Below are 144,179 nucleotides of genomic sequence, written 5' to 3'. Positions count from 1 at the left end.
CCCGTCATAAATGAAGATGACACACATTTGTGTGTCATAAATTTATGACATGCATTTATGACTTACATTGCGTGTCATTGAAGCCCCGTCATAAATGAAAATGACACACATTCGTGTGTCGTGATTGTATTTCGTGAATTATATATATATATATATATATATATATATATATATATATTTATATATATATATTGTAGATTGACAAATAATAAAACTTAATCACATTTAATGCCTCATAATACTAAATATATATCATATTATATATAAGCAATCCATTTGTATACAACATATTCACATTAAGTTATCAAAAATATTGTAATCATATGTCGATACAAAATATCACGGCATAATAAAGTTTACCACATAAGATACCCATTCTTTGCGAATATCATCAATGTCATCATCTGTATATTCTTTGCGGTGTCCATTCTCCTGTTGCTATAAGTGGTTTTCTTGTAATATCATCCATGTAAAGTAAACATCTTTCATTTTCTTCATGTAACCTCTTCTTCATCAATACACACACAAACAGTTACATAAACTTACACAAAAATTGTAGAGGGATAAACATTCAAATTCCATATATATGGAATATTGTGACAAATTTAACATTCTTTTTAGAAGGATAAAACATGCACAATTCAAAATACAGAGTAACAATCACTGCTAACTGAGAAAGTGAAATATGAAGAGGTACCTCTACATGCTTCAAGTAATCTGGAACATCTGATTACTGCATGTATTTCATTCTTTCAGCTACATAAAACTCGGATGTACACTCCAGGAAAGGCTTCTCAAAACTTTCTGAGTAAATGCCCAAAGCAGTAAACATCTTCAAAATGACCAATTTTACATATGCATTCTTTGATAATCCAAAATCTCTGATCTGCAGAAACAACACGCAGTAGCCATACTTCAAGTTAAGAGCCAACGAAAACCTTTCAGAGACATAAGTCGTCCTAGTTCCTAACTTGATAAGTTACAACATATAGACTAATTTGGTACAATGTTATCCTGAACATACCTATATATCTTAACATCATCAGTAATAAATTTAGAAACACCCAACCAATAACGTAAGTAGGAAAAAGCTAAAGGAAGCTTACGTTGGCAGATTAACGCGGAAGCGGACATACTGAACTCCATGATATAGTAGAAAACCATACTCTGGCAATCCTGCAGGAACTCACAAAGAAAGCGCATTGGTAGCAAGAATGGCACAATAAAATATGTTCAAGCAACATAAAGAAATAGAGAGAGGTGGTACAGTAGGGGAATGATTATTGATTAGACATACTTTGCCTCTTAGAACAAGTTCTCCATGTTGGCATCCTTTTGGTATATGAGAACACCATAATTTCAAAGCACAAAATGGTTTTTGCCAAATACAATGACACATGTAGATTGTTAAAAGTTAATAAATGAAAAATGAATCTCTATATAGTGGACCAAAAAGAAAAGGTCAAATTATCTTATATCAAATGACAAATTCAAGTCAGGTTTTACACATTAACAGGCCCAACTCTTGACAAGACTGCGGCTCATGTCCAATGACATTCAAAGATTTAGTACTTACATTTGTATAACTAGACAACCTCCTCTAATAAAGAAAGATTTAAACACTTTTTTTTCTTTTTTCTTTTCTTGTTTTCCTTTCAGTAACTCTCACCAAAGTGAAATGCACAAATAAATAAAAGAGTTGCATAAAACCAAGAGAATTACTTTCACTTGAACCATCCCTGACAATGTAGGCACCTCAACTTCACCACCAAGAATTGCCTGTAAGAGATCCAAACATTCATTACAGATAGAAATATTTGGATTCTGTTAGCTAATCTATAAGATTATTTGGCAACGAAAAGCTATATTCAAAAGGAAGCAGGCTTGGACACTCAGAAATCAACGAAGATATCTCCACTGAAAGGGATAATATACAATAAAAGCCAAATAAATGACCAGGGTAAGACAAATGGCATCAGGAAACAAAGAACAAATATAAGTAAAGAGAAAATAAGATTCCAGCATCAAATATTTTGAATGTAGGTGAAATATCAGATCTGGTCCAACTATATGGAACATAGTCAAGTGCAGTAATTATTTTGCATAGCCCAGGTTCTTACCTGAGTAAGGCCAATATTAGAATTGACATAAACATCTGTACCATCTCTAGAAAAGACAGGATCATCTGTAACCTAGATTATAAAAGCAAAGTTCAGAAGCAAGAATGATATATAAATCGACCATCAAATAGTAATTAGTTTTTTACCTCTCTGTTACCCAATTTGGCAACCTCAAATCAAGTTTCAAAAATGATCATATTCTAGTTTCATGAAAAGGTATTATGTATCCCAGCTCAAAGAAAAAGTAGATCAACAAAACTGATAAGCAAAAATTTTCAAAACCATAAATGAATCTACAGTTGCACATAACTTACTTTCAGTAATGCGCTTCTTAAATATACAAGGCAATAGAAGGAACTACATCTTTATCCTAATAAACAAGTTACCAGGTTGATTTCCCTATCGCTTAATATTACCAGCTTCTGGTATACGTATTGTATCTCCAGAATCCACACCTAATCATTTTATAGAAAAATACAAAGGAGTCAATAAAATTAATGCTGCAATCTTAAGCTATATATTCTTTGTGACAGTCAAGTAGCCACCTATGCAGACAAAGGTTACATCCTAGAACTAGTTTGATATTTCATGCATCCATGCAAAATGCAGAAACTAAAAGTAATACTTTCATAAAGATGGGTAAATTACCTAAAACTGTATTACTAACGAAGCATTGCAATAAAAAATTAGGAAAAGGAAACGGGAAAATAAAAAAAAATTGAAAAAGAGAGAGAAATAACACTCTAAGATCTGAAAAACCAACCATAGGAGGGGAGAGAAAAAAAAGAGCTACGAATTTGATCTCAAGGCTATATGATAAACCATATGAGGAATTCCTATGAAACCCTTTCTTTATATAAACTGCTAAAAATCAAAGCTACGTCTCAAATCTTCTGAACTTGAAAAAGTTTTTTGTCAAAGAAAAGCAGCTAATATGTACTTGCAGGTATTGTAACTTTAACTTCCTTAACACCTTCAACAACCCCAGATCCTTGGCATGATATACAGTATTCCTGAATCATATATGTAAAACCATGTTAATTGTTAATATGATATACAAGTAAAAGAAAATTATGGTTTTATTGAAAATGAAACCAGACCTTGATTATTCGTCCCAATCCGTTACAAGTGTTGCATGTTGATGTAAAAGGAGAAATTGTAACCTTGTTAAGAGTTAAAGAGTCAATAAAGTATAGTAAATAAAAGGTAACATGTATTCTCTTCAAAAAAGTGAACCCGTTTGGGAGGATTTATAAACTCACAGTCTCTTTGCCTCTGCAAATTGGACAAACTTTAACTTTGGCATTTGGTGGATAGCCACACCCATCTGCATTAAGAAATAAACAAGGCATGAGAAAACTACATATATAAAAACCGGAGGAAGAAATCCTTCCCAAAAATGGAAAGATTAGAGAAATACATTTAACATAATGCTATAAAATATTAGTAACAAGAATACAGAATAATTTTGGACAAACATAAATTACGAAGTACAAGGGCATTAATGCATGTAATTTACTATATTTGTGCTTGTAAGATTCTTGAATGTGTCATAATTCAAGCAATCTTTTTACTCCACTTACCACAAGAATCACAAGGAACAAATGCATCAAAACATAGATCCTTTGTGCATCCTTTAGCAGCTTCATAAAAAGAGAGCAAGAGCTCAGTCTAAAAAATTCCAGACAGAACATATTATAACTTAAAGAAGTAAAGCATGAAACTAATAGAAAATTCAGGAGAGAAAATGTGTTGACCTGAATATCTGGTGAAGTCTGATCATTTCTCATCATTTCTGCCATTGAAACGAATGGTGCCAGAAGATTACAAATCACATAAGCTAAGGTACAAAGGGAAGCAACAAAGAGACAAAACTTCAGATAAAAGTTACAAATCACAGAAGCTAAAACATGCTGAGGAGAAGAGCATAAAATCACCTGTCTAGATCTTCCTCCATCTAGTTTCTGTAGTTTGAATGCTTAATTTTCTAGAGCAACAAAGGGAAGCGGGAAATGATGAAAATAAAGGGGGGGAATTAAAATACGACTTTTACAGATGACACACAATTAAAATTGTACTCCGTGTTTTTACAAATTTTTTGGATTATGACTATTAAATACGACACACATTATTGTAAGCCATAAATCGTTCATATTTTAAGAAACATGACATTTTTTATGACACACCTATTTTGCAAGTCATAAATTAGCGTGTGTCATCGTTCATGTGTCATTAAAGGTATATTTTCTTGTAGTGAATCCGAGACTAAATATGAACCTGAGAAAAATTAAAAAAAAATTAAATCAAATACTTTAAAATAAAAGAGAATTATAAAAGGAAATAACATACTCTTATTGTATTTGATCTTGTGATCGGAATAAGGTGAGGCTTGTCGCTACACAGATTCCTTAAGACAAATTTTCGATTACTCCTTAGTGCTCGAGATCTCTTGGTCGTCTGTCTTACAGGATACAACAACTTGATGATCAACTACAGTAGCACAACAGTAGAAATCACAAACTGTCCTTGTCTTCGATTATCATCGAAAAACTAAGGGAGAAAAAGAATATTTTATGAGAATGGGAGAAAATATATTTCAAGAGAAAAAAAACTTCTTGAATTTTGAGATGTGAAAACCCTAATAGGTTTGCTTAGTATTTATATGGGATTTTCAAGAGTATTTTACTCCAACTAAACATCTTTTAATATCTAAATTTAAAAATATAATAATATATTTTAAATTTAAAATATTAAATAGCGTGCCCAGCTTACATCAAAGCGATGTGGGATAATTTGTACAAATATACCAAGACAAATATGCCTTTGTTGTGGCTTCAATTGCTTGAATAGTCCATTTCCATTTTAATGCTTTGATTTGATCTACTTGGCTTTTATCTCACCTTTGGACAGTGATGAATCCAGGGAATATTGGGGAAATTATATTCTTCAAAAAAATCTCAAATTTTTATATAACTTGCATTCTTAAAATTTTATTGTTTTATATTTTTAAATCTTTAGTATAATTTTATAAAAGTTTATACCTTTAAAATAAAATTACTTATTCATTAACACTCATTTTATTATTCAAATTAAATAAATATTATTTTATTTTGAAATATACAAAAGTATATAATTATCTTTAATATTCAAAGTTAAAAAGATAACACATACTTTATTAAATTGACATATTTAAAGAGTAATTATCTTACTAATATTCAAATTAAATAATATATATTTTAATTTACAATATTAAAAGGACTCTAAATTTAATATAAATATTAAATTCATCAAAGTAACTAATATCTTCTATTTCCTGTTCTGAAGTCAGAGTCCTATTTGAAAGTCCTACAATGCATCTAAGTCATACAAGCAAAAACAAGCATAAACACGTTTAAACATAGTCAATTTATTTTGAGATATTGCAATGGAAAGGAACATTCAAATTTACCAATTCAACATGTGCATGCATACTACTAACATAACTTAATCTATTTGACCATAATAAGCTAGCTAACATGCATAATTACTTAACACATACTTAACATGAAATCATAGGTAAGCACACTTCTTAAAACTCAATTAACTAAAAATTATCCAAGGCGGAAATAATATGCTGGTAATAATTCAACAATCATGCCACTGAGAACAATGGACTGTAGAAAGCTTTTAGTAATCTGTTAAAAGCCCTTTGTTTTGTTGTCTGGTACGCAGATTACATAAGAAACTAATAAAAGATTTCTTAATAGCAGAAGCTGTAATTGAAGCAAACATTGTATGGAAAGGTACAAAGTCAAGGAAAGCATTACACAAACACAAAACAGCTTGAGAAACTCAAGTACTTAGGTCTAGCCGTTTAAGACCATTGTTATTTTGTTTGGTGATAAAACAATACGAAGCCCATGTTTGCGATACAACACATAAGCTAAAGTCTGGGTGTTATATAATCGGAGCAATTGCTGCTTCTGGGAACTTGAAACTTGACGTACTTTGATATTATTGCAGCAAGCCTTTTTATATCTTCCGATGTGTGTACAGCAGTGAGAGTCAACCGTAACCTGAATGAAAAATAAATAAGTAAAGATTATATATGTGAATAATTTATGCGGTGGTAAGGTTTTCGGACCTTGCTGTATTCGGAGCGACTGCTGGTGGTCCGACAGCCACGCAATAGAAACCGGATTTAAGCAATTCACTGAGTATATATAATCAATGGCATATCAGAGGAAGGTGTAGAATGAAGAGAGAAGATATGAAACAGAGGTGAGAGATAAGAGAATGAGAAAGAAAACAAACTGGTTGGTTTTAATAGCCTGCATCATATCTCCAATAATGACGCATACTATCTGGCTTTTGACTGGGATTCCAGTGAGAGCTTGCAACTCCTTCATTCGGTTCTGGATTTCCCTTCTACGCCATGTTTCTTTCTTTGCAACCACCACCGATGCATAAGAGGCAGCAGCTAAGGGAACAGGTGCAATTGTTGAAAATATGAAAGAGCGACCCCTTGATTGGATCCATTGTTTCCAGATTTTGCTGTAGATTTATTATTCGGAGATGATAAACTTGTATGATGCACTTTAAACATATATATAAGCTAAAGCCATTAATTACCTGCAAGTTACGAACCCTCCCAGAGAAGATGCTGCCTTACTCAATGTGCCAATGGATATGTCCACATCGTACTCACAGTTGAATTCCTCAGCTAGTCCCCCTCCATTCTTCCCCCAAACAAATGTTCCGTGAGCCTGAAAAAGTACAACATTGACCCACAAAGTTATAATCAATGGATTCTTATAATTGAATAAGGAAGGACTTACATCATCAAGGACCCACAAAAACCCATGCTTCTTGCGAAGCTGAGCCAGCTCAGCCATGGGTGCAATATCTCCATCCATACTGAACAAGCTGTTAATAGAAGATAGATTTAGCAAGATGTTGTTTCGTCGTACCAGAAGACAGATAAACATAAACTAAAACTGAAAGAAGAAACGACCGGCTTACCTATCAGTCACCACCACTTTTCTCGTATTTTTACAGTTTGTTCTGTGAAATTTTCATCTGTTAGATTAGATGGTAGTAGTAATAACATTTTAATGATCCAAAGAAATCATGTTAACACATAAAACAACGTACAGGAGTGCATCGAGATGAGACATGTCACAGTGTTTATACATAAATAATTCAACTCCTCCAAGTCGATCAGCGAGTTTAAGGCCATCAACAATGGAGGCATGGTTAAGTGCATCAGAGAATACGGAAACCTTTTCTTCCTTTGTTGGCCTCCTTCCTTCACATAACACCGGCACAATACTTCCGATTGCAACCATCACCGCCATATTGGCTCCAAAGCCTGATGTGCAAAGAAGGCAAGCCTACAATCCCAAATATACTAATGAATGAAGCCATTGAATTTGAATGTTCAAGAAATTATAGGAAAAAGTAGTGTGATATGATATGATATACCTCTTTCTTCTTTAACTTCGCCAAGCTGGATTCCAGTGCCATGTGATAATTGGTATATCCACAGATGAGTGGAGATCCCCTTGGACCAGTTCCCTGTTCCACCGCTGCCTGTTGAAGTTGAAAAATCATTCATTGATGTACGATATGAATTTCAACATTATACTCCAAATTCTTTAAAAAAAACCTTGGCAGTTGCTTTTGCAATGGTGGGATGCCTACTCAAACCCAAGAAATCATTTCCAGCGAATAGAATAAGCTTCTTGTACTCCGTCTCCTGGTTTGAACATATTCTTTCATTTTCTTGGAGTTCATATTTGCTGACAAGCTCAACTCCTGCATGCGCATACATTACATGTACCTAAAATCATATATTAAATTAAGCGTGAATGTTAGAACACATACCATTCAATAATCGTTGGAAGAAAGAATGTGGGAGTTCAATTTGAGCAGCAAGTCGATCCCAAGGCTGAATCTCATCGTATGTTTGATATTCATCTTCATCGAACTTGGTTTGAGCTCCTTCTCCTTCTCCTGCTCCTTCTCCTGCAATGGGTATATTCATGGGCCTTAGAGGCGTAAACATATTGCGAGACTCCAGCTTTGGAAGTGCTTCTTCAATGTACATGTTCCACGAGCTCTTCATCTTCCCCGTTGAATCCATTTCAGTTTGAATCACAAATATTATCTTTTACTACTTGCGAATTTGCAGTTTGTATAACAAAAACTTTGCTTGCCTTTTGCCTCATCTATTCGATTTATATTTATACTGCAATTCCCTACCAAATTGCTATACTCTAATCAATCGAATCTGATTTTTTATTTCATCTTACTTTCCACGTTGTTGCATGATAAGTGCTTAATTTAGTTAATATTTTACTTTTAAATTATTTCTTAATCATTGGTTTTTGTGACTTATTTGTTCGTTTTGATTTACTTTCTGTGCAGGACGCCAGATTCTGGAAATTAAACTAAAAGGAAAGAATTTTGCAATTATTTTATTTTATTTTCAGAATCAAAGATGGATTAGTGGACATGAATTCGAGCATGAAACATCCGACGAGGTGATGACGTCAGCACCTTCTAGAATATTCAGTCAACTTTTCTAGAAACACGAATGGATTGGCTGAACGTTTCTGCAATTCAGATTTGGATTGAACTCAAGTTTTAGGATAATATTTTAAACATTATATTTTATCTTTTTTTTACGTATTTTAGTTTAAATAGATGTTAGTATTTCAATTAGGATTTAGGATATTATTTTAAATAGTATTTTATCTTATCTTTGTTTTAGAAATTTTAGATTAAATAGTTTTAAGTGTTTTAATTAGGATTTAAGATATTATTTTAAGGAATTATCTTTAGTTTGTTTTTAGGAATTTGAAGGCTATTAATACCCTCTTAGGGTAAGCCTAGAAACATATCTCTCACTTCTCAGAATTAAATTAATTTTCTTTTTCTCTCTAGCTTTTGCATATCTCTTTATTTTCTTTTAGAATTTCGTTTTCAAAGATGCTAACTATGACTTGGTCATGCTTAGCTAATTTTCTTTCAAGCTGAAGACTAAAGCGAATGCTCAATTCAAACGTGAGAATTGTAAGGTACTTAAATCGCTTCGGATTTTTCTCTTTGTTTTATGGGTTTACTTTTCAAATCAAAACGAATTTCAAAACCAAAAGTCAACGTTGGTCTGGATGTTGTTATGATTAACGTTCGAAGAAGGATTTTCTTATTGAACTACATTCGACTTCCGAGAACAAACTTAGCAAAATTATTTGCTAAGAGGAAACTGAGATCGAAATCAGTTATTGTTGAAACAACATAATCTGAGTCGGTAGTGAAGAATTGTTCTTGTAGTAGCCGACGTGAATCTTGAAGTAAAGATCTTTTTCGATGATCCGAGGAATTTGAGGCAAAGTTGAAGTCTTAGACTGCTTTTACCATAAGTTTTCTTTATCTCTATCTCTTTTATTTATTTTTAATCTTTTTCTTTGTATTTCTTTAAATAATTTAAAACCCCTTTTTATCTTTATTATTATCTTTAAAATTATTTTTTATTATATTTTATTATTTTTAAATTATAATTAATTACTTTATTTTATCTTTTCAACTTTATCTGGAATTTTATATTCTTCTAAATCAAGAAAGAGTTTTACTAAATCAGAAATACTACAGTCCCATTGGATCGACCCTGCTTCTCTATACTACTTTCCCTTTTTATTTATTAAGAAGTCAAAATTATTTTTTATAGCAAAATGACGGTTATCAAATTGATGTCGTTATCGGGGACTAACGGCAAGTGCTGATTTATTTTTCTAGTTTTTATTTACGACCATAAGAAACCCATGTGAATTTGCAAATCTAGACCCGGAGATCAAAGCACGAGCACGAAGAATCCATGCACAAATGCTTCAAGAAAAAAAAAATAAAAAGACAAGAAGAATAAGAGCAGAGTTTTGAAACAGAATCAAACCCAAAAATAAACTCTGAAGCAGGAACATACAACGAAGATCAAATCTCAATGGTAGAAGAAGAATAAATGATCTGAGAGCTAGTCGCAACTCCTGTCACTCAGACGCCATTATGCATTAATTTTCCTAGTGGCGGGACTCCGTTTCAATTAAAGACGAGACTTATTCATCTTCTTCCCACCTTCCACAGCTTTCCCACTAAAGATCCGCACAAACACTTGTTGGAGTTCTACGTGGTTTGCACTAGCATGAAACCACAGGGAGTTACTGAGGATCAAATTAAATTGAAAACTTTCCCTTTCTCTTTAGTCGACTTGGCTAAATATTGGTTATTTTATTTACATCCAAATTCAATTAATTCATGGGCTAACATGAGTTGAATATTTCTTCACAGGTTCTTCCCAGCGGCTAAAGCTAGCGAGTTACGAATGAGCATTCTTTCCATTCAGCAAAAGAGCGAAGAAAGTCTTTATGACTATTGGGAACGGTTTAAAAAGCTTTGCACACGTTGTCTGCAACATGAATTAAGTGAGAAAATGTTAATTTAATACTTTTATGAAGGCCTTTTAACAATGAAAATGAAAATGATAGATGCCTCCAGTGGAGGAGCATTAGTCAATATGACCCCAACAACAGTGAGGGAATTGAGTTCAACAATGGAAGCCAACTCTCAACAATTTTCAAGTGACCCCAACCAACGGATTCACGAGATAAGTACATTTTCTCTTGAAAATAAGTTAGACAAATTGACTAAAGTAGTTAATTCACTTGTTGCAGGAAAATCTGGAGCAACAAGAGCATGTGGGATATGCACGGAGCTAGACCATTCAACAGATTGATGCCCGGTGATACAAGAAGGAGGCAATGCAGAAATCAATGTCGTAGGAAACTTTCCAGGTCCTCTACAAATACAATACAATCCATATATCAATACTTATAATCTAGAATGGCGAGACCACCCAAACTTCAGTTATGCAACAAATCAAAAGCCAGCTTATCAGCCAAAACCTCCCCTCCAACAGTAAACACAAAATCCATAATTGGAATAAATCATAGGAAAGTTAGCAAATTCACAAGAAAATCTGGTTACATCTCAGGAAAGGCTAATTGCATCCCAGGAAAAATTTTGAAGCTGAACCGAGACACATCTTTAAGAGTTGTATAACCAAGTGAGCCGACTAACACATTTTCAAGAGTGTTTTACTCCAACTAAACATCTTTTAATATCTAAATTTAAACATATAATAATATATTTAAAATTTAAAATATTAAATAAATATACACTCATTTTATTATTCAAATTAAATAAATATTATATTAATTTGAAATATACAAAAGTATATAATTTGAAATATATTCAAAGTTAAAAAGATAACACATACTTTTTTAAATTGACATATTCAAAGAATAATTATCCTACTAATATTCAAATTAAATAATATATTTTAATTTACAATATTAAAAGGACTCTAAATTTAATATAAATATTAAATTCATCAAAGTAAATAATATCTTCTATTTCTTGTTCTGAAGTCAGAGTCCCATTTGAAAGTCCTACAATGCATCTAAATCATACAAGCAAAAACATGCATAAACACGTTTAAACATAGTCAATTTATTTTGAGATATTTCAATGGAAAGGAACATTCAAATTTACCAATTCAACATGTGCATGCATACTACTAACATAACTTAATCCATTTGACCATAATAAGCTAGCTAACATGCATAATTACTTAACACATACTTATCATGAAATCATAGGCAAGCACACTTCTTAATATTCAATTAACTAAAAATAATCCAAGGCGGAAATAATATGCTGGTAATAATTAAACAATCATGCCACTGAGAACAATGGACTGTAGAAATCTTTTAGTAATCTGTTAAAAGCCCTTTGTTTTGTTGTCTGATATTACATAAGAAACCTATAAAAGATTTCTTAATAGCAGAAGCTGTAATTGAAGCAATCATTGTATGGAAAGGTACAAACTCAAGGAAAGCATTACACAAACACAGAGCAGCTTGAGAAACTCAAGTACTTAGGTCTAGCCGTTTAAGACCATTGTTATTTTGTTTGGTGATAAAACAATACGAAGCCCATGTTTACGATACAACACATAAGCTAAAGTCTGGGACTTATATAATCGGAGCAATCACTGCTGCTGGGAACTTGAAACTTGACGTACTTTGATATTATTGAAACAAGCCTTTTTATATCTTCCGATGTGTGTACAGCAGTGAGAGTCAACCGTAACCTGAATGAAAAATAAATAAAATTATATATGTGAATAATTTATGCGGTGGTAAGGTTTTCGGACCTTGCTGTATTCGGAGCGACTGCTGGTGGTCCGACAGCCACGCAATAGAAACCGGATTTAAGCAATTCACTGAGTACATATAATCAAAGGTGCACGAAGGCCACAAAGATCACCACCGAGGACGGCAACACATGCACCCAAGAATGCCGCCTTCCCTCCATCATTCGGTCGTTCCTCATTCCACCGTTAAGCTGCCGGACCGATTAGGTTGTTCATTCTGTTAATTCGGTGGCCGACCGAACCGAATTACAATTAACCGAATTAACCGAATTTTTTTCTTTAACCGTTAATCGAACAGAACTCTTTTTCGAAAATTTAATATATAATTAAATAATATATAAGTATAAAATAAAAAATTTATATAAATTTTTTAATTAATTAATATTGATTTAGGTTTAAAAGTTGTTGGATCTTAAATTATTAATTGGGTGTTAAATGGTTTGGTCTGAGTCCATATGTTATATATAACATATTTAATATTTTTTAATTCAAATAAAATTTACAATTAATTTAAATAATATATAATTATAAAATAAAAATTTTATATAAATTTTTTAATTAATTAATATTGATTTAGATTTAAAATTTATTGGATCTTAAATTATTAATTGGGTTTTAAATGGTTTGGGTTGAGCCCATATGTTATATATAATATATTTTATATTTCAAATTTAATTTCGGTTAATTAACCGAATTAACCTTTAAGCGAATTCTAAAAATTTTCTTAACCATTAATCGACCGAACTAATTCAGTGGCCTACTGAGTTAACCGAACTAATTCGGTTCGTTCGGTTAACCAAATTAGTTCGAAAATTTGAACACCCCTAGGACCGAGCACTTTACGACCGTCCAATCCTTCATCACCGACGAACCCAACGTTTTACTCCATCCTGTCGGGTTCGGGAACACGTTCAATGCCGAATTTCGAGTCTCTGCCGTTTTCTACACTTGAACAACCCGAGGTAAATTCCGAACCTGTCGATATTGAACCGTTACTAATGTGTCACCTTGTTTTTGGCTATTCTGAAGAGTTTAGGAATGTATTCAATTTTTCGGGTGGTGTACTACCACAACTGAGTCTCACAACCTCGTATGGACCCGCGCCTTCTCCATCACGCCGCTCGTCTAAGCAGCCGCAACCTACATCTTTTGAAGATGGCTCAAATCAAACCGAAGGACCACCAGATGAAACGTTCGATCATTTCGATGAAAGGCATCGAAGGGGCCGAAAACATATTCGGTTCCACCCGAGGAGTTGTTGCAATGATATCTCGATTTTGACGGTGATGACGTAAGGAGTTTCGATAGCATTCTTCACCGTAGGTTTCAAGTGTGTAAGTATATTCCATCACGTACACTCGACACTTTACACTTACATGATGTTGTGATGCGCTATTTTGATGTTATTGGTTGGACTCCTTATTCGAATATTAGATGTGATACTTACTATGAATTGGTCTTCGAATTCTATACCGCTTTTGTTTTTCTACACCGTCTTGTCATATCTATGAATACACCCGATGTTATTACTTTTCGACTGCTAGGAAAATATTTTAGGATGTCATTAAATGATTTTAACTTCTCTATGGGGTTCGTGACCAATGTCACGGACCATGATTATCTGACATTTTTTTGTGAGATTCAACAAGATTTTGACACTAATAAGGCTTATGAGGCACTTACAAATTAAGCACTCAATTCGATGCACGCATTACAAAAGCGTGGCATATTCACGACCCCGCTCTCCGTTACATACATCGGTTCCTTGCCAACAACTATTTCAGTCGTAATGATACTACATCTTGTTTGAGTAATGTTGAATTATTTTTCTTATGGTGTATACAAACCGGAACGAAGGTAAACTTAGGATATTGGTTCGCTCAGCATTCGCACGAGTTGTATGAACCAATCGACCCTTGATTCTTGGACCTTATATTACACATTTAGCATCTCGTTTGTTTCCATTGACCTTTGATACTGTAAATTTTACTCATGCTTTTTCTATGGATCCAATTGATGCTAGGTGTTTGGATTCAATAGGACTTCTCACAGGCACTCCCACTGCCCCTAGATTGTACCTCCCGACACTATTACACCACGTAATGGATGCGTGTACATGAGGCGGATTGAACCACCTCCGACAGCCAGTTCCCAACCGGATATGCGAGCTGAGATGCAAGGCGTGTCTGGTCGCCTTGACACTATTGAAGCCAACCTTGTCGAGGTTTTTTTTTACCTTCTCCCGGGCTTGTAATGCCCCTAAAATTTATTTAAAGATTAAATTGAAATGATTTAAAAATAAGAGGATTTATTAAATTAAATAATGAAAGATGAGAATGAATAGGATTTATAGCTTAGACTAAATTGTAAAAAATGATTATTAAAAGGATATTTGGTCATTTGGATTAAATTGAATTTAATGTTCGATTAGTGGGGAATTGAGATAAGAGATAAGATGAAGAGGGGAATATGAAGTCAACCCTTTGATCTTCTTCTCTTCTTGCCGTGGAAAACTTTCCCCTTCAGCTCAAAGGTAAGTTTTCAATTTAATGGTTATTTCCTTCGATTTATTATAGGGATTGAAGCTTTGTATATTATGAAAGCTAAAGGAAGGTTTAAATGAGACTAAAACTAAGTTATTGATGAGATATTAGAGATTAACGAAAATGGGTTTTTGAGTGACATGATGAAATATGAAGGTTTATGAATGTTTTATGGTAGATTTGACTTGTCATCAACTTAATTAAGAGATATGAAGTGTTAGAATTGGATTTAGAACATTTTGAAAATTGGGTATGATTCTTGAATCTCATGTGAAAGAAAAGATCTTGAGGTTAATAATGTAGTAAATGAGTGTAAATGAGTTTAGATGAAGGTATTAGAGTTAAGGGTATGAAAGGGGTTGGAATATAAAGCATTTAAGTTGGAATTAAGTGATTTTCGTGCTCAAAATGTAAATTGTGGACAAAGTGCATCGATGCACAAGGAGTGTACCGATGCACACTTAAATAAATAAACATCGAATGCAGATAGTGCATCGATGCATAGGTTGTGTACCGATGCACCAGTGAGAGGATGCATCGATACACTATAAAATGTACCGATGCATACATTAAATAAATAAATGAAAATAACCTTTCTTTTAGTTTAAGAAATGAAAGATTTCAATAAACTAGTAAGTGATATTGAATGTGTCTTTAATTGATGCTTGAGTAGATCGAAATCAAGCTCCCGAGTCTAGCAAAACGAAAGGCAAAGACAAAGTAGCTAAGTAATCAGAATTGCGTATTGGAGATAGTAGCAAGACGAACAAAGTGAGTGCATTTAATTATGTACGTACAGGTGGTAATAGTTAAAATAGCATAATTTATTGATGTATGTATAGTGATTACCGAATGGCACTTTGTGTGCTAAAATGATAAGGAAATCATATTAAGTGTATAGATTTCCATATGGAGCACTGAGTGTGCTAAATGATAAGGAAATAATATTGAAAATATGGATTTCTAGATAGGGCATTTTATGTGCTAAAATGGTAAGGGAATCATATTAATGTTATGAATTTTCACATAGGATATTTTATGTGCTAAAATGGTAACAAAATCATATTAATGGTATGAATTTTTGAATAGGGCACTTCGTGTGCTAAAATGAAATGAGAAGCATACTAAGTGTATGATCTTCCAGATAGAGCACTGAGAGTGCTAATATTAAAAGGAAATTACATGAATTGTATGATTTTTCTATGGAATGTATGGATTCCAATAATGATTGATAAATGAGTTAATGGCATCAATAATGCAGATTGTAGTATATTCGTTGGAACTAAATATTCCTTGGAGATTAAATATCAGAATATAACTTGTATGTAGAAATGTTATTTTGATTATTTATACCTCACTAAGTAATACTTAACGTGTGTTTATTTCACGCGTAGGTTGAATACAGCTTGTAAGGAGATATTTGGATATTCAATCAAGGTTGCCTCATCAGTAACCGTATGACATAATGAACTGTTTTAGTTATATTTTAGTCGGCATGCAATAGATTTTAATAAAAAAATGTTTTAAAGAAATTTAAACATATTTATGTAAATGGTAACTGTATAACGATGAACGGTTAAATTTTTATGAGTTTTATGCATGTTTACCGAAGTTACTGTAGCAGTACTGCATTAGTACTGTAGCAGTGCATCGATGCACTGTAGCAGTGCATCGATACACATTTTTTATTCAAAATTTTGGTGCATCAATGCACTGTTCACGTTGATGTAGTAGTGCATCGGTACACTATTCACTATTCACTATTCACGAGTACTGTTCATACCGTATTTTACTGTTCATAAAACATATATTTTGTTAAATTGGTTATACAAATATGATTCAACAATATATTATCATATTTTCTTAAAAGAGTTCAAATGTTTTGATATTTTGTAGGAATATCGTTATTAAAAGTCAATGTGACATCTCGAACTCGTATCCAGGTCGGGTACGGGTTGGGTTGTTACATTTAATGGTATCAGAGCTACAGGTTTAGTCGATTCTAGGACTAAATTGAATTTGTTTTGAGTTAAAAATGAGTTTACATGCCACTAAAATGTCAAGGTTACTGATAGGTTATAGAAAGAATATAATATATGTCTCTTCTTACTAAGTTAAGTAATATTTGCATGTATGTTATAATAGATGTCGGATTTTACGAATTCAAGAAGAGCGGATGGACAAGAGATTAGAGATGGATCAGGTAGCGAAAGTTATGAAGCGAATAGTGAACATCCGATCCCATCGGAGAATGCAAGTGCACAAGTATCTCAAGGTATGCCTGTTCCGGAGTTTGGAGCTTTTATGTGAGCTCTAGATGCTATCCTAGCATGACTCCAACCTTCTCCGACCCCTCCTGCTCCTTTAGTACCAAGATGCTAATTCTAAAGGAGTTAAAAAGTTTGGGAGCTCCTGAATTTAAATGAGAGTAAAGCGAGGGTCCGATGGACGCATACTTATGGTTGAATGATGTTAAGGTGATGTTGGAGACTCTACAGTGCTCCGATCATGAAAAGTTGGGGGGAGCAGTATCATTACTCAGAGGATCAACTCGAGTATGGGGGACAAACACGACGATGTATGCGTCGGCCGAACAAGTAAACTGGTAGATCTTTCTGGATGAATTTAAAAACAAGTATATTGGGGAGCAGTTTATGAGATCGATGTTGTTGAAATTTCTAAACTTGAAACAAGGCGATCGAGCAGTGCATGAGTATGAAGCTGAATACAACAAACTTATTCGATATGCTACCGAAGTAGTACCTAATGAAAAAGCTTGTCGGGATTGGTTTATTGAGGGCTTGAGGCCTAAGTTGAAAGAAATGATGTTGGCCTTAAACTTGTCTAGTTTACAAGAGGTTATAAATAGGGCAAAGGTCATTGAAAGAGCTCTAGAGGAGACGTTAGCAGCAAATCAGAGTATTTCGACGAGAAAAGGAATCAGAACGTCTTCATTTGCACAGTATGCAAAAAGGGGCAAGGGCTCAGGTTCTCAGTTCACAAATAGAACTGATTATTATGTAGCTTCACGGAAAACTAAGCAGTCACACGGGGGAGCATGTAGGTTGCTTTCTGGTACTTGTTTCAATTGTGGTGAATATGGTCACTTTGCTCGAAATCGCCCGAAAAAGTACGGTGATAAATCCGTACAGTCTGAGAGATCTGTGGCAGTACCTAATAGAAGCAGAGGGAGAGGAAAATCAGGCGGTCAATCTGAGGCTAGCCAGAGATAAGAAACTCGGGTAGTGGCCCGAGTATATAATATAAAGACTAAAGATGACCGAGATGATCCAGAGATTATAGTAGGTACATTTCATCTTTTCGATGATCCTTTTTTTGTTCTAGTTGACCCTGGTTCGACACACTCATATATTAGTACTAGGTTGATTAAAACTAGAGAAATTCCTTTAGAACCAATCTATATTGAAATGAGAGCAGTAAACCCTCTGGGGTATAGTGCAAGGGTAACTCGAGTATGTAGAAAATGTCCAATTAAGATTCAAGGGGTTGTATTCTTAGCAAACTTAATGGAGCTATCTTTTGATGGATTTGGAATAATTATGGGCATGGATTGGTTATTTTTGCATAATGGATGGGTGGATTGTCGTAAGAAGCGATTATTTTTAAAAGATGCGAAAGGCTCCGAAATGGTAGTGATTGCTGAAAAAGTGAAATCACCCTCTTGTGTGATATCAGCCATGACAACTAAGAAAATGATGACAAAAGGTTGTGTAGCTTTCCTAGCTAATGTGGTAGATACTCGAATAACAAAAGTGGTGTTAAAAGATATTCCTATAGTTAAGGAATTTGCGGAGGTATTTCCGGAAGAGTTACCAGGTTTACCTCCAAATCGCAAAGTATAATTTATAATAGAGGTTTATCCGGGTACTGAACATGTTTCTATGGCTCCGTATAGAATGGCTCCAATAGAGTTAAAGGAATTCAAAGCAAAATTACAAGATTTGATGGATAAGGGATTTATCAGACCCAGTGTTTCTCCTTGGGGAGCACCTGTGTTATTTGTGAAAAAGAAAGATGGTTCTATGAGGTTATGTATTGACTATCGTCAATTAAATAGGGTGACGATAAAGAATAAGTATCCTCTTCCGAGGATTGATGACTTGTTTGATCAATTAAAAGGTGCATCAGTATTCTCAAAGATAAATCTGAGATCAGGTTATCATCAGTTAAAGATTGAAAGAGAGGATATCTCAAAGACGACATTTCAGACTTGGTACGAACATTATGAATTTGTGGTAATGACGTTTGGATTGACGAATGCTCCTACAACATTTATGAACTTAATGAACAGATTGTTTCAACCATTTTTGGATCAATTTGTAGTAGTGTTTATAGACGATATCTTGGTTTATTCCAAATCAAAGGAAGATCATGATACTCATCTTCGAGTAGTCATTCAGATACTTCGTGATAAGAAGTTATATGCCAAATTATCCAAATGCGAATTTTGGTTATCTGAGATTTCTTTTCTCGATCATATAGTGTCGAGAGAAGGCATTAAAGTGGATCATAAGAAGATTCTAGCCATAGTAGATTGGCAATCCCCCAAAGAATATTACAGAAGTCCGGAGTTTCTTAGGACTTGCAGGTTATTGCAGAAGATTTGTGAAGAATATTTCGATGTTATCTCTGCTGCTAACCAAACTATTGTGAAAAGATGTGCCATTTGTTTGGACAGAGAAATGCCAAGAAAGCTTTGAGATGCTAAAAAGAATTGTAACTGAAGCTCTAGTGCTTGTGCAACCTGAGTTGGGTAAAGAGTATGTAGTTTATAGTGATGCATCCCATAATGGATTGGGTTGTGTGTTGATGCAAGAAGGAAAGGTCGTGTCTTATGCCTCCAGACAATTGAAGAATCATGAGAGAAATTACCCAACGCATGATTTAGAATTGGTTGCAGTGGTTTTCGCTCTAAAAATTTGGCGACATTATTTGTATGGTGAGCGTTGTCATGTTTACACGGACTATAAAAGTTTAAAATATTTATTGACTCAAAAAGAGTTGAATTTAAGGCAACGAAGATGGATTGAACTTCTAAAGGATTATGATTTGGTTATTGAATATCATCCGGGAAAGGCTAATGTGGTAGCAGGTGTGCTTAGTCTAAAGACTTTTGCAGCTCTAAGGGCTTTAGATACACATGTGTCATTTAATGATGATGGTGTTTTAATTGCTGAATTAAAATTAAAGTCGCCATTTCTAGATCGAATTAAAGGGCTACAAGGTCGAGATAAGAAATGCTTAATGAGGTTGAAGTAAGTTGAAAATGAGGAAATTAAAGATTTTGAAATGAGGGATAATGAATGTTTATATTATCGAGGAAGACTTTGTATTCCCGAAGATGAGGAATTGAGGAAATAAATTCTTTGTGAGACGCATTACAGTCTGTTGACGATGCATCCCGGTGGAAATAAGATGTATCAAGACTTAAAGAGTCGTTATTGGTGGCCAAGTATAAAAAGAGCTGTAACCGAGTTTGTAGCAAAATATTTGACATGTCAACAAATGAAAGCTGAACATCAAGTACCTTCCATACTACTACAACCAATGTCTATTCCTGAATGGAAGTGGGAACGAGTTATAATGGATTTTGTTTCGGGGTTACCTTTGTCACCAAGTAAAAAGGACTCAATATGGGTAATTGTAGATCAATTGACCAAAACAGCTCATTTCATTCCAGTTCGAGTAGATTACTCGATGGATAAATATGCTTAAATGTATATAAAATAAATAGTTAGATTGTATGGAGTGTCGATATCGATAGTGTATGATCGAGACCCAAGGTTCACCTCAAGATTCTGGAAATCTTTACATGGGGCATTGGGTACTCGATTGAATTTTAGTACAACTTTTCATCCGCAGACAGATGGGCAATCAGATAGAGCTATTCAGATAATAGAGGATATGATGAGGGCATGTGTAATTGAGTTTATGGGATCATGGGAAAAATATTTACCTTTAGCGGAATTTGTGTATAACAATAGTTATCAATCAAGTATTAAGATGGCTCCATATAAAGCTCTGTATGGGAGAAAATGCAGAACACCATTAAATTGGTTTGAATTAAAAGATTGAGATCTGGTTGGGCCGGATTTGATGAAAGATATGGAGGATAGAGTGAAAATTATCCAGAGCAATCTAAAGATAGCTTCGGATCGACAGAAGTCCTATACAGATCTGAAAAGGAAAGAAATAGAACATAAAGTGGGAGACAAAGTGTTTCTGAAGGTATCACATTGGAAAAAATATTACGTTTTGGGCGAAAAGTAAAATTGAGTCTGAGATTTATTGGACCGTACGAGATATTGAAAAAGGTAGGACCCTGGCTTATCAATTGGCCTTTCCTCCGGATATGGACAAGATCCATAATTTTTTTCATGTATCAATGCTTAGAAGGTACAGATCAGATCCCTCACATGTTATCAACCCTGAGGAGATAAGGATTCGACCAGACTTGATTTATGAGGAAGAACCGATAAATATTTTGGCTAAGGAAATCAAGGAATTACATAACAAAAGGATTGCGCTAGTCAAAGTGCTTTGGTAGAATCACAAGGTTGAAGAGGCTACCTGGGAAAGGGAGGAGGATATGAAAAAGCAATTTCCACATCTTTTTAATTCAGGTACTTCTTTAAAATTCGAGGATGAATTTTATTAAGGGGAAGAATTGTAATGCCCCAAAAATTTATTTAAGGATTAAATTGAAATAATTTAAAAATACGAGGATTTATTAAATTAAATAATGAAAGATGAGGATGAATAGGATTTATAGCTTAGAATAAATTGGAAGAAAGGATGATTAAAAGGATATTTTGGTCATTTTGATTAAATTGAATTTAATATTCAATTAGTGGGGAATTAATATAAGATATAAGATGAAGAGGGGAATAGGAAGTCAACCCTTTCATCTTCTTCTCTTCTTGCCGTGGAAAACTCTCCCCTTCAGCTCAAATGTAAGTTTCCAATTTAATGGTTATTTCCTTCGATTTATGATAGTGATTGAAGCTTTGTATATTATGGAAGCTAAATGAAGGTTTAAATGAGATTAAAACTAAGTTATTGATGAGATATTAGAGATTAAATAAAATGGGTTTTTGAGTGACATGATGAAATATGAAGGTTTATGAATGTTTTATGGTAGATTTGACTTGTCATCAACTTAATTAAGAGATATGAAGTGTTAGAATGGATTTAGAACATGTTGACAATTGGGTATGATTCTTGAATCTCATGTGAAAGAAAAGATCTTGAGGTTAAGAATGTAGTAAATGAGTGTAAATGAGTTTAGATGAAGGTATTGAGTTAAGGGTATGAAAGGGGTTGGAATATGGAGCATTTGAGCTGGAATTAAGTTATTTTTGTGCTGAAAATGTAAATTGTGGACAAAGTGCATCGATGCACAAGGAGTGTACCAATGCACACTTTAATAAATAAACATCGAATGCAGATAGTGCATCAGTGCATAGGTTGTGTACCGATGCACTAGTGAGAGGATGCATCGATACACTATAAAATATACTGATGCATACATTAAATAAATAAATGAAAATAACCTTTCATTTAGTTTAAGAAATGAAAGATTTCAATAAACTAATAAGTGATATTGAATGTGTCTTTAATGGATGCTTGAGTAGATCGAAATCAAGCTCCCGAGTCTAGCAAAACGAAAGTCAAAGACAAAGTAGCTGGTAATCAGAATTGCGTATTGGAGATAGTAGCAAGATGAACCAGGTGAGTGCATTTAATTATGTACGTACAAGTGGTAATAGTTAAAATAGCATAATTTATTGATGTATGTATAGTGATTACCGAATGGAACTTTATGTGCTAAAATGATAAGGAAATCATACTGAGTGTATAGATTTCCATATGGAGCACTAAGTGTGCTAAATGATAAGGAAATCATATTGAAAATATGGATTTCCAGATAGGGCATTTTATGTGCTAAAATTGTTATGGAATCATACTGAGTGTATGGATTTCCAGATAAAGCACTAAGAGTGCTACATAGATAAGGAAATCATACTAATGATATGAATTTTCACATAGGGCATTTTATGTGCTAAAATGGTAACAAAATCATACTAATGGTAAGAATTTTTTAATAGGGCACTTCGTGTGCTAAAATGAAAGGGGAAGCATACTGAGTGTTTGATCTTCCAGATAGAGCACTGAGAGTGCTAATATTAAAAGGAAATTACATGCATTGTAAGAATTTCCTATGGAATGTATGAATTTCCTATGGAATGTATGGATTCCAATAATGATTGATAAATGAGTTAATGACATCAATAATGCAGATTGTAGTATATTCGTTGGAACTAAAGATTCCTTGGAGATTAAATATCAGAATATATCTTGTATGTAGAAATGTTATTGTGATTATTTATGCCTCACTAAGTAATACTTAACGTGTGTTTATTACACGCGTAGGTTGAATACAGCTTGTAAGGAGATATTTGGATATTCAATCAATGACGCCTCATCAGTAACCGTATGACATAATGAACAGTTTTAGTTATATTTTAGTAGGAATGTAGTAGATTTTAATAAAAAAATGTTTTAAAGAAATTAAAACGTATTTATGTAAATGGTAACTGTATAACGATGAACGATTAAATTTTTATGAATTTTATGCATGTTTACCAAAGTTACTGTAGCAGTACTGCATTAGTACTGTAGCAGTGTATCGATGCACTGTAGCAGTACATCGATACACATTTTTTATTCGAAATTTTAGTGCATTGATGCACTGTTCATGTAGTAGTGCATCGGTATACTATTCACTGTTCACTGGTATTGTTCATCACTTTTCACGGGCACTGTTCATGTCGTATTTTACTGTTCATAAAACGTATACTTTCTTAAATTGGTTATAACAAACATGATTCAACAATATATTATCATATTTTCTTAAAAGAGTTTAAATGTTTTGATATTTTGTAAGAATATCGTTATTAAAAGTCAATGTGACATCTCGGACTCGTATTCGGGTCGGGTACGGGTTGGGTTGTTACAGGGCTTGTCTCGACGTGGTCGTGGTCGCCACTAGATTGGGGAATATTCCTTTTCCCTTTCTTTGTTTTTCAATTCGATATACATTTTAGGAAAAAACAGATTAAGTGAGGGGGAAGAATAAACATGTTGTCAAATTTTTCCTTGACTCGTTTAATTGTTTGAAATTGAGTTATTCTAATGTTGATGTGTTGGGATCGTTGCTTTCTAGTCTTGAACTTTTCTTTATTCTCTTACCTCCTTTTGGATTGTGATTATGTTTTGATCGAATTTAATTTGCAAAATTGGTAATTGGTATAGCTGGTGAATTTTTTGTTGAGCATTGATATTTCATGCTTTTGTCGATAGAGATGAACTTAACTCAGTGCTTATAAACGTTTCTTGTGAGATTTGAGTCTAACGAGCATACGTTTTCTTTCTTGCTCATTGTTTGACATGTTTGTGTCAAACTAATTAGGATGTTCTAGAACTTGTAATCACAATGCATATCGAGACTATATGTTGAATGTAATGTTTTAATGTGATAGGGACAACTAGGATAAACCCATTTTTTCCTAAAAGCCTACCCGTTTATATATCCACTAGTGAACCACATTTGAGCATATTTCTCTTTCTTTATTTTAAAGCTCATAATTAAACCCGAAGCCTTTCTTTTTTATTTTCCTCTCTTTTCACACCCTTGCCGAGACTTGAGATCTTGTATCAATCTTGTTCCAAGAGAAAATGAGAAAAAATCACTATTACGAAAAAAAAGTTAAAAAAAATTGTTCAATGTTTCGAACAGCAGAAAAAATTCACTATTTTGAATAGTAGAAAAAAAGAAAAAAAATGTACACTGTTTACAGAGAAAAAAAGAAGAATAAGGAAAAATTGATCGTTTCAATTGCCTTCCATCTTTCATTGTGTTTCATGTTGATTCCTGGATTTTCTTTTAAAAAAATTTCTCTTGTTTTGGCATTTTAAACCTTTCTTTTTGGCCTTTTCCCTACCCTAACCTAAGCCCTATTACACCTTGTTTAAGACCCCTTGATTATTGCATTATGTTCATTTTTCGTAGTGGAGACTTGATTGGATTCCAAGCCTATGGTAATATTTTGGTTAGTTTCTGTTTGAGCAATTTCACTAACCCCAAACACTTTGAGCAGACATGCGTGAATCTTTGTAAGGTATTGAGTCATGTTTCATTTAAGTTGGAAATTAATTGGGATGTCTTACTTACCTTAAATTTTCTTAGTTTTGTCTTTGCTTGATTGTAACTTTAATTCGGCAAATATCATGGACTTAGTTCGATTGGAAGTTTGAGAAATTAATTAAAATTGAAGACGGAAACTTATGATTTTGATATGTCAATTGATGAATGCTTGAGGACAAGCATTGAATAAGTGAAAGAGAATTTGATAAGTTCTTAATTTAGTTAATATTTTGCTTTTAAATTACTCCTTAATCATTGATTTTTGTGTCTTATTTGTTCGTTTTGATTCACTTTCTGTGCAAGATATCAGATTCTAGAAATTGAACTAAAAGAAAAGAATTATGCAGTTTTTTATTATCGAAATCAAAGTTGGATTAGTGGGCATGAATTCAGACATGAAACATCTGATGATGCGATAATGTCAGCACCTTCTAGAATATCCAGTCAGCATTTCTAGAAGCACGAATGAATTGGCTTCACGTTTCTGCAATTCATATTTGGATTGAACTCAAGTTTTAGGATAATATTTTAAACATTATTGTAACACCTCTAACCCGTACCCGACCCAGATATGGGTCTGAGGTGTCACATTGACTTTTTAAAACATTTCCTTTTACAAATTAGCAAGAAAATTCAATTTCACATTTCAAGAAAATAAACATTTTTAATTAATTGCAATCATATGGTTTTACAAAATCGATCAGTGCATTTTCAACTAAATCTTTAATTACATGCAACTGTACTCATTAAAATCAAATACATACAAATCATTACTTTTCTGATCTGATCTTCGGATCGAAGAAGCTGACCTGTCATAACCCTCGTTGCTACGTGTGAAACATTCACACACTAAGTTGATGACTTAGTGACGCCTTTAAACTTATAATAGAAACTCTAAATACTTAACAATGCATGAAAATTTCATACAATGATATCACTCAAAACAATATAACATTTCATATAGTCAAATTTATACATATACATATCTTGTCATTTTCATCATTAACCACATTTCCTTACCAGTATTATACTCATTCATATCTTTTAGTCATATATTATTGTACCTAGCATTCTTAACTATCATATGATTCATTTAACAAAACAATAAACACAACATCATATAATTCATGTAATACATTTCATATCACAAAGAATATACATCTCATATAGTGTATTTGTTGTTATCTCTTTATTAGGCCATGTATACTTCTTGTAACTAAAGATATGTGAGAACATTGAGGTTGTGCACATATGTTGTCACCACAACTCGTATAAATTCCCACTAGGGGCATATAGAATTTGTCCCGAAGGACAGCGTAGAAATGCCCTAAAGGACCACATAGATGTCCCAAAGGATCACTCCTTAAGGATCACATATATATTCCAAAGGACCAAATATGTGTCCCGAAGAACCACATATACGTTCCAAAGGATTATATATATATATTCTGAAGGACCACGTAGAACCCTCGACTCTTGGCATGCCAATTATACCCCTAGCGCACATAACACTAGGTTCTGATCTTGTCGAACAAAACAAAAGCCTAAAACATGTACACTAAGTGGAAGCTTACAAATTAAAATCAAACATCGTGCAACACATGGCAGTGGATATTAATGATGAACTTAAAATCGCATAACATTCAGAACATTGCAAGATAGTCGCAATAGGCAGTCAAGGGTATAACAATCATTACACAAAACCAAACAATTCAATGTCAAAATGCCAAGTTAAGATCATCACTATTCCTTAGTATTCCTTAATTAGTAACATGAAAATTTTCAGGTCAATCGGACATCATTTAGGGACCTAATTGAACATGCTCAGTTTAGAGACCAAAACATAAACTTTTAAAATATAAAAATAAACAAAAAATATAAAATTAGAAAGAATTCTAGTAAGCAAAAAATTAATTCTCGTTTAATTTTGGTTTTGTTATCAGACATAATCAATATTCTGAAACAAAATCATTAACCGTAGTTAATTTCACGACAATTTCTGTTACATATATTTATCTACTTGAAATCCTCGTAAACCCGTTAAGACAACATGATAAATACCGAAACAAATTGTTTACTATGTCGTTTTCCCACAATTTCTAATTATATTGGATTAAGTATAGAAGAGGAGAATATGTCTTAAGATTGTTGACCAAAGTAACAATCCGAGACTAAATTGAAACCTGAGAAAAATTAAAAAAAAATTAAATCAAATACTTTAAAATAAAAGAGAATTATAAAAGGAAATAACATACTCTTATTGTATTTGATCTTGTGATCGGAATAAGGTGAGGCCTGTCGCTACACAGATTCCTTAAGACAAATTTTCTACCACTCCTTAGTGCTCGAGATCTCTTGGTCGTCTTTCTTACATGATACAACAACTTGATGATCAGCTACAGTAGCACAATAGTAGAGATCACAAACTTTCCTTGTCTTCGATTATCATCGAAAAACTAAGGGAGAAAAAGAATATTTTATGAGAATGGGAGAAAATATATTTCAAGAGAAAAAAAATTCTCGAATTTTGAGATGTGAAAAACCTAATAGGTTTGCTTAGTATTTATATGGGATTTTCAAGAGTATTTTACTCCAACTAAACATCTTTTAATATCTAAATTTAAAAATATAATAATATATTTTAAATTTAAAATATTAAATAGCGTGCCCAGCTTACATCAAAGCGATGTGGGATAATTTGTACAAATATACCAAGACAAATATGCCTTTATTGTGGCTTCAATTGCTTGAATAGTCCATTTCCATTTTAATGCTTTGATTTGATCTACTTGGCTTTTATCTCACCTTTGGACAGTGATGAATCCAGGGAATATTGGGGAAATTATATTCTTCAAAAAAATCTCAAATTTTTATATAACTTGCATTCTTAAAATTTTATTGTTTTATATTTTTAAATCTTTAGTATAATTTTATAAAAGTTTATACCTTTAAAATAAAATTACTTATTCATTAACACTCATTTTATTATTCAAATTAAATAAATATTATTTTATTTTGAAATATACAAAAGTATATAATTATCTTTAATATTCAAAGTTAAAAAGATAACACATACTTTATTAAATTGACATATTTAAAGAGTAATTATCTTACTAATATTCAAATTAAATAATATATTTTAATTTACAATATTAAAAGGACTCTAAATTTAATATAAATATTAAATTCATCAAAGTAACTAATATCTTCTATTTCCTGTTCTGAAGTCAGAGTCCTATTTGAAAGTCCTACAATGCATCTAAGTCATACAAGCAAAAACAAGCATAAACACGTTTAAACATAGTCAATTTATTTTGAGATATTGCAATGGAAAGGAACATTCAAATTTACCAATTCAACATGTGCATGCATACTACTAACATAACTTAATCTATTTGACCATAATAAGCTAGCTAACATGCATAATTACTTAACACATACTTAACATGAAATCATAGGTAAGCACACTTCTTAAAACTCAATTAACTAAAAATTATCCAAGGCGGAAATAATATGCTGGTAATAATTCAACAATCATGCCACTGAGAACAATGGACTGTAGAAAGCTTTTAGTAATCTGTTAAAAGCCCTTTGTTTTGTTGTCTGGTACGCAGATTACATAAGAAACTAATAAAAGATTTCTTAATAGCAGAAGCTGTAATTGAAGCAAACATTGTATGGAAAGGTACAAAGTCAAGGAAAGCATTACACAAACACAAAACAGCTTGAGAAACTCAAGTACTTAGGTCTAGCCGTTTAAGACCATTGTTATTTTGTTTGGTGATAAAACAATACGAAGCCCATGTTTGCGATACAACACATAAGCTAAAGTCTGGGTGTTATATAATCGGAGCAATTGCTGCTTCTGGGAACTTGAAACTTGACGTACTTTGATATTATTGCAGCAAGCCTTTTTATATCTTCCGATGTGTGTACAGCAGTGAGAGTCAACCGTAACCTGAATGAAAAATAAATAAGTAAAGATTATATATGTGAATATGCGGTGGTAAGGTTTTCGGACCTTGCTGTATTCGGAGCGACTGCTGGTGGTCCGACAGCCACGCAATAGAAACCGGATTTAAGCAATTCACTGAGTATATATAATCAATGGCATATCAGAGGAAGGTGTAGAAGAGAGAAGATATGAAACAGAGGTGAGAGATAAGAGAATGAAAAGAAAACAAACTGGTTGGTTTTAATAGCCTGCATCATATCTCCAATAATGACGCATACTATCTGGCTTTTGACTGGGATTCCAGTGAGAGCTTGCAACTCCTTCATTCGGTTCTGGATTTCCCTTCTACGCCATGTTTCTTTCTTTGCAACCACCACCGATGCATAAGAGGCAGCAGCTAAGGGAACAGGTGCAATTGTTGAAAATATGAAAGAGCGACCCCTTGATTGGATCCATTGTTTCCAGATTTTGCTGTAGATTTATTATTCGGAGATGATAAACTTGTATGATGCACTTTAAACATATATATAAGCTAAAGCCATTAATTACCTGCAAGTTACGAACCCTCCCAGAGAGAAGATGCTGCCTTACTCAATGTGCCAATGGATATGTCCACATCGTACTCACAGTTGAATTCCTCAGCTAGTCCCCCTCCATTCTTCCCCCAAACAAATGTTCCGTGAGCCTGAAAAGTACAACATTGACCCACAAAGTTATAATCAATGGATTCTTATAATTGAATAAGGAAGGACTTACATCATCAAGGACCCACAAAAACCCATGCTTCTTGCGAAGCTGAGCCAGCTCAGCCATGGGTGCAATATCTCCATCCATACTGAACAAGCTGTTAATAGAAGATAGATTTAGCAAGATGTTGTTTCGTCGTACCAGAAGACAGATAAACATAAACTAAAACTGAAAGAAACGACCGGCTTACCTATCAGTCACCACCACTTTTCTCGTATTTTTACAGTTTGTTCTGTGAAATTTTCATCTGTTAGATTAGATGGTAGTAGTAATCATTTTATGATCCAAAGAAATCATGTTAACACATAAAAAACGTACAGGAGTGCATCGAGATGAGACAGTCACAGTGTTTACATAATAATTCAACTCCTCCAAGTCGATCAGCGAGTTTAAGGCCATCAACAATGGAGCATGGTTAAGTGCATCAGAGAATACGGAAACCTTTCTTCCTTTGTTGGCCTCCTTCCTTCACATAACACCGGCACAATACTTCCGATTGCAACCATCACCGCCATATTGGCTCCAAAGCCTGATGTGCAAAGAAGGCAAGCCTACATCCCAATATACTAATGAATAAGCCATTGAATTTGAATGTTCAAGAAATTATAGGAAAAGTAGTGTGATATGATAGATATACCTCTTTTCTTTAACTTCGCCAAGCTGGATTCCAGTGCCATGTGATAATTGGTATATCCACAGATGAGTGGAGATCCCCTTGGACCAGTTCCCTGTTCCACCGCGCCTGTTGAAGTTGAAAAATCATTCATTGATGTACGATATGAATTTCAACATTATACTCCAAATTCTTTAAAAAAACCTTGGCAGTTGCTTTTGCAATGGTGGGATGCCTACTCAAACCCAAGAAATCATTTCCAGCGAATAGAATAAGCTTCTTGTACTCCGTCTCTGTTTGAACATATTCTTTCATTTTCTTGGAGTTCATATTTGCTGACAAGCTCAACTCCTGCATGCGCATACATTACATGTACCTAAAATCATATATTAAATTAAGCGTGAATGTTAGACACATACCATTCATATCGTGGAAGAAAGAATGGGAGTTCAATTTGAGCAGCAAGTCGATCCCAAGGCTGAATCTCGTATGTTGATTTCATCTTCTCGAACTTGGTTTGAGCTCCTTCTCCTTCTCCTGCTCCTTCTCCTGCAATGTATATTCATGGGCCTTAGAGGCGTAACATATTGCGAGACTCCAGCTTTGGGAGTGCTTCTTCAATGTACATTCCACGAGCTCTTCATCTTCCCCGTTGAATCCATTTCAGTTTGAATCACAAATATTATTTTACTACTTGCGAATTTGCAGTTTGTATAACAAACTTTGCTTGCCTTTTGCCTCATCTATTCGATTTATTTATACTGCATTCCCTACCAAATTGCTATACTCTAATCATCGAATGATTTTTATTTCATCTTACTTTCCACGTTGTTGCATGATAAGTGCTTAATTTAGTTAATATTTTACTTTTAAATTATTTTATCATTGGTTTTGTGACTTATTGTTCGTTTTGATTTACTTTCTGTGCAGGACGCCAGATTCTGGAAAAAACTAAAAGGAAAGAATTTTGCAATTATTTTATTTTATTTTCAGAATCAAATGGATTAGTGGACATGAATTCGAGCATGAACATCCGACGAGGTGATGACGTCAGCACCTTCTAGAATATTCAGTCAACTTTTCTAGAAACACGAATGGATTGGCTGAACGTTTCTGCAATTCAGATTTGATTGAACTCAAGTTTTAGGATAATATTTAAACATTATATTTATCTTTTTTTTACGTATTTTAGTTTAAATAGATGTTAGTATTTCAATTAGGATTTAGGATATTATTTTAAATAGTATTTATCTTATCTTGTTTTAGAAATTTTAGATTAAATAGTTTTAAGTGTTTTAATTAGGATTTAAGATATTATTTTAAGGAATTATCTTTAGTTTGTTTTAGGAATTGAAGGCTATTAATACCCTCTTAGGGTAAGCCTAGAAACATATCTCTCACTTCTCAGAATTAATTAATTTTTTTTTCTCTCTAGCTTTTGCATATCTCTTTATTTTCTTTTAGAATTTCGTTTTCAAATGCTAACTATGACTTGGTCATGCTTAGCTAATTTTCTTTCAAGCTGAAGACTAAAGCGATGCTCAATTCAAACGTGAGAATTGTAAGGTACTTAAATCGCGGATTTTTCTCTTTGTTTTATGGGTTTACTTTTCAAATCAAAACGAATTTCAAAACCAAAGTCAACGTTGGTCTGGATGTTGTTATGATAACGTTCGAAGAAGGATTTTCTTATGAACTACATTCGACTTCCGAGAACAAACTTAGCAAAATTATTTGCTAAGAGGAAACTGAGATCGAATCAGTTATTGTTGAAACAACATAATCTGAGTCGGTAGTGAAGAATTGTTCTTGTAGCCGACGTGAATCTTGAAGTAAAGATCTTTTCGATGATCCGAGGAATTTGAGGCAAAGTTGAAGTCTTAGACTGCTTTTACCATAAGTTTTCTTTATCTCTATCTCTTTATTTATTTTAATCTTTTTCTTTGTATTTCTTAAATATTTAAACCCCTTTTTATCTTTATTATTATCTTTAAAATTATTTTTATTATTTTATTATTTTTAAATTATAATTAATTACTTTATTTTATCTTTTCAACTATCTGGAATTTTATATTCTTCTAAATCAGAAAGAGTTTTACTAAATCAGAAATACTACAGTCCCATTGGATCGACCCTGCTTCTCTATACTACTTTCCCTTTTTATTTATTAAGAAGTCAAAATTATTTTTTATAGCAAAATGACGGTTATCAAATGATGTCGTTATCGGGGACTAACGGCAAGTGCTGATTATTTTTCTAGTTTTATTTACGACCATAAGAACCCATGTGAATTTGCAATCTAGACCCGGATCAAAGCACGACACGAAGAATCCATGCAAATGCTTCAGAAAAAAAAAAAAGACAAGAAGAATAAGAGCAGAGTTTTGAAACAGAATCAAACCCAAAAATAAACTCTGAAGCAGGAACATACAACGAAGATCAAATCTCAATGGTAGAAGAAGAATAAATGATCTGAGAGCTAGTCGCAACTCCTGTCACTCAGACGCCATTATGCATTAATTTTCCTAGTGGCGGGACTCCGTTTCAATTAAAGAGACTTATTCATCTTCTTCCCACCTTCCACAGCTTTCCACTAAAGATCCGCAAAACACTTGTTGGAGTTCTACGTGGTTTGCACTAGCATGAAACCACAGGGAGTTACTGAGGATCAAATTAAATTGAAAACTTTCCCTTTCTCTTTAGTCGACTTGGCTAAATATTGGTTATTTTATTTACATCCAAATTCAATTAATTCATGGGCTAACATGAGTTGAATATTTCTTCACAGGTTCTTCCCAGCGGCTAAAGCTAGCGAGTTACGAATGAGCATTCTTTCCATTCAGCAAAAGAGCGAAGAAAGTCTTTATGACTATTGGGAACGGTTTAAAAAGCTTTGCACACGTTGTCTGCAACATGAATTAAGTGAGAAAATGTTAATTTAATACTTTTATGAAGGCCTTTTAACAATGAAAATGAAAATGATAGATGCCTCCAGTGGAGGAGCATTAGTCAATATGACCCCAACAACAGCGAGGGAATTGAGTTCAACAATGGAAGCCAGCTCTCAACAATTTTCAAGTGACCCCAACCAACGGGTTCACGAGATAAGTACATTTTCTCTTGAAAATAAGTTAGAAAAATTGACTAAAGTAGTTAATTCACTTGTTGCAGGAAAATCTAGAGCAACAAGAGCATGTGGGATATGCACGGAGCTAGACCATTCAACAGATTGATGCCCGGTGATACAAGAAGGAGGCAATGCAGAAATCAATGTCGTAGGAAACTTTCCAGGTCCTCTACAAATACATACAATCCATAATTTGAGAGAGAATGTTAGTGCCATCACACTCTGAAGTGGAACAGTTATCTCACCCGAAGTTCCATCAGAAAAAGTTGCACATCAGAAAGAACAAGAGGAAACGCCACCTCTAGAAATACAAGGTTCGTTTGACGCACATCTTTCTCTTTCTTCTCATGATATCATACTACTACCCTTCCCATCAAGGTTGATAAAGTGTGATAAAAGAGATGAAGAAAGGGAGATCTAAGAGGTGTTCTAAAAAGTTCAAGTCAACATACCTCTTCTTGAAGTAATTCGACAAGTACCGAGGTATGCTCGATTTTTAAAAGATCTTTGCACTACAAAGAGAAAATTAATAAGGCACAAAAAGATAAATTTGGGAGAACATGTCTCTGCAATTTTTTGACGAAAGCTCCCATCAAAGGTGAAGGATCAATGTATGTTCGTTCTACCTTGTAAAATACGTAATTTTAAAATTAAACGTGCAATGTGTGACTTAGGAGCTTCAATCAATGTTATGTCATTTTCTATTTATAAAATGATTACTAACGATCCTTCAAAGGAAACAAGAATTACTATACTGTTGGCTGATCAATCTGTGATCTATCCAGTAGAAGTGATGGAAAATGTCTTGGTAAAGGTTGATGTATTATTGTTTGCTACAGATTTTTATGTCATTGACATGGAACATGATAGGTCGGGTACTTATTCCAAAGTACTCTTAGGACGGCCCTTCCTAACCATAGCACATACAAAGATCGATGTTAGAAGTGGTTACTGACAATGGAATTTGATGGTGAGATTATTGAATTTGATGTTTACAAAGCAATGAAAAGCTCGGATCATGTTGAAAGAATTAATTTTGTTGATGTTATAGATCCTTTAATTGATGAATATATTGAATCTAATTTTTCTTATGATCTTTTCAAGGATTCTGAACTTTGTCACTAACAGGAAGAAAGAGAGTTTGAAAATATTAATTCAATCAATTTTGATTTATCTATATCCTCCTCTAATACTAAAAGTTTACCTTCTATTTTGCAGGCACCTTAGATAGAATTGAAGTAGTTATCGGAACATTTGAAATATGCATTTTTGGATGAAAATGGAACCTTACCGGTGATCATCTCAACTAAATTATCCGAAGGAGAAAAGGAAGTTTTGGTAGCAATGTTGCGCTTTCAAAAAGAAGCCATAGGATGGACCATTGCCCACATTAAAGGATTAAGTCCCTCGAATTTCATGCACAAGATTAAAGTGGAAGAAGGAGCAAAGCCATCACGAGAAGGACAACACCAATTAAATCCACTGATGATGGGAGTAGTAAAGAAGGAAATTCAGAAACTCCTTGATGTTGACGTAATCTATCCAATATCGGATAGTATTTGGGTAAGTCCGATTTATATGGTTCCTAAGAAAACGGGAGTCACAGTGGTTGAAAATCAAGAAAGGAAGCCAGTGCCAACAAAAGTTCAAAATAGATGGCGAGTTTGTATTGATTACAGGAAGTTGAGCTCTCTTACTCGAAAAGATCATTTTCATCTTCCCTTTATAGACTAAATGATTGAAAGATTAACTGGGAAAACTCATTATTGTTGCCTTGATGGTTTTCAGGTTTTTTCCAAATCCCAGTAGCGCCAGAGGATCAAGAAAAAATGACTTTTACTTGTCCCTTTGGTATATTTGCATATAGATTTATGCCCTTTGGTCTTTGTAATGCACCGGTCACCTTCCAAAGATGCATGTTAAGTATATTTTCCGACTATGTGGAGAAGGGCTTCGAAGTCTTTATGGATGACTTCACGGTTTATGATAATTCTTTTAATGAATTTATTGACAATTTAACTAATGTTCTTAAAAGATGCTTAGAATATAACCTTGTTTTAAACTATGAAAAATGTCATTTTATGGTTGATAAAGGGTTAATTTTAGGTCATATTTTTTCCTCAAAAGGGATTGAGGTTGATAAAGTTAAAACATATATTATACGCTCACTTTCTTACCCCATAACTGTGAGGGAAATTTTTCCTTTTCTTGGCCATGTAGGATTTTACCGCAGGTTTATTAAGGACTTTTCGAAGATAGCACAAGCTTTATGCAATCTTCTTCAAAATGATCAAGACTTTGACTTTAATTCAAAATGCAAGGAGTCTTTTGATTCATTAAAGGAAAAGCTTATTTCAGCTCCAATTGTTCAGCCGCCAGATTGGAATTTCCCCTTTGAACTTAGGTGTGACGTATCGATACTAGCGTTGGAGCCATTATCGACCAAAAAATAGGGAAAGAGCCACATATCGTAGCATATGTGTCCCGAACTTTGGACTTGGCTTAGAAAAATTATTCAACTACGGAAAAACAACTTTTTGCTATATTTTTTTCTTTAGAAAAATTTAGATCTTTTTTTCTTGGCACTAAAATTACTGTTTTTTCTGATCATACAGCTATAAGGTATTTGATGAGCAAAAAAGAAGCAAAACTGAGGCTTATCCGATTGATTTTTCTTTTACAAGAGTTTAACTTGGAAATTAAAGACAAAAAGGAATGCAAAAATTTGGTAGCAGATCACTTGATTCGAATTCCCCGTTCCACATCTGACCCACCACTTAGAGAATAATTTCCTAAAGAAAAATTGATGGTGGCACAAAGCATAACCCCATGGTTAATTATTTGGCCATATGTAAGTTACCATTAGATTTGCAGAGAGCTGAAATCAATAGAATTAAGCAAGAATACCGATACTATATTTGGGACGATCCTTATTTATGGAAGCACTGCTCGGATTAGGTAATTCGACGATGTATTGCCGAAAATGAGGTAAATTCATTTTTACAATTTTGTCACTCTTATTCTTGTGGTGGTCATTTTGAGCCAAAACGTACAGCTCATAAAAGTCTTAAATGCGGTTTCTTTTGGCCTAACATCTTTCGGGGCTTTTATCTATTTTGTAAAACTTGTGAAAAATGTCAACGTACAGGTAATTTAAGCCGTAGGAATGAAATGCCACTTAATTTTATACAAGTTTGTGAGATTGTTTATGTTTGGTGATTCTATTATATGGGTCCTTTTATTTCATCATTTGGAGAAACTCATTTCATCAACCGAGTAATCGAGATGCTAATGAATAAATTTGGAGTAACTCAGATGCCACTTACCATCCATAAACAAATGGACACGCCGAAGTATCAAATCGAAAAATTAAAACAATTCTTGAAAAAATTGTTAAACCGGACCGAAAGGATTGGAGTTTAAAATTAACTGATGCACTTTGGGCATATCAAATTGCTTATAAAGGTCTCATTGGGATGTCACCATATCGACTTGTTTTCAGTAAACCATGATATTTACCGGTTGAATTAGAACATCGAGCTTATTGGGTCGTTAAATAGTGTAATATGGACATGGATGCAACCGGTGAAGCTCGAAAGTTACACATTCAAGAACTTGAAGAAATCTGAAGAAAATGCCTATGACAGTGCTAGGATATTTAAAGAAAAAACAAAAGAATTTAACGATAGTAGAATTTCTATTAAAACTTTTTCTGTCAGTCAAAAGGTTTTATTATTTAACTCCAAATTTAAAAGTTTTGCAGGAATGCTCAAATCAAAATGTCTCGGACCGTTAACAGTGACTCAAGTATTTCCTCACGATGCTGTTGAAGTTGAAAATAACTCAGGAGTTCAATTTAAAGTCAATGGTCAACGATTAAAATTGTATTATGAAAATGCTTCGGTTGGTCTAATCGAATAAATTAATTTAGAGGAACCCACACTTTGAAAAATCAGGTCGTCGAGCTAACAACTTTAAACAAAAGCACTTAATGAGAGGTAACCCATTTCGTTATATTTTTGTTTTATTTCATTTTATTTTCATTTTGTTTTTGATTTATTTTATTTTGTTTTTGTTTTATTTTTAACAAACTTTATTTTATTTATTTATTTTATTATGATTTATTTTATTTTATTTTTCTCTGAACATATCTAAATTCTGATTGAATATTTAACGGAAAAAAATAGTGTTCAAGTCTGAAAATAGGAGACAGATGCACGTTAGCATACCCCAAAATTTTTAGTTCCCTCTTTTGTCGAAAATTCCAAGTTTGAAGCCACTTTTGTTTCAAATTTCTTTTATGGGCCCTACCTTATCTATCAATATCCCAACCTTTACAATTCTAAACTAATCCCAACACTCTTTCTTTTCACCTTTTTAGTTTAACTAAAAATCAAATTCTTTTGACTTCTTTTATTCCCCTCGTGATAAGCCCCCCAAACATCCCAACATTATCTTTCTTCTTTCATTCAGCCATGCCTCTATACCTCCCTTCTTTGCTTCTTTCGATCGGCCACTATACTATAAACCCAAGACCGTCGGTCACGCCTTGTCACCGATTCAACGCTCGTCACCTCCTTACAAGATGATTACTCCACTTCTTTTCACCATGGTAAGAGCACGTAACCAAGAGAACAAAGGAGCTCCACCATCGCTCAACCTTAGAAGACACCACTGCCACGCCGCTCTAGTTGTCGTCGATGTTCCAAGTGATTCCGACCCTATGCCCACACCACCACCTCCTCAATGCGGTGCACGAAGGCCACAAGGATCACCACCAAGGACGACAACGCGTGCACCCGAGACCACCACCTTCCCTCCATCGTTCAATTGTTCCTCATTCCACCGTTACGCTGCCCAACCGAGCACTACACGACCATCCAGTCCTTCATCATCGACAACCCCAACATTTTACTCTATGCCGTCGGGTTTAGCAACACGTTCAATGTCGACTATCGAGTCTCTATAGTTTACTACACTTGAACAACCCGAGGTAAATTATGAACCTGTCGATATTGAACCGTTACTAATATGGCACCCTATTTTTTGCTATTCTGAAGATTTTAGGAACAGATTTAATTTTTTGGGTGGTGTACCACCACAACCAAGTCCCACATCCTCTTATAAATTTGTACCTTCTCCACCACACCGCTCGTCTAGGCAGCCGTAACCTACATCTTTTTAAGCAAGCTCGGATGAAACTAAAGGGCCACTAGACGAAACGTTCAATCCTTTCGATGAAATGAATCAAAGGAGCCGAACATATTCGGTGCCACCTGAGGAGTTGTTGCAAGGATATCTCGATTTTGATGGTGATAACGCAAGGAGTTTCGATAGCATTCGTCATTGTAGGTTTCAAGTGTGTAAGTATATTCCATCACGTACACTCGACACTTTATACTTTGTGATGTTGTGATCGCTATTTTGATGCTATTGGTTGGACTCCTTATTCGAATATTAGATGTTATACTTACTATGAATATGTCTTCGAATTCTATACTACCTTTGTTTTTCTGCAGCGTCGTGCAATATCTATGAATACACCTGATGTTATTACTTTTTGGATGCTAGGACAATATTTTATAATGTCATTAAATGATTTCAACTTCTCTATAGGGTTCGTGATTGATGTCACGGACCATGATTATCTGACATCTTTGCGTGAAATTCCATAATATTTTGACACTGATATGGCTTATGAGGCACTTATAAATTAAGCACTCAATTCGATGCACGCATTACAAAAGCGTGGCATATTCACGACCCCACTCTCCGTTACATACACCAATTCCTTACCTACATCTATTTCGATCATAATGATACTACATCTTGTTTGAGTAATGTTGAATTACTTTTATTATGGTGTATGCAAACCAGAATGAAGGTAAACTTAGGATATTGGTTCGCTCGAGCATTCGTGTGAGTTGTATGAACCAATCGACCCTTGATTATTGGACCTTATATTACACATTTAGCATCTCGTTTGTTTCCATTGACCTTTGATACTGTAAATTTTACTCATACTTTTTCTATGAATCTACTTGATGCTAGGTGTTTGGATTCAATGAGACTTCTCGCAGGCACTCCCCCTGTTCCCATATTATACCTCCCGACACCATTACACCACGTAATGGGCACATGTACATGAGGCAAACTGAACCACCTCTGGCAGCCAGTTCCCAATCGGATATGTGAGCCGAGATGCAAAGTGTGTCTGGTCGCCTTGACATTATTGAAGCCAACCTTGTCGAGGTTCTTTCTTACCTTCGCCCGGGTTTGTCTCGACGTGGCTGTGGCCGCGATCGCCACTAGATTGGGGAGTATTCCTTTTACCTGTAACAACCCGGATATTTTCAAAATAATATTTAATTGAAATTGGAGGTTTTAATTGTGAAAATCGGTAAATTATGGGGACTAAATTGAAAGATTTTAAAACTTGGAGCTTGTTTTAGAGTTAAAGAAAATTCAGGGACCAAGCCCTGAATTTACCCAAGAAAGTTAGGTATGTTATGATATAAACGTGGTTTTCTGTTTCAAAACAGAAAACCACACCTCAATTGCTCCCAAATTTCCTTCCCCCTATGCCGGTTTCCGACTTAGATCCCGACGCCGTCCGAATTCCGATCGTCGTTTTGAAACCACTGTTGTGTTCATCATCGAGCGAGGAATAAACCCTTCAAATTAATTGAAGCGAAACGCTGCCAAACGTCGAGAATTTCCAGTCAAAGTCTCGACGTTTTTGTTAGCTCTATTGCCGGGAAAATCTTAAATTCACCCCCGATCGTTGCTCCGTTTACGACACCTCCTGCACCATCGTGTTCATTGTGTCGTTGCGAGTCTGCCAGTGTCAACCTTGTTCGCCGTCGACGGCGGCGCCTGAGGAGGTGGAGCAGTCAAAGATTCGGCCGAGTTGAAATTGAGCTCTCCGCCGTTCAAAAATTTGAACCGATCTTTGTAAGTATCTCGAAATCGCTCAAAATAATTTTTAAAAATTTTTCCGGAATTTTTAGACTTACGGAGGAGGACTCACGTGCCACACGCGCCGCCGCAGGGAGAGTGGGGGGCTAGAAATCGGTTTGACCGGTTTTCAACCGATTCTGACCGGTTTCGATCGGTTCGAACCGGTTTGACCGGTATGAACCGGTTTGACCGGTCTGACCCGACCCGACTGACCGGACCCGACCGTTGACTTCCTTTAACCAAAACTTAAATTGGTTGTGACCGACCCTTAAACGACCGTAAATCTTTTCTGAGTTTACCTATTATGATAGTTTTCGACGTCCCAAATCCGTTTCCGAAGTCCGTTTTGTTAAATTCGAACCCAAAGGCCTCCAAATTGACGATCAAAGTGGTTGACTTTGACTTTGACCAAGAATCTAAATTTTTGAAAAGTCATACTTTATGTTTTTCGACGTCCTGATTCCGATTCCGCAATCCGTTTGGCCAAATTCAGACTCAAAATACCCTAAAATGATAGTCAAACCCGAAAAACGCTTATATACTTAAGAATTTTAGCTTTGAACAATTAAGTAAGATTTGGGGCTGATTAATTATTATTGTTTGAAGGTACAAGAGACTCTCCAGATCGTTTGACAGCTCGACCCAGCTCTTCTAGATCAGTTAAACAACGTATACCAGTATTCACCCGTTCGAAAACTGTAGCAGAGCGTGGTGAAACCAGCAATCAGTAGATCTACTATCTGAACCCATTATCGAGGTGTGTTCCTGTTTACTACATAATGGTTTTATATGTTTTGAAATATCTATGGATTTTTATTGTTGGTACACCGATTTATTATTGATGATTTATGGACTTTGATGACTGGTATATGGATATTGATTTTGGGATGGATTGAACTACAATTGTATAGCTCTGATCAAGCTAATAAACGGGCCTAATGTGACTCTTGAGGGCCCCAAGATGTTTCATTATGTCGGCTTTCCTTTGTTGGTGCTTAGGGTAAGCTATATAGACTTATTGACTTGGGCTTAAGGATACAAGCTTCATAGCCTATCCTTAAGTCGGCTTTCTTTTTGCTATGTGTATAAAGTAAGCTATATGGAAAATAATTTTGGGAACTACTGATGGTGTACCAGAAAAGGGTTTAAACTATGATTTTCAAAAGTTAAACTCTTTTACGAATTTGTGAGATTTACTGGACTATGATTTGTTTAATGTACCTATTGTGATTTTAGTAATGTTGGGACACACTGAGCCTAGCTCACCTTTCAAAAATGTTTTTCCCCTTTCAGATACTGTTGGTTAGATACCTCGGTTTGAGCACTTGGAGGATCAACATATCTCTTGAAGTATATCTGATTGTAATATTTTAATCTTGTAAGTTGACTTTATTCTGGTGACATGGACCTATTTTAAAGTATTGGATTTTATAATGATGATACTTTTGCTATTACTATTCAGTTTATCGTGGTTTTGATTTTTAAGATATGTTTTAAATTAATTTATTACTGATTGGTTTTATATTTAAGAGTTGAGTTTTAAAATTATAATTTATTATAATTTCATGTCATGAATAATGTGATTTTACATTGATTGGATAACGGTTTTGGAAAATGTCTTTGTGATCCACTAGACTTAGTCGAAATGCATAGGTCGGGTCTAGGGGGTTACATTTATTGGTATCAGAGCTTTTGGTTTTTAACCCTCGGACTGTGTATGAGTCCATATAGAAAATACGGTTTTGAAATATTTTTACAAAACAAGTTACAAAGGCCATGTCACAAAATTATTAAGATTTTTAAATTGTGTTCGAGACTCCAAGTGCTTATCTAACCCTAAGTTTTATCTTCTGTAGTAAACTTGAGATCCATCAAAATGAGTGCTAGACGTGGTCGTCGAACTAGCCGTGGACGAGGTCGAGTGGCTAGATTTGTAGATCCGATTGATGAGATACAGATAGATCCCCCACCTACGATAGGTGATCCTACTCCTACGACCCCAACAAATCTGCCTCCTGCCGCTGGTATTGGCATGACTACACCGATCATAGGAGCGACTAATGTTGAGTCAGAGTCTACCGGAGTTGCTTTGGATGAGAATTTTGGTAGACAATTTCTGCAGTTGATACAGGGAGCAGTAAGAGCTACTGGTGTTGTATCAGAGGTTCCTATTTCGCAGACTTTGATTTCCAATGGAGTTAGAACTTTTGGGGGACAGATTGGTGGAGCTCCTACTGAAGCTGAGGATTGGCTCCAGGATACAGAGAGACGCATGGATCAGTTGGGTTTAGACTCAACTAAGAGATATCAGGGTGATGTGGCGATGTTAGATGGAAATGCCTACACTTGGTGGGAGTCAGTGACTAGTAGTGTTACTACCGATCGTTTGACCTGGAATTACTTTAAGAATCGCTTTCGGAGTCGTTTTCTGGGAGAGCGCTACTTAGCTCAGAGACGTCAGCAGTTTCAAGACCTGGTTCAGGGAGACATTACTGTTTCTGAGTATGAGATCGAGTTCTTGAAGTTGCTGAAGTATGGATTCAATATGGTACCTACTGAAAGAGATCGATGTCGTAAATTTGCTCTTGGACTCAGATACGAGCTGCGTAGGCAAGTTGTAACCTATCAGGATGAGATATTTGATGTGCTGGTGGGTAGAGCCAAAGATGCTGAAGAGGTGGAGGTTTTAGCTTCTGGTAGAGAGCGTGTTGAACAGGAATGATCTAAGAAATTTTCTGGCCCGATGGAGTCATCAGTACAGTCCAGAAAAAGGACTCGTACTTCAGTCCCTCAGAGAAGCAATACACGTTTCAAGCCTGCAGCATCCTCACCGTTAGTTGGCAGTCGAGGCGGTTCCTCGTCGTATTATCATGGGTTCCTCTGTGAGTTTTGTGGTAAACAACACACAGGAGAGTGTCGTAAGAAGATGGGTCTTTGCTATCAGTGTGGATCTAGTGGTCATTTTCGGAGGGATTGTCCTCAGCTAGCTTCGTTTGAGCAGACCGCTACCCAGACTCCTGTACGTTCTCAGACTACAGTACATACTCCAATTAGAGATCGTAGCCAAGTAAAGGCTCGTGGTTCAGCGACCAGGACTGACTGTAGAGCCCGACCTCAGCAAAATAGAGGGCCAACAGTTTCTGAGACTAGACAGCCAGCTTTGGTTTATGCCACTAGACGTCGGGATGACAGAGATGAGCCTGAGGTTATTGCAGGTACATTTACTATTTATTCTATCCCATACTTTGCATTACTAGACAATGGCTCCACTCACTCCTATGTATCGAGCTCGGTATCTCGAAACCTTCAGATTCCGATCGAGAACACTGAAAATAATATTATGGTTACGAGTCCAGTAGGACAAGCGGTATTAGTGAATAAAGTATTTCGGCGTTGTCCTCTCGAGGTTCAGGGAGAAATTTTTCTCGCTGATCTTATGGAGCTTCCTTTAGAGGAGTTCGATCTAATTCTTGGGATGGATTGGTTGAATAAACACAAGGTAAATCTGTATTGCGAATACAAACGGGCTACTCTAAAGACTTCATATGGTCGGACTGTTATGTTAATTGGTGAACGGCGTGGCTATCTCTCCAATATAGTTTCAGCGATGGAAATTGATTGTATGATCTGGAAGGGATATGAGACTTTCATTGCTTGTATTTTGAACACTAAAGGTTCATTGTCCACGATCAAAGAGATCCGTACAGTTAGCGAGTTTCCTGATGTCTTTACAGAGGAGTTGCTTGGTTTACCTCCTGATAGAGAGGTAGAGTTCGAGATAGAGACTTATCCGGGATCTGCACCTATTTCTATGGCACCTTATCGCATGGCTCCAAAAGAACTTAAGGAGTTGAAGGTCCAATTGCAAGAATTATTCGATCGAGGATTTATTCAGCATAGTACTTAACCATGGGGAGCTTCAGTTCTATTCGTGAAAAAGAATGATGGGTCGCTAAGATTATGTATTGACTATCGGAAGTTGAACCAGATGACGGTCAAGAATAAATATCCACTACCCAGGATTGATGACTTATTTGATCAGTTGCGAGGAGCTATTGTATTCTCTAAGATTGATCTTCGTTCAGGGTATTATCAATTGAAAGTTAAAGGATCTGATGTTGCAAAGACGGCCATTCGCACTAGATATGGTCATTATGAATTCTTAGTGATGCCTTTTGGTTTGACGAATGCTCCTGCAGCTTTCATGGATTTGATGAATCGGGTGTTCTGACCATATTTGGATCAATTTGTGGTGGTCTTTATTGATGATATTCTGATCTATTCTCGTACTGAGGCAGAGCATGACGAGCATTTGAAGATCGTTCTGCGGACTTTGAGAGAGCATTGTCTATATGCCAAACTAAGCAAGTGTGAGTTTTGGCTTCAAGAAGTGTCGTTTCTGGGGCATATTATTTCTGCGCAAGGTATTCAGGTCGATCCAAGCAAGATCGAGGCTATTGTGAATTGGAAACGACCCAAGAATATCTCTGAGATTCGTAGTTTCTTGGGCTTGGCTGGTTATTATCGACGTTTTGTTGAGGGCTTCTCGATCATTGCTTCTCCTTTAACAAAGTTGTTAAGGAAGAATGTGCCGTTTGACTGGGGTGAGGCACAACAGGAGAGCTTTGAGAAATTAAAGGCGGTATTGACTCAAGCACCAGTGTTGATTCAACCAGAGTCTGGGAAGGATTTTACAGTGTATAGTGATGCGTCACACTCAGGACTCGGCTGTGTTCTAATGCAGGAAAGTAAGGTGGTGGCTTATGCATCCCGTCAACTGCGACCGTATGAGTGTAATTATCCTACTCACGATTTGGAGTTGGCAGCAGTAATCTTTGCCTTGAAGATTTGGAGACACTATCTTTATGGAGAGAAGTGTTACATTTTCACGTATCATAAGAGCTTAAAGTATCTTCTGACCCAGAAGGAGCTTAATTTGAGACAGCGACGCTGGCTAGAGCTTCTAAAGTATTATGATTGCGTGATTGATTATCACCCTGGTAAAGCTAACATTGTAGCGGATGCTTTGAGTCGAAAGGCGGTAACAGAGTTGAGATCTTTAATGGCCAGGATGAATTTATATGACGATGACACTCTGTTAACAGAATTACAAGTTAAGACGACCTTGGTTGATGAGATCAAAGCTAAGCAGCCCCTTGATAGCTCCTTGCTTTCCATCTTTGAGCAAGTAGAGCAATGGACAAGCTCATATTACGCCCTTGATCAGGATGAAGTTTTATGCTTCAAAGGTTGGTATTGTGTGCCTGATGATGCTGAGTTGAGGCACACTATCCTTACGGAGGCTCATAGTAGTCCATATGCTATGCAACCCAGTGGATATAAGATGTATCGGAATTTGAGAGAGAGGTATCATTGGGTCGGCATGAAGAAGGACATCTCGAATTTTGTGGCGAGGTGTTTGACTTGTCAGCAAGTTAAGGCAGAACATCAACATCCATCAGGTTTGTTACAACCTATCAAGATTCCTGAATGGAAATGGGAGCGTATTACTATGGATTTTGTTATTGGTTTACCTATGACTCCTTCGAAAAATGACTCAATTTGGGTGATTGTTGACAGACTTACAAAAGTCAGCTCACTTCATTCCTATACGGGTAAATTATACGTTGGACAAGTTGGCGAGGTTGTATATTTCAGAGATTGTTAGATTGCATGGTGTTCCGTTATCTATCATTTTAGATCGAGATCCGAGATTTACTTCGAGATTTTGGAAGGCGCTTCATACGGCTTTGGGTACGAGATTGGATTATAGTACCTCCATCCACCCACAAACTGATGGTCAATCTGATAGAGTAATTCAGATTCTGGAGGATATACTACGGGTTGTGTAATTGACCAGCATTCGTATGGCACCCTATGAAGCACTCTATGGGCGTAGGTGTCGCACCCCGATTTGTTGGACTGAGTTGCGTGATAGGAAGACTTTGGGACTTGAGTTAGTGCGTGAGATGGAAGACACAGTCAGATTGATCTGTGACCGTCTGAAAGAGGCATTTGATAGGCAGAAATCTTATGCAGATCAAAGGAGGAATGATATACAATTTGACGTTGAAGATCAGGTTTTTCTCAAGGTATCTCCATGGAAGAAAGTATTGAGATTTGGACGTAAGGGTAAACTGAGTCCGCGATTTATTGGGCCGTATCGTATTCTGAAGAAAGTTGGATCTGTTGCTTATCAGCTTGAGTTGTCTTCCCATCTTAGTCGTATTCATGATGTTTTTCATGTGTCTATGTTAAGGCGATACTGTCTAGATCCAGATCACATCATTCAAGTTGATGAGGTAGAGTTGAGACCTGATTTGTCATATAAGGAGGAGCCCATCCAGATCTTAGAAAGAGATGAGCAAGTTCTTCGGAATAGGCGTATTCCAATGGTCAAAGTTCAATGAAGTAATCGAGGCCCCTCAGAAGCTACTTGGGAGACATTGGAGTCAATGGAGGCTCAGTTTCCTCAACTATTCCCATAAGGTAAATTTCGAGGACGAAATTTCTTGTAGAGAGAGAGAATTGTAACAACCCTGATATTTTCAAAATAATATTTAATTGAAATTAGAGGTTTTAATTGTGAAAATCGGTAAATTATGGGGATTAAATTGAAAGATTTTAAAACTTGGAGCTTGTTTTAGAGTTAAAGAAAATTCAGGGACCAAGCCCTGAATTTACCTAAGAAAGTTAGGTATGTTATGATATAAACGTGGTTTTCTGTTTCAAAACAGAAAACCACACCTCAATTGCTCCCAAATTTCCTTCCCCCTATGCCGGTTTTCGACTTAGATCCCGACGCCGTCCGAATTCCGATCGTCGTTTTGAAACCACCGTTGTGTTCATCATCGAGCGAGGAACAAACCATTCAAATTAATTGAAGGGAAACGCTGCCAAACGTCGAGAATTTTCAGTCAAAGTCTCGACGTTTTTCTTAGCTCTATCGTCGGGAAAATCTTAAATTCACCGCCGATTGTTGCTCCGTTTACGACACCTCCTACACCATCGTGTTCCTTGTGTCGTTGTGAGTCCGTCGGTGTCAACCTTGTTCACCGTCAACAGCGGCGCCTGAGGAGGTGGAGCAGTCAAAGATTCGGCCGAGTTAAAATCGAGCTCTCTGCCGTTCAAAAATTTGAACCGATCTTTGTAAGTATCTCGAAATCGCTCAAAATAATTTTTAGAAATTTTTCCGGAATTTTTAGACCCACGGAGGAGGACTCACGCGCCACACGCGCCGCCGCAGGGAGAGTGGGGGGCTGGAAATCGGTTTGACCGGTTCTGACCGGTTTAGACCGGTTCGAACCGGTTTGATCGGTACGAACCGGTTTGACCGGTCTGACCCGACCGTTGACCCGACCGTTGACTTCCTTTGACCAAAACTTAAATTGGTTGTGATCGACCTTTAAACGACCGTAAATATTTTCCAAGTATACCTATTCTGATAGTTTTCGACGTCCCGAATCCCTTTCCGAAGTCCGTTTCGTCAAATTCGAACCCAAAGGCCTCCAAATTGACGGTCAAAGTGGTTGACTTTGACTTTGACCAAGAATCTGAATTTTCGAAAAGTCATACTTTATGTTTTTCGACGTCCTGATTCCGATTCCGCAATCCGTTTGGCCAAATTCAGACTCGAAATACCCCAAAATGATAGTCAAACCCGAAAAATGCTTATATACTTAAGAATTTTAGCTTTGAACAATTAAGTAAGATTTGGGGCTGATTAATTATTATTGTTTGAAGGTACAAGAGACTCTCCGGATCGTTTGACAGCTCAACCCAGCTCTTCTAGATCAGTTAAACCACGTATACCAGTATTCAACCATTTGAAAACTGTAGCAGAGCGTGGTGAAACCAGCAATCAGTAGATCTACTATCTGAACCCATTATCGAGGTATGTTCCTGTTTACTACATAATGGTTTTATATGTTTTGAAATATGGTACATTGAAATCTATGGATTTTTATTGTTGGTACACCGATTTATTGTTGATGATTTATGGACTTTGATGACTGGTATATGGATATTGATTTTGGGATGGATTGAACTAAAATTGTATAGTTCTGATCAAGCTAATAAACGGGCCTATTGTGACTCTTGAGGGCCCCAAGATGTTTCATTAGGTCGACTTTCCTTTGCTGTGTGCTTAGGGTAAGCTATATGGACTTATTGACTTGGGCTTAAGGATACAAGCTTCATAGCCTATCCTTAAGTCGGCTTTCTTTTTTCTATGTGCATAAAGTAAGCTATATGGAAAATAATTTTGGGAGCTACTGATGGTGTACCAGAAAAGGGTTTAAACTATGATTTTCAAAAGTTAAACTCTTTTACGAATTTGTAAGATTTACTGGACTATGATTTGTTTAATGTACCTATTGTGATTTTATGGTAATGTTGGGACACACTGAGCCTAGCTCACCTTTCGAAAATGTTTTTTCCCCTTTTAGATATTGTTGGTTAGATACCTCGGTTTGAGCACTTGGAGGATCAACATATCTCTTGAAGTATATCTGATTGTAATATTTTAATCTTGTAAGTTGACTTTATTCTGGTGACATGGACCTATTTAAAGTATGGATTTTATAATGATGATACTTTTGCTATTACTATTCAGTTTATCGTGGTTTTGATTTTTAAGATATGTTTTAAATTAATTTATTACTGATTGGTTTTATATTTAAGGGTTGAGTTTTAAAATTATAATTTATTATAATTTCATGTCATGAATAATGTGATTTTACATTGATTGGATAACGGTTTTGGAAAATGTCTTTGTGATCCACTAGACTTAGTCGAAACGCATAGGCCGGGTCTAGGGGGTTACATTCCCTCTCTTTGTTTTTTAAATCGATATATGTTTTGGGATAAAATGAATTAAGTGAGGGGGAAGGATAAGCATGTAGTCAAATTTTTCTTGACTTGTTTAATTGTTTGAAATTGAGTTATTCTAATGTTGATGTATTAGGATCGTTGGTTGCTAGCTTTGAACTATGCTTTATACTCTTGCTTCCTTTTGAATTGTGATTATGTTTTGATCGAATTTAATTTACATGATTGTTGATTGGTATAACTGGTGATTTTTTTTTAGTATTGATATTTCATACTTTTGTTGATAGAGATGAACTTGACTCAGTGCTTATAAACTTTTCTTGTGAGATTTGAGTCTAACGAGCATTCATTTTCTTTCTTGCTCATTGTTTGACTTGTGTATGCCGAACTAATTAAGATGTTCTAGAAATTGTAATCACAATGCATATCAAGACTACATGTTGAACGTAATGTTTTAATGTGATAGGGGTAGCTAGGATAAACCCATTTTTCCCAAAAAGCCTACCCGTTTATATATCCACTAGTGAACCACATTTGAGTCTATTTTCCTTTCTTTATTTTACACTTCATAATTAAACCCGAAGCCTTTCTTTTTATTTTCCTCTCTTTTCACACCCTTGTTGAGACTTGAGATCTTGTATCAATCTTGTTCTATAAAAAAATGAAAAAAAAATCACTGTTAGGAAATAAGTCGAAAAAAATTGTTCATTGTTTCGAACAACATAAAAAAATTCATTGTTTCGAACATCAAAAAAAAGGAAAAAGATGTCCACTGTTTCAAAAAGAGAAAAAAAGAAAAAAATCGATCGTTTCAATTATCTTTCATATTTCATTGTGCTTCATGTTAATTCGTGGATTTTTCGTAATTATTTTGATCTCTTGTTTTGGCATTTTAAACCTTTCTTTGTGGCCTTTTCCCTACCCTAACCTAAGCCCCATTAGGAATTGTTTAAGACCCCTTGATTATTTCATTATGCTCATTTTTCGTAGTAGAGACTTGATTGGATTCCAAGCCTATGGTAATATTTTGGTTAGTTTCGGTTTGAGCGATTTCACATACCCCAAACACTTTGAGCGGACATGTGTGAATCTTTGTAAGGTATTGAGTAGTGTTTCATTGAAATTGGCAATTAATTGAGATGTCTTGCTTACCTTAAATTTTCTTAGTTGTGTCTTTGGTTGATTGTAACTTGAATTCAAAAAATATCATGGACTTAGTTCGATTGGAAGTTTGAGAAATAAATTGAAATTGAAGATGACAACTTATGATTTTGATATGTCAAATGATGAATATTTGAGGAAAACATTGAATAAGTGAGGGGAAATTTGATAAGTGCTTAATTTAGTTAATATTTAACTTTTAAATTACTGGTTTTTGTGGCTTATTTTTTTCGTTTTGATTCACTTTCTGTGCAGGACGTCAGATTCTGGGAATTGAACTAAACGGAAAGAATTCTACAAATTTTTTTATTTTCGAAATCAAAGCTGGATTAGTGGGCATGAATTCGGGCATGAAACATTCGACAGGACAATGATGTCAACACCTTCTAGAAGATCAAATCAGCTTTTCTAGAAGCACGAATGAATTGGCTGCACATTTTTGCAATTCGGATTTGGATTGAACTCAAGTTTTAGGATAATATTTTAAACATTATATTTTATCTTTGTTTTAGGTATTTTAGTTTAAATTGATGTTAGTATTTCAATTAGGATTTAGGATATTATTGTAAATAGTATTTTATCTTATCTTTGTTTTAGGAATTTTAGTTTAAATAGTTTTAAGTGTTTTAATTAGGATTTAAGATATTATTTTAAGGAATTATCTTTAGCTTGTTTTTAGGAATTTTGAAGGCTAGAAATACCCTCAGGGTAAGCTTAGAAACATATCTCTCATTTCTAAGAATTAAATCTTCTTTTTCTCTCTAGCTTTCTCTCTATTTTCGAATATCTCTTTATTTTCTTTTAGAATTTCGTTTTCAAATATGCTAAGTATGACTTTGGTCATGTTTAGCAAATTTTCTTTCAAGCTGAAGACTAAAGCGAATGTTTAATTTCAAACGTGAGAATTGTAACGTACTTAAATCGTCTCAGATTTTTCTCTCTGTTTTTTGGGTTTACTTTTCAAATCAAAACGATTTTCAAAATCAAAAGTCGACATTGGTTTGGATGTTGTTATGATTAACGTTGGAAGAAATATTTGCTTATTGAATTACATTCGACTTCCGAGAACAAACTTAGCAAAATTGTTTGCTAAGAAGAAACTGAGATCGAAATTAGTTATTGTTGAAACAACATAATCCGAGTCGGCAGCGAGGAATTGTTCTTATAGTAGCCGACGTCAATCTTGAAGTGAATATTTGTTTCGATGATCTGAGGAATTTGAGGCAAAGCTGAAGTCTTAGGTTGCTTTTACCCTAAGTTTTCTTTATCCCTATCTCTTTTATTTATTTTTAATCTTGATCTTTTTATTTCTTTAAATAATTTAAAACCCCCTTTATATCTTTATTATTATCTTTAAAATTATTATTTATTATTTTATTATTTTTAAATTATAATTATTTATTTTATTTTTTCTTTTCAACTTTATCTGAAATTCTATCTTATTATAAATCAAGAAAGAGTTTTACTAAATCAGAAACACTACAGTCCATGTGGATCGATCATGCTTCTCTATACTACTTTCCCTTTCTATTTATTAAGAAGCCGAAATTATTTTTTATAGCCAAACGACGGTTATCATTGCACAAAATCAAGTTATAAAATTTCATAGCATCCGCGATTACAAGTTAAGCGTATTTCGTTTGATTAATTGGGTGTTATGATCGCATATAATATTTTGGATTTTAAAACAATATTAGCAATTAAGTAATACTCTTAACTAATCTCATGAGTCAAACTGACAGAAAATATATTGTTCAAGGACTAACAAACAATTAATCCTTTGAATTAATTGACCGAACAGGATTACTTGTAGTAATTAATTAAGCGCATGTCGATGTTTCAATACAAAAGAAATTTGTACGTTGCACGTAAAAGAACACATTTGAATGACATACCTTGCAAGTTGCTACATATATTCTATGACCGATAGTTTTAAATTAAACCTTATAAAGACATGGCATCCAACTAATTAAAGATGTTTAATATATTTCAAAATATCAAATCTTTCGCAGCCGATTTTTTTCTTTTAAAGATTTTATTTATTTTTAAAATTAAACACATTTAAGAAGGGATGATATCATGATCATGGCATCCAACTTATTTGTTAATGAACAAGGTTACTTAAAAAGGGATGATCATGCTGTAACTAGGCCATATGTGTGATTGAATGCTCATGACCCATTTTTGGCCGGATCTTATTTAATTATTATTATTATTATTATTATTTACATTTTGTAGGCCCAAAACAAAGGCCTAAACAACAAAAAATCGTAGCACAATACAAGCCCAACAACCCACACATAGGATGAAAAAAAACCCCTAGCTATTCTTTCATCTGGCGCCGCTAGCTTCTCAACCGTAGGATCTTGTGACCATCAAACGGCTCAATTTCATCCAGAATAAAAGCCTAAGGTTAAACCCTAATGCCTCTCAGCCAACTGCCGCCGACCGAAGACAAAGATGATTCTCCGATGCCGGCGCGTGAGGAGCATGCGCTCAACCCCTAGGTTTTCCTCAGCCACGAGAGACGCCACCACCGAATCTTGAAGCAGTCATTCGTCATCATCGTACCCAAAACAATGAAAAATTCAGTGAATCTTGCCAAATCTAAACCCATTAAAAATCGTAAAAATCCCGATAAATCCGGGAAAATCATCTCCCTACCCAAGAGCTCTCATGATTTCCTTCCAAGAAATATCCATAAATCAAGAGACAAGTAACATTTTAGAGGGATTCGAATCAACCAAGAAAAAAAACCCAGAAAGGTTCGAACCAGAAAAAAAAAAAGAAAAAAATCGAGAGAGAAAAAAACCAAAACTCGGGCAGAAATAATTCGAAAAAATAAAAACAAAGAGAAATGAGAGATTTCCTTTTCCTTCGGTGACCATCGGTGCTTTGTTGGAGCCAAAGCCTTCAAAGAATCGAAGGTATTTCTCCTTTGTAATACCTGGATCTAAAGTTGTGGCTTGAGGTTTTAGTATCCTTTTGAGTCAAGGGTTGAAGGGAGAGTAGATTTGATCACTTCTCTTTGTTTTTGGTTGTCAGTGAACGGTGGCGGCTGGGGGAAGAAGAGTGGCAGTGAGCTGTTTGGGGAGAACTCTACATTTTGTTTTTGTAAGTGACGGCTGGAGAGTTTTAAAATGAGAAATGGGGTTGGGTGTGTTTGGTTCACAGAATGTAAGATTATCAGTGAGAATATTAGATTATCAGGGAATAAGATTACTGAAAATGTTCTATTTTGTGTTTGATTAAATTTAACAGGAATGTAAGATTATCGTGTTTGGTTAAAGGAATAAAAGATTATTGGAATGTATATTTAACCAAATTATCCTTATTATATATTTATTTTTTTAACAAGTTGAAAAATATTTATATATTTTCTTTAAAAAATTTAAATTCATAAAATTTATATATATTTTTTTTATAAAATTAAAAATATAAAAAGGTTTAATGAAAGAGTAAAATTTTATTTTAACCCCTGAATTTTATATAAAATTTTAATTATAGATTTTTTTGTAAATCTAAAATAATTTTAGGATAAATTTGTAATTTAACCTTCGTAGAATTTTTATTATTCAATGACAGAATAAGGATATTTTTTAAAGAAATTTTTAAGGGCATTTTAGTCCAAAATGTCGGTAATCCAACAATACCTAAGGTAAGGGAGGTAATGACATTCCCAGTAATATACCTCAAAAAATCCACTATTGAAAATGTAAGATTACCGGAAATGACATTCCCGGCCAACCAAACAGGGAAATGTGGATTTCATTCCAATGAAAATCTCACATTCATAAGAATCTCACATTCCCCTATCCAAACACACCCTTAGTTTAGTTTACATCATCCTCAAGTTGACGTTGTATAGAGGGTTGTCTAATATTTATATTTGGAATAACTAATTAATCACAATTTTTGTTAATAGCATTCTTTTATATAAGACTAGTTGTTCTATTATTACTATATACATAAGACTTTGTCATATTATATATATTTACTTAAAATTTCTCAACATTGCGCCTTCATAAGTTGTTACCTTTATGTTTTTATGGTATTTCCTCTAGGTTGATTTATGAAATATTCTTTTATCAATGTAATGTGTATCTTTTATATGTGATATTAATATTTTAGTATTTATTCAAATCTGATTTTGAGAACACTCAACGTAAAATGGGTGTGAAGAGTACCACCTTACAGAGGTAGTGCGTTTGGATACAACGTTCAAAAGATGGGTGAATTTGAAGAAAATCATATATTTTATCAAATGATAATAATAATTTTATTTTATTATATATATTAATAATTTTTGTTTTTTACAAAAAGTATCGATTTTTTTTTGCGAATCCTGAGATTAATTTATTATTCGGCTTAATTTTTTTAAACAGTTTAAAGAGAGAATATTCTTTTGGAGATAAGAAATAGATGGGATAACTTTCCCAACGGAGAATTGCAAATCTCGAGATTTCTTTTCAAGTTGAAGAATTTTCTCTAAAAATAATTCGAAACAATTTATTCAATATTTGATAAATGGATTGTGGTATAATTCTTATATTCGAAATCAATATTTCCACCATGTACGATAGTCTGTAAGCGATTAAGTACCAATTTTGGGCGTTGTGGGGGTGTTTACCCTTCTCTACGCGTAACCGACTCCCAGACCCGTTACATCGAGTTTTTGGTAAACACATACCAACTTCTGTCTTAAAAAACAATTTTTCGTTAAAATTGTTTTAAATGACTTTTTAGGTATTCGACCTACCTAACCCAAAGGTCGATGGCAACTCTCATTCAAATTAATTCAAAATCTCCAATTTTTCAAAATAAAGTCATAATTGTTTTTTAAATGATATTTAATTGTTAAAAAATAGTTATGACCGCTTGGCGACTCCGTTGGGAACTTTAGAGAGTCAGGCAATAAGTCGCTTGTACATTGTCGTAGTGGTGGAAATTATGAGTTCGAGTCTATAGTTAGCTTATGATCTATTATGAATTTTTTTCCAATTTCTGTATGTTTATCGTACTAAACTTTTAATTTATTTTTTTAGGTTTGTTAAGGTTTTTGTCAATTTTTTTCGTTTACTTTTGAGTCAAAGGTTTGTACGTTCCTCCTTACACACATCACAAGCATTTATATGACATGAGCTCTAGATCCGAGCTTCATTCCAAATAAGGTGGGGTGAATGTTTTACTTTCATAAGAATTTATTCTTCTTATGAGTTTTACCAAATAACCCCTGGGATACATATGACTTATACCTTCGTAATGATTTATTCCTCGTACAGTATAAGGAAATGAATCCCCTCGAATTGAACTCGATCCTTTTACGCCTTTAATGGGTTAGGATTGAGAGTTTGGTAGCCCAAGGGGCACTGACATCAGGGATAATTCGAGTACCATTTCCCGTTAAAGCCAAAACCATACTTGTAGTGAACTATATAACGGTCACCCTAGGTATAGTCATACCAAACCTCTATCCGTCAGTAGGTGTCCAAAATAAGTGTACACAAAGGAGAAACATTTCTAAACATTTACCTTTTGTTTTAAATTTTGTTGAATAAAAGCATACGAACTAGATACCATGCGGGTAGGAACAATTTCTTGAAAGTAAATCATTTTGGGTAGAAAGCATGTCTGGGTAGGATTGTTATATAATGTAATGTGTATTTCCTCTAGGTTGATTTATGAAATATTCTTTTATCAATGTAATGTGTATCTTTTATATGTGATATTAATATTTTAGTATTTATTCAAATCTGATTTTGAGAACACTCAACGTAAAATGGGTGTGAAGAGTACCACCTTACAGAGGTAGTGCGTTTGGATACAATGTTCAAAGGATGGGTGAATTTGAAGAAAATCATATATTTTATCAAATGATAATAATAATTTTATTTTATTTTATATATTAATAATTTTTGTTTTTTTACAAAAAGTAACGATTTTTTTTTGCGAATCCTGAGATTAATTTATTATTCGGCTTAATTTTTTTAAACAGTTTAAAGAGAGAATATTCTTTTGGAGATAAGAAATAGATGGGATAACTTTCCCAACGGAGAATTGCAAATCTCGAGATTTCTTTTCAAGTTGAAGAATTTTCTCTAAAAATAATTCGAAACAATTATTCAATATTTGATAATGGATTGTGGTATAATTCTTATATTCGAAATCAATATTTCCACCATGTACGATAGTCTGTAAGCGATTAAGTACCAATTTTGGGCGTTGTGGGGGTGTTTACCCTTCTCTACGCGTAACCGACTCCCAGACCCGTTACATCGAGTCTTAAAAAACAATTTTTCGTTAAAATTGTTTTAAATGACTTTTTAGGTATTCGACCTACCTAACCCAAAGGTCGATGGCAACTCTCATTCAAATTAATTCAAAATCTCCAATTTTTCAAAATAAAGTCATAATTGTTTTTTAAATGATATTTAATTGTTAAAAAATAGTTATGACCGCTTGGCGACTCCGTTGGGAACTTTAGAGAGTCAGGCAATAAGTCGCTTGTACATTGTCGTAGTGGTGGAAATTATGAGTTCGAGTCTATAGTTAGCTTATGATCTATTTATTGAATTTTTTTCCAATTTCTGTATGTTTATCGTACTAAACTTTTAATTTATTTTTTTAGGTTTGTTAAGGTTTTTGTCAATTTTTTTCGTTTACTTTTGAGTCAAAGGTTTGTACGTTCCTCCTTACACACATCACACGCATTTATATGACATGAGCTCTAGATCCGAGCTTCATTCCAAATAAGGTGGGGTGAATGTTTTACTTTCATAAGAATTTATTCTTCTTATGAGTTTTACCAAATAACCCCTGGGATACATATGACTTATACCTTCGTAATGATTTATTCCTCGTACAGTATAAGGAAATGAATCCCCTCGAATTGAACTCGATCCTTTTACGCCTTTAATGGGTTAGGATTGAGAGTTTGGTAGCCCAAGGGGCACTGACATCAGGGATAATTCGAGTACCATTTCCCGTTAAAGCCAAAACCATACTTGTAGTGAACTATATAACGGTCACCCTAGGTATAGTCATACCAAACCTCTATCCGTCAGTAGGTGTCCAAAATAAGTGTACACAAAGGAGAAACATTTCTAAACATTTACCTTTTGTTTTAAATTTTGTTGAATAAAAGCATACGAACTAGATACCATGCGGGTAGGAACAATTTCTTGAAAGTAAATCATTTTGGTAGAAGCATGTCTGGTAGGATTGTTATATAATGTAATGTATTTCCTCTAGGTTGATTTATGAAATATTTTTATCAATGTAATGTGTATCTTTTATATGTGTATTATATTTTAGTATTATTCAAATCTGATTTGAGAACACTCAACGTAAATGGGTGTGAAGAGTACCACCTTACAGAGTAGCGTTTGGATACAACGTTCAAAGATGGGTGAATTTGAAGAAAATCATATATTTATCAAATGATAATAATAATTTTATTTTATTTTATATATTAATAATTTTTGTTTTTTTACAAAAAGTAACGATTTTTTTTTGCGAATCCTGAGATTAATTTATTATTCGGCTTAATTTTTTTAAACAGTTTAAAGAGAGAATATTCTTTTGGAGATAAGAAATAGATGGGATAACTTTCCCAACGGAGAATTGCAAATCTCGAGATTTCTTTTCAAGTGAAGAATTTTTCTCTAAAATAATTCGAAACATTTATTCAATATTTGATAAATGGATTGTGGTATAATTCTTATATTCGAAATCAATATTTCCACCATGTACGTAGTCTGTAAGCGATTAAGTACCAATTTTGGGCGTGTGGGGGTGTTTACCCTTCTCTACGCGTAACCGACTCCCAGACCCGTTACTCGAGTTTTGGTAAACATACCAACTTGTCTTAAAAAACAATTTTTCGTTAAAATTGTTTTAAATGACTTTTTAGGTATTCGACCTACTAACCCAAAGGTCGATGGCAACTCTCATTCAAATTAATTCAAATCTCCAATTTTTCAAAATAAGTCATAATGTTTTTTAAATGATATTAATTGTTAAAAATAGTTATGACCGCTGGCGACTCCGTTGGGAACTTTAGAGAGTCAGGCAATAAGTCGCTTGTACATTGTCGTAGTGGTGGAAATTATGAGTTCGAGTCTATAGTTAGCTTATGATCTATTATTGAATTTTTTTCCAATTCTGTATGTTTATCGTACTAAACTTTAATTTTTTTTTTAGGTTGTTAAGGTTTTGTCAATTTTTTCGTTACTTTTGAGTCAAAGGTTTGTACGTTCCTCCTTACACACATCACAAGCATTTATATGACATGAGCTCTAGATCCGAGCTTCATTCCAAATAAGGTGGGGTGAATGTTTTACTTTCATAAGAATTTATTCTTCTTATGAGTTTTACCAAATAACCCCTGGGATACATATGACTTATACCTTCGTAATGATTTATTCCTCGTACAGTATAAGGAAATGAATCCCCTCGAATTGAACTCGATCCTTTTACGCCTTTAATGGGTTAGGATTGAGGGTTTGGTAGCCCAAGGGGCATGAATCAGGGATATTCGAGTACCATTTCCCGTTTAAAGCCAAAACCATACTTGTAGTGAAAATAACGGTCACCCTAGGTCATACCAAACCTCTATCCGTCAGTAGGTGTCCAAAATAAGTGTACACAAAGGAGAAACATTTCTAAACATTTACCTTTTGTTTTAAATTTTGTTGAATAAAAGCATACGAACTAGATACCATGCGGGTAGGAACAATTTCTTGAAAGTAAATCATTTTGGGTAGAAAGCATGTCTGGGTAGGATTGTTATATAATGAAAGCATGCTCGGGTAGATATCATGATTGGGTAGGTGTTATATTTATCATTAAATAGCATCTTTTACTTTTATTGATTATCTTTCCCTTACTAACTTATTTCTTTTCTTTTGTTTGTGTCATTTTTCATCCTTTTTGCATTGCATTTCATCAACATAACATAATGTGAAAGTGTTGATCCGCAAGGGGATATTTAAGATAAAATTTTAATAAGGAGATATAAAAGTTTTCAATCAAGCAGTTCATAGAGTAGAATAAGGAGACTTGCTCGAAGTTCATGCAGCACACGAGACTGGAATGATGATTCATTGATCCCAAGAAGTAATCCAATGGTAGAGTCTTATCTACTATCATTTCATCGCTAATCACCAAGGAGTGGCGCACTAATTTCAACACCGCAGGGGCATTAACTGAGTTAAGTTACAAAGTATTTAAGGGTCATAATTTTCAAAGACGAATATCTGAGGTGAAGCATCGACCCATTTCAGACTCAGCGTCCAAGCGAAAACATGCCTGTAAAATGGAATATCTTGCAATGTGAAGACTTTTATCTCTGGTGAAAATTATTCGTTGATATTCACCGTTGGGATCAACACTTTTTGCATCTGCGTTTGCATCTTTGCATTTTGCATTACATTCATTTAGGCATTTTTACATGCATTAATCATGGATACATTGATGTATCTCGTGGAGGACTCTAATGAGGTATTTCTATCTATGCAACTTCATTCACATAGTACTGATAATGGAAGCAAAATTTGAGAAACTGAAGAAAGAACAGGAAGAAAATTTGCAAATGATGCAAATAGAGTGGGAAACCAAAATGGAGCAAGCGCGAAAGGCCACTATGGATCGCATCTTGCAAAACCAAGATAATCTAGTTGACCAAATTGTAATAAAAATGACTGGGACAAATCAAGAAAGAGGAACAGAGAATATTTACTCGACTAGAAAAACCTCTGAATGTGTGATGACACATGTTAATCCACAAATACTCATTTCACCCGAAAAGCTTCCAAGCCACCAAGTAAGCTTCTCTGCCACTAAAACGCATGCAACCGTGTTAGATCCTCAGGATAATTCTACTAATCACAACATATTAAATCCTAATGAGATGAAAAGAGCCAAAAATGAGGTCCCTAAGAACTTAAAAAAGTGGTGTAGAGAGACATTGAAAGGAATGAGAGGACAAAGATCTCATAATGAAATGGATACAAGAGAACTAGTCTTAGTTCCTGACTTGGTGTTCTCGCCCAAATTTAAAATGACTGCTTTTGAAAAGTACAATGGAATTAGTTTCCTTAATATCCATCTCACGATGTTTATTCGAAGGTTGACTGGATATACCAACAATGATCAGATGTTGATCCATTGTTTTCAAGACAGTTTGACTAGACATGCTTCTAAGTGGTATAATTAATTGACTCGTACTCAAATCTTCTCTTGGAATGATTTGGCTCGTGTCTTTTTGGTAAATACAAACACATGATTGATATAGCCCCTGATTGAACAACACTGTAAAATATGGAGATGAAGATTAATGAGAGCTTCCGGCAATATGCACAACGATGGAGGGATGTTGCTTCTCAAATGCATCCACTAATGATTGAAAGAGAGTTCATCACTTTATTCATCGATACATTAAAATATCCACATATTAACTACATGATAGGATATGTTACTAAGAGTTTCTCTGACATTATCATGTATAGAGAAATGATTGAAAGAGCTATCAAGAATGGCAGGATAAGAGGCACTAGCAATAATGACATTGAGGAAATAGTTGAGATTAACATAGTGGGATCTTATCTAGCTAATATAGAGACCAAACCTCATAAGGTGTTATGTGAAAAGACCCGCATCAATCCAATTCCAATGACGTATGAGGAATTGCTCTAGTGCTAGTTGAGAAGAACCTTGTGCTCCATTTCAATCCAAACCAAGAGAGGCCCCATATCCTAAAGGCCATGATGTTAACGCCATATGCAACTACCATATTGGGAGCTCAGGGTACACCACTAAGAATTGTAAGGCATTGAAGCAAAAGGTCTAAGGTCTGATTGATTCAAGGACATAGACATTTGATGTGTAATGGGGCATTCTGATCAGGAGTATGATGTGGCATCCATCAGGAATTTTGTTGCACTCTCATCAAAAGCATGGCATCTTGTTTGAACTTGTTTTTCTTCTTATGTTTGAATGTTTGTAAGTCATTTGACATTCGAACATTTTAAATAAAACGCTTCCTTCTGAGGTAATGAGCAAAGAGCAAATTTTAATATTAAAATTCTTTGAAAATCAACTCAATTAAAAGCTCTTTGATAATTGAGGTTGTAAATCTTTGAAAAATGACAAGATTGAACCTTGTAAAATAAAAACCCCTAATCCTACTCCAGAATATACACCAGAATACATACCCTTTTCTTGCAGGGACCAAGCTAGATTTCTCCTCGTATGTACAATCAATCAAGGGCTTGGTATTCATGTATGTGTTATGAGCAGACAAAATAGGGCATCTTGCATATGAAATTGCAAAGCTAATTGGTTTCTACTTTCGTTTATGATGATCATGATCTTTATAGATGGAATGGTCGAGTAGGTGAATCTAGTTTAGGTCGGTTGCTTGGAAATTGAGCTCTAACGATGACATTTCTTACCTTCAACAAACACCTAGACTATAACATGTTCTTCTTGACAAACTTAAGAAATTGAATCTGTATACCCAGAATATATATATATATATATATATATATATATGTGTGTGTGTGTGTTGTGTGTGTGTGTGTGTGTGTGTGTGTGTATACAATAAAGCTGAGCTATTCTGCTGAAGCAATTGGTTATAGAGAAAACTCAAAAGCCCCTATTTTATGAATAGATTACATTCAAGCCATGATATTTATCGGGTACTTGGAAATTCAGTGTTTGCTCTACCATGATTGTCTCAAAGACTTTGTGGTGACATGAATCCTTCAGCTAGCCAAATAAAGAAAATTATAATATATATATATATACAATAAAGCTAAATTCAGCTAGCCAAAAAATGGAAAAATAAATCGAAATTACTAAATAATGAGTTTCGATGAATATGGACTAAGGGAGTTGAGGAACACCTTTTATAGTCAATTTCACACGAGCACTCAAGAATCTGATATTTAGATCGATATTTATGCACTGCCTTGGCTAAAAGCGTCTACGAAGCTTGAACAAATGGAAGATTTCAGAGAACTGAAATAAAAGTGTTCTAAAAAGGCTAGCAGTTGACTATGCTAGTTGCGTCATTTTGTCCACCTCCGATTAAAATGTCAAACCAAGATAGAGGGGCATATCATAATTTTCACGATGATCGATAAAAGGAAAAAATGACGAATCGATGAAACAAACCTTAAAATATAGGTAGCTATGTCGACAATCGTTTTTGTCCGAGTGACGTTTTTATTATAATATATAATAATATTATTATTTACAAGGCTCGCAGGCCCATGTTACAACAAACAAAATCCAGGCCCGATTATAAAGCAAATCCAGACACTGTTACAACCTAACCCGAGCTAAGTCCAGACTCAAGCCCTATAACCCGTGTTAGGCCTGGAATCAGTTTGACCCAGTAGGCCCAAATTGGCCCTTACATGCTGCTAGGGTTTCCACACAACTCCAGCGCCGCCAATTACTCACCACTGCACGATCAAAGAAGATCCAAGGGTCCACAATCATCTAGCAAGAAGCCCTAGGGTTTCATTACACCCTAGGGCCTATTCTGGCCACCGCCTCTTGATGGCTCACTCTCACATTACTGCACCAGCACTGCCTCTCCAGAATCTCGTAGATGGATCCAAAAGTTGAACACCTACCGTAAAACTCACTGCTCTATGGTGAGTCACCACCGTAGGACCAGTGACTCACTAGGTAGAGCTCATCATTACACCAAATATTGAGGGCTATATAAACCCCTATTACCTGTAAACAAAGGAAAAGAGTGGAAGAAAGACGAACACAGATAAACAACAAGAGAGACAGAGAGCAATAACAACGAAGAAAGCCATACGAAGCAACAACAACAAGCATCCATACGAAACAAGAAAGCAACAGAGACACAAAATAGAAAGAAAAGAAGAGAAACTCACCGAGAAAGTCAACAGTTGTCGGGTTTTTCGAAGGTATATCTCCAGATCTACATCGTTGGGTGAATTTTTATGGGAAAAGAGGCTCGGAATCGTGTTTAGGAGGTTGAGGGCTTTGATTTAGTGTAGTTTGGTATTTTTCAGCCACCGTGGGTAAGGCTCTTAAGGGTCGAATTTGGGCATTTATACCCTCTCCCATACGACGTCGTTTTTGGAGAGGGTATATGTGTAATTTGGGGATGGGTAAACTATATTCGTAATCCCTTTATTTTTTTAATCTTCCATTTTGGTCACCAAAATCAGGTTTTACTCGTTTAAATTTTGTCTTCAAATTTTATTTTAATTTTATTTTAGTCAATATCTATATGTTTATATATTTTAGGTAAAATATCTATTTTAGTCCTTAAATATTAATCATTTATATTATAATCCCATATTATTATATATAGTTAAATTATATTATTAGTACTTATAGTTTATAATATTTCGAATTAGAGACTATAGTTTTATTATTTTACAATTTAGTCACCGTACTTTAATATCTTTTAATTTTTATAGTATTTATATTTTTAGTACCTAAATTTGAAATGATTTGCATATAATAACGTATAATTTTGAAATTTTATCATTATTTTCTATGTATGTATTTAAGTTATATTATTTCATACAATAGATCATTAAATATTTTCTTAATTAATTAAGAAGGTATTTTAAAATGGTTATTGGTGTGAAATGATATTACTATTGTTTTAGGATTATATATTCAAATTTAATACAAATTTGTTAATTTATTGCAAAGACAAATTAATTAAAAAACACTGGTACCAATTTTGGGCGTTGTGGGGGGTGCTAATCCTTCCTTATACGTAATCGACTCCCGAACTCATTTTTCTGGTAAGCATATCTCTTTGTTGTATTATTTTAATATTATTCTCATGAATTTTATTAGAATAATATAACAATTTGGTGACCAATCTCACAATATTAAAAGATTGGTGGTGACTCTACAACTTAGTGTTTTGTTTGATTTAAGGAATATGAACACTTACTTTTTCAATACTAGTTACACCTATGTGTACTATTTGCACTCTCCGTCGCTGGGCAGAGAAACGTCTCTACAGCTTGGCGACTCTGCTGGGGACATTTTTTTAAGAGAGTCAAGCCACCAGTTCATTAATTAACTATCTTTGCAATAAAATTAAATTTGTTTTAATTTAGTTTTTTCCTTGATTATTTTAATAACCATTTTCAATATAAATAGTTGTACTAACTAGTTTGCTATTGTTTTCAAATTTAATTATGTGTTTTTATAATTAAAAATTATTTTTATATTTATGTGTTATACATTATTTGTTTATTTCTTTTTATGATTTTCCTCACATACTGTGCATTGTATTCATAACATGAGGTAAAACCCCGCTCTTATCTTATTTAGTTCGAATGAGAAACTACTCCCTCGTGAGGTTTTCACCTCCCTATGGGATAGGGGACCATTCCTTGAGCTCACACCATATGTTCCTCGTGTGGTTTTCTCCTCTGTATGGACATAAGGAAGTGTGTTCCTTCGAATTGAACTTAATCCAAAAGTCTTTAATGGACTAGAATTGAGGACTTAGTAGTTTAAGGGGCACCAACAAAGGAAAATTCATTGACCCTTTTACTTTAGAGTCTAAACCTAACATATAGTAAACCTAAGACTTGAGACTAGTCAGAGCCTAACCCCAAATAAGTTTTGTAAGCTTAACACACAAGGAAAAGCATGCTGAGTCTTTTAATTTATTTAGTTTTATCTTATTTTCTAAATCAATGCATGCGAACTAGAAATCATGTGGTTAGGTTATTTCTCCAAACAAATCATGGAACTAGAAAGCATGATGTTAGGATGTATGTAATTTTTCTTTATATTAACTTGTACTAATTATTTCTAATCTTCTGTAAATATATTATATTTTTCTATAATTAATTTCCTTCACTTGCATTTCATAATCATGACATGATCAAGGGTGTTGATTCAAGAGTGATCATCAAAATCAAAGGTTTTCATTATGAACAAAGGGTTTTATGATCAAGTGAACTATAATGAAGTCAAGGACTGGTATCTTGAAGAATCTCTCAAAAAAGTTGAAAGATATGTACCCAAAGATCTTGTTAGATTGGTACCAAAAGCATTCTATGGTAAGAGTATCAATAGAAGCAGTCAGAAAGAAGAGAGTTTTTATGAAGTCCAAGCCCGTTTTTGGAGGAATGAAAACAAGAAATTAAGCACAGAGGTTGAAGCCACTACAAGAAAATATACATTTAATGACATACGAACGTTGACACATGCTGATTTATGACTTACAAAAAATGTGAGTCATAAAAAAATGTCATGTTTTTTAAAATCTGAACGATTTATGACTTACAATAATGTGTTTCATATTTAATAGTCATAATCCAAAAAAATTAAAAAAAACACGGAGTACAGTTTAATTGTGTGTCATATATAAAAGTCGTATTTTAAATTCCCCCCCAATTCATTTCATCATTTCCCGCTTCTTCCCCTGGCCACCTCAATAATCAGTTCACACAATCATATGCTTCCCCCCCTTTTTCTCTTTTTCCCTCCTACACTTGCTCATTCGTTTTATTGATTGAATCCCAGTAAGTTTTCCTTTCTTGCTTCCTTCTAAGGTTTATTCATTTTCTTTTTTGAACATTTATGGGGTTTAACTGAAATTTTGTTTCTCCTTTCTTTTATGGAGATCTAATTTATGGGTTTTGCTTGTGTTTATGGCAGTTTCAATGGGTCTTATAATGGGTCAATCTCCATTTCTTATATTCTACTACATGAATGTTTATATAATTGTTCCCTTTAGAATCGAAGTTTGATTTTTTCTTCGTAATGCTAAAAATTTTAAAAAATCGAAGTGGTTATTGGATATGATTAGTGAAGCAAGAGTTCTTCTTTGAAAGCTTGTTCGTTGGGTTCGCGATATAAGAGAGTCGAGAACAACTCCGGTGGCACAGAAGTTTGAGCGTAAAGCAACTGCACCAGCGGGGGAGAGTGCTTAACACTCTACAATCGTTCCCTCGTGGCATGGAGTGTGTTGATCCACTTGGACTGGGGTAAATCTTTTCAGCAACTTCTTATTAATTGGTATTCATTTTTTTTGTTTAGTGCACGAGAGTATTTTGAACTGGTTAGGAGCCGCAGAATTACTTCTGGAATGACATCTCTTCCACGATATGTCTCAAGAGTTTGCTCTGTTATATATATGTGCTCTCATGCCCATTCTCACATTGTAAGATAGTGATTTATTTTTTTGTATTACAATGGTTTCCACTAATGTTTTAGTTTCTTTATCTTTATTTAGAATGCTACGCCTTGCCCTTAAAAACTTGGAACTCCTACTTTGCTAGTGAAATTTTCTTGGAAAATATTTCGTGTTGTAATTTGTTTAGAGGTTGTGTTGTATTATGACGCCAGACAGAATAGTGATTATCCTGTAGGCTAGCTCCGACAGACGATTCACAAGAGAAAATTCGCCCAAAAACCAGAGAAAAAAGTCTCTAGGGTTTAATAAAATATTATAAAATCAAACAATTCCAAAAAGCAGTCCACAAGCCGGACTGTTATAGCCAAAAATCGTCTTTATTCGAATTTTGCCAAAAATAGCAAAATCCCGAAAATCACTCTAAATTGAAATTCGAAATAAAATAAGCAATCTCCCAAAAATCCGGCCTAAATCGGATTTAAATTGACTTCCTAATTAACAAATCGAAATATTACCATAAATAGTAAAAAATAACTAAATCTAGTGATTCGGAGGGGAAAACGGCAGAATTTGAGGTTGAAAAAAAGGCCACATGGAGCGCAGCTCTATGGAGAGCGTGCGCGTCGAAAAGAGCTTTCCGGATTGGGGCCTTATGCGCGATTCTGACACCTGTAGCCAAAGTTATGGCCAAAAGACTGAAACATACTCAAAACAACACCAATGAGGAACATGTCACAATCAATTCCCGCCTTTGCGCTGATCTGCCAACTCATGGTATCTCAGTGCCATCAACGTGCAATCTGACAGCTCAGCATCATCTGTCTCGGATCCCCCTGCATCAGTCACCCCGGGTTAGAAAGAACTCGTCCTCGAGTTCAGAGTAGTGTCAACAGGATCCACAAAACAATGACTCAGGTGCTTCACATTAAAGACATCAGAAGTCTTCAAGTGACTGGGAAGTCGCAACCTGTAAGCATTATCATTGATCTTTTGCAGGACCTCACAAGGTCCAATCTTCCGATCCTTAAGCTTATTATACTCACCAACAGCAAAACGATCACGAGTTAATACAGCCCAAACAAAATCACCAACATCAAAAAGTACCTGACGACGATGATTGTCGACCCGAGTCTTGTACTTGGTATTGCTCTCATGAATGGTCTGTTTCACCTGCTCATGGATACCCCGAAGATACTTTGCCATCTCATCTGCTTTATGACTGAAACGTCCTATACGTGGAATAGGGGCTAAGTCCAACACCCCGGATGGGTTCTGACCATAGACAATCTCAAATGGACTTAAACCTGTGGTTCTGTTTTTTGATCTGTTGTAGGCAAATTCTGCCTGAGGCAATGCCAAATCCCACTGCTTCGGCTTCGTTCCTGCCAAACACCTCAAAAGGTTTCCCAAACTTCGGTTCACCACCTCGGTCTGGCCATCCGTCTGGGGGTGGTAGGCGCTACTGAAATTCAACTGCGTTCCCAGTTTCCCCCACAGGCTCTTCCAGAAATGACTGATGAACTTAGTATCACGATCTGAAGTGATGGATCGAGGAACACCATGTAAACGCACAATCTCCTTGAAATAGAGATGGGCAATCCGGTCAGCATCCATAGTCTTTCTACAAGCTACAAAATGAGCCATCTTGGAAAACCTGTCAACCACAACAAAGATAGAATCAGAGGCCCTTTGGGTGCGGGGTAAGCCTAGTACAAAATCCATGCTGACATCGAACCAAGGAGCTTCAGGAATAGGTAAGGGAGTGTACAATCTCGCATTGGTGAGAACTCCCTTAGACCGCTGGCACACATAATAATGGTCCACATAATGGGCCACATCACTAGTCAACTTGGGCCAATAAAATTCAGAAAAGATAAGGGCCAATGTCTTATCTCGGCCAAAGTGTCCCTCATTATGGAGTTCACTTATAATTTGCTGCCTTAATGAACAATCTGGAATGCACAACTGTAATCCACGAAACAGATACCCATTATGCAAAACAAAATCATGACGGTTACCCTCAGTTACCTCCTAAAATATCCTTCCAAAGGAAGGATCAGCTGCATACATATCTGTGAACGTCTCAAATCCTACAACTTTAGTACTCATGGTGGTGAGAAGTAAGGTACGACGGCTCAGGGCATCTGCGTCACGGTTCAAACTCCCTGCTTGGTGCCTCAGCGTAAAAGTGAATTCTTGCAAGTATGCTACCCACTTGGCATAACGTCTACTCAGCTTGTGTTGGCCATTGATGTACTTCAAGGCCTCATGATCGGTAAACAGAATAAACTCCTTCTGTACTAGGTAGTGACGCCAATGCTTCAGGGACTGAACTATGGCATAGAACTCCAGATCATAAGTGGAATAATTTTTCTTTGATCCCGATAGCTTCTCACTGAAAAAAAGTAACCGGACGACCTGCCTGACTCAGAAACACCACCAATGCCAACGCCAGATGCATCACAATTTACCTCGAACACTTTGTCAAAATCTAGAAGTGCCAAAACTGGAGCCTCGGTTATCTTCTGCTTGACCAGTTGAAAACTGGCCTCTGCCTCCTCAGACCACTGGAAATCACGCCCCTTGAGGCACTCTGTGATAGGGGAGATCAGAGTACTGAAATTTCTAATGAATCGGCGGTAAAAAGACGCCAAGCCATGGAAACTTCGGATGTCATGTAAGGTTCTTGGTCTGGGCCACTCCAAGACTGCATCTATCTTTGACTGATCTGCATGAACACCATCAGCAGACACAACAAAACCAAGAAAAGTCACAGAAGTAGTGAAGAAAGAACACTTCTTTTGATTGACAAACAATCACTCCATTTTCAGCATCTCAAAAACAGCACGGAGGTGATCGAAGTGTGAAGTCCATGTCGGACTATAAACGAGGATATCATCGAAGTAAACTACAACAAATTTCCCCATAAAAGGCCGCAAGACCTGATGCATAAATCTCATGAACGTACTGGGCACATTGGATAACCCAAAAGGCATGACCATCCACTCATACAACCCTTGTGGCATTTTAAACGCCGTCTTCCACTCATCTCCAGGCCTTATTCTGATTTGGTGGTAACCGCTCTTAAGGTTAATTTTTTAGAAGACCTTAGAACCAGATAGCTGATCCAACATATCATCTAGACGGGGAATTGGAAACTGGTACTTCACTGTAATTCTGTTGATCGCTCGGCTGTCAACACACATACGCCAAGAACCATCTTTCTTTGGCACTAACAGAGCAGGGACTGCACATGGGCTCATACTCTCTCGGATATAGCCCCTCTCCAACAACTCTTCCACCTGTCGCTGCAACTCTTCAGCCTCCTTGGGACTGAGGCGATATGCTGGTCGATTTGGCAAACTTGACCCAGGAACAAGGTCAATTTGATGCTGAATATCCCTCATAGGTGGTAGTCCAGGAGGAAGATCCTCTGGCATCAAGTTAGAGAATTCGGCTAGCAGCCGCTGCACCTCTACTGGTAAATCTGTATCCACGTCTACTGCATTGTTCTCGCAAGGTAGCAAGGCATAGACCACGCCGCCATGCTCAATCTCATCTAAAAACCTGGACATAGAAAGCAGATTAGTATTATGGGTTACTGGGGTAGGAGTAAGTCCTTCCCGCCGGGGTGCCAACACAATCTTTTTTCCTTGCTAAGGGAATATGTATTCTTCTCCATCATGAATGACACTGCGATCATACTGCCAAGGTCGACCCAACAATATATGACACGCATCCATAGACACAACATCACACCAGGCATTATCAAAATATTTTCTACCAATTGAAAAAGACACGAGACATCGCCTATCAACTGTTACCTCACTGTCTTTATTTAGCCATGACAACTTGTATGGCTTAGGATGACGGTCCGTCTTCAACTGCAATTTCTGGACAACCTCCTCGGACACTATATTCTCACAACTGCCACTGTCAATGATCATTTTGCAGACTTTATCTGCAACTGTGCAAGTCGTGTGGAAAATATTGGTTCTCAACCAATCGTCCCCTGAATCGCCCTTGGGGGTAAGTAGACTCTTGCGAACGACCAGAGTCTGATGACCATCTCCATACAGCACATCATCAGTCTCATCATCGTCATACACGGGTTCGCCAATCTCCTCAATCTCGTCTTCCACGTTTTCCTCAATCAACAAATTTTTGCCCTTTTGACTAGCAGGCTTCCTGCAATCAGTCGCCCTATGCCCTTGTTCACCACAACGAAAACATCTAATAGTAGGGTTAGAATTACCCTGCGGTGGCTGCTGAGCAGGACGGGACTCTTGAGGGCGAACTGGTCGACTGTTGTGATCGCTCCTGATCACTGGTCTCCTGTTTTGCTATTTTTCAACAGTAAGTGCACGCTGGTATGCTTCCGAAACACTCCACAGTGAATGAAGGCTGAGGACATCTTGCAAGGGCTGGCGTAAACCCCCCAAATATCGTGCCACCATCTGCTCCTCCGTCTCAAATAAATCGTTCCGGGCGACCAATTGGTAAAACTTGATCACTGGTCTCCTGTTTTGCTATTTTTCAACAGTAAGTGCACGCTGGTATGCTTCCGAAACACTCCACAGTGAATGAAGGCTGAGGACATCTTGCAAGGGCTGGCGTAAACCCCCCAAATATCGTGCCACCATCTGCTCCTCCGTCTCAAATAATCGTTCCGGGCGACCAATTGGTAAAACTCCTGTAATCATCGACTGATCGCGCGCCCTGCCTCAACGCATGAAGTCGCTGAATAAGGTTAGCGTGTAGCCGAAGGGAAGAAGTGGCCCTTCATCTTCTTTTTCATCTTCTCCCAATCAGTGATCTTGGCTTTGCCCTGTCTTTCTCGTGAACGTCGTAACTGTTCCCACCACGCAGATACTCTGCCCTTGAGTTTGATGGCGATCAGTTTCACTTTCACACGATCAGGGACTTCCTTATATTCAAAAATACGCTCCACTTCATTAATCCAATCCACGAATCCCTCGGCCTGTAACGTACCAGAAAACTCAGGGAGATCGACCCGAAAACCGAGGTCTCCATGACGCTCCTCCCGACCACGGTGCTCTCGGAATCCTGCGCGATTGTGATATGGGTTTTCGAAAGTGGAATTGGTATCGTGATCAGAGGCCTCACGATCCTTGAAATCTTGCGCCGCCAGGCGGGTTAATTCTGCGACTTGCCTCTGCAATCCGCAATCATCACATCCTGAACACTGCGATCACGGCGTTGGGCTTCCTCATTCGGAACCTGCTCACGACGACCACGACCTCCAGCCATTGAAACTGGTGAAATTTCCCAAGAAGATGTTGAAGCTCTGATACCAACTGACGCCAGACAGAATAGTGATTATCCTGTAGGCTAGCTCCGACAGACGATTCACAGAGAAAATTCAGACGATTCACAAGAGAAAATTCGCCCAAAACAAGTAAAAAGTCTCTAGGATTTAATAAAATTTATAAAATCAAACAATGCCAAAAAGCAGTCCACAAGCCGGACTGTTATAGCCAAAAATCGTCTTTATTCGAATTTGCCAAAAATAGCAAAATCCCGAAAATCACTCTAAATTGAAATTCGAATAAAATACGCAATCTCCCAAAAATCCGGCCTAAATCGGATTTAAATGACTTCCTAATTAACATCGAAATATACCAAAATAGTAAAAAATACTAAATCTAGTGTGATTAGGGGAAAACGACAGAATTTGAGGTTGAAAAAAGGCCCATGGAGCGTAGCTCTATGGAGAGCGTGCGGCGTCGAAAAGAGCTTTCTGGATTGGGTCTATGCGCGATTCTGACACCTGTACCAAAGTTATGGCCAAAAGACTGAAACATACTCAAAACGACACCAATGAGGAACATGTCACAATCATTCCCGCCTTTGAGCTGATCTGCCAACGGATCCAGGCCATCTCGTCAAGCTCGACATCAATATCAGTTCTCTATAGGATATTGATATTTCAGTGACATGTTGTATTTGTTTGTGGCTATGGCAGTGCTCATGCAAAAGAGAAACCTCGTTTTGCTCAGCTTAGCAGTACCATGTTTGGGTTATTTTATTATGGCTATCTCCCTTGTTTCTGGGTTAAGCTTAGATGTGGTTTAGCAGCTCCTGCCTTGAATACTAGTAAGAATATGGTTTCTCACACTTATATGTTTGTAAATCTAAATGTTGGACAAATTTATCATTGAATAGTGATCGGTAATATTTGTTAAGATGTAAGTATAGAGCTGAAAATGGCCCTTTTTCTAAAGCAGTAATAACTTATATACTGTTTTTGCTAAAACTTGGGTGGTTTGGTTAAGGATTTAGGAGTTTCTGATGACGCATCTCAAAACTGCTTTTATTTCCTTTATGTAACGTACTCTTCAAATGTGTTGCTCCTTTTATTTCCTTCAATGTGAAACTTCATTCATCTTTATTTTCAAATTTGGTTCATTTGCATGTGTGATTGTGCCATTGTGGAAACGGGAACAGGTTATGAGTCTATGACTATTCACCACACTGTTTTACTAAGAGCTTGATTTCGGCAGGAATAGGAGTTGGATGGCCTTATCTTCTGAGTGGCCAAGATCATTGGACAGTAGGCCTTGTGGCAACCTTGATTTCATTTAGCAGCATAATAACAGAAATTACATATGCCTTTTTGGGTGGAAAGGTATGTACAGTCTTGATCAATAAGATATTGTTTCACTTATTTAAATAAAGACTTCAAGATGCCCTGAATGCTACACTAGTTACATATTTTAACTGGTGGACATATCATCTATGACTGTGATTGTATTTGTACCTGTTGTGGTGCAGGCCATTGGCAGGACACACCCACTTACTATATAAGTCCAAGAAGACTTGGGAATGAGATATTGATGGCTTGGGTGGTTGTATAGCAACTTCTGTAGTACTGTCAAAGATTTTAAGCTGGCCAGCCTCTTTGCTAAGGTTTTCAATCTATTTCACAAGTAGTAATGTACTATAAGATATTTTGATCCAAAAATAGATCTCTTTTTCGCACGGAAAGGTATCCATAGTAACTTGAGAGCACTGGTATAAGTTTCCACATGAGACGTTTGTCTCAAGATCAAGAGTTAGATTTTTATTGTTGATATAACTTAGAATCTATTAGGTTTGAAGATAGAACAAGTTCCATTTATAATTTAAGTTATCCTCATTGGGTTACAAGTTGATTTATTTTCATTCATATGTAATCTGATGGTTACATCCTTCCGTGTTCCAGCACTTTCATGCATGCAGACATTTGATAGTCAGTGTGCATGTCATAATTTGAATTCCAAAGCTTTCTATATGTCTAGTCACACATGTGCATGGATGATAAGTAATAATGATGACTGATTGTTGATTATTTTGAAACCAAATCTCTGGCTAGGATCGGTGCAAGCGCCACTTGTTATTTACTCCAGCAGTCTAATACTGGATTACTGGATTGCATTGTTATCTAAAAAAAGAATCGGTATTATGAACTTCACTGCATTAATCCTGAGACTTTACATACTCTTTTCATTGGTGTAGTGCAATAGCCTTTGGGATTCTCAACTTCTTTGGATCTATTTTTGGTGATCTTACTGAATCAATGATCAAGCATGATGCTGGTGTCAAGGACTCTGGCTCTCTAATCCCCGATCATGGTAATTGTAGTTGCTCGTGATTATTTATTCAATTAATTTTCGATACTTTGAGGGTGAAAACAACCTTGCTTACTTTAAACAATTGAAAAGAAGCTGCTCATTATTTGACTGGAATAATTATTCATGGATTATATCTCCTTTCGTTTTGTCATCTTTATATTAACATTGTGTTTGCATTGTCTAGCAGGTGGAATACTCGACAGAGTGGATAGTTACATGTTCATAGGTGCACTCGCATACTCGTTTGTCAAAATCATATTGTCGCACAAATTTTGATCAATAGCACAAGAGGGGATACAAGATAGAATCTATTCCATGTTTATATATATATATCGAAAATAAGTGCAGAAGCACATTTGATGGATTCATGCAGAGTGTAGCTGAAAATTTGTATCGACATATGATTACAATATTTTTGATAACTTAATGTTAATATATTGTATGCAAATGGATTACTTATATATATTGATATATATATATATATTATTATGAGGCATTAAATATGATTAGTTTGATTATTTGTCAATCTACAATATATATATATATATAATTTATGACATACAATCACGATACACGAATGTGTGTCATCTTTTCTAATGACGTGTTCTTCAATGACACGCAATATAAGTCATAAATACGTGTCATAAATTTATGACACACAAATGTGTGTCGTCTTCATTTATGACGGGGGCCTCAATGACGCGCAATGCGCGTCATAAATGCGCGTCATAGATTTATGACGCACAATTGCGTGTCATCTGAGATTTATGTCGCTGGCTTCAACGACGCGCAAATGTGTGTCATCCGCACCCATAGATGACGCGCAATGGGCGTCATTAAAGGGGTTTTTTTCTAGTAGTTAGTCATGCTTAATGATTTTTGAAAAGTCAGTCAAACCTTCAAGAATGTTGAACTAGGAAATACCTCAAAAGAATGGACAACAAGGATCATTAAACTGAAAAATGATGTTTAGCATTGGAAAAAGAATGAAAAGATACATGAGTATCAAGCAAAGAAATTCTCCTATGACTTACAGATTACAAAAGAAATGCACAATACAACCATTATCAATTTGGGAAGATGTTAAGCTGAAAACCAGATGTTGAATAAGACTATAGCCAATATAGAAGCTTCATATCCATTTTTCCAGTTTGAAATTGATGTTGAATTAAAATCCACTAGAGCCAAGAATCGCACATTGATGAAGATGGTAGATGATTATGGAGATCTTGTACAAGAACTTCTTGAACACAAGCCTCTCTTATGAAGGAAAATGAGCAATTTTGTCTACAATTCTAGGAGATGGCAGGTAAGATTCAAGAGAAAGATAATGACATGAAGAAAGTTAATTCCCAAGCAAGCAATGTGGCCCACAAGCTGATAGACTTAGCTGGTTTTACAAGGGAATTGAAGCAGAATAACAACTTGATTCTTGAACACGAATGAAAATTAACTTGGCTTTTTAAGGAGATAGAGAAATTAGGAGGGAAAGTTATCCCTTATATGTAATGATCTTTTGGATATACTGAAAACTTTTTGTGTTCAATGAAAGCTGTTTTAAGATGATCACTCTTGAATTACACATTTTTCATACATGCATTTGCATTTGCATTTGCATTGGCATTTACATTAATGTTCTGCATAACATGTTAACATGTGCCAATCATGAAAACATGGGAGTAATTAGTGAAAGATTTTGGAATCAGGAGTTCTGAAAATTAGGGGCAAGTCTTTAAAAGATTGAAAGCAATGAATGGAATATTAGCTCGAGTGGGAAAGATTGAGAGAATCTGAGAGTAACTTGTAGAGATTCAACGAGAAAAGTTTAAAGAAACAAGATGTTCTAAGTTGAGTCTTAGGAACAAATGTCTAAGATGATGAGTATGATGGTTACTCTATTATATGGGGAGAAAATGTTAGAAGACCCTATTGAACATGAAAGATGAAAACCTTGGGAAAAAGTCTGGATCTTAATGATACAGTTACTGCTATGATGATAAATGACCAAGAACTTGTTAGGGAACCTAGAAATTCAATTCAGCTTCAAGGATCAGGAAATATGACAGAGGATATGGAAATTAAAGTTGGTTCAAAGAAAAGAAACAGACCAAGTCCCAATAAAAAAGCTAAAAAGGCAAGAAGGAAAAAAGGATGACACATCCCATTCCAATTCCAATCTCGTATTCAGACTTGTTATCCTTTCTCTTTGAAAGTGGTCTCGTAACATCCATTCCTCGTAGTACTTATTTGCATCCAAATTGACAAAATGTCAAGAGTTCATGCAATTATCATTCTGGAGATTTTGGTCATTCTACATAAAATTGCATAATTCTGAAATTAAAAGTCCAAGACCTTATAGCAGAAGGGTTGTTATGTTTCGAATATAAGAAACCTAAGCTCCTCAGAAACTCAAAATTGGTTGAGAAAGAGAAATCTTTAAATCACCATCTCTCTCATGATGTTGGTCAAGAATCAAACATTCAAAGAAAATGTTTTGATTATCGATCACAAGGTCTTCAGGAAAGCAATAGTAAAGAGACAGTGTTGTCGAGAGAGTTTCTATCTCGTTTTCTTTCAGTCTCCTGCAACAAGTTATATTCCAAGTTACACAAAGCCTAACTTATTGCCCCATGTCTGGCTAAACCTTTGGTACCTCCTTACCCAAGATGGCATAATGAAAAAAGTCTTTTGTGAGTATCATGATAGAATCCGAGGATATTCCATCGAGAATTGTGTGGAAACTTCAAATGATGAGTTCAAGATCTTTTGACTCATGGAATTATAAAAGTGGATGTTAACAGTCAATCCATTTTGATCAAAAATTTGAATATCAACCCTCAAAATGAAGTTGATAGTATCAAAGGAAATAGAGGACAAGGCAAAGCCAAGGAAGATGAAGTATGTAAGGTTGATTTAACTCTTGATACTTCTTTGATGAGTGAAACAGAAATGTGAAATGAAAAAGCAAAAGAAAAGGTAATACGAGGCTGGCCTACATTTTTAAGAAGAAATAGGACAGATACAACCTTGAAAACACCTCAGACACCTATATCAGATTTTCTGAAATCAAGGGAAGTAGGGGGCAATTTAAAAAGTATATTGAATACTACTCCAATCACAGTTACAAGAAGCATCCAGAACCAGGACACAGCTGTCCTCACCAAAGAAATTTGTTATGAAATTCAAACTGAGACCAATTTTCAGTCAGGGAAAGAAAAGATGATGATGGGATTGGACCACGAAACTGTTCAAGAGAAAGCAAAAAATTGTGTATCTGAAGGCTCATCCAAAGAAGCTACTCAAGAAATGATCAATGAATGAGGGGAAAATATAGACAAATACCATGGTCTGATTACATATCTGACATCCAAAGAAGTAATGGGGCAGTTAGATAAATAAGTGGAAGTTGTTACCTACCACTATTGTACCTTGCATTTTGAAGCATCTTGTTTGAGTGTGTTTTTGTTCCTTTATCTGCCTTTTTTGTAATAAATATGTGTTGCTTTTAATGTTATGAGCATTGAATCAATTTTGCAATCTTGCATTTCTTTGAATATCACTAGATTAAAAGCTCTTTATAGTTAGAGTTATACATCTTTGACAAAGTATCAAGATTGAAAACCAGTAAAAAAAAAAGGGGGACCCTGACCTTACCTCAGAAAAAATATACCCGACACTACACTACCCTCTTACAAATATGAGACAGCTTTCTCCATTGTAAGGAATTAGACCAAAAGGTTGGGTATTTATATAAAAAAGTGTACAACGTGGGGCATTTTTCGTGACATTGCAAAGCTGACTAGATTGTTTTCCTATTGATGATATTCGAAGATGAAACTTTTACAAATATAGTCTAAGTCAGTTGCTTGGGAATTGAAATTTAGTAATGAGATTTTCTGACTTCCACCAAACACCACTAGTAGAAAAAACCGCTTTAATGACGCACATTGCGCGACATCTATGGGTGTGGATGACACACATTTGCCTGTCGTTGAAGCCACCGACATGAATTTAAGATGACGTGTAGCTGTGCGTCATAAATTTATGATGTGCATTTATGATACATATTTATGACGCGTATTTATGACACACATTTACGACGTGCATTTATGATGCTCATTGAGCGTCATTGAAGCCACCGTCATAAATGAAGATGACACACATTTGTGTGTCATAAATTTATGACACGCATTTATGACTTACATTGCGTGTCATTGAAGCACGCATCATTAGCAAAGATGACAGACATTCATGTGTCGTGATTGTATGTCGTAAATTATATATATATATATATATATTGTATTGACAATACTCAAACTAAATCACATTTAATGCCTCATATACTAAATATATATATCATATTATATATAAGCAATCCATTTGCATACAATATATTAACATTAAGTTATCAAAAATATTGTAATCATATGTCAATACAAAGTATCACGGCATAATAAAGTTTTCCACATAAGATATCCATTCATTGCGAATATCAAACATGTCGACGTTGCGGGAGATGCAACTCCTCTATCTTCTTCTACAATTTTGAAGTTGCTTCTTCAGAGTCGAGAACTCTTGAAACATGCTACGAATGAGCATTGACTTCAACTGAACTAGTAGGAACATCATATGCGCCAGCTGTTCCCGAACCCTTCCTAAAATTAGAGCTGATCACCTTTGGTTTCCACTCCTTATTTGAACCAACTGCTGATGACATATAGGAATTAATACTTTGCATATATTAATCAAGAATCAACTATCTTCAGGTGAGAACATAAAGTAGTCCAAACATTTGTAAAGAACAAACATTTTCATTTATGGTTATCAAGTCATCACTCATCACTAAGTAATATGAAAAAACGAAAAATCAAGTAAATTTGTGGTAAAGGTATCTTAAGCTTTAAAAGCTTTACTTTTTATTTCTCACAGTTACACTGTTATTTAGGGATACTTCTATTTACATATGGATAATTCACCCATCCTTCTCGGTTATAATGATGATTTTCATTCAAACTTCCAACAAACGTGCTACTGAATTCTATTTCACTAAGAGGAAAAGATGATTGATATCCATTTAGCAAAATTAGTTATAGATTCCAATGATTATAAGGAGTAACATAGTGGGTCTGAACTCTGAACATCCTTAATTAATCAAGCAAAGGAGGGCATTCAACTAAACTTTCCTGGTCTAAGTGAATTTAGATAAATCTCATCTCTAACAAATAACGCACATATCTTGATAACTTAAGCATCCATGTACAGTCCAGCAAAAAGCCAAAAATCAACTTTTTTTTAAATATCAACATTCACATAGACTGCAATGACTTTCATTATATCAGTATGGGATGGGAGATTGTCGAGTGCAAGCTAGACAAGCATCATAAATCTTCACTAGACAGTTAAAGATTCATTGTATACTATTAAGTCTGTTAACTAGTTAAGATTCTGTAGAACTTTGATAAGTTAGAGAAATACTAAGTGCAATACAATTATCCCAAGTTTCAATTCATACCTTCTGCATATCTGGTCCAATAGAGTGTGGTAATGATCAAATAGTAGTCAGATACCATATCCATTGATGACTGATCAACCCCCTTTTCAAAATTTGGTTCTACCTAAATTTCGAAAGGAAATTTTTGATACAATCAGTAGCAAAACATGGGTTGATCCACCGCTACACATATAAAAGAAAAAAGAAAACTTGGTAGTAATAGAGATGAAAAGGGCACCAGATTTAACATTAGGTGAACACAAGTCGTATGAATGCCTAGTGACAATGAAACATCAAGCATATTAGTTGAGAACAAGTAAATAATTCGTGACAACTGCAGCAACAAAATAAAGTTTATCAGCATCAGAATAAGAAGTCAACTTTACCCATCATAATTTTTAAACCTACAACAAAAAGAATAGAAGAGAAAAAATTCTGATTTGAGATCCATACCTGTGAGAGGGAGAGGAACCCTCTGACATGATGAACAATCTCTGCCAAAATACTATATTCCAATGGCCTCAAAGTTTCAAAACAAGCACATCCAGTTCCAACTAGAACCCTAAAGTAAAATAGAAGGAAATACAAGAAATCAAATGCAAGGATCGAAAATAATATGAATTAGATACATAGGTCAAAGCATAAAACTTATTTTAGCTATGAAATTTTATGCAATTTTATAAATTGATATCAAGGCTAAGTCAAACAACCAAACCGACCAGCCAAGTTAGTAAGTAACACATGCTTAAAGGAAAAAGAAAAGGACTAAAAACCATAAAGATACATTTCAACTACTGCTATGGTGATATTTCTATCCAAGCATCCCAAATAGGAGAATTATCTGTCAGAGTTCTGAAATAAAGCTTAAAGGAAGTTATTAAATGGTCCAACCAATCACTGTCAAACTAAAATTTTTGGGTTTAAGATACAAGAAAGATAGATCCTTCTTTTAGCCTTCAAGCTCTAGTAGAAATAAATAATGATAGCTGACAACTACACTAAAAACTATATTGTGTTAGTAAAACAAGTCAAACCATCCAAGAGTTCCTGGAACCAACAACAGCATAAGGCAGATCTTTGAGTTTAAAGCTTTTATTTGCCACAGATTTATCATGTGCTTCTTTAAACATGCTTGAACTGCCACTAGTATGACACCAAAATCCGCATAATAATTCTTTTCCACTAGGAAATTTAATGGTCTCCCATATAACATTATGTCAAAACAGAGATGAAACTATCACTTGCCTGATCTCTCATTAATTCCAACAAGTTTGACAATACAAGATCTTTATCATGGTTTATTGACTCATCTTGACGAAACAATGTAGATAAAAGGGGAGGATGAAATTTTACCTCTCTTCCAATAGTGTTTCAATCAAAGAAAACAAACCCCTCTTGAAATTTGTGCCCAAAACTTGTTCCAAAGCTACCAACAACTCCTGTATTCAGCACAATCAGCATTTAAAACCAACAGAACCAAAAACAAAAAGAAAAAATAAAATCTCACGCACAACGTTTCCTCAATCCCAAACAGAAAAATGCAGATTTCCCAGAATTTTTTGTGCATTCAAAAGAAGAAAACAACTAAAAATTGAAAGTGCGTCAAAACTAAAAGAACCCAGATTACAAAGTATGTTGTTGGTGCAAACGCGAGTCCGAAGAAACCGATAATACCATCGAAGAACGGGAAAGTAATCCCGAAGAACATCGTTATTGCTGCAATGAAAATATATGATGCATGAACTTATGTTCAAGTAGGTTGAAAGAATGAAAGAGTTTGGTTTTACTTACCAACATAAGAATTGCGAACAATGGATCAGACCATTTGGGAAGGTGCGAACAATGAATCAAGGGGGAAGAAGCGGGAAAGGGTGAAAATAATGGGGGGAAATTTAAAATACGACTTTTACAGATGACACACAATTAAAAGTCTACTCCGTGTTTTTGCAAATTTTTTGGATTATGACTATTAAATATGACACACATTATTGTAAGTCATAAATCGTTCAGATTTTAAAAAACATGACATTTTTTTATGACACACCTATTTCGCAAGTCATAAATTAGCATGTGTCATCGTTCGTGTGTCATTAAAGGTATATTTTCTTGTAGTGCACATAAACTATAACAGGTTCTCTTTAAAAAAGTGAGAGCCATATATGCAGTATAGTTGTCCCTCTAGAGCAATTGGTTAATAGCCCTGGCTTTATGGATAAGTTTCAATTAGCCCAATGAAGGTTAATTTCAATAAAGTTGAATTCAGCTAGCCAAAATGGCAAAAGAATAAGTTGTTGTAAGAAAGTTAAATAATATCTGTTATAGTATACTTCACATACGTGCACATATAAATTTCATTATTGGACCGATATTTTCACACTGCTTTGGGTTGGAATCAAAGATTTTAGAGAATTGAAATAAAGGTTTTCTAGAAGGTCTAGTAACTGTTATGCTAGTTGTGTCATTTTGTACACATCCAGTTAAAGATACCAAGTCAAGAAAGTGAGGCATGTGACAATGTTCACAAAGAGCGAGAGAGAAGTGACATCTTCAATAAGATGTAACCATAGAAAATAGGAAAGACAACCTGAAACTAACATATCAATATTGATACTTGTTAAAGAACTATAACTCTGAAACATTAAAGAGTTGTTAATTCTTTTGATATTCTTTGAATTCATGCTTATGATTTGATTCTATTTTGCAGATGTAAGGGACAATATTTTACAAAAATCCTTTCGTTCTTTGATAAAGAAAGGAGGGAAAACATTTTTCAAACAGGATGGTCTATAATGAGAAAGGTTTTTAAATCAAGTTGATGCCTATTCTACCCCTATTTGAGAAAAATAATGAGCAAGGTCAGAATGATGAAGCATTTCACATTCTTGAAAGAAAATGGCCTGAGAAACCAAAAATATTCCCTGTTATGGCAATGATGAACATGAACAATATTGAGTTTTTTTTAACATATATGACCCTAAATACTCTATTAATGCTTATTAAATTATTGGATATAATTAACATACCATAAAATTTGAGATATTATATATATAATTTTGTTTCAAGTAGGTTGATCGAGTGACCATAAATTTCATATTTTACATACATTACATGGTGTGTATAGAGTATAAAGAGTGTTAGTCTAGATACATTAAAATCGAGCTATATGATATAAAAATAATACATAGATTTACAAGAATCGAGCTTGGAGTCATACATGACATAAGAATAATACCTGAACATACAAGGTTGTATAAGAGATTCATGTATCTTATAGGTATTGATAGATCTTACATAACCTTAACTGTGACTTTAAATTCATGTATGTACTTTTATGTGTTTTAGACGAGATGATGATATGATGATATAAATGAGCTGGTATGTTATGAAAAGCATACCTTTAATTTGTACATAGACGTCTTAAATGACTTGAGATGAACCATGCATGATGCTTCCAATATGCACATGTTATTGTTGATTTAGGGCTAGAGGGAAGAGACAATCATCGACACATACATTTGTTCACTTGGAATTTATAAAACTCGTTTTACTCTTCGACATAGGGACGCTATATGAGATACTAGACCTGAATATTGTATATTGCCTATATGATTTTGTAAAAAAAATGATCATTTGATATTATCTTTTACTACTTGCCAATTTGCTACACTCTAATCAATTGAATCTGATTTTTATTACAAATATTAGCTCTTTATCTTTCTCATTGATTCCATTTCAGTTTGAATCACAAATATTATCTTTTACTATTTGATAATTTGCAGTTTGTATAACAAAAACTTTTCTTGCCTTCTGGCTCAACCATTCCATTTATATTTATACTGAAAATCTGTACCAAATTGCTATACTCTAATCAATCGAATCTGATTTTTATTTCATCTTACTTTCCACGCTGTTGCACAAAATCAAGTAATAAAATTTTGTTGTGTAATCTACCAATAACTAATCGAAGAACGAACACAGAACAAGAATCCAGAAAACAAATCAGAAAATCAAGAACACCAAAATATTTACGTGGTTCGGTCAGTGTGACCTACATCCACAGGAAGGAATCAATTTCACTAAAGCAAATGAAACAAGATTACAAGATTTAGAACCAGAAGCAAGACCTCTCTCTAAATCTCTCAATACAATACGATCTCTCATTGAACCCTCTCAACTCACTTACATCTTTATTTATAACTAAAGACCCTCTCCAAGTTGATCGGTTAAGCAGCCAACTGTCAAAGTCAATGACAGTTATAACTGAGTTAGTTTTGGCTTCCAACTGTCGCAACCACCTTCTGATTTATACCATTGCCTTAGTCCAGTAATTGTGAGTTATTTCAACAATTCTCCACCTTGACTCTCAATTACAAACCTCCAAAAAAGATTCCCTCCTCTCAGCCCCAAAGGGCTTTCACTTCTCAGTTGAGTTCACTAAGTCCAGACAGTGTCTGAACTTAGCTACTGGCAGTGCCTTTATGAGCATGTCAACTGGATTTTCTTCAGTGGGTATCTTCTTCACTATTATCGAACCTTTAGCAATAACATCCCTCACAAAATGGAGTTTCACGTCTATATGTTTAGATCTCTCGTGAAAGACCTGGTTCTTTTTCAAGTGGATTGTGCTTTGATTATCACAGAACACGGTTACAACCTTCTGCTGTATACCAAGTTCTTCAACCATGCCCTTTAGCCACATAGCCTCCTTAATTGCTTCTGTCACAGCAATGTATTCAGCCTCAGTTGTTGAAAGAGCTACAACAGATTGGATATTGGATTTCCAACTGACTGCAGTACCAAAGACTGTGAAAATGAATCCGGTTAGTGACTTCCTAGTGTCAATGCTCCCTGCATAATCAGAGTCCACATAGCCAACCACTTTATCCCTTTCATTTTCTTATTTCTTAAACAACAGTCCTAACTCAATAGAACCCCTTAAGTATCTCAGGGTCCACTTCAAAGCTTCCCAGTGAGCTTGTCCAGGATTTGCCATGAATCTGCTTATAACACTGACAGCGTAAGCCAAGTCTGGTCTGCAGCAAACCATTCCATACATAATGCTACCAACCCCACTAACATAAGGGACACTCTCCATGTATTTTTTCTCATCTTCACTCTCAGGTGCTTGAGAGTTTGACAATCTAAAATGTTGGCCAATTGGTGTTGTAACCTACTTAGCCTTATTCATCTTGAACCTTATTAATACTTTCTGAATATATGACTTCTGGGACAAGAACAGTCTGCTTTTCTTTCTGTCTCTTATGATTTCCATCCCTAAGATCTTCGTAGCAAGCCCCAAATCCTTCCTATCAAATTCTGAGTTGAGCATATCTTTAATTTCTTGGACTTCCTCCTTGCTCTTGCTTGCTACTAATATATCATCCACATATAGGAGCAGATAAGTACTTATTTCACCATCTTGCTTCTTCATGTATACACAGCTGTCATAACTGCTTCTAGCAAAACCAATCCTTAACATAAATTCATCAAATCTTTTATACCATTGTCTTGGGCTTTGTTTAAGTCCATATAGTGATTTCTTTAGTAAGCAGACTTTGTCCTTGGTTTCAAGAGTGCAATACCCATCTGGTTGGTCCATATAGATAGTTTCTTCTAACACTCCATATAAGAAGGCAGTTTTAACATCTAATTGTTCCAGTTCCAAGTCATATTGAGCAACTAGTGCTAAAATCAACTTGATTGAGCAATGTTTTACAACCGGTGAAAAAATTTCGCTAAAGTCAATTCCTTCAACCTGTGTAAATCCCTTTGCAACAAGCTTGGCTTTATACCTGGCCTTTGTAACACTTGGTATGCCCTCCTTCTTTTTGAATATCCATTTGCAACCTACTACTCGTTGGTTCTTTGGTCTGTCCACAAGCTCCCAGGTTTTATTTTTCATCAGAGAAGCTATTTTCTCATCCATTGCTTTAGTCCACTTATGTTTATCCTTACTTTTCAGTGCTTCTTTGAAGTTTTTTGGTTCAGCCTCTTCAATCTCTTCTGCAATGTTCAATGCGTAAGAGATCAGGTCTGCATGGCCATATCTGTCTGGTGGTCTGATGGTTCTTCTTTGTCTATCTCTCACCAGATTGTAGTTATCCAATCTGGTTTCCAGTTCAGGTTCTTGTTGGTTTTCTCCATCTTGATCATGCACTCCAGTCCTTTGATCAGCCATTGTTTGCTGTTGATGCAGCTCCACCTCAATTGGAATGCCCTCCTTAGTAACACTGTTCTTAGTAACATAACTTTGCAGGTTCGCCATTTTGGACTCATCAAATACCACATCTCTACTAACGATACATTTCTATTGGCCAGGCTCCATACACCACAGTTTATAACCCTTGGTTCCTTGTGGATAGCCAATAAAAAATACACCTCAAAGCTCTTGCCTCCAATTTATCTTGTTTGATGTGAGCATATGCTAAACATCTAAAGACTTTGAGGTTGTTGTAGTTAATTGGTTTCCCATACCACATTTCCAAAGGGGTCTTCATTCCAATAGCTGTCGATGGGCATCTGTTAATAAGATAACAAGCTATTGACACAGCTTCACCCCAAAAACTTTTGGGTAAACCAGCATTCAGTAGCATGCATCTCACTCTCTCTAGGAGAGTTCTATTCATCCTCTCGGCTAATCTATTCTGCTGAGGAGTACTTCGAACTGCCTTGTGCCTTGTAATGCCATTTTTCCTGCACAACTCATTAAACTGCTCTGAAAAATATTTCAGGCCATTGTCAGTTCTCAAATACTTCAATTTTGTTTCCATCTTGTTTTCAGTGAGAGTTAACCAGTCCTTGAACCGTTAAAAAGCTTCATCTTTTGTTTTTAGAATGAAAACCCACACTCTTCTAGTGTAATCATCTATGACAGACAGAAAATATATCCTACCTCCATGTGTTTTTGTTCTAGCAGGCCCATAGATCACTGTGTACATAGTCTAATGGTTTCTTTGTTGTATGAGTTCCAGTGGAGAACTTTACTCTAGTTCCCTTCCCCAACACACATTGTTCACAAAATTCCAATTTATTAATCTTGTCATCACCTAACAGGTTCTGTTTAGATAGTTCTTGTAGGCCCATCTCGTTTACATGTCCTAATCTCATATGCCATAGTCTAGCTTTGTCAGTTTCAAATTGAACTACATTTGACGAGTTACCAATCTCAATTCTTCCAATTAGTGAATATAGACCATTACTTCTAACTCCTTTCATGGCAATTAAAGAGCCTTTAGTTACTCGTATACAACCATTTTCTGCCTTAAAAGAATAGCCACTTGATTCTAACATTCCTAAGAAAATCAAATTCCTTTTAAGTTCTGGTATGTACCTGACATGTTGCAGTATTCTTTCAGCTCCATCAAACATCCTTATCCTGATTGTCCCACTACCAACCACCTTGCATACTTTATTGTCTCCAAGCAGTACAGTTCCACCATTTACCATTTAGAGTGTTTCAAACCAATCTTTATGAGGACACATATGGAAGGAGCAACCTGAGTCAAGAATCCATTCTTTGCTTGGTTCTGATTCAATAATTGCCAAAGCTTCAGCCGAATCATAGCCATCAGAGACTACACTTACTTATCCTAAATCTTTTGGCTTTTCTTGATAATTTTTCTTTCTATCAAGACAATTCTTTTTGAAGTGGCCTTCTTTATGCCAGTGGTAACACTTGAACGGTCCCTTTGATGACTGATTTCCATTTTTCTTTCCTTTTCTCGATCTTGATCTGTTCTGATTATTCCTCGTGTCTCTTCTATCTGATCTTCCTCTAACAGTAAGACTATCTCCACTATTCTCCTCATTCATATCATGTTTCTTTTGAAGCTCTTTGGCTCTAATCAACGATTGAACCTCATCTAGTGAAATTGTTTGCACTCTTCCATAAAGCATTGCATCTTTGAAATGCTCATAACTCTTGGGTATAGAGTTTAACAACAATAAAGCCTTATCCTCGTCCTCCATCTTGACATCAATGTTTTCAAGATCATCTATGATCTTAGTAAACTCATCAATCTACTCTGAGATTAATTTCTCTTCATGCATCTTTAAGGAGTACAGGCGTTGTTTTAAGAATAGCCTGTTAGTTAGAGATTTAGTCATATAGAGCAATTCAAGTTTAGCCCAGAGAGCCTGAGCCGTTGTCTCTCTTGACACTTCCCTCAGAGCTTTATCACCTAGGTTCAGAATTATCGCACTGTGAGCCTTTTCCAAGATACTGTTTCTTTCTTTTTCGAGAATCTCAGTAGGCAACGCTGTTGGTCCTTGCAGTGCTTCCACAATTCCCTGTTGTACTAGAAGGGCTCTCATCTTCACTCTCCATAGGCCAAAGTCATTCTTTCCGATGAATTTCTCGATATCAAACTTGGCATATCCCATCGTCGTTGATTTGTTCCCACAGACGGCGTCACTTGTTATATAATCTACCAATAACTAATCGAAGAATGAACAAATAACAAGAATCCAGAAAACAAACCAGAAAATCAAGAACACCAAAATATTTACGTGGTTCGGTCAATGTGACATACATCCACATGAAGGAATCAATTTCACTAAAGAAAACGAAACAAGATTACAATATTTAGAACCAGAAGTAAGAACTCTCTCTAAATCTCTCAATACAATCTGATCTCTCCTTGAACCCTCTCAACTCACTTACATCTTTATTTATAACTAAAGACCCTCTCCAAGTTGATCGGTTCAGCAACCAACTGTCAAAGTCAATGACAGTTATAAATGAGTTAGTTTTGGCTTCCAACTGTCGCAACCACCTTCTGATTTATACCATTGCCTTAGTCCAGTAATTGTGAGTCATTTCAACAAATTTCATAGCATCCACGACATGTCATATATAATATAATATAATATGTCTTCAACATTACAATTCTCAAAAAAGTATATATTTTAACATTTTTAAAAATTGGTTTGCCACTTATAGTTTTATACTAAAACGGTACTTAAACAATTGAAATTGGTAGTTGAAATTAGTTTGACATTATAGAATTTTATAAGTTCATCTTAATCAAGTGCTACACACTTAGGGTTTAATTATTATATCGTTGAAGTAAGGGTCTCATGTTTCCTTTAATCCTATACTAAGGGTCTCTCCATGAGTATACCTCCATTGGTTCACCACCCACTCTGACTGTAACTATTGTGCATTCTCTAAATACGACACTAACACTACTTTGCATTATCTGAATGCAACACTGAATATTATATTGTCTCATATAACCATCAGACACTAGTTAATTGAGGGAACCTGATGTCACGTAGCATCGGTAAAATTCCCAATAATCTGCGGAATGATCTTCGGGTCCTTACATAGCCATCAGGTAGATAATTGAGGGGGAACTCGGTGCCACATAGTATCGATACAATTTATGCTAAACGAAAGCATTGACTTGGTCTCACACAACCTTCAATCCAAACTTTAAGGATATATGTTGTACTGGACTGATGTAACTATACATGCATATCTAAGGGCTCAAATGTAACGCCTCATACCCAATCTAGAAAATAAACTTGGATACTTGAACGTACATTAGGTTTCGATCTTGTCGGACAAAACAAAATCCTAAAACATGCACACTATGTGGAAGCGTATAAATTAAAATCAAACATCGTGCAACACATGGCCGTGGATATTAATGATGAACTTAAAATCGCATAACATTCAGAGCATTGCATGATAGTCGCAACAAGCAATCAAGGGTATAACAATCATTTCACAAACCCAAACAATTCAATGTCAAAATGCCATATTAAGTTTACCACTATTCCTTAGTATTCCTTAATTAGTAACATGTAAATTTTCAAGTCAACCAGACATCATTTAGGGACCTAATTGAACATGCTCAGTTTAGAGACCAAAACATAAACTTTAAAGTATAAAAATAAGCAAAAAATATAAAATTAGAAATAATTCCAATAAGGAGAAAAATAATTCTCGTTTATTTTAGGTTTTGTTATCGGACATAATCAATATTCTGAAACAAAATCAGTAACCGCAGTTAATTTCACGACAATTTTTGTTACACATATTTATCCACTTGAAATTCTACTAAACCCGTTAAAACGACATGATAAATATCGAAACAAATTGTTTACTATGTCATTTTCCCATAATTTCTAATTATCTCAGATTAAGAAATGTAGAAGAGGAGAATATGCCTTAAGATTGTTGACCAAAGTAACAATTCGAGACTAAATTGGAACCTGAGAAAAAATTTTAAAAAAATCAAATACTTTAAAATAAAAGAGAATTATAAAAGGAAATAACACACTCTTATTATATTTGATCTTGTGATCGGAATAAGGTAAGGCATGTCGCTACACAGTTTCCTTAAGACAAATTTTCGACCACTCCTTAGTGCTCGAGATCTCTTGGTCGTCTGTCTTCCAGGATACAACAACTTGATGATCAACTATAGTAGCACAACAGTAGAGATCGTGAACTTTCCTTACCTTCGATTATCATCGAAAAACTAAGGGAGAAAAAGAATATCTTATGAGAATGAGAGAAAATATTTTTCAAGAGAAAAAAACTTCTTGAATTTTGAGATGTGTAAAACCTAACAGGTTTGCTTAGTATTTATAGGGGATTTTCAAGAGTGTTTTACTCCAACTAAACATCTTTTAATATCTAAATTTAAACATATAATAATTTATTTTAAATTTAAAATATTAAATAAATATACACTCATTTTATTATTCAAATTAAATAAATATTATATTAATTTGAAATATACAAAAGTATATAATTATCTTTAATATTCAAAGTTAAAAAGATAACACATACTTTTTTAAATTGACATATTCAAAGAATAATTATCCTACTAATATTCAAATTAAATAATATATTTTAATTTACAATATTAAAAGGACTCTAAATTTAATATAAATATTAAATTCATCAAAGTAAATAATATTTTCTATTTCTTGTTCTGAAAGTCAGAGTCCCATTTGAAAGTCCTACAATGCATCTAAATCATACAAGCAAAAACATGCGTAAACACTTTTAAACATAGTCAATTTATTTTGAGATATTTCAATGAATAAGGAACATTCAAATTTACCAATTCAACATGTGCATGCATACTACTAACATAACTTAATCCATTTGACCATAATAAGCTAGCTAACATGCATAATTACTTAACACATACTTATCATGAAATCATAGGCAAGCACACTTCTTAATATTCAATTAACTAAAAATAATCCAAGGCGGAAATAATATGCTGGTAATAATTAAACAATCATGCCACTGAGAACAATGGACTGTAGAAATCTTTTAGTAATCTGTTAAAAGCCCTTTGTTTTGTTGTCTGATATTACATAAGAAACTAATAAAAGATTTCTTAATAGCAGAAGCTGTAATTGAAGCAATCATTGTATGGAAAGGTACAAAGTCAAGGAAAGCATTACACAAACACAAAGCAACTTGAGAAACTCAAGTACTTAGGTCTAGCCGTTTAAGACCATTGTTTTTTTTGTTTGGTGATAAAACAATACGAAGCCCATGTTTACGATACAATACGTAAGCTAAAGTCTGGGACTTATATAATCGGAGCAATCGCTGCTGCTGGGAACTTGAAACTTGACGTACTTTGATATTATTGCAACAAGCCTTTTTATATCTTCCGATGTGTGTACAGCAGTGAGAGTCAACCGTAACCTGAATGAAAAATAAATAAGTAAAGATTATATATGTGAATAATTTATGCGGTGGTAAGGTTTTCGGACCTTGCTGTATTCGGAGCGACTGCTGGTGGTCCGACAGCCACGCAATAGAAACCGGATTTAAGCAATTCACTGAGTATATATAATCAATGGCATATCAGAGGAAGGTGTAGAATGAAGAGAGAAGATATGAAACAGAGCTGAGAGATAAGAGAATGAGAAAGAAAACAAACTGGTTGGCTTTGATAGCCTGCATCATATCTCCAATAATGACGCATACTATCTGGCTTTCGACTGGGATTCCAGTGAGAGCATACAACTCCTTCGTTCGGTTCTGGATTTCCCTTCTACGCCATGTTTCTTTCTTTGCAACCACCACCGATGCATAAGAGGCAGCAGCTAAGGGAACAGGTGCAATTGTTGAAAATATGAAAGAGCGACCCCTTGATTGAATCCATTGTTTCCAGATTTTGCTGTAGATTTATTATTCAGAGATGATAAAATTGTATGATGCACTTTAAACATATATATATATGCTAAATCCATTAATTACCTGCAAGTTACGAACCCTCCCAGAGAAGATGCTGCCTTACTCAATGTGCCAATAGATATGTCCACATCGTACTAACAGTTGAATTCCTCAGGTAGTCCCCCTCCATTCTTCCCCCATACAAATGTTCCATGAGCCTGAAAAAGTACAACATTGATCCACAAAGTTATAATCAATGGATTCTTATAATTGAATAAGGAAGGACTTACATCATCAAGGACCCACAAAAACCCATGCTTCTTGCGAAGCTGAGCCAGCTCAGCCATGGGTGCAATGTCTCCATCCATACTGAACAAGCTGTTAATAGAAGATAGATTTAGCAAGATGTTGTTTCGTAATACCAGAAGACAGATAAACAGAAACTAAAACTGAAAGAAGAAACGGCCGGCTTACCTATCAGTCACCACCACTTTTCTCTTATTTTTACAGTTTGTTCTGTGAAATTTTCATCTGTTAGATTAGATGGTAGTAGTAATAACATGTTAATGATCCAAAGAAATCATGTTAACACAGAAAACAACGTACAGGAGTGCATCGAGATGAGACATGTCACAGTTTTTATACACTAATAATTCAACTCCTCCAACTCGATCAGCGAGTTTAAGACCGTCAACAATGGAGGCATGGTTAAGTGCATCAGAGAATACGGAAACCTTTTCTTCCTTTGTTGACCTCCTTCCTTCACCTTCACATATCACCGGCACAATGCTTCCGATTGCAACCATCACCGCCATATTGGCTCCAAAGCCTGATGTGCAAAGAAGGCAAGCCTACAATCCCAAATATACTAATGAATGAAACCATTGAATTTGAATGTTCAATAAATTATAGGAAAAAGTAGTGTGATATGATATGATATACCTCTTTCTTCTTTAACTTCGCCAAGCTGGATTCCAGTGCCATGTGATAATTGGTATATCCACAGATAAGTGGAGATCCCCTTGGACCAGTTCCCTGTTCCATTGCTGCCTGTTGAAGTTGAAAAGTCATTAATTGATGTACCATATGAATTTCAAAATTATACTCCAAATTCATTAAAAAAACCTTGGCAGTAGCTTTTGCAATGGTGGGATGCCTACTCAAACCCAAGAAATCATTTCCAGCGAATAGAATAAGCTTCTTGTACTCCGTCTCCTGGTTTGAACTTATTCTTTCATTTTCTTGGAGTTCATATTTGCTAACAAGCTCAACTCCTGCATGCGCATACATTACATTACATGTACCCAAAATCATATATTAAATTAAGCGTGAATGTTAGAACACATACCATTCAACAATCGTTGGAAGAAAGATTGAGGGAATTCAATTTGAGCAGCAAGTCGATCCCAAGGCTGAATCCCATCGTATGTTTGATATTAATCTTCATCGAACTTGGTTTGAGCTCCTTCTCCTTCTCCTGCAATGGGTATATTCATGGGCCTTAGAGGCGTAAACATATTACGAGACTCCAGCTTTGGAAGTGCTTCTTCAATGTACATGTCCCACGAGCTCTTCATCTTCCCCATTGATTCCATTTCAGCTTGAATCACAAATATTATCTTTTACTGCTTGCCAATTTACAGTTTGTATAAAAAAAACTTTGTTTGCCTTCTGCCTCACCCATTCCATTTATATTTATACTGCAATTCCCTACCAAATTGCTATACTCAAATCAATCGAATCTAATTTTTATTTCATCTTACTTTCCACGTTGTTGCACAAAATGAAGTCATAAAATTTCATAGCATCCACGACATATCATATATAATATAATATGTCTTCAACATTACAATTCTCAAAGAATTATATATAATTACATTTTTAAAAATTGGTTTGCCACTTATAGTTTTATACTAAAACGGTACTTAAACAATTGAAATTGTTAGTTGAAATTAGTTTGACATTGTAGAATTTTATAAATTCAAGTTCGTCTCTAATATAAAATTATGCGTTTGTCCCTGGTAATGATCACATATAATGATTTTGGATTTTAAAATTAATGCTGTTAATTTAATCCTTTTTCGTGTTAGACTGGCAGAAAATATATAGCTCAAGATCGTTAATCATTTTACATAGTTAACCGAAGAAGATTTCTTTAATAATTAATTAATTACATGTGGATGTGGATGTTTCAGTACGAAAAAAAACTGTATGTTGCACGTAAAAGAACACACATGAAGGTACAACCTTCCAATTGCAATATGTGTTATATGGAGGGTAGTTTTAAATTAAACCTTTTTATAAAGACATGCATCCAACTAATTCAAGATGTTTGATATTTATTCGAAATATCAAATCTTTAACAGCCGATTTTCCTCTGTTGAAGATTTTATTTAATTTTAAAACTAAATAGGTTTAAACTCAATCGCTTGTATCAGATTATATTGGATGCATATATTATTAATGTATAATATCATCAATAAATCTTTGTATAATTATTTAAATATTTTATTTAATTTAGGCTTAAAATAAAAATAAGTCCTTAGATTATGCCATCTTTTTCTTTTAAGCCTCTAAATTATATTTTGGTCAAACTAAGTATTTAAACTATTATGTTTAATCATTGTAAGTTCTATCATTTTTTCACTTAGAAAAATGCTTTTCCGGCCAATAAGATATTGACACGTCACATAAAATTAGGCACTTATTTTGAAAAAGAAATAGTTTAAGGGCTTAAAGCAAAAAAGAGACATGGTTTAAGGACTTATTTTGACTAAAAAATAGTTTAGGGACTTAAAGAAAAGAGTATAGTTTAGGGACCTTTTTTAGTTTAAGCCTTTAATTTATTGTATGAATTTTTTTTCAATGCATCATAAAAGTTTATAATTCAATTTAAGACCTTTCAAAATAAAATATTTAGATTTAGCTACCCTAAATTTTATTAAGTCTTATATCAGCCCTAAGATAAAATCTTTGGCGTGATGACTATGATTTTCTAGAATGGAAAAGGGAGATATAGCAAGATTCAAGAAGAGATGGAGTAAATTGCAAATAGCCTACTAAAGTTCATAAGACAACGTAATTGTATACGGTAGGAGATTTAGAAATATTTTTAGGGTAAACACATATGTACATTAATTTATATTTATATACGAGTGAATAAAGACAAAATTTTATGATAAATACAACTGATAAAATAAATAATTATTTGGAAAAAAAATTGGATTTTAGCGCACATGATGTCTTTGTGGGTCCCTCACTGATTGTATAGTTTTGGCAACATATGACTGGATTTTTATTTAAAATTGGACATTGTACATAGCAGAGAAACTAAACATTGAAAATTTTTACTTGATGCATATAACAGCACTTATGTAATATTATAGCAGCCTAGTTGCTGTCTAAGCAACAGGAACAACCACTTATCGAGAAAAGAAAATTACAAAAACACAAAGCATGAAACTAAAATACGTTACTTAGGTCTATCCATTCCCGACCATTATTAGTCTGTTTGATGAGCCAAAGTTTTGTTTTTTGTGCGAATGAGCCCAAGTTATCGCACATAAGCTAAAGCCTGGCACTTGTATAATTGGAGCTGTCGATGTTGCTTGGAGCTTGAAACTTGACGTGCTTTGATATGAGTGCAGCAAGCCTTTTTATATCTTCTGATGTTTGTACAGCAGTCAAAGTCACCCGTATCCTGAGGGGAAAAAAAAAAGACCAGTCCATAATTGCGGATTTTAATCTGATACGAAGTATATAATGTTGGATCATAAATTTGATTCATTATGGGAACCTAAACTCAAACCTAAAATAAATTAATGTCATTACTTACATCATTTAATTAAAGATGTCATTGTTTACATCATATAAGTAATGATGTCATTGCTTACATCAATTTAGTTAGGTGAGAGTTAGATATTTGTTGAATTTGTAATGATTTAAATTAGTTTATTTGTATGGTGTAGGATTGTTCTTGAGTAGTATAAATACCACTTCCCATTTTAGTTTTAAGCATCAAGAAAAATTAAGAGCTTCTAAGTGAGTGAAGAAGCAAAGTCTTATAAGAGTGAGTTGTAGTTCTTGTTTTTGAGTGAGAGTGCTCTTGTAATATTTGTTTGAGTTTCAATAAAAGTTGTTTGTGTGAGTGTTTTATTTCCAACAAAGTGGCATCAGAGAGAGTTGGAAAGATCGAAGGTCTCGACGAGAGGAATCTGACGCCGCCATAATTTTCTCAATCTGAGTTCTGACACACCGCCACGCACCGCCGGAAAACTGCTGCCAGAAAATCGAATTGACTCACCGAGTTGAGCCGAGTCAGCCGAGTTGGAGCCCTTGACCGAGTTGTCCAAGTCCCTCCAAAGTATTTTTCAGCGTTCCGGATTCATCCGTGCAATCGGATTTTACAAAATCTCATTATATTGAGAGATATGGCAAATGGTATGGCACCATTCCAAGTTCCGACACTCAACAACAACAACTAAGACAATTGGAGTATCAAAATGAAGGCACTTCTTGGATCACAAGATGTGTGGGATATCATAGAGAAATGCTATAACGAGACTGCGGATGATGATGCTTTTGTTACTCTTATACCAGATCAAAAGATAACTTTGAAGGATTCAAGTAAGAGAGACAAGAAGGCTCTCTATCTCATCTACCAAGCATTAGATGATGATGGTTTTGAAAAGATTTCAAGTGCAAGCTCTAGCAAGGAAGTATGGGAGAAGCTGCAAACCTCTTACAAAGGATCCGAGCAAGTGAAGAAGGTTCGTCTCCAAACATTAAGAGGTGAATTCGAATCCTTAAACATGAAAGCATCTGAGTCTATTTTAGATTATTTCTCAAGAGTATTAGCTATTTCTAATCAATTAAAAAGAAATGGTGAAAAGTTAGACGATGTGAGGATAATAGAGAAGATACTCCGTTCGTTGGATCCCAAATTTGAGCACATCGTCGTGACGATTGAAGAAACTAAAGACTTGGAAGAAATGACGATCGAGCAACTCCAAGGATCATTGCAAGCATACGAAGAGAAGCATAAGAAGAAGCATGAGTTTACTGAGCAACTCCTTAAGCTGCAACTCAAAGATATGCATGAAAGCCAACGCAATGATAGAAACCAACGTGGCCAAGGAAGAGGTAGAGGCCATGGATGAGGTGGAAGTCGAGGTCGTGGACGAGGCTGGAATTACAACAACAACAATTCCAACAACAACTATGAGAAAGGAGAAAGCTCAACACGAGGCCGTGGAAGAATCAATCCGAACTCAAGGCATGAAAAATCTCAAGTTCGATGTTATAATTGTCAAAAGTTTGGGCATTATGCTTCATAATGTAGAGCTCCCAATAACAAAATTGAGGAGAAGGCTAACTACGTAGAGGAAAAGACAGATGTCAAAGAAACTCTTCTTCTAGCACGAAAGGAAACTGATGGTGGCCAAGCAAATTCCTGGTATCTTGACAGTGGTGCAAGCAATCACATGTGTGGAAGGAAAGACATGTTCGTGGAGCTAGACGAGTCAGTAAGCGGAAATGTTTCGTTTGGAGATGATTCCACAATAGCAGTGAAAGGGAGAGGTAACATTCTTATCCGTTTGAAAGATGGGAGGCATCAATTTATTTCAAATGTCTACTATGTGCCCAATATGAAAAGTAACATCTTAAGTTTAGGGCAACTGGTAGAGAAAGGTTATGATATTCACATGAATAATTATAATCTTTCTATAAAAGATGATAAGAATAACTTCATTGCTAAAGTGTCGATGTCAAAGAATAGAATGTTCTTGATCAACATACAAAATGATGTTGCAAAGTGCCTGAAAGCTTGCTATAAAGATGCATCATGGCTTTGGCATATTCGATTTGGGCATCTCAATTTTGGAGGTCTAGAGCTGCTATCTAAGAAGGAGATGGTGAAGGGACTACCTCGCATCAACCATCCTGACCAGCTTTGTGAAGGGTGTCTAGCTGGGAAACAATTCAGGAAAAGCTTTCCAAAGGAGTCAGAGACAAGAGCCAAGAAGCCACTCGAGCTCATCCATACCGATGTGTGTGGACCGATCAAGCCGAGCTCTCTCGGTAACAGTAACTATTTTCTTCTCTTCATTGATGATTTTTCAAGAAAAACCTGGGTATATTTCTTGAAACAGAAGTCAGAAGTTTTTGAAGTCTTCAAGAAGTTCAAAGCAGCAGTGGAGAGAGAAAGTGGTAGAAAGATCAAAGCCATGAGATCTGATCGAGGTGGAGAATTTACTTCGAGGGAGTTTCAAGAGTTCTGTGAAGCAAATGGAATTCGTCGACCAATGACAGTTCCTAAATCCCTCCAGAAAAATGGTGTGGCAGAAAGAAAGAACAGAACAATCCTCGATATGGCACGAAGCATGCTCAAAAGCAAAAAACTACCTAAGGAATTTTGGGCGGAAGCAGTAGCGTGTGCAGTCTACTTGACAAACCGATCTCCAACAATAAGTGTATGGGGAAAGACACCGCAAGAAGCATGGAGTGGAAGAAAGCCTGGCATTTACCATTTGAGAACCTTTGGAAGTATAACCCATGTTCACGTACCAGACGAGAGAAGAATGAAGCTTGATGATAAAAGCGAGAGTTTTATCTTCATCGGCTATGATGCTAATTCGAAGGGCTACAAGTTGTACAATCCAAACAATAAGAAGTTTGTGATTAGTCAAGATGTGGTCTTCAACGAAGAAGGAGAATGGGATTTTAACTCTCATACAGATGACTTCAATTTCTTTCCACAGTTTGAAGAAAATGAGCAGACAATGAGGGAACAACTAGATGAATCTCAACAAGAGCTTGCAACTCCACCCACTTCACCAACATCAAATACTCAAGGAGACTCATCACCTTCGTCATCTTCAAGTGTGAGTCAAAGTGAAAGAGTTGTGCAACGCACAAGAAGCCTTAGAGATCTCTATGAGGTAACTGAACGACAAGATAATCTTACATTATTTTGTCTGTTTGCCGATTGTGAACCAGTGAGCTTTCAAGAAGCGGTACAAGAAAAGAAATGGAGAGATGCGATGGATAAAGAAATCAAGGCCATCGAGAAGAATGACACATGGGAACTTACCTCACTTCCCAAGGGACATAAGGCGATAGGTGTCAAATGGGTGTACAAAACAAAGCAAAACGCCAAAGGAGAGATTGAAAGGCACAAGGCGAGGCTAGTTGCTAAAGGCTATAGTCAAAAGGCTGGAATTAACTATGATGAGGTATTCGCTCCTGTTCCTCGATTGGAGACTATCAGACTAATCATTTCTTTGGCAGCTCAAAACAAGTGGAAGATACAACAAATGGATGTAAAGTCCGCCTTCCTAAATGCAGTTCTTGAAGAGGAAGTTTACATTCAGCAACCATCAGGCTATGAAGTCAAAGGGCACGAAGACAAGGTGTTGAAGTTGAAGAAGGCTCTTTACGGGCTAAAACAAGCACCAAGGGCATGGAATAGCCGAATCGACAAGTACTTCCAAGAGAATGGCTTCAACAAATGTCCCTACGAGCATGCTCTATATATCAAGATCAAAGATGAAGATATTTTGATCGTGTGTCTCTATGTGGACGATTTGATCTTCACTGGAAGCAACCCAAGCATGTTTAATGAATTCAAGGATGTGATGATGAAAGAATTCGAGATGACAGACATGGGGCTCATGGAGTACTACCTTGGCATTGAAGTTAAGCAACAAAATGATGGAATTTTCATTTCACAGGAAAGCTATGCAAAGGAGATACTGAAGAAGTTCAAGATGGAGAATTGTAAGCCAATAAGCACACCGACAGAATACGGGATCAAGATGACAAAACATGAAGAAGGCGAAAGTGTAGATCCAACATTCTTCAAAAGTTTGGTAGGAAGTCTACGCTATCTAACTTGCACGAGACCCGATATTCTTCACGCAGTTGGATTGGTTAGTCGCTTTATGGAATCTCCAACAACCACCCATTTTAAAGCCACAAAAAGAATTCTTCGCTATCTGAAAGGTACAATTGACTTTGGCTTGTTCTATTCAGTTTATAACGATTACAAGCTTGTTGGATATAGCGACAGTGATTGGGGTAGAGACATAGATAATCGAAGGAGCACTACTGGATTCGTATTTTTCATGGGAGATATTGCGTTCACATGGATGTCAAAGAAACAACTGATTGTCACATTGTCCACTTGTGAAGCGGAATATGTTGCAGCTACCTCATGCGTTTGTCATGCAATTTGGCTTAGAAATCTATTGAAGGAGATAGGTTTGATACAAGAAGAGCCTACCAAGGTTTGTGTCGACAACAAGTCAGCCATTGCCTTAGCGAAGAATCCAGTATTCCATGATCGAAGCAAGCACATTGATATTCGCTACCACTATATAAGGGAGTGTGTTGCAAGAAAAGATGTGAAAGTTGAATACGTGAAGTCACAAGATCAAGTTGCTGACATATTTACCAAGCCACTGACCAACGAAGACTTCTTAAGATTAAGGAACCTACTAGGGGTCACGAGATCAAGTTTAAGGGGGGGTGTTGGATCATAAACTTGATCCATTATGGGAGCCTAAACCCAAACCCAAACTAAATTGATGTCATTACTTACATCATTTAATTAAAGATGTCATTGCTTACATCATTTAAGTAATGATGTCATTGCTTACATCAATTTAGTTAGGTGAGAGTTAGATATTTGTTGAATTTGTAATGGTTTAAATTAGTTTATTTGTGTGGTGTAGGATTGTTCTTGAGTAGTATAAATACCACTTCCCATTTTAGTTTTAAGCATCAAGAAAAATTAAGAGCTTCTAAGTGAGTAAAGAAGCAAAGTCTTATAAGAATGAGTTGTAGTTCTTGTTTTTGAGTGATAGCGCTCTTGTAATATTTGTTTGATTTTCAATAAAAGTTGTTTGTGTGAGTGTTTTATTTCCAACATATAATTCGTATTCGTGGCGTTATTGAACTATAACCTTGCTGTATTTGGAGGGACTACTGGTGGTCCGACAGCGACGCAGTAGAAACCGGCTTGTAGAAATTCCCTATACAACAGTGATAAATAACAGTAGAGAATGAAAACAAACTAGTTGATTTTGATAGCATCCTTTATATTTCCGAACATGATGCATGCAATCTGACTTCTGACAGGGATTCCAGTTAGAGCATGCAACTCTTTCATTCGATTCCGAATTTCCCTTCTACGCCATGATTCTTTCTTTGCCACCACCACCGAGGCTGTTCCATATATGCTAGTACAGGCATTACGATTTATTCATTAATCAAGTAAACTGTAATTCGGAAATCTTTACCATAAGAAGCAGTAGCTAAGGGAATAGGTTCAACTGTGGAAAATATGAAAGAGCGACCCCTTGATTGAATCCATTGTTTCCATATTTTGCTGTTGGTGTAATGTTCAGAGATATTGTGAACTCGTTTTGATTAAATTAATTGGACTTCCATCGATGTTTGACGTCATTAATTACCTGCATGCTACGAACCCTCCTAGAGAAGATGCTGCCTTACTCAAAGTGCCGATACATAAGTCGACATCGTTTTTACAGTTGAATTCCTCAGCTTGTCCCCCACCATTTTTGTCCCATACAAATGTTCCATGAGCTTGAAAGGTCGAAAGTATTCTACATATATGTCAAAATGGAGTTATATATTCATATAACTTCAGAAAAATAAGGAAGGACTTACATCATCCATGGAGTATTCATATAACTTCAGAAAAATGGAGTTATATATTCAATAAGGAAGGACTTACATCATCAAGGACCCATAGAAACCCATGCTTCTTGCGAAGCTGAGCCAACTCACCCATGGGTACAATGTCTCCATCCATACTGAACAAGCTGTGGATAGAAGAAGATATAGTTAATGACATAGTAGAATATAGACAAAATAGAAAGGCATATATACCTATCTGTCACCACCACTTTTCTCTTGTTTTTGCAGTTTGTTCTGTGAAAGAAAACCATTTTTGTTAGATGAATATAGTAACGCAAATGAACCCATGAACTGAAAGATTTTTAATATAAAAATAAAAAGGAAAACAGCATAAAAGAGTGCATCGAGGTGAGACATGTCACGGTGTTTATAGACAAACACTTGGACTCCTTGTTGTTCAGCGAGTTTAAGACCGTCAACAATGGCGGCATGGTTAAGTGCATCAGAAAATACGGTAACCTTTTCTTCCTTTGTTGGCCTCCTTCCTTCATCTCCACATATCACAGGTACAATACTTCCGATTGCAACCATCACAGCCATATTGGCTCCAAAGTCTGAAGTGAAAACAAGGCAAGCCTGCAATCCCAAATGCCCAACAGTATTATAGTTTTTGCTCCAAAGTGATCTAAGAAGAAATTGTACTAATTGTTTTTATAAATATATTTTAGAATATACCTCTTTCTTCTTTAAATTTGCCAAGGCGGATTCTAGTGCCCTGTGATAATCGGTATGTACACAGACCAGTGGGGAACCCCAGGACCTGTTCCATGCTCCATTGCTGCCTGTTTAAGTTAATGAATGAATGAAAACCAATCCATAAATATATAATCATTAAAAATGAATTACCTTGGCCATAGCAGTTGCAATAGCGGGATGCCTACTCAACCCCAAGAAATCATTTCCAGCAAATAGAGCATTGCTTCTGCTGGTTTTGAACTTATTATTTCATGTTCTTCTCATTCATTTTTGCTGGTAAGTTCAAATCCTGCATGATCCATTGCTGTACATTACATATACATATCCACAATCATAACATCAATATATATATATATACATGTATGTTAAACACATAGAGCATCCATCAATCGTTGGAAGAAAGTTTGTGGCAGTATAATTTGAGCAGCAAGTCGATCCCAAGGCTGAATTCCTTGGTATGTTTTATATTTATCTTCACCTAAATGTGTTTGAGCTCCTTCTTCTTGCCCCGCAATGGATGTATTCATGGGCCTTATAGGCAAAAACATATTGCGAGACTCGAGCTTTGGAAGTGTTTCTTCAACGTACAAGTCCCATGAGGTCATAATCTTCCTCATTGATTCCATTTCAGTACAAATCACAAGTAATGGCAATTTGCTGTCTGTGTAAGAAAGATGGGAAAGAAAAGCTTGTGTTGGTTTTTCTTGGTTTCTACCTCATCAACCCCATCTATATTTATAGTGCAATTTCCTATTAAATTTGTATTATCAATTCAATACTGAAAATATAATTTAGTGTTTATTTTATCATCCACATTTAGTGTTGTAATTAGGGTTGTAAAATTCGACTTAATTTAAAAGAGTACAAATTTTTAATACCACTCAGCGTTACGAAGTTTGATTTAATTTGATTCATAATTTTATAAAATTGATTTAATAAAATTTCAAATTTAGATCGAGTTATAAAATATGGCTCGATAACTCAAAAAATTTAATAATTAATCGATTGGTTTTCAATATGGGTGAGCGTTTGATCAAGTAGAGTAAAAAAAATTTGAGTTATTCATATTGACAAGTCCTATTGTATAACTCGAAGTTGACTTGAAATTTTTTCGAGTCGAGTTAAATCTTCAAGTTTCTGTTTAAATTTAATTTTAAATATTTATAATAGTATGATATTATTTTAATCAAATTTAAATGATTTTTTATAACCATGTATATATATATATATATATATATATATATCTTCATATTTTCTATATGTGATATACATATATCATACAAATTCGAGGGACTCGACTCAAACTTAAAAATTCATTCATTAATTACTAAAAGATTTAAGTTATTCGAGTTATATTTTACATCTCGATTTGAACTTGAAATTTCTTTGAGTTGAGTCGAGTTTATGAAATTACAACGCGAAGTCAATTTGAGTCGAGTAAAAAAAATTGGTTTTCTGAGTCGAATCGAATTTTATTCGCCCATTGTTTTCAAGTTCAAGTCTAATTTCTCAACTCTACATCAATGCATGTTATATATATATATATATATATATATATATATATATATATATATCTTATATGAAAAAAATATGAAGATATATATTTATGTATATTATATGTGATTATAGAAATACATTTAAATTGAAATTTATTAATATCATAACATTATAAATATTTATAATTATATTTAAACAGAAACTCGAACAACTAAATTCGACTCGATTTGGAAAAAATATAAAAAATTGAATTATAATATAAGACTAATCAATTTAACTAACTTAAAAAAATTTTGACTAGACACGACGCAATTAAATACTCACCCTTAGTTGTAACAATAACTAAGGATGCTCAATCAGTTAATCATTTATTTAGATACTAAATCTATAGAAAATATTTAATTCAAGGACCAAACCATGGATTTAACCCCGCCTTGTTAAACAGTTAGCGATCTTCCAAGTACTCGAAAGTCGTATCAATGGCAGGCAAACGGCAGGCTGACTATTGAGATTGACCGTACAAATTATCCCTACTCGGTTAAACGGTCCAAGCCTCCACGTTATGAAGCTAACTACATGGGTTTTTTTGTGCAGTTTCACGAGATGAAGTTGGGACATTTGTTGCGGCTATATATTTATGGGCAATGGCACACACGCTCATGGTGGAATATAGGGCGGCTCTTCTTGGTGCTAGGGCCTAGGGCTAACCTTCTCGGTGGCTTATGGTGGAAGCTAGGGGCCTAGGGCTATCCTTGTCGGTGGCTTATGGTGACGGAAGCTAGGGCCTAGGACAATCCTTCTCGGTGGTTCATGGTGACGGAAGCTAGGGCATAGGGCTGCCTGTGTATTAGAGGTCAACTAAATTGGTTTTGGTGGTCGTAGACTAGGGCAGTCCTCTCGGTATTAGATGGCTTATGGAGAGGCGGATTATGCGTGCTGCATTCGGGAGTGATTCAATTGTGACGGTGATTTCATAGCAGTAAACCTGGAGAATATGATGAATGAGATTCTCCTTCGATCAATTTCATTGCTCTGGTTTTTGAACATATTTTGGGAGCCGGTAATCAATCGGCCTACCATCTTGCTAAGTTTACTTTATTATGATGTAATCATAACTTTATGGTGTAGCAGTTTTTCACTTTCACCTTGGATGAAGGATTTTATTCAAAATAGAAAATATAGAATATATTCTAAATTCTAAATTATATTAAAGATTTATAATTACAATTTTAAATTAAGCATATAATTAAAATATATTTTTATAAAATTAATAACTTAAGATATATAAGACCATACAAAGAAATATTAAAACCTAATTAAGAAAGTTAAGAAACTCGAATAAATATAGATACAAATAGATATGATCATCTTAAATTAAGCATATAATAAAAATATTTTTTAAAATTATGAAAACAAAATTAATAATTTAAGATTATATAAGGACCAAACAAACAAAAATTAAATCTAACTAAAAAATTCAAACAAATATAAATATAAACAGATCTCATCGACATACTAAAAGATCACCGACGAATCGTAAATCAAACTCGAGCGACGTGAAAAATTATACGTGAATGCATAATCGGTATCCAAATTCAATCCAAGAGTCTCAAACAAGAAAAATCAACAATATAAATATTAAATGTCATCTTTATCAGTCGTAATGATTTTTAAAATCAATCCTTTGAAAAAATATAAGTGAACACAATTATCAAATGACTACCAAAAGGTATAGAAAAATGTGTCTAAAGAGAGATGAAAATGGGTCATACAAACTGAATTATTGGGGAAAAATAACAATAAAGAATATCGTCTGTAACATTCCAAATCAGGGTAAGTGACTAAATTATAAATTTTGAAAACTATGTACTCGATTTCGAAACAAGTTAAAAGTTTAATGACTTAAATAGAAATAATTCCTTATTAGATTAGATGATAATTATGGAATGTAGAAGGGTATAATAGTAATTCCACAAGAAAGATTTTTTTTCCTCCTGTATATAGGATATAACACGTGGAAATGAAGAGAGACAAGGTTCTAGTTTCCAGAGTTCTCTTCTTCTCCTTTCTTCTTCACGTGTGGAAGCCAAGAGCAAAGGTAAGATTTCTTGTTGGTTGATATTTAACTGAATTTAAGATTGGGTTATGATCATTAGATGATAACTAAGCTTAAGGAAAACTTAGGTTATCTTAAAACCACAAGATGAGGAGTATATGAAGAATTTAAGAAATGAAGTAGAAAAATGAAATCTTGAAATAGAGTTCATAATAAGCATGGGAAGTGATATTTGACTTGTCATCAAGCTAATTAAGAGATATGAAGTGTTAGAATTAGATTTAGAACATGTTGGAATTTGAGTGAGATTCTTAAATTCTATATGGAGGATTGGATTTCTAAGTTTTAGAGGTATTGAATGGATAATAATTAGTTTAAGTAAGTGTATGCAAGTTAGATATATAAAAAGAGGTGAATTATGTAGTGTTGAGGGTATTATGAAGCGATTTCGTGCTAAAAAATAATATTTATGGGCTATGTGCATCGATGCACATTCAATGTGTACCGATGCATCAAGGGTAAAATCCCAGAAATTGTTCAAAGTGTATCGATGCACTCATTTAAAATAAAAACATCGAATTCCATTAGAGTATCGATGCACAAGAAGTGCATCGATGCATCCCCTTAAAATACAAACATCGAATGAGATTTATGTACCGATGCATAGATAGTGCATCGATGCACCCGTCAAGGGATGTATCGATACATGGTGTAGTGCATCGATGCATACCTTCATTAAAACATGAAAATAGCTTTCTTTTTAGTCTAAATAGAGATAGTTTAGAATATATTAATTAGTATACTGATATGTATTAATGTATTACTATGTAGATTTAGAGCGTAATACTGTTCCGGAATAATCGAGGGATTAGGATCAAATCAAAGCAAGCAAGGCTAAGGTGAGTGCATAATATAGGTATAAGGTAATGGAAATAAGATTTGTGATAAGTCTATTTCTGAGGTAAATGTCATAGTATAATAGCATGAACATGCATATATTATAGTTTAGATTAAATGTGTGTAAGTTATATATGTTTACATAAGAATGTACTCAAATTCTTGTATGGTAGAATATGAGATGGATGATTATCTGCATATGTGTTTATATATTATAGTGAATGTTACATAATATAGATATATATATAAATTTATGAACTTATATGACTATGAAATATGAATGTGATATGTGCATATGGAGAATACTAAGTGATATGAACTACGTAATCATATGAAAATAAGAACATGTGAAATGAAATATATGATAAGGAAACAGGGAACTCTATAAGAGTATTACAGGATGTGTGATAAAGAGCTATAAGTTTATTCTTATGTGATAGAAATAAATAATAAATACAATAACAATGCCCATGTTATGTAATGTGAGAACCATAAGTATAGTTGGCATGCCAAGAGTTGAGGGTTCATAGGTCTTTCGAGACATACAGAGATCCTTCGGGATATACATAGGTCCTTCGGAACAACTTTCACATGCCCCTAGTAGGACCCCATACGAGCTGTGATGACAGCATAGTACACAACCTCAATGTACTCGTATACCTTAAGTTCTCAGCAATGTACATGGGCCTATAAAATATATGAAAAGAGTTTGTATGATTGTATTTTATCATGTTACCATTGCTTGATTTGAATCACGTATGCACATGAATTAATAAGGAGATTAATAATGATCTACGCATATGTATTTATGTATTGATATGTAATTTGAGATGATTTAGTCTAAAAGGATCAAATGAAATGAGGTTGGATAATATGATGGAATATAGTATGCATATAATGTGACATGTTATAAGTGTATTATATATTTTAGTATGCCTCACTAAGTCTGTGACTTAGCGTGTAAGTGATTTACACGTAGGAACAAAAAAGCAAAAAGACCGGTCTCAGGGATCAGCAGAACAACATATCCACATTTGAAGATCATATCAGAAGCACCTAACGTAGTATATTGGTTTATATTTTATATGTGTTGGCATGTAAATAGAGTCATATAGTATATACGCTCTGATCAAGGTGTAATGTTTTGAAGTGGTAATGTAAACATAGTTTTATTCATGAAAGTTTTAAATTTAGGTTGGTTTTAGAAATACACAAGCTTTGAAAAGTCAATGTGAAACCTTAGATTCGTATACGGGTTAGGGTATTACATTTAACGGTATCAGAGCTACGGTTTAGCCGATTCTAGGCATAAACCTGAGTCTAGTGTGTCGTTAGATATATACAAGCCAACATAGTAGTGATAACTTCTGATCTGATCTGAGTAATAAGTATGTTGTCATGCTAATAGACTTATTTGGTTATATTTTATTAGATGTCCGGACAAGATAGCTCCCGAGGTGAAGCAGGAGATAAAAGATTAACTGAGAGTAGTAATTCACCTGCTCTGGTCAGACAAGGTGAAGAACAGGCACCTTCTGGAGTGCCTGTAGCTGATCAAGATGTGTTCTTTAGAACGCTGGACGCGGTATTGACATGTTTCCAACCTCATGTCTCCTCAACACAAAGAATGAATGTGCTAAAAGAGTTAAAGGGATTAGGAGCTCCTGAGTTCAAAGGTGAAGCCGAGGAAGGTCCAGTTGTTGCAGACATTTAGCTTAACGATGCGAAAATCATGCTTGAAGGACTCCATTGTTATGATATGGAAAAGTTAGACGGAGTAGTCTCCTTGCTGCGTGGGCAAGCGAGAATTTGGTGGACGAATGTCACTTTGAGGATGCCAAGTGATCAGATAACTTGGTATTTGTTTTTGGAAGAATTTAAGCACAAGTATATAGGAGATCAGTTCATCAGGAAAATAAAGCAAGAATTTTTGAATTTGAAGCAGATGAATCGTACTGTGTATGGGTATGAGTGTGAGTTTAACAAGTTAAGTCGTTTTGCAACTGAGTTGATTCCAACCGAGAAAGATGCGTGTGATTAGTTTGTAGAGGGCTTGCGCCCGAGATTAAAAGATATGTTAATCGTGTTAAATTTGTCCTCGTTTCAAGAGGTAGTAAATCATGCAAAAGCTCTTGAAAGAGCTCAAAATGAACGGTTTGAGGAGCAGAGAGATCAATCTTCTAAGAGAAATGGGGTTTCATTGAGCATGGTACCACCCAAGAAAGGTAGAGATTCGGGTTTTCGATCTCAAGCACCTTCAGAATCGATGGCATCCTCCGTTAAGGAATCAAATCAAATGAGAATTAAACAAACTCAGTCTGGAAGGTATGGCGATAAGCGGGCACATCAGAGTCAAATTATACAATGTCAGATTTGTGGAAGAAGCCATAATGGATTGTGTAGAGTGATCATCGGAGCTTGTTTCCGATGTGGAGAAACAGGGCATTATATGAAGGATTGTCCGTTGAGGGCTGGAGAGCCTGTACAGTCAGAGCGATCTTCTTCGATGTCTCATAGAGGACGCGGTAGAGGTAGAGGAAGAAATCAGGCAGAATCTTCTACTCAACAGGAAATATGTTTCACGGCTAGAGTATATAATCTCAAGATCAATGAGGACTGTGATGACCCAAAGATAGTAGCAGGTATTTTTTTATTGTACAATAAATGTGTTATGATATTGGTTGATCCGAGTTGCATATCTATATATGAGTAGTGAATGGGTGAGAGAATTGAGAATCTAGATAGAAGTCATTTGTAGTAATATTAAAGTGACAAATTTAGTAGGGCGCAGTGCTCAAGTAAACAAGATGTGGAAGGTGTTCCACTTGGATTCAGGGAATTGAATTCTCTGTTAATCCAATAGAGTTATTTTTCAAGGGATTGGAAATAATATTGGAGATGGACTAGTTATATAGTTAGTATGTAAATGATGTGGTGAGTATTTGTAGAAGATCTCAAGAATAAGTGCATCTGTGACAAGTGTATAAATATATGGAGATAGAGTTTATGAATTTGAAACAAGGGAATTGTAACGTGTATGGATAAGAGTACAGTTTTATAAACTGAATGAATTGTTGTTATGCTAAATTAAGTGAATATGAGGTATGTAAGTGGTTTGTGAATGGGTTGTGCCCAGATGGAAGGAGTGTTATAGTGCTAAAGTTCTAAGGAGAAAGTTCATAAGGATTAAGAGAACTAGTATGTTGGGTTTCAAATACAACCTTGGTTAGAATTAGTTGTATCACATATCAAAGGATAAAAAATTTGATGAAAGAAGGATACGCTTGAATAGTAGAGTATGGTACTAGAAGATTAGATAAGGAGTTAAGAATGTATATAAAATTAAGTTTAGAAAGGAAAGTAATGGATTGGATTAAAAGTTTTGCTAGAAATTATGTAAAGAAAAATTATTTTAAAAGAATCAAGTGAGATACGTACTGTTTTGCAAGGGTTTAAGAATGGGTACATTGATGATTGTTTTATAAGATGAAATTGTGATGCTTGAGTTTGAACGCATGAAATTTGCATTGTGAATGAGTACGAATGTGAGTTGAATGAGTTAAATAAATTAATATCGAGTTAGTTTCTACCGGAAAGAATGTATATGATTAGAAGAACTGTTGCAAATTGACAATGTTAAGTGATGAATAACGTAGTTAAAGATTAAAGTTGATGTCATGTTAAGCTAACAGAGTATGGCGTAAATTTGTAAATGGTTATGTATTTGATTATGTAAATGTGATGTAGTGAAAGAGATAAGGATTAATATGTTTGAAGGAAGTTAAGGATATGTGTATTGTGATTCGAACAAGAACTTTACAAAGAATAAGATTTATGCAAGGAGTGTTGATTTTTAAAGTTATAAAGAGGTGATAAAGATCAGTAATCAGAGATGAGCATAAGTGATAGGAAAAGAGTATGTAAGCATGAAAGAAAAGATATGATTTGTGTATAAGGAGATTTTGATTTTGAATGAATAAAGGAATAATGGAATAAGGAAATGAAAGGATAAAGTTTAAAGAATCAGATGTGATAAAGGTTATGTTTCTTGGTCAAGCAGACTTAGTCAGAGAAATAAAGAATGATTTATATGTATTAAGGAAATTAAGAAGTAGATAAGTGATGATGGAATAAAAGTTGGTTATTATTGCAAGGCAATTAAAGATTGATAAAGAATTTGAGTGATTTATGATTTTGAGTAATAAAAACTGATGTTATTGGTTATATGATAAGTGACATAATAATGATATATAAAAGAAAAAGGTAGTTAAAGAACTAAAGGAATGAAATATTAAGTAAAGAAAACAACATAAGAACATTAAAATATATGTTCTTAGTGTATGTGCGGTGAAAATTTGAGGAAGAATTTTCTTTAAAGGAGGGGAGAATTATAACATCCCAAATTAGGGTAAGTGACTAAATTATAAATTTTGAAAATTATGTGCTCGATTTTGAAACAAGTTAAAAGTTTAATAACTTAAATAGGAATAATTTCTTATTGGATTAGATGATAATTATGGAATGTATAAGGGTATAATAGTAATTCCACAAGAAGAAAGATTGTTTTTCCTCCTTTATATATGATATAACACGTGGAAATGAAGAGAGACAAGGTTCTAGTTTCCAGAGTTCTCTTATTCTCCTTTCTTCTTCACGTGTGGAAGCCAAGAGCAAAGGTAAGATTTCTTGTTGGTTGCTATTTAACTGAATTTAAGATTAGGTTATGATCATTAGATGATAAATAAGCTTAAAGAAAGCTTAGGTTATCTTAAAACCACAAGATGAGGAGTATATGAAGAATTTAAGAAATGAAGTAGAAAAATAAAATCTTGAAATAGAGTTCATAATAAGCATGGGAAGTGAGATTTGACTTGTCATCAAGCTAATTAAGGGATATGAAGTGTTAGAATTAGATTTAGAACATGTTGGAATTTGAGTGAGATTCTTAAATTCTATATGGAGGATTGGATTTCTAAGTTTTAGAGGTATTGAATGGATAATAATTAGTTTAAGTAAGTGTATGCAAGTTAGAGATATAAAAGGAGGTGAATTATGTAGTGTTGAGGGGATTATGAAGGGATTTCGTGCTAAAAAATAACATTTCTGGGCTATGTGCATCGATGCACATTCAATGTGTACCGATGTATCAAGGGTAAAATCCCAAAAATTATTCAAAGTGTATCGATGCACTCATTTAAAATAAAAACATCGAATGCCATCAGAGTATCGATGCACAAGTAGTGCATCGATGCATCCCCTTAAAATACAAACATCGAATGAGATTTATGTACCGATGCATAGATAGTGCATCGATGCACCCGTCAAGGGATGCATCGATACATGGTGTAGTGCATCGATGCATACCTTCATTAAAACATTAAAATTGCTTTCTTTTTAGTCTAAAGAGTGATAGTTTAGAATATATTAATTAGTATATTGATATGTATTAATGTATTACTATGTAGATTTAGAGCGTAATATTGTTCCGGAACAATCGAGAGATTAGAATCAAATAAAAGCAAGCAAGGCTAAGGTGAGTGCATAATATAGGTATAAGGTAATGGAAATAAGACTTGTGATAAGTCTATTTTCAAGGTAAATGTCATAGTATAATAGCATGAACATGCATATATTATAGTTTAGATTAAATGTGTGTAAGTTATATATGTTTACATAAGAATGTACTTGTCGTAACCGGTTTTCGTCTGGGCACGAAATATTTACTTGACGGGAAAAGTGATGTGAATAAATGGTTTTGAAAATAATTTGGGAGTCGCCATCGGCCTTTTGGGTTAGGTAGGTCGAATACCTAAAAAATATCTTTTAAAAGAGTTTTTAAGAAAACATCAATTAAAAGATAAACTGATCTGCGTTTTAAACAAAAATTCGTTCTTTTTAATAATAAAAAGGGATTCGTGGTCTGTTACGTTTAGGGAAGGATTAGCACCCCTACAACGCCCAAAATTGGTACTTTTTTAATTATAAATTGTCTCTATTATTAAAAATTAAAAATTCAAAATATATTTAATTTATAATCCTATTATTTCAAAATTATAATTATGAGAAAAAAATAATTTATATATATTTTATAAATAAATATTTATTTATTTAGAAATATCAGAAAAGGACTTCTAGGTGTCTTAAGACAGCTCTTTTCTTTAATATTAATAAATATTATTTTAAATAAAATTAAATAATAATTTTTTATAATATTTAATTTTAAAATACCAGAATAGGACATCCAGTTGTATTAAGACTGCCCTTTTCTTCGATATTGAAAAATAAATATTAAAATAATATATTGAAAAAATATAAATTATTATTTATTATATATATATATTTATGACTACATAATAATAATAAAAATATTTAAATGTATAAACAAGTAAAATTAAAATGATAAAAATATAATTAGAACTATATATTTAAAAGCAGTAAAATAAATGAAAATTTTTAAAATTAGTGACTAAATTATAATAAAATTAAAATTAAAAACCTAATTTATAATTAATCAAAATTATAGGGATTAAACATGCTATTTCTTTATTTATTAATTTAGTGACTAAAATAAAATTATATAAAATTCGGATATTAGATTAAAATAAATTAAAACATACTATTCAGATTAAAATATTAATTATTTAAAATAACTGACTAAATCTGTTATTTACCCTAAATATATTATTTTAATATAAAGGACTAAAATAAATAAAATTAAAATTAAAGAACCGAATTAAAAGGATTATAAATTGATTTAGTGACTAAAATGTAAAGTTTACAAATTAGGATGACTACGGAAAGGATTTAACCTTTAAAAATTACACAAATAGCCCTCCCCGAAACGACGTCGTTTGGGAAGGGCTATTTAAACCCGAAACCGGCTGGCCCTTCGGGCCAGCTCTCACATTTTTTTTATTTCTCTCTCTAACTGAGAGAGAATTGAAATGCTCTCCCTTCTCTCTAGCTTCCCTCATCGGAGGGAAGCCGGTCACCGGGCGGCAGCCGTCTGCCGCCGTGATTCTCACCGCCGACCACCGCCTCCGGTGGCCGGAAAAATTTATTTTTACACCATTATGTAGATCGGACCGTCCTAATGACGGTTCCGGTGTTCCTTTCTTTTAAAAAGCTCCCAATCGGAGCAAATCTAAGAAAGTACCTTCGATTTCCGAAGGTTTTGGTGACGTTTGAAGAGGTCCGGTGGTCGTGGCTTCCTCGGTAAGCTTCTCTCCTCCCTTTTCTTTTGTTTTTGGTTGCTGGTTGTTGTGATTTGGTCTCTATTTTTGTATCTTTTGCTCTCGGTTTTGTCTCTCTGGGGTCTGTTGGCTCTCTTTTTCTTCTTTGCAGATGGGGTGATGTTTTTATAGCCATCACCGGTGTGGCCATCGGACCGGGTAAATGAGTGGAGTCGGGTGAGTCACCGGACTCCCAGTGGTGACTCACCCTAGGGCCATAACGTGGACGGCTGGCGTTGGAACTTCTGGAGCCTTCGGTTGGGGCGTGGCAGCGGCTGGTGCGACGTGGAGCGGCGGCAGCTGGCGTAGTCCCTAGGGTATCATGACCCTAGGGTTTCATCTGGAACCATCCGGACCGTTGGATCATAGCCAGATCCAACGGCTGTGATGCTGGGCGGCTGGCTGGGAAGAAAGAAACCCTAGTCTGTTAGGGTTATGCTAGATCCGGGTTGGGCTTGTAAACGGGTCGGGTTTGTAAATGGGTCTCGATTTGGGTTTTGTAATATTAATAAATAATATATGTTAATAATAATAATAATAATAATAATAAATTTAAAAATAAAAAAAATTGATGTCTACAGCTGCCCCTCTTTGCTCATCCTTGTGTTAACAAGAATAGAGCAAAGACGAAAAAGACAATAATTTTTTTTTCATTTGGCTTCCCTTGATTATGATGGGAATGTTGAAATAATTCTTCTTTGGGATTAGCTCTTCTCATTATGAACTTTTCCGCTGGGGATGATGTTGACCTATTTCCTTCTGTGATAGAGTCATTCAAAAGGTTGAATAAGCTCTTCTTATTTTGAACTTCTTCTTTCTTCTTCAGATGAGTTCTTCTCATTATGAACTTTCTCTGGAAAGGTTGATGCTAATTTATCTGCTTCTGTGATAGAATTATGCAAAAGGTTGAACAAGCTCTTCTCATTGTGAACTTCTTCTTCCTCTTCAGATAAGTTCTTCTTATTATGAACTTTCTCTGGAAATGTTGATCCATCAAGTGATGAATTTGAACAAAAGGTTAAACAAGTTCTTCTCATTATGAACTTCTTCTTCCTTCTTCAGATGAATTCTTCTCATTATGAACTCGAACTGGAAAAGCTGATCCATCAAATGATGAATTCAAACAAAAGGTTAAACAAATTCTTCTCATTATGAACTTCTTCTTCCTTCTTCAGATGAGTTCTTCTCATTATGAACTTTCTCTGGAAAAGCTGATCCATCAAATGATGAATTCAAGCAAAAAGTTGAACAAATTCTTCTCATTATGAATTTCTTCTTTTTCTTTAGATGAGTTCTTCTTATTATGAACTCTTTCTGGCAATGTTAATCCATCAAATAATGAATCAAAAGGTTGAACAAATTCTTCTCATTATGAACTTCTTCTTCCTTCTTCAGATGATGAGTTCTTCTCATTATGAACTCTATCTGGTAATGCTGATCCACCAATTGATGGATTTGAATCTTTGCTAAAAATCTTTGAAATTCCTGTCAAAATTCAACATGGATGAGAATGAATGAAAATGCACCTATTTTTGCAAACACCTAAATATGATGCATGAATGTTAAGTTATTTGATTTCAGATTGGTGAACTGAGTATTTCTTCAGTTGTAGAAACCCAATAAATCTTTCTTCTTCAAATCAGAGAATCTATCATCTTTGACAAATGTAGATGTAGATATAATGTCACAAAATCTCTTGAGAATAAAACTCAATAGTATAGACTCTTGAAAAGCTCGCACTCATGCAACATGTTGATTCTGATAACAACTCATCTGATTATGAAGTGATCTTTCAAGATGATTTCGCAGATATCGATAGTTCTTTTGATACCGAGAAAATCTTGAATTCTGATTCTGATGAGGAGAGTAAACTGTTATACTTGAAAAGAAATGGGATTCTCAGAAGCTGAGGCTTCAATAGCCATGAAGAGATGTGGTTCAGATTCATCAATTACAAAATTGACAGATTTTATATATGCTGCTCAAATGGCTAAGGCTGCTGACGCACTTCTTCTGGTAAAAGGTAGGAAGCCATTATGCAATGATACCAATTACAAGAAAAGGCGAAACTTGGGCTATGATTTTTTTGGGAAAGAAATAAGTAGAAGAAGCTTGAAAAGAAGCTTCTTAATGAAGATGATCATGCAGTTCATCTTTTAATTCCAATGATTAATTATGTGGTTCCTACCAAACCAGATCAGATAACTCAAAGAACACTTCCAGAAGATGCTATTGGGTCTCCTTATTTCTACTATGAGCAAATTCATCTTTCAAATCCAATGATTGGTTCTGTGGTTTCATACCAAACCAGATCAGATAACTCAAAGAACACTTCCAGAAGATGCTATGAGCACATTAGCTTCCAAATTCAATGATTGGTTTTTAGGGTTCATACCAAACCAGATCAGATAGCTCAAAGAACACTTCCAGAAGATGCTATTGGGTCTCCTTATTTCTACTATGAGCAAATTCATCTTTCAAATCCAATGATTGGTTTTTAGGGTTCATACCAAACCAGATCAGATAGCTCAAAGAACACTTCCAGAAGATGCTATGAGCACATTCATCTTCTAAATTCAATGATTGGTTTTTAGGGTTCATACCAAACCAGATCAGATAACTCAAAGAACACTTCCAGAAGATGCTATTGGGTCTCTTTATTTCTACTTGAATCTGATGAAGTGGAAATACTTATAGGTTTCCCTAAAAACCATACACGATGATCTGTATAGAAACATGTTCCATGGTAGTATCAATGTCCTGTCTCTTTTCTCTGGGATCAATGATGCAGAGGTTGTCGTTTACTGTCTTGGCATACTTTTGAAAACAGATGTGCAAGAGCGGAATGATGATCAATTGGAGCAATTGATAAGTAGTTTTAATGGACTCAACCTTATTGTCGGTGTCATCCATTGTAACAACCTTACTGGAAGAAATAAACATCATTCATGGGCTTAAAGATTTTTGTTGGTGCATTTACTTGCAATGATTGCTACAACAAACTGTCTCTTCTACTGCTCCACTATACCCCATTCTTTTTGAATCTTTGTATTCCATGCCTTTAAAAGTATTAACATAAAGTGATATTCAGAAATCTTTAACTTATTTCAAAATTATGTTAATCCATAAAAGAATAAATTGAATTTTCGAAAACAAATTGAATCTCAAATAAATTGAACTTGAAATAGATAGAATTGTATTCAAAGTTATGACAAGCATAAGAATGATAAAAATTCAAATGACTCAACAAATTATTAGCATAAGTATTTCTAAATTAATCAAATTGACACAATTTAGAGTAATGATGTAAGCTTTTGTCTGGAAGATCTCAAATGTTGTCAAAATGCTTGTAGATGTGAAGTTTCTCCCAAACTGTCAAAATCTTAAGAGGGTTCAATTGCCAGATGCCTAATATCAACATGCATTTGAGCCGCCCTTTCAGGTTTTCAACTCAAATCCTTCATTTGGTTACAAGATGCCCTTTGCGGGTTTTCACCTTGACCCCCCTTTTTTCTTCTTTTTTTTTCAAGCATAATATTTTTTGACAGAATCCGAATTTATTGGATTTCTCAGAATTTTTCCATCCATTTCTGCCAAGATCAATGCTCCTCCGGAAAAGGCCTTTTTCACAACATATGGCCCTTCCCAATTAGGCATCAATTTCCCACGGAAATCTTTATGTATAGGCAAGATCTTTTTTAGTACTAGATCACCCTCTTGGAATTCTCTTGGATGTACTTTTTTGTCATGAGACTTCATCATCCGTTTTTGATACATCTGTCCATGGCAAATAGCTTTCAATCTTTTCTCCTCAACAAGGTTCAATTGATCAAATCTAGCTTGGATCCATTCGGATTCATCCAATTTTGTTTCTCTCAATATTCGAAGCGATGGAATCTCAACTTCAATTGGTAAGACTGCTTCCATCCCGTAGACTAAAGAAAAAGGTGTTGCCCCTGTAGATGTTCGAACAGTAGTTCGGTATGCATATAAAGCAAAAGGTAACTTCTCGTGCCAATCTTTGTAAGTTTCAGTGGTCTTTGTAATGATTCTCTTGATGTTCTTATTTGCTGCCTCAACTGCCCCATTCATCTTTGGACGATATGCCACTGAGTTTGCATGTAGCGGGGTTGAGCTTTAATTGATACTTCCTCAATCTCTGGAAAAGCTTTCTCAGATTTTGAATATGTTCTTCTTCAGTTCGGGATTTGGCAATCATGTCATCTACATATACTTCAATCTCTTTGTGCATCATGTCATGAAACAAAGTTACCATGGCTCTTTGATACGTTGCCCCTGTATTTTTCAATCCAAATGGCATCACTTTATAGCAGAATGTGCCCCATATGGTTACAAATGTTGTTTTTTCCATGTCTTCAGGATTCATTTTTATCTGATTATATCCTGAAAATCCATCCATAAATGAAAACCATGCGTGTCCTGCAGTATTGTCCACCAAGGTGTCTATGTGGGGTAATGGAAAGCTATCTTTCGGACTAGCTTTGTTAAGATCTCTGTAATCCACACACATTCAAACTTTTCCATTTTTCTTTGGTACGGGAACAATGTTGGCTACCCATTCTGGGTATTTGGCTGCCTGTAGGAAACTTGCATTGATATGTTTCATCACTTCCTCTTTGATCTGCAACAACATTTCTGGCCTCATTCGCCTGAGCTTTTGTTGGACCGGTTTATATTATGGATTGATTGGAAGCTTATGCATCACTATATCTGTACTCAAACCAGGCATATCTTGATAAGACCAGGCGAAGATATCTTTGAATTCTTGAAGAAGATTTATCAATTCTTGTTTTATCTGGATTGTCAGAGTAGTACCAATTTTTACCTCTTTCATTTCTTCATCTGTTCCCAGATTCACAGTTTCAATCTCCTCTTTGTGAGGTAGAATTTGTTTATCTTCTTTTTCTACCAGTCTTAATAATTCAGTAGGAACATCACATTCCAGTTCATCCTCACACTCATTGATTTCTTCCAGACATATGGGCTGCTCTAAATTTATCTCTTGATTAAATTTAGGAATAAACATGCTATTAACATGGTGATACCTGCAAATTTAAGTCGGACATATTTCTGAAAGAATATAGTAAATTTATGAAATAAATAAATGTAAGAAAATGTAAAGAATGATTACCATCTGAAAATTTTAAAGAAAATTTCTTATATTTAACCTAATTTCCTTTACAAGATAACAAAAAAAGTTTTCATACTTTTGAGCTAAACATAAAGATTAGTTTTGAATATTACTCTGTGTTAATATTAAAAACTATAGGAAGGTCTTCAGTGGTCCAATTGTTGAGTGTTTCTCCAGGAAAACATGGGCGAATCCTATCTAAGTATTTGTCAGTCTTGTTGTCATTCATGATCATGTTGATAAATAATCCATTCATAGCTTCTTCAAATATGCTTTGATCTTTCATCAACTTTTCTTCTTTAAAGGCCTCAACAAGCTGTTGTTCTACATTAATTGTTCCCCCTGATCTGAATGTGGTCTTCAATTGTGGGAAAGACATGTGTTCCCAAAGGATTTCTTTCCCTTTCAACCTTGCCTTTCTGTCTTCACATCTTCTTTTCATCTCTTTGTTCTTTTGCTGAAAATTGGGCTTAAATCCAAGCCCAAAACGATCTTTCTTCATCTTTATACTTACAGGAACTGAATTCCCTTGAATATTCTTTCCTAAACCTTTCCCAGCTTTAGCTCCGATGCCTAAAGTTTGTCGTACCGTCATCTTGGTACAATCAGATAATCTGGGATATGGAATTTTGCTTCCTTCTGCAATAAAGGTTGCATTGACAAATTCAAGAGATCGGAAAGAGCATTCAAGAGCATCATCATTGGTTTCAATAAATGGAACATCACTTGTTACAGACGCAATGATTTCTTCTTCAGCTCCGACACATATTAGTTGTCCATCAACAACAAATTTCAATTTCTGATGCAATGAAGAAGGAACGGCTCCTGCTGAATGAATCCATGGCCTCCCTAATAAACAATTATATGTAGGGTGGATGTCCATCACCACAAAGTCAATATTGTACACGACTGGTCCAATTAACAACGGTATTTCCATTTTCCCGAGCACCTCTTTTTGAGTACCATCAAAGGCTCGTACTACATTCTGATAGCTCTTCATGTGTGATTTATCCACAGGCATTCTTTGAAGTGTGACTAGAGGCATCAAGTTGAGAGCAGATCCATTGTCAATCAATACTCCTGGCAAAACATGACCACGACAATGTGTAGTGATATTCAAAGCTTTTACTGACCCCATTCCGCCTTCAGGTATTTCATCATCCGTGAACGTTATATAATTGTCAACGGCTATATGTCCCACAATTCTGTCCAGTTTATTGATGGATATATCTTCAGGGATAAATGTTTGATTGAGCATTCTCATCAAAGCATTTCTATGTGCTTCTGAATTCATCAATAGATCAAGAATAAAAATTCTCGCTTGTTGTTTGTGTAGTTGTTCAACCACACTATACTCACTATGTTTCAGGAATTTCAAAAATTCTTGAGCTTGTTTTTCTGTTACAGGCTCATTGAATACTGGAGGGGATTCATCATAAAATACCTTTTGGGGAATTACCATGGCTTTTCCTTTTGCTTTCACTTGTTCTGAAGCATTGGATGTTTCGGGAGAGTAACATCTCCCACTTCTTGTAAAGAATCCGACTTCACTCACTGCTTCAGATGTCGAACCCAGACTCTGTATTTTCTCTTCTCTAGAGAAATAGATCTTCCTACCATTGAAACATTGGTAGTATAATTCCAAGGTACTCTGCGGGTATCCTTGTATGGAAATAGTAGAGGAGTGGTGATAACTACTTTTGACTTTATTGGTTCAGGAATCATCGTAGAAGATTTCACATTAATGATCACAGGATCATTTGTTCTCTGACTAGGTTTAGAATCCTCTGATGAACAAACATCATCTTCTTTTTTTCCTGGCTCTTCTTCAAAGAATTCTGTCTCTCTACTATTCATCAATTTTTGTACCAAATCCCTAAACTCAGGACATAGTTGAATTTCATGCCCCTTCTCTTGATGATATTCACAATAATTCTTGCCTTCATTATGCTTTGGCCTGAATTGTTGTGGAATTATACCGGCTAAAGAGAGTTGTTGGAATACCCAAACAAAAGGAGATTTAATTTCAGAAATGTCAGTTTTTGCTTTCTTTCTGTTCTCTTCCTGAATTGAATTCACGTTTTTATCTCCATGATTTGGCATTGGATGATTTGATGTAGATGGTGAATTGAATTCCAACTTTCCAGTGTTGATCAAATTTTGAACCACCCTTTTGAATGCCAAACAGTTTTCAATAGAATGACCCGTAATTCCTTCATGGTAAACACAGTGTGCCTTTACATCATACCATGGAGGGAATGGTGGTTGCATGGGAACCAAAGGATAGGGTCGTATGACATCTGCTTTTAACAGCGAATCATAGATCTCAGCATATGGTACTGGTAAAGGTATAAAAGATAACCTTTCATTTTCCTTTCGAGATCCTCTGGACTCTGCTCGATTAGTGTTTGTTTCTTCTTTCTTAACCCTTGGTTGGGTTATTGTAACACTTTTTGATGAATCCTTGTTGTAAGAATTTGCATTGTTGACTTCATTCTCTTTTTTTCGGTACATAGGTCTTTTGGAACTAGACCCCTCATTTGATTCAATTTTGCCACTTTTCAAGACATTTTCAATGAGTTCTCCAGAAATGACCAAATCTGCAAAATTTCTGGTTGCATTCCCCATTAGATGATTTAAATAAGGAGCTTTCAATGTATGGACAAATATTACTGTGGCCTCTTTTTCTGACAAAGGTGGTTGAACCTGTGCTGCCGTGTCACGCCATCTCTGAGCATACTGTCTGAACGTTTCGTTATTCTTTTTCTCCAAATTTTGGAGAGTCCATCTATCAGGGACCATGTCTGTTACGTGGCGATACTGCTCTAAGAATGCTTTAGCCAGATCTTTCCAGGATCTAATGTTGGCTTTGGTCAATTGAGTATACCATTTTAAAGCTGGTCCTGTCAAACTATCTTGAAAGCAATGAATTAACAATTTCTCGTCTTTCACATATCCTGCCATTCTGCGACAAAATATAGTAATGTGGGATGAAGGGCATGTGGTACCGTCATATCTATCAAATTCGGGAGCTTTGAACTTGATGGGGAGGATTAAGTCTGGAACCAAACTCAACTCACTAGCGTCAAACCCATAGAATGATTCAGTTATTTCCATGGATTTCATTCGTTCTTCTAAGCTCTTGATCTGTCTGGTCAATTCTTCATTTACTTTTTCTTTTTCATTCAGCTCATTCAAATCTGGGATTAAATGCTCAGTATTAAAATCCCCTATTTTCACATCTGATATAAGTGGATTTTTGCTTGAAGATGCAGGATCCACTTGTCGATTTTCATGTGGTTTGGCTTCTTGAAATGCTGATGTGCGAGCATTGATTTGTATAGGTGTAGTACCAGAGTGATAAATTGGTTCTGGTGGAAAACCTAAAGGATACATAGGTTCTTGGTCGAAAGATACAGGATTTTCATGCATTTTTCCAATGATAGCCTGTCTTTTAAACATGTCTTCTATTTTCTGCATCATGCTGTCTTGTGAATTTGCAATACTGGCTTCAATTTTCTCCAACTTCATTCTCATTTCTGCTTGTTCTTTATTATGATGTTCCTCAATACGTTGTATTTTATCCTCCATAATTCTCTTAGTAGCTTGTCTAGTACCGTAGTGATGTTGTATTTCTCTTTTGGCCAGAATAACTGCGATTGAAAAATCTTCTGATATTATTATATTATTTTTTCAAATTTTAATTAATGAATTTTATCTTAATAATAATTATACATAAATAAAATAATGCAATGAATAATGAATGTATGCAAAATGCATGTATGCAAAAGGTATTGATCCAAAAAGTTAACTGTCATAGAACAACTTTCATCGGCATACAAAAGTTTCTTTATAATAGTTCATAACTACAGATAAGGCGTAGCTTTCCTATTAAGCTCTATAATTTCTTTCATTAGCCATGACACCTTCTTTCCGAACTTAGAAACTGGATCAACGTGATGCTCAATTATTTTAGCTTCAACAGCTAGTTCCCCAACATATCTAGCAACTTCGCTCATTTGTACCATGGCCTCGAATACCATATTACTTCTTTCTTCACTTGTTTCTACATAGAAATCAGTTGACTTTTTCCATTGTTCATTAGTTCCTTCAAGAGTTTGCTCTAATTCAGTGATTCTGACTTGACAATTGTGCAGAATTTTTTCAAGATCTCTAATGCGTCTTCGTAGTGAAGCACTTTCCTCATTACTTTCTTTGAGATCAATAGGTCCTAGACGAACCTTTTCGTGAAATAATGACTCTTCAAGTTGCAAAATGTAAGCATTAAACTCTGCATTTTTGTTTCTAGACTGATCCAGATCTTCTTCAAGTTTTGTTCGTGCTTCTTGCGTTCTTTGATTAAGCTTCTGGATTTGAACATTCTTGTTTCTGCATCTTTGCATCCAATTGCTAGCCATTTCTTGCTCTACCTCAAGTTTGGTGTTGAAATTATTTCTTTCCAGCTCCCATTTTTCTTTTTCAATATTGAACTCTTCAATCTTTTGGCCTCTGACTTCAAGTTCGGCAATCAGCTGGTTCATTTCAGATTCAAATCCTTTGAACATGATATTTTTCTCACCTTCAAATTTATCAAAGATGTCATTCTTCATCTCTTCTAAATCTTTGGCTCGATCCCTTTCTCTTTGCATTTCATTCATGATCTCGCGGTGTTCAGCTTTGTGTTTTATAATTCGCTCTCTTCTGTCAACCTCAAAATCTTCCATTTTTTGCTTTCCTTTCTCAAGGCTTTTGAGTAGACGGCTATTCTTTCCTTTCAGATCTTCAACTCGACTTTTCTCGATATTCAATTCTCTAGTCATCTGTACTATTGATTGGCTTGGTCCTGATGCTTTCCAAGATTTATATAACTCCTGGTAATTTTTCTTTAATGCTCTAAATTCACCATCAACTTTTTCTTTTTTCTCTCAACATTGCACATTGTGATGAATGAAAGTCAATGTCAACACCCAACATAGCTTTATCTCGTCTCATTTGCTCTAATTCTCTCGACCAGCCTTCTCTTTCTGCTTCAAACTCAGCTCTCAGGATTTCAATCTCTGATGGAACCACCTTAATGTGATCTTCCATAGAGATATCCTCATTTTGATCTGGTAGAGGAATATTTTCATTTTTCTTGATAGATCTCCATTCCTCATAATCAGGAGTTAGCATTTCTTTTGCTGCTTTAGCTCGGATACAAAAAGTTGTTTTCCAAGCTGTAACGGCTTCCATGATATTTCTTTTATAATTTTTGCTGTGGAATGCGAACTCAGATGAATGTAATCCAGTGGTGACAGGTACAAATTGACGACCTTCATACTGTCTTATGACCAGAAGTGGTGCATATCCAATTCCTCCCCACAATCCGAGCAGCATTATCCAGTTGTAATCACCACATTTGTAAAAGAATTCTCTTTGGATTTGCCATGGGGCTCGCCAAACAATGTCATTGCTTTGCAGATTTCGAAAGGCATTAATCCACATATCTTTCTTAATTTCTTTCGGCCATTCTTGTTCAAGAAATTCTTTTAATGGTGAGTAATCCTTATTAAAGCGCCTGTATGAAACCTTCTCTGTCCTCCAGAAATGGCTACGGATCCAAACATATAACAATTGGGTACACCCTGAGAATCGTCCACCTCCTAGCTTTCTACAAGCATTTAACGATCTGAAAGTCTCTGCTAGAATTGCAGAAGCAGGATTAATCTTTTTTGGTAGTTGCTCAAACAAATCTACTACTGCAGCTTCAATATATCCCAATACTTTTGGGAAGATGACCATACCATACATACCCAAAGCAAATAGATCGAATTGTACTTTAGTGTCTGGATGACTCTGAATAAGTTCTTTAATGTTGGTCCAAGCAATGCCTTCGCTTTCACCTTTTTGTTTTGTACGGGATGCCACCCATTCTTCTCGTACTCCGGCAATCTTTTCTAATTTAACTCGAAAGGTTTGAGTTTTAATTGACTTTGAATAAATTCGATTTTCCAAAGCCCCTTCTATATGTAGCAAAGTTGTATACTCTTCAATAGTAGGGACCAAGTCCTCTTTATTGAGAGTGAAGCAATTGTACCCTGGATTCCAGAATTGAATTAGGGCTCGAAGTAAGTCATCATCAACTTCGACATAGAGCAAATATGGGATGTCTCCGTAAGTCTGATAAAACTGCAACTTTTTGTTTGAGTCCCAACTTTCCCAAATGCTTCGCAAATCTTGCATGTCATTTCTTTTTAGCGAAACTGGAGCATAACTGGCCAAGTCTGATACATAATCATCTTGCAGACTGTCTCCTCCTTGTCTTTGTAAGTCCTCAGCCCACTGTCTTACTTCTGAGTTTAGAATTATTTGATTTGAACACTTTTTATCCATGGATGAAGGCTTTCCAATGAGACAATTAACACGAGGATCAATGCCTTTTATCCTGTATGATGATATGCAAACAAAAAAAATAAAAAACACACAAAAAGAAATGAATTAGTTTATATAATAAAGAAATTTAATAATATCTACCTAAATATCTTTATTTAAACATGCTTTTTCATAATAATTTAAATTTACATGTAATTTAATCCATAAGAAAATAAATAAATAAATTAAAAAGAAAGTTAGAATTCATTTCTCCTGTGTGTACACCTATTTTGGACAAAATTTCGGCATGGCTTCAGATCGGAAAAGTTTCTAGGGTTTATTATATGCAGGGTTTCAGATCTAAGAATAAAGGTACCCGAACTGTCCTTGTTGATGCCCCCTTGGGCTATCAAACCCTCAATCCTAGTCCATTATAGACTTTAAACGAATCGAGTTCAATTCGAGGGGACACATTTCTCTATGCCTGACACGGAGAATAAATTCTCACGAAGACATAGAGCATATAAACCCCGAAAGTTACTTGCTAGGTCTGACACGGAGAATAAATTCTCACGAAGACGTCGCTTTCACTCCCACTTAAAAGGGACAAACTCAATTATAGAGCTTTATGTTATGCAATGCAAGTGTTGTGTGTGAGGAGAAATGTTCAAACCTCTGACAGAAAAATAAATAATGAAATAAAATACTTGCAAATAAAATATCAATAAGAAAATATATAAATACTATAAAAATAATAAGTATATAAAAAAATTTGAAAAGAAATAATTATAAATTAAATATATTAATTTTAATTTTATAATTAATAGAGACAATTAATAATTGATTTTAAAGTTTGACCAATCCCCAGCGTAGTCGCCAAGCTGTCGTAACCGGTTTTCGTCCGGGCACGAAATATTTACTTGATGGGAAAAGTGATGTGAATAAATGGTTTTGAAAATAATTTGGGAGTCGCCATCGGCCTTTTGGGTTAGGTAGGTCGAATACCTAAAAAATATCTTTTAATAGAGTTTTTAAGAAAACATCAATTAAAAGATAAACTGATCTGCGTTTTAAACAAAAATTCATTCTTTTTAATAATAAAAAGGGATTCGTGGTCGGTTACGTTTAGGGAAGGATTAGCACCCCTACAACGCCCAAAATTGGTACTTTTTTAATATAAATTGTCTCTATTATTAAAAATTAAAAATTCAAAATATATTTAATTTATAATCCTATTATTTCAAAATTATAATTATGAGAAAAAAATAATTTATATATATTTATAAATAAATATTTATTTATTTAGAAATATCAGAAAAGGACTTCTAGGTGTTTTAAGACAGCTCTTTTCTTTAATATTGATAAATATTATTTTAAATAAAATTAAATAATAATTTTTTATAATATTTAATTTTAAAATACCAGAATAGGACATCCAGTTGTATTAAGACTGCCCTTTTCTTCGATATTGAAAAATAAATATTAAAATAATTTATTGAAAAAATATAAATTATTATTTATTATATATATATTTATGACTACATAATAATAATAAAAATATTTAAATGTATAAACAAGTAAAATTAAAATGATAAAAATATAATTAGAACTATATATTTAAAAGCAGTAAAATAAAAGAAAATTTTTAAAATTAGTGACTAAATTATAATAAAATTAAAATTAAAAACCTAATTTATAATTAATCAAAATTATAGGGATTAAACATGCTATTTCTTTATTTATTAATTTAGTGACTAAAATAAAATTATATAAAATTTGGATATTAGATTAAAATAAATTAAAACATACTATTCAGATTAAAATATTAATTATTTAAAATAACGGACTAAATCTGTTATTTACCCTAAATATATTATTTTAATATAAAGGACTAAAATAAATAAAATTAAAATTAAAGAACCGAATTAAAAGGATTATAAATCGATTTAGTGACTAAAATGTAAAGTTTACAAATTAGGATGACTACGGAAAGGATTTAACCTTTAAAAATTACACAAATAGCCATCCCCGAAACGACGTCGTTCGGGAAGGGCTATTTAAACCCGAAACCGGCTGGCCCTTCGGGCCAGCTCTCACATTTTTTTTTATTTCTCTCTCTAACTGAGAGAGAATTGAAATGCTCTCCCTTCTCTCTAGCTTCCCTCATCGAAGGGAAGCCGGTCACCGGGCGGCAGCCGTCTGCCGCCGCGATTCTCACCGTCGGCCACCACCTCCGGTGGTCAAAAAAATTTATTTTTACACCATTATGTAGATCGGACCGTCCTAATGACGGTTCCGGTGTTCCTTTCTTTTAAAAAGCTCCCAATCGGAGCAAATCTAAGAAAGTACCTTCGATTTCTGAAGGTTTTGGTGACGTTTGAAGAGGTCCGGTGGTCGTGGCTTCCTCGGTAAGCTTCTCTCCTCCCTTTTCTTTTGTTTTTGGTTGTTGGTTGTTGTGATTTGGTCTCTATTTTTGTATCTTTTGCTCTCGGTTTTGTCTCTCTGGGGTCTGTTGGCTCTCTTTTTCTTCTTTGCAGATGGGGTGATGTTTTTATAGCCATCACCGGTGTGGCCATCGGACCGGGTAAATGAGTGGAGTCTGGTGAGTCACCGGACTCCCAGTGGTGACTCACCCTAGGGCCATAACGTGGACGGCTGGCGTTGGAACTTCTGGAGCCTTCGGTTGGGGCGTGGCAGCGGCTGGTGCGACGTGGAGCGGCGGCAGCTGGCGTAGTCCCGAGGGTATCATGACCCTAGGGTTTCATCTGGAACCATCCGGACCGTTGGATCATAGCCAGATCCAACGGCTGTGATGCTGGGCGGCTGGCTGGGAAGAAAGAAACCCTAGTCTGTTAGGGTTATGCTGGATACGGGTTGGGCTTGTAAACGGGTCGGGTTTGTAAATGGGTCTCGATTTGGGTTTTGTAATATTAATAAATAATATATGTTAATAATAATAATAATAATAATTATAATAATAATAATAATAATAATAAATTTAAAAAAAATTGATGTCTACAGTACTCAAATGCTTGTGTGGTAGAATATGAGATGGATGATTATTTGCATATGTGTTTATATGTTATAGTGAATGTTACATAATATAGATATGTATATAAATTTATGAACTTATATGACTATGAAATATGAATGTGATATGTGCATATGGAGAAGACTAAGTGATATGAACTACGTAATCATATGAAAATAAGAACATGTGAAATGAAATATATGATAAGGAAACAGGGAACTCTATAAGAGTATTACAGGATATGTGATAAAGAGCTATAAGTTTATTCTTATGTGATAGAAATAAATAATAAATACAATAATAATGCTCATGTTATGTGATGTGATAACCATAGGTATAGTTGTCATGCCAAGAGTCGAGGGTTCATAGGTCTTTCGAGACATACAGAGATCCTTCGGGATATACATAGGTCCTTCGGTACAACTTTCACATTCCCCTAGTGGGACCCCATACGAGCTGTGGTGACAGCATAATGCACAACCTCAATGTACTCGCATACCTTAAGTTCTCAGCAATGTACATGGGCATATAAAAGATATGAAAAGAGTTTGTATGATTGTATTTTATCATGTTACCATTGCTTGCTTTGAATCACGTATGCACATGAATTAATAAGGAGATTAATAATGATCTACGCATATGTATTTATGTATTGATATGTAATTTGAGATGATTTTGTCTAAAAGGATCAAATGAAATAAGGTTGGATAATATGATGGAATATAGTATGCATATAATGTGACCTGTTATAAGTGTATTATATATTTTTGTATGCCTCACTAAGTCTGTGACTTAGCGTGTAAGTGATTTACACGTAGGTACAGAAAAACAAGAAGACCGGTCTTGGGGATCAGCAGAACAACATATCCTCATTTGAAGATCATAACAGAAGCACCTGACGTAGTATGTTGGTTTATATTTTATATGTGTTGACATGTAAATAGAGTCATATAGTATATACGCTTTGATCAAGGTGTGATGTTTTGAAGTGGTAATGTAAACATAGTTTTATATTCATGAAAGTTTTAAATTTAGGTTGGTTTTATAAATACACAAGCTTTGAAAAGTCAATGTGACACATCAGATTCGTATTCGGGTCAGGTACGGGTTTAGGGTGTTACACTATCAGTCAGGGACGTATTTAGGCCTAGGCCTACCTAGACCATGGCCCTCTATGCCCAAAAGGATAAAATACTTATTAAGTCACCCATTATTATTTAGGGGCACTCTTTTTCTTTTTCTTTTTTTACTATATGAAATTGAATTTTAATTTCGATTATGAAGGCTTTTAGCAAGACTCATTTACTTTTAAAACATGTAAATTTTAAATATTTTTATTAGACAAATCATTAATTATTTTTTGTTTAAGTATCAATTTTTCAAACATATTTTAATAAATTTAAAATTAATAGACTATTGTCTACGTTAAATTAATACTCATTAATATTATCTTAGATCTTTAACTTTTTTTAAAAATAGATAACATAGCAAGCCAGACCGATTTGAGTTTCTACATTATTGTTTAGTTTGTTATAATATGTTATAATATTTTATTATTTTATCAAATTAATATCACCTTATTGACTTCTTAGGAATTACATTTTGATATTCATGAATGTCACTTTATTACAAATTTTATCTTCATGTTCTATTGCTAGTTTGGGATGATTATAAAATTGTATATATTTAAAATATTTCTTAATTTATTGATAATGTACACATATTTTATAGATACAACAACTCGAATTTAGGTCTTCTAAGAAGAATAACATTCTCCTTTACCACTAAGATCACTCAAATCTCAATGGATTCTGAAAATCAATTAAGCTCTCGAACTCAATCAAATATTAATTAAATTCATCTATCACATCATCATTCATACGAAGATGGTAATTTTAACATTGAAAACCACCTTATCAACATAATTAATTTTCACATTAATATTGAAATGATCAATCAAACTTTCTATCAAAGGAGAACATTAACTCAATTGAAGGAATTCAAGAGTAAAATTAATGTAATTATACACAACAGACAATATTATTGATTTAGAACGATTACATCAATAAAATTATCATTCTTTAACATAATTTTACATAATTATAGATATTACATAATTTTAAGTTTAAATACATTTTAATTACAAATATATTTGCAATTTTACATATTTATAATTTATTTTTCGTAAACATAATATTAGAAATTTACATCCGATAAATAATGAAAGCATATTTCTAATTATAGTAAAATTTCTCATCCTCCTTATTTATAAATGCCTCCCTGCTTTCGTAAGCACAACATAAGTTAATTTTGTAGTTCATAAAGTAAAGAAAATGAAAGGCCCTTTGCCATCAACAGTCTTCATCGCTCTACTTTTTTCTGTAGCTGTTGCAAACTTCAATGCCGGTGTACTCAAAATTTATTGACAACCCTATATATGCATACATGATCTTGTCCAACACTCGTTAGACTGATTGATCTTGAGCTGTTATTATCCTTATTTGATCACGGACATTGTATTTTGATTATCGTAATGATCTTTGTTCTTCAATGCAGACTGATTGCGTTTACACACTATACGTAAAGACGGGTTGGATGATCAAAGCAGGAACTGACTCGAAGATCAGTGTAGTTCTAGGCGATTCATTCGGTCGATCGGTTTTGATTTCGGATCTGCGATCATGGGGTTTAATGTCGCCCGCCCACGACTACTATGAGCGTGGCAACCTCGACGTGTTCAGTGTGCGAGGCGGCTGCATTGGTCCTCCTTGCAGCCTCAACTTGACCTCGGACGGTTTAGGGTGGCACCATAGCTGGTACTGTGACTACGTTGAGGTCACGTCCACGGGACCTCAAACTGCTTGCACCCAAACTGTCTTCTTTATTGATCAGTGGCTAGCTGCTAATGTCCCGCCTTTTCAGTTAACGGCTTATCGTGATGGGTGCTATAGGCAGGGTGCGCATCTCAAGCACGGAAGACAAGGGCCTCTCGTTGTGGGAAATCCAATAGTTAATTGTTGAGAGAGCTTTTTGGGTTCAAAATGGTTGCTAATAATATGACAGCGAAATTTCAATGTGTTTGGATCTCTAATAGTTTCTTTTTTTTAGTATTTATATTATTTTTCTTTAAATAAAATTTTAGAAGATAAATATGGCTTTGATTATAGTTCAACAACTCGAAAGATTAAATCGATTTGAGTATTTAATTTTTGGTTAATTATTTTAAACAATTAATATATATATAATCAAAATATATTTTTAGGAATCTTCCTTGGCCTGTTAATCTACATTCCACCATTTATGTTTCATTGATTTCCGTATGTTGCATCGTAAGGTGACTTGAACTAATCAATGATCTTTTTTTATTTATTTATTATTGATATTCAAAAAAGTTTATCTACAAACCAGAACTCGGCTTCCTTTTCCTTTAAACAAGCTGCTTCATGCTTCCATGAAGACTTATCTTTCTAAATGATAGATTTTGTTAATTATTTGCCGTAAGTTTTATCAAATTGAGGTAAATTTTCCAAGATATGAGCATTTCTTTCAGTGATTTTAATCAACAACCAGGTACCACTGGAACATTTTAAGATGTTAAGTACTGCTGTTGAGCTATATAGGGAAAAAGATGAATATACTGCATTTATGCTAAATCTGTACGTTCCTACTACTTTTTTTCTCTCTTAACACATGTAGTTCTGCATGCTTAGTGCACTTATGTTAATCTTGCGATATGCGCAAGAACTCTAAACTGTCAAAAACATATCTTTGCGGCGGCATCTTGCGATCTGGAACACCCATTTCCATGTAACACGCTTGGAATAAGAAAACCCCCCACAGTGACCGCACTCGATTTTTAGACAAATGTGAACAAGAGTCTATTGAAGTTATGGCTATACCAGAATTATCCTTGTTAAATTTTCAAGGATCTTGTCCACATAGTGTAATTGTGTTAGAATAAGGCCTTCAGATGACTTTTTATTTTGGATGCCCAAAATCGTATCAGCCAATCTCACATCTTTCATGTAAAATCTCGAATTTAACATGTCCTTGATACGTTTTACCATTTCATTGTTAGTCCCAAAAATGAGTATGTCGTCAATATACAAGCATAGAATAACATATTATATGTTTGTAGTTTTGACATATACACACTTGTCACACTCATTTATCTTGAATTCGTTTGTTATCATGAAACTATCAAACTTCTCATGTCATTATTTTTGTGTTTGTTTAAGTTCATACAAAGACTTAACAAATTACATACTTCCCTTTCTTGACCTAGAACTACATGACCCTCATTTCGTTCCATGTAAATTTCTTCATCAAGGTCCCCATTTAGGAAAGTTGTTTTAATATCCATTTGATGTATTTATAGATTTCACAAAGTGGTTATTGTGAGTATCATCTTTACATATGTTATCCTTGATACAAGAGAGTATGTATCAAAGTAGTCAAGGCATTCCTTTTGTCGATATCCTTTTATTATCAATCTATCCTTGTACTTATCAATTGTTCCACCTACTTTCATTTTCCATTGAAAATCCATTTAGAATTTAGTGGTTTAATCCTCGGAGGAAGATCCATTAATTCCCATATATCTTTGCATGATGGAATCTATTTTGCTCTTAATGGCTTCCTTCCATAAGGTGCCTTCAAAAGATCGTATAACTTCACTATACATTTGAGGTTCAGCCTCCAACATAAAGGTTAGGTCTTGCCCAAAGGATTTTTCAACCCTTGCTCGTTCTCCTTCTTGGATCTATCTCAATTTCATCCTCTTGTTGATCATCTAAACTATCCTCATTATTAGCCTCTAAAGTTCATTTTATTGAACTTTACAAGGGAAAATGTTTTCAAAGAATGATGCATTCTTTTATTCCATTATCGTGTTATTGTGAATCTCATGATTCTTTAATTCATACACAAGAAATCGATGCACATTGATATGTTCTATATAGCCTATGAAAATACAATTCATGGTTTTAAGACCTATTTTCATTTGCTTTGGTAATGGGGTCATTACCTTGGCATGACACCCCCACATTTTTAAATGTTTGTAGGAATGTTTTCGACATTTCCATAATTCGTATGTGTCTTGTTTTTTTTCCTTTTGGGTACCTTATTTAAAAGGCATTTAGCTGAAAGGACAGCTTCCCCCACATGTTATGTGATAACTCATAATTGTCTAACAAGTCATTCATCATTTCTCTTTGAGTCTGATTTTTCTGCTTGGTCACTCCATTTATTTAGGAGAATATGTTGGTGTTACTTCATGAATAATATCATGTTTTGAACAAAATTCACAAAATGGTTCAACATATTCACCACCACGATCACTTCTTACCATCTTAATCTTTTTATTAAGTTGGTTTTCAACTTCCACTTATAGAGTATAAATTTCTCTCTAGCTTCATCTTTTGTTTTAAGCAAATATATATAGCAATACTTTGTGCTATCATCAATGAAGGTAAAAAAATATTTATTTCCTCTGCTCGTTTGAACAAATTTCAAGTCACAAACATCACTATGAATTAAATCAAGTGGTCTGATATTTCTTTCAACAGTTTGAAAAGATGACCTTGTTAATTTTGCCTCAACACATGTTTCACATTTATGATTATTATTAATATGAAACGAAGGGATAAATTCTAAGTTAATTAATCTTCGCAAAGCATCATAATTAATATGTCCAAGCCTACAATGCCATAAATTAAATGACTCAAGCATATAAATGGAAGAAGAAACATTTTTCTTATTCATGTTTTTTGCTTTTACAGACATAACATTCAGTTTCCACATATCATTCAATACATATCCTCTACCCACAAACATTTCCCCTTTAGACAAAATCAGCTTTTGGGATTCATAAACCATTCTATAGCTGTGAACACTTAGGAGTGTTCTAGAAACAAGGTTTTCCGTATGTCAGGTACATACAACACATTCTGCAGTTTGAGTTCTTTGTAAGAAGTCATCTTCAAGACTACAGTACCCTTCCCCTTGATTTCAGAAGTCACAATGTTTCCCATGTAGAGCTTCTCCTCATCATTCCAAGGTGTCAATTCAGAAAATGAATCCTTATCGCAACATATATGACGCATAGCTCCAATATCAAGCCATCATTCTCTTAGATTAGAGTCAAATAGATTAACTTTAGAGATCACAACACATAGATCTATATCCTCCACATCCTTAAATATTATTTCCATAGTATTAGCCTCGTGAGCTTTCGCTTTCTTTGGATGTCTACACTCAGAGGATTTGTGCCTCATCTTTCCACAGTTAAACAACTTCTCTTGGAATCTCTCCTTCTTGGAAATTCCACATTTAGGTCTAAGCTTTAACCTATTTTTGGGTTGTTTTCCCTTCTTGAAGTCATTGACTTCATCATGTTTGCCTTAGCCTCTTTATTGTTGAGCTTCTTGACAGTAATCATGTTGTCTTCTTCTATTTGAAGTTTGACAACCAGTTCTTCCATGGTCATTTCCTTCCTCTTGTCCTTTAGATAATTCCTGAAGTCACCTATCTAGGAGGTAGCTTCTCAATAACAATGGCTACCGAAAAGGTTTCTCCTATGACCATTCTTTCGGCAAGAATTCCATTGATCAATAGTTGGAATTCTTACACTTTTTTACTAATGGTTTAGAGTCAATCATAGTAAAATTCAAGAACTTGGCAACTAAAAACTTTTTAGCTCCAGCATCTTCAGCTTTTTACTTATGGTCCAATGCTTCCCACAATATCTTTAATGTTTTATAACCAGCATATATCGAATATAATGAATCTTGAAAACAATTCAGTATTATATTTCAACATATATAATCTAATTTCTTTCAAGCTTCAACAATGTTGAAAGCAATAACATTGTTCTCTCCATCTTTAAGAACATGAGGATCTTCCTTCATGAAACTTGAAAGGTTCCATGTGGTCAAATAGAAAGCCATCTTTTGTTGCCACATCTTGAAATTCTCTCTGCAAAATTTTGTCAGCTTTTCGCTGTGGTTGATTGCCACTGTCGATTGAATCGCATTCATATTTGGATTCTAAGCTGGTACTACCATCTTAGCATCCATGTTGGGTAAATCGGTAGAGTCTACTATCTCTATTTTCTGTATAAAAAATGGAACTGAAATTAGAAATAATTCCAATAAACAGAAAATTATTAATTCTTGATTATTTTAGATTTTGTTATCATACAATCAATATTATGAAACAAAATCAGTCACCATAGTTACTTTCACGAAAATTTATGTTACACAGATTTATCCACTTGAGATTCTAGTAAACCCGTTAAGACGATATGATAAATCCTGAAACAAATTGTTTACTAACTCGTTTTCCCACAGTTTCAAATTATCTCGGATCAAGAAAGGTAGAAGAGAAGAATATGTCTTAAGATTGTTGACCGACGTAACAATCCATGACTAAATTGGAACATGAGAAAAATTAAAAAGAATAAATCAAATATAAAATAAAAGAGAATTATAAACGGAAATAAAATACTCTTAATGTATTTGATCTTGTGATCAGAATAAGGTGAGGCATGTCGCTACATAGTTTCCTTAAGACATATTTTTTACCACTCCTTAGTGCTCGAGATCATTTGGTCGTCTATCTCCAAGGATACAATAACTTGATGATCAACTACAGTAGCACAATAGTAGAGATCACGAACTTTTCTTGCCTTTGACTATCATCGAAAAGCTAAGGGAGAAAAAGAATATTTTATGAGAATAAGAGAAGATATTTTTTCAAGAGAAAAAAAGCTTCTTGAATTTTGAGATGTGAAAAACCTAACAGGTTTGCTTAGTATTTATAGGGGATTTTCAAGAGTGTTTTACTCCAACTAAACATCTTTTAATATCTAAATTTAAACGTATAATAATATCTTTTAAATTTAAAATATTAAACAGATATACACTCATTTTATTATTCAAATTAAATAAATATTATTTTAATTTGAAATATACAAAGGTATATAATTATCTTTAATATTCAAAGTTAAAAAGATAATACATACTTTTTGAAATTGACATATTTAAAAATTAATTATCCTACTAATATTCAAATTAAATAATATATTTTAATTTAAAATATTAAAAGGACTCTAAATTTTACCATTTTATTCCAAAATTGAGCTATATAGGGAAAAAGAGCTATAGAGGGAAAAAGATGAATATAGTGCATTTATGCTAAATCTGTACGTTCCTACTACGTTCCCCCCCCCCCCCTCTAACACGTGTAGTTCTGCATGCTTAGTGCACTTCTGTTAATCTTGCGATTCGCGCAAAAACTCTGAACTTTCAAAAACATACCTTGCTGTGCCATCTTGTAATCTGGAACACCCATTTCCATGTGGCGCACTTCTGAATGAGATCATGACTTAAAATATATATAGACATGTTAGAAACATACATTGTACCTTATAGGTATAGTAAAGGAGAACTTCAATAATTTTTTATTTTTTAGAAGTATGACAATTCGAGGTGATAAAAAGAAAAGGGAAAAATCTTATTAAATAATCAAAAATAGAATAGAAACAAATACACGTTTGGAAGCGAAACAATGATTTTTTTTTTTACAAATTTAGAATCATTCAAGATTATCAAGGAAAGAAATCAAACTATTTATTTTCCTTACAAAGTTAGAATCATTCAAGATTCTCAAGAAATTGAATCTAACTATTTTTTTCCTTACAAAGTTAGAATCATCCAAGATTCTCACGAAAACAAATTCAATTATTTATTTTTGTTACAAAGTTAGAATCATTTAATATTCTCAAGGAAATAAATTCAACTATTTATTTTACTTACAAAGTTAGAATCATTTAAGATTGTTTAGGAAATAAATTCAACGATTTATTTTCCTTCCAAAGTTAGAATCAACACAAGATTCTAACGATGAGATAAATCCAATAATTTATTTATCTCTCCTTTTTTTAATTTTATATATTTTGTTAAATGACGGGATTAGTAACACTAAAACTCAAAACATATATGTTGTAACGCCCAATTCTATTGTTAGGAGTTACGAGTTAACCCTCTATGGTTTAGACAAGCCTAATTGTCTTGTAGGATAGTTTACTCCATTTAGAGTTTAGATTGGGCTTGGTTTAGGGCCTAATTGATATTAAAAAGGTCATTTTTAATCTTGGGAGAAAAAATGAATAAAAGAGCAATAAAACCAATTTTTGAAACAAAAGTTGAAATCCTTTAATTTTTGGTGATATAACGTCTGTTTTCTTCTCTTTTTCACCATTCCCTCTTTTGTTTTCATCATTTTTCTTTATCATTTCCTTCCTCTCCAAAAGCTAGAAAAATGTTGAAACTTTGTAGTTCTTCAGACCTAGTTCAAGTTTTTCAAGGTAAGAAATGAAATCGTCATCCCAAGAGCTTCAATTGAAGCCCTCAAACTCAAGGTTTGAGTCATTGTAGCCATAGATGGGTTTTAGTGAGGGTTTAGTAAACCAATCATTTATAGCTTGTTTTTAGTGGATTCAAGTGTTAGGAAGTATCCTTAACTTTAATCCAAGCTCCTAAATGAGTTAGTAACTCATTTACCTTGTCTTTTATTAGTGAAAGAAATGAGAGAAAGTTCCAAGGCAAGAGGGAAGGAGAAATTGACCCTTGGTTGATTTAAGAGAGAGAAATTAACCCTTGGCTGATTTAAGAGAGAGAAATTAACCCTTGGCTGATTTAAGAGAGAAAAATTGACCATTGGTTGATTTAAGAGAGTTTCCAGCAACTAGGAAGCTAAGGTAACACATTCACAACTCTTTCACACCATTTGTGAGTCATTAGAATTCATCTAGCTATAGAGTCTTGAGTGGTGAAGTATATATGAGTATTCATGATATATTCAAATAATTGGTGTTTTTAGCATGCTTAAATACTCATTATGAACCTCTCTTGCTTATATAAAACTTTAAGAATGATTTGGGGACCTCAGTAGGGCTTTGGGGTGGTTTTAGGAGTCATTTCCGTACCCAAATAGAACATTTTTGGGTTCAAGTATCGATACCAAAAGAACAATACTAATAATGTTCTTCAGATGGCTTAAAAATAAAAGAGTTTAGGAAGAGCAGTATCGATACTTCCTCAATGAGTATCGATACTGATGGCTTGGTTTTGATACTCGCACGGTAGTATCGATACCCAGCAAACTTAGTAAATTTTAGAACATCGAAGCAAATTTTGGTATCGATACCCTACCTAATGAGTATCGATACTATAGGGTATTGATACTGGTCCAACAGTATCTGTCGTAACTGTTTTTCGCCCGTAGGGGAAAGACCGAAACCGACTCGGGGGTTTTCTCTTTGAAATGATTTTCGAAATGTGAGGAGTCGCCACCAATCATTTAAGGTGCGATTCGAACACCATAAAAACCGGATGATTTTAAAAAACATTTTTGTTTTTATTAAAATACCGAGTTTTTGAGGTCTGCGAAAATCCAGAAATCAGGTTCAGGAGTCGGTTACGCTTGGGGAAGGGTTAGAACCCCCACAAGCACCCAAAATTTGGAACCTAGTTGATTACCCTATATTTAAAATCAAAAATTTGGAGTTCGATCTTTATTTAATTTAAAAATCATTAAGGATGCAAAGTTGAAAAGGGTATTCGTTTATTGAGACCGATAGCATTCGCCCCCGAGCATAAATGCGGGAGATCAGCTATTGTGCTTAATAACCGAATATTACCTCATTTTTAGAAAACATGATGTGATTTTGAAAATGATGTCGACTTATTTAAGGAATTACCAGTTGTCACCCCCTGAGCACGATCGCGGGAGATATACTATTAATTCCTTAATAAGTGAACAGTGCCTTAGATTTGTAAAAAACAATGCAATCAAACAAAATTTTATTTGTCCTAATTAAACTAAAAGTAAATTAAGGCTTATTCTAACTTAAAGTGTTAAATTATGAAAATTAAGGAACTTTGGGCTCAAATCTGAAAGGTCAGTTCTAATATTAAAGTTTAATGCTATACATTAAAATGTATTAAATATTCACGTATTAGAAAATTTCTTTCGATAATTTTAAAATGATCGAATATCACCCTTAGTCAATTTATTTCGATTAGAGTCAAGGGATGCTTATGAGGTTATCATGTAAAATTAATTAAGATGTCATGCAAAACATATGTACACACAAATGCATTTAAATGAAAATACATCAAAATATTTAATTAAAGATAAAAGTAAGACACATACATCAAACATAATAGGGAACCATAATGTGAACATGAAAAAAAATCAAATGAAAAGCGTGACCCATAAATTAAAACAAAATGTAAACAAATTATGGACAACAAATTACAATAAAAAAATGTATATTAAATTAAACAAGTCAAAGCTTAAATTAGGAAACAAGTGGGGAAACAAATAGTATAATGACTCCATAAAAACTAAACACCATACGTTAGGGAAATAAGTATCTTAAATTAGGGAAAGTGGAAAAAAATATTATAATGATTCCATATATTATAATCAATAAAAAACTAAACTTCTATCGCTTAAATTAAGGAAATAAGTGGAGAAACAAATATTATAATGATTTCATATATATTATAATTAAAAGCTAAACCACTATAGCTTAAATTAACGAAACAAGTGGACAAACAAATATTATAATGATTATATATATATTATAATTTAAAAAAACAAACTACTATATCTTCAACAAACAAAAGTGGTGATTTTGTACCAATACTAAATTATCAACTAACTAAAATATATATATATATATATATTCATAGATTAATGTTTAATAAAAATAATATATATAAATTATATATATATACGTAAATTAATAAAAATAATTATAATATATACATAAAAGTATTACTTGCGTAATATGCATATATGCTATAATATATATATATATATATATATATATATATATATATATATATATTATATAATATGGATAATAAAATAGATATATATATTCTACATACTATGTACAACCTATATATATAATACACTTAAATAATATAATATATATATACTTACAAAATATATTATATACCGTATATGTTTACAAATTACAAAGTAAGTGGCATAAAATATATTATGGGAATTACCATACTTTTAATATGTAATATAAAGGTAAAGTAATCATACATAAAATATATAAAAGACACCACAACCAACACACTTTTAATATAAAATATAAAGGTAAAGTAAACATACATAAAATATATATAAGACACCACAACCAACTTGGGTCACTTAAAAAATATCACATAATTAATAAAATATAATTTTAAACATAGGGCACAATGATCAACATTAGCTAAAAAAATAATCTATCACTAAACTTAAAGGGATCTGATGCTGAATATAGGGATTAAAGATACAATTTTACCAATTATTTATCTCAACCAATATTAATGAAGTAAGAATAAAATTACACAACTATAACAACAATTTCGAAACTGAAATATAAAAATTGTGAAATCCATGACTAAAGTACAAATACGAGGTGAATGTAAGGGATAAACTATGATTAAATCCAAAATTATAAAACATAAAGAAAAATGGCAAAATAATGAAATTGGTCCCTATCAATGACTATTTTGTAAAATACGCTGAAATTAGAGGCATTTAAGATGCATTTATACCATTAAATTAGCCTATATATAACACCATTTATCATTTTTTTTATTTCATTTTCATTTGGTTACCAAAAAAAATGAGAGTTCTCTCAATCTTTGGCTGATCCCTTACCGACTAACCTAACTTGCCGTCCGACCGTCATTCCGACCACCACACACAGTGGCCGGAGCTCCAAAATTCACCTAAAAAAAACCCCAAAGCCTAGATCTACTATCCTAGACACCAAACTAAACCTAAAAATTTTCTAAACAAACCCAAACAACCACAAATCTAAACTCGTCTGTTTGGTTTCCTCAAACTCCGACCACCGTGAAGGCTCCCTCTGACTCAAGTAAGCTAATGTCTGACCCTCTTTTAGACTCACATATATATATTTTATTTTGCATGCAAAGAGTATATTTCTATATTTTCGAAACTAAAAATATACCTTGAAAATAACTGCTATTTTTATTACTTTCCGAATCTGGGAGTCCCCCCTTTTACATTTTTTTTCGTTCAGGTTATATAACCAATTCAACAATAGGTTTTTACTTTCTTTTTTCTTGTTTTTTCTGAAACATTATGATTGAAGTAAAAAATAGATTGAAATCACGGGTTTGTCTTGGTCTTGATGTTTGACTTGTGAATCCAGTTGTCAGTTGGTGGACAAGACTGTGATAGTGCCAGATTCGATGGCGTGGGCTCGATCTGGACCGTTGGATGGGTCCAGATCGAACGGCTCTAGCAAGGCGCCGACAGCATCTAAGGGGGAAATCTTAACTGAGGGTTGATCTAGACCGTCCATCTCCAACTTGATCGTGCGGCTGAGATTAGGTGGCTGCCTTAGAATATGATGAAACCCTAGTTGGTGTTGGGTTTTCATCCTTAGGTTTGCTGAACTGTAATTTGGGTTTGAGGTATTTGGGCCGAATCTGTAAATAAAAATATTATTTTAGTAATCTTAAATAATAATAATAATAATAACTTAATAATAACGGGACGAAAAAAAATTGAGGGTCGACAGTATCGATGCTACCTATCCATTCTCAGCTTGATTTAACCCCATAGTATCGATACCTAAAGGTGAGTATCAATACCATCATACATTTTTGGGCAATAAGCCCAAGTGAATTAGAAGTTATATTGAGGGACCCAAGGTTACTAAAACACCTTCGAATAAAACTATAAGTGGGAACTATTGGTAATGTGAAATCACATCTAGAAACAATATCAATTAGGATGAAATAAAACTAGTCTTGGTTGACACCCAGGAAAACGACTAGGACACCTGAGCTACTATAGTAGATGAAGATAGCTTCAAAGTATAGAATGTCCAGATATCCTTAGGCAAGTGCGCGAGGCCCGAACACCCGCGAGGGGTGGGTTAGTTAGGTGTTGTGTCCGATGTAGAGATTTTGGACCTTACCCTAGATAGACTAGAGGGGTGTGTGTCCCAAGATGTGTAACCATCCGACCATACCATGATGTCTACCCTTGAGTAGCGTGAAGTATACGAGTATACTCACTGACGTGCATCATTTTTCACTTCAAATAATTTCCTTCCTTCTCGAATAAAAATAAATAAAGAAAAATAAATTGAATTGAATAGTATAGTATAGGAGAAGTAGAGTCGATCTCACAAGGACTAAGGAGATTAATGAATTTCTTCGTCTTTGATTATGGTCTAGGCATGATTTGCATGGAAAGTAAATAAGATGGAGTGATTTGATGGTTTGAGAATTAAAAATAAAATTGAAAGAAAAATTGTAAAGAAATTAAAGAAGAAAAATAATTAAAGAAAATAAAGAAAGGTAAATTAAAGAAAATAAAATCTGAAATTTTAGTTGATTTAGGCAGCCTTGGGTAATAGTTTTTAAATTCTTCGGATCATCGAAACGGATTTACCCTTCGAGATTCACGTTGGTTACCACGTCAAGCATGGGTAATCCACGCGACTATGTTGTACACCGAATATCCAAGTCAATTTTCGATTTCAGTTTTGAAAAATTAATCAAACCAAGGCAATCTTGATAATGATCAAGATTCAAGCGCATTTGCAACCAACTCGGATAAGATATTTTAATAATCACTTCCCTAATCTCATTTCCCACTTAACAAGGCAATCTTGTTAAATTGTGTTCCTAGAAAATCGAATGTGCTTTGAACCGATCATTCATCCCACATATATAATCGCGAAAATAATCAAGACCGAAGTCAATCTTTAGTTTTAAAAAATTGTTTTAATTTTTTTGAAAATAAGCTTAGATAATGAGAAACAAATTATGAAGTTATTGAAGTGTTATTCAATTCTCTCGTCATAATTGAATCATCGCTTTTACCTGCGGCTAAAAGGGAAAATTAACTAAGCATGAAAAAAGTCATACTTAGCATTTTAAAAATAAAAACTTAAAAAGTAAAAAGTAAAAACAAGAAAATAAAAGGGAAATAACTTTTTATAAAAGAAAGAAATAACAAGAGAATTCTGAAGTACTGAATGATCCAAATGGCTTACCCGAGATGGGTATTTATAGACTCTAAAACCGTAGAAAAACTAGGAAATAATTCAAATAAAATTACAAAGATAATTATAAAAAAAATGTTTAAATTTATTTCTAAAAGATAAATCTAATTTCTTGAATTTCAATTACTCAGTTGTCTGCACATCTTCCAGAAGCTTACTGATTGGATGCTGACTAGACCTTCTAGAAGCTGCTGATTCATTGCCATGTCAACATTTCATGTCTGATTTCATGCCCACTATTCTAGTATTGATTCCAAAACAAAAAGTACAATTTTTGGCCTTTTTTAGCACATATTTCATAAACTATCGTCTTGCACAAAAAACATGTGAAAACACCCAATTCAGCAGAAAACATGAACAAACAGCTAGCAATTAAACAAGAAAAGTGGCACAAAATAAACCTCACTCACTCACTTTCCTTATTGCTCTCGATAG

General features: G+C 34.6%; 2 protein-coding genes and 5 pseudogenes across 2 annotated transcripts; 2 read left to right on the top strand and 5 right to left on the bottom strand.

Moving 5' to 3' along the window:
* Positions 1–346: 346 nt before the first annotated feature.
* LOC120216143 lies at positions 347–4,678 on the bottom strand (annotated as a pseudogene).
* Positions 4,679–5,942: 1,264 nt separating this feature from the next.
* LOC120216142 (8-amino-7-oxononanoate synthase-like) lies at positions 5,943–8,357 on the bottom strand. The gene is made up of 10 exons (XM_039213658.1): positions 7,986–8,357; positions 7,768–7,916; positions 7,584–7,691; positions 7,254–7,492; positions 7,122–7,163; positions 6,938–7,025; positions 6,732–6,865; positions 6,414–6,653; positions 6,244–6,312; positions 5,943–6,175 (listed from the first exon to the last, which is right to left on the bottom strand). The coding sequence occupies exons 1-10, from the start codon at positions 8,242–8,244 to the stop codon at positions 6,043–6,045; spliced, it is 1,461 nt and encodes a 486-aa protein (XP_039069589.1). The 5' UTR covers positions 8,245–8,357; the 3' UTR covers positions 5,943–6,042.
* Positions 8,358–28,868: 20,511 nt separating this feature from the next.
* LOC120215750 lies at positions 28,869–30,815 on the bottom strand (annotated as a pseudogene).
* An 8,012-nt stretch (positions 30,816–38,827) lies between these two features.
* LOC120215749 lies at positions 38,828–74,613 on the top strand (annotated as a pseudogene).
* A 13,234-nt stretch (positions 74,614–87,847) lies between these two features.
* On the bottom strand, positions 87,848–93,577 carry LOC120215747 (annotated as a pseudogene).
* A 7,484-nt stretch (positions 93,578–101,061) lies between these two features.
* On the bottom strand, positions 101,062–103,030 carry LOC120215746 (annotated as a pseudogene).
* Positions 103,031–108,286: 5,256 nt separating this feature from the next.
* Positions 108,287–131,771, top strand: LOC120215745. Its single transcript, XM_039213328.1, has 4 exons — positions 108,287–108,361; positions 109,022–109,385; positions 130,937–131,022; positions 131,177–131,771. The coding sequence occupies exons 1-4, from the start codon at positions 108,287–108,289 to the stop codon at positions 131,639–131,641; spliced, it is 990 nt and encodes a 329-aa protein (XP_039069259.1). The 3' UTR covers positions 131,642–131,771.
* The last annotated feature ends 12,408 nt before the right edge of the window (positions 131,772–144,179 follow it).

Source organism: Hibiscus syriacus, unplaced genomic scaffold (assembly GCF_006381635.1).
Source record: "Hibiscus syriacus cultivar Baekdansim isolate YM2019G1 unplaced genomic scaffold, ASM638163v2 tig00110156_pilon, whole genome shotgun sequence".
Classification (NCBI taxonomy): Eukaryota; Viridiplantae; Streptophyta; class Magnoliopsida; order Malvales; family Malvaceae; genus Hibiscus; species Hibiscus syriacus.
This window is presented reverse-complemented; position numbering and strand designations above follow the sequence as displayed.

What these genes read in the sequence shown, in the direction of transcription:
- LOC120215745 (XM_039213328.1), top strand. Translation starts at nt 108,287, where the DNA reads ATGTCCGGACAAGATAGCTCCCGAGGTGAAGCAGGAGATAAAAGATTA. An exon ending in TCATAGAGGACGCGGTAGAG is followed by an intron (nt 109,386 to 130,936) that starts GTAGAGGAAGAA and finishes TTAATTTTGTAG; the next exon opens with TTCATAAAGTAAAGAAAATG. An exon ending in TAGCTGTTGCAAACTTCAAT is followed by an intron (nt 131,023 to 131,176) that starts GCCGGTGTACTC and finishes TCTTCAATGCAG; the next exon opens with ACTGATTGCGTTTACACACT.
- LOC120216142 (XM_039213658.1), bottom strand. Translation starts at nt 8,244, where the DNA reads ATGGATTCAACGGGGAAGATGAAGAGCTCGTGGAACATGTACATTGAA. An exon ending in TTTTGTGGGTCCTTGATGAT is followed by an intron (nt 6,866 to 6,937) that starts GTAAGTCCTTCC and finishes GTACTTTTTCAG; the next exon opens with GCTCACGGAACATTTGTTTG. An exon ending in GGAGGGTTCGTAACTTGCAG is followed by an intron (nt 6,654 to 6,731) that starts GTAATTAATGGC and finishes ATAAATCTACAG; the next exon opens with CAAAATCTGGAAACAATGGA.